This window comes from Megascapheus bottae, chromosome 13 (assembly GCF_031878675.1).
Source record: "Megascapheus bottae isolate mThoBot1 chromosome 13, mThoBot2.hap1, whole genome shotgun sequence".
NCBI lineage: Eukaryota > Metazoa > Chordata > Mammalia > Rodentia > Geomyidae > Megascapheus > Megascapheus bottae.
This window is the reverse complement of record NC_143521.1, coordinates 58,863,265-58,985,160: the sequence shown is the minus strand read 5'-3', so window position 1 is coordinate 58,985,160 and position 121,896 is coordinate 58,863,265. Positions and strand designations below refer to the sequence as shown.

The following is a 121,896-nucleotide window of genomic DNA, read 5'->3' as shown; positions in this document are numbered from 1 at the left end:
TCTTGCCTCTGGGGACAGGCAGGGACTATGTTCCTCTTGTTGGGGCCTCATTGCTTGATTTAGTGACCCCAGCAGGTCTTTTTCTGCTGTTGAGACTCCTTGGTTAAGGACCTGGGGCTTGGGAGGTTGGAGACAAAGCTTGTCACACTAGGTGCTTGTGCCTGTGTCATGGATAAAAGTGTGCGAGGCACTGTCTATGGGTGGCAATGAAATGGCTTAGAAGGGGTCTGGTGACTCAAGGGCCTGGCAGAGCCTACGGGAGCCTGGCGGGGGGGGGGGGGAGTTGGAGGAGCCTGGGGGGGTTGGAGGAGCCTGGGGGAACCTGGGGGGGTTGGAGGAGCCTGAGGGAGCCTGGGGGGGGGTTGGAGAAGCCTGGGGGATCCTGGGGGGGTTGGAGGAGCCTGGGGGAACCTGGGGGGGTTGTAGGAGCCTGAGGGAGCCTGGGGGGGGGGTTGGAGAAGCCTGGGGGAGCCTGGGGGGGGGTTGGAGAAGCCTGGGGGAGCCTGGGGGGGTTGGAGGAGCCTGGGGGAACCTGGGGGGGTTGGAGGAGCCTGAGGGAGCCTGGGGGGGGTTGGAGAAGCCTGGGGGAGCCTGGGGGGGTTGGAGGAGCCTGGGGGAACCTGGGGGGGTTGGAGGAGCCTGAGGGAGCGGGGGGGGGGGGTTGGAGGAGCCTGGGGGAGGTTGGAGGAGCCTGCAGGAGCCTGGGGGAGGTTGGAGGAGCCCGAGGGAGCCTAGGGAGCCTGGGATTGTCAGAGGAGCCTGCAGGAGCCTGGGGGAGGTTGGAGGAGTCTGGGGGAGTCTGGGGGGGGGTTGGAGGAGCCTGGGGAGGGGGTTAGAGGAGCCTGAGGGAGCCTAGGGGAGATTGGAGGAGCCTGGAGGGGTTGGAGGAGCCTGCGGGAGCCTGCCTTTACCATTGTGCCCCAAAAGGTCTGAGGGCAGGTCCAGGTCTGATGGGACCAGGGGGCCAGAGGATGGGTCAGGAGGTGAGAGGCTGACCCAGAGGATGGGAGGCCAGGATCAGGCCACGCTTGTCATGGTGGGGTGTGTCCCGGGGCACCACTGCTCATCTTCCTGGGTGTGCATGGTGCCAGGTTGGCATTCCCTGTAGTGGTGGGTGTGCTGGCTGCAGAAGAGGGCCAGAGGTGGTCAGGGTCTGCTGGGTGTGGGCCCAGATGGAGAAGGAGGCTTGGTGGCATCTGTGTTGAGGGCTGAGCTGAGCTGGGGGCTGTGGTAGACGGGGGCTTGTCTGCTCTGCTGGCCCTGTGATGTGGTGGAGACACGGGAGGCCTCCCATTGGTCAGTGGCAGAGCCATACTGACCCTGGAGTCTGCAGGTCAACACTGGCATCAGCCTGGGCTTGGAGCTCTTGCCTCTGCTCTGCCTGCAGGCCCTGGGCTCCCTTCCTCTCTCCAAAGGCCATACACCCTTGCAGTGTTCTGGGTCTCGGTGCCTTTTCTGCTGGTCCCCCCATCAGGCTGAAGTCCATGTACACGGGGCTGGGTCTTTCTGGGTCCTGCTGCCTCCATCCCCTGGCTCAGGCCCTGCCTGGCTGACCTCCTGTCACCCCTGCCCCCAGGCCTAATCAGCATTTTCTCCTCATCTTTGGATCCCTCGCGTGGTCTCCTCTGCAAAGCCCCTGTGAGGGGTGAGCCTGGGTCTGGGGGTGAGGATGAGAAGCTCTGGAGTGCACAGTCCAGCTCCCCACACCCCCAGTGACAAGGCTGTGAGGCAGCGCCTGTGCCAGGTGCAGTGTGGACGCGTTTGCTGGGCATGTTCTTGCCAGCCTGTCATCCCAGCTCCACAGGAGATGTATTTAAGAAGAGTGTGACTGAGGCTGGCCCCCGGACAACACCCGAGACCCCATTTGAAGAATAGGTAGAGCCAGCAAGGGCTGTGGGCATAGCTCTGTGGTAGAGTGACTGTCCAGCAACCGCAAGGCCCTGAGTTCAAGCTCCAGCACTGCCAAAAAATAACAATACATATCAGTACCAGAATAGGTATACACAATGTGAATTGCAATATATACATTTAATGCATCCATCTATGCATGTAGCGCATCGGCTCTCATACGCATGCGCACACACTTGTGTACGTGCTGACGTACACTTTTTTCCCTTTCTTTTGCAGTGCCGGTGATTGAGCTCGGGACCTCGCCCAGCTTGTCCATTTTTACTTACGAATAATGAAATGAGTCTTAGAAGCACTTAGATAGTATGTCACATAACACTTCATTAATAAGGGGTTTGTTGCTCAAAGTTACTCAGATGCCTTGTGCTCGTGGTCTCAGCACCCAAACCCTTTGGGGAGGGAAGGCGCCCTGCTTGTTGCCTTGAGCCCTTTAGCCCCTGTGTCCTATGAGTTTGTTGCTGGAAACTGCAAAGAAAAGCTGGAAGTGGTGCTGAGGCTTGAGAAAGCCCAAGGACAGGGCTCAGGCCCTGAGTTCAAGCACACACACAAAAAATGCACGGTTTTATTTTGGGTCTTCTCAGCCCAACCAGAGACCACACTGTTTTGAACATGTGAAGCAGAGTTCTCTCAGTGGCCCAGCCATGTGCAGGGAGGCCTGCCTGTGTGTGGAGCTGGGCGGGGGCGCCCAGAGGGGGAAGGTGCCCGCCGTATGATTGGCCATGCAGAACATGTGGCTGAGGTGACCCCGCTCTGCCTCAGGAAGAAGCTGGCTGTGAAAGCCTCTGGGGTCTGGACTTGGTATGAGCCAGGCAGGGGTGCCTGTGCAGCCCACCCTGGATGTGGCATCTGCCCTGCGCTCCACCTGGGGAACGCAGCCTGCATTCAAGCAACTCCTCTGCAGATGCCACCACGTCCCTCACTGAGGCCAGTGCCTCTGTGCCCAGGCCTGCTTTCAGTGACAGCCCCAGAATAATTAATGTTGTGTTCTGTGGCTTGCTTTGGTCGCTGTTTTTAACCTTTTCTGTTGGGTGACCTCTGGGGTTTTATGGATGGATTCATTTCAAACTAATGTGTCTTCTTCACACAGCACTTTGTCCAGAACAAATTAATTGTGGGAGGTCACGGGATGTGAGATGATGTACGGTGAGGGGCCTTGTGCTTAATGTAGGTTGGATGGGGCAAACCAGGGTCTCTGGCTCAACCTGGCAGGAGTCTGTGCCACAGGGCTCGCCAGACACGTGAGGCCCGCAGGGGAGCTAGTGCTGGGGGCCTCTTTCCATCTGGCCACACCCCACTATGTAGTCCCGGGGGTGGGGAGGGGGGTCCCCGCAACCTGGAGGTGCTTTCTGCCTGCTCAGGAGGGTTCCTGGCCTGCCCCCAGGATTCCTGGCACGCAGACTGCCTCCTGTCACTGTGGTGTGAGCCGTAGGACTGTGGCATTGTTAATGACCTGCCGTTCGTTTGTCTTCCCTAGGCCATCACTGGAGGGAAGAGCCGTGCGGCCCTGCGTGCTCCGCTCGTGGAAGCACGGTCCCCTGGGATGATGCGACATGCGCCCCGCCCTGGCTGTCTCCCCGGAACTCCGGGCTGGGGAGCAGGGGAGGCGGGTGCGCAGCGTGGAGGTGGCCCGAAGCAGAGCGGGCTACGGGTTCAGCCTCTCGGGACAGGCGCCCTGCGCGCTCAGCTGTGTCATGAGGGGCAGCCCTGCAGATTTTGTGGGCCTCCGCGCCGGGGACCAGATATTGGCCATCAACGACATCAACGTGAAGAAGGCCTCCCACGAGGACGTGGTGAAGCTGATTGGGAAGTGCGCCGGGGTCCTGCACATGGTCGTCGGGGAGGGCCCGGGCCACGCCGAGTCCTGCTCCAGCGACGACGACGGGGGGCTCCACGATGGCAGAGGCTGGCTGAGGCCCAAGCTCGACTCCAAAGCCCTGGGCATCAACCGGGCAGAGAGGGTGGTGGAGGAAGTGCAGTCAGGGGGCATTTTCCACATGATGTTTGACAATCCCGGTCTTCGTGCCAGCAGTTCCGAGCCCGCCAAGCTGAAGCAGCGGTCCCGGTCAGAGTCTGCTGCCGTGAGGCTGGACGCCGGCCAGGACGGCCTGAGCGCCCCACGGCCCGGCTCGCTTTCCAAGGAGGAAATACCGAAGGTCACCAGCGACGACCCGGTGTTCGGTGTGGGGCCGGAAAGTCACGGGCACGACGCCTTTGGACTAGACGCCAGCATCTTAAACGTGGCCATGGTGGTGGGCTATCTGGGCTCCATCGAGCTCCCTTCCACGAGCTCCAACTTGGAGTACGACAGCTTGCAGGCCATCCGCGGCTGCATGCGGCGCCTGCGGGCAGAGCAGAAGATCCACTCGCTGGTGACGCTGAAGGTCATGCACGACCGGGTGCAGCTGTGCACGGACAAGGCCGGCGTGGTGGCTGAGTACCCCGCCGGGAAGCTGGCCTTCAGTGCCGTGTGCCCGGATGACCGGCGCTTCTTTGGGCTGGTGACCATGCAGACCAGCGACGACCGGAGCCTGGCGCAGGAGGACGAGGGGGCCTTGCGCACGTCCTGCCACGTGTTCATGGTGGACCCTGACCTGTTCCACCACAAGATCCACCAGGGCATTGCCCGGCGCTTCGGGTTCGCTTGCACAGCCGACCCCGACACCGGAGGCTGCCTGGAGTTCCCCGCGTCCTCCCTGCCCGTGCTGCAGTTCATCTCCGTCCTCTACCGAGACATGGGCGAGGCCATCGAGGGCGTGCGGGCCCGGGCCTTCCTGGAGGGGGACGCCGACCCCCACCAGAACACCAGCACCAGCAGCAACAGTGACAGTGGCATCGGGAACTTCACCCAGGAGGAGAAGAGCAGCCGGGTGCTCGTGGTGGACCTGGGAGGGAGCTCCAACAGGCACAGCCAGGGCTGCGGCGGCCCCTCGTGGGAGGGAGCAGGTGCCAGGAGCCCCCAGCCCTGGGGTGCGTCCTGGAACGGGGCCTTCTGCCAAGACCCCGAGGTGGGCTCCCCCCTGGAGACCAGTGTCCAGGCCGACAGGTTCCGAGACTCAGCTAAGCACTCAGGACTGACCTCCCACGTGGAGGGGGGCCCTGCCGCTCTGCGGGGCTCCGTGCCCCCGTCCAAGCAGGGCGGTTTCAACCAGAGGTGGCTCCCGGTGCACATGTTCCAGGAGTGGCCGTGCGGCCACGCCAGCGACCAGGAGTCCTACACAGACTCCACTGACGGGTGGTCCAGCGTGAACTGTGGCACGCTGCCCCCCCCCATGAGCAAGATCCCCGCAGACCGATACCGGGTGGAGGGCAGCCTCTCGCAGGCCCAGCCCAGGGCCCGCGACAGGGACTGGTCCAGGAAGGCCTTTGGGATGCAGAACATTTTCGGGCCTCACTGGAATGTTCGAAAGACCAAGGAGGACAAGAAGGTGAGTCTTGGTTGAGGACCCATAGCTGGAGACGGCAGTGCCTCCTGACCCCCCACCTTCTGCCACAGTGGGGGACATCTCCCTAGCCCAGGGACCGAAGTGGGATTGGTGAAGCCCTATGTTGGCTCACTTGGGGGCGTGGCCTACCGCGCATGTGTGCTTCCAGCCTTCTGGAGGCTGGCTGGGCCAGCCTGGGCGCTGAGCTAACCCAGGGCCCTGCATGCTGGCTCAGGGCAGCACCAGAGAGCCTAGTTCTGTGGAGTTTGGAGCGTGAGAGATGAAAACGTGAGAAAACCCCCACGTAGCAGCAGGCAGTGTGCGCTAGGGATCCTGTGCTCTTTGGAGGGAGGGTGGTGGAGTTTAGCTCTATTCCCATGAAATGGTTCTTGGGAAGGTGGTGGATAAAGTAAGTTTTCTGAGCTTGTGTACATTGCGGTTCTTGAGAAATTGCTAGCATATATTAGCTATGTTAGATTTCATGTGACATTTCACTGGTGTGGACAGTGTATTCCGACCAGCCTCCCCCTCCCTCCTCCTCCTTCCCCTCTTCCCCACTTCCTAACACAATTTCAGCAGATTTCACAGTTCTGTTTCTATGCAGGAGATCATATTCACCCTTGTTAGCGGCCCTCCGCCACAGCATCCGCCCCACGCCTGGTCCTCTCCCCACCTCTCCCTCACCGGGGACCACCAGTGCCATCTGCATATATAGCTAATGTATTTAAAAATTACTTGGCTGATTTCTTTTCCTCTTTCCTCTTCCCCTCTGTGTTCTAAGTATCCCTTGGACTCACATTTTATGTTCATCCAGAAATATAAGAGCCAGAAATACAATGATGTAGACAGGCATGTGTGTGCATGTGCGTATATGTGCGTATATGTGCATGTATGTGTGTATGTGCACGTGCATTATGTGTGTGCGCGTGCATGTGCCTGTGTGCGTGTGAGTGCATGTGCATGCATGTGCGTGCATGTGTATATGTACATGTATGTGTACATTTATGCATGTGCATGTGTGTAGTGCATGTATGTGTGTATATGCGTATGTAGGCATGCATGTGGGTATGTGCGTGCATGTGGGTAGGTGCGTGCATGTGTGTGCATGTAAGTGTATACATGTGTGTGTGTGTGTGTGTGTGTGTGTGTCTGTGCCCATGTGTGTGTACTTCTTTTAGACCTAGCTTCTAGATACAAACCAAATAACACCTTTTAAAAAAAAAAACAAAAAAAACCACGGTGTTTTTTGGCCTCACTCAGTGCAACGCCCTGGAGTTCCATCCATTTTCCTGCCAATGGGATGGTTTCCTTTGTCTTTAGAGCCTGTGGTGTGTGAGCCCTGTTGTTGTCATTGTCACTTGTCCATCTCCTGTGGAGCATCTTGGCTGAATGTAGCGTATGGCTGTTGTGAGCTCCGGTGGACATGGGCATGCAGGTGTCTCTCTGGTATTCTCATGTACTGTCCTTCACCCAGTTCTGCTGTGGTGGGGGCAGAGTCACTCTGTGTTCGGTGTTTTGGAGAATCTCCCTTCTGACTTCCGTAGTGGTCGCACTCACATTCCCACCAACAGCACTTGTGGTGGCTTCTTTTCTTGATGACTGGGACAAGATGGAATCCTAGTGTGCGTTTGCTTTTTCACTTCCTTTATGGCTCAGGATAGTGAACATTTTGTCATGTTTGTTTTCTTCTTTGGAGCGCTGGTCTGTTCAATTTGCTTGCCCATTTATTAATTGGATTATTTGTGGTTTTTTTGATGTTTAGTTTTTTTGAATTCTTTATTCTGGATAATAATCTTTTTTTAAACACTCAAGATTTTACTGAACTATGGATGCATTTAACACTCAGAAATAAATACATGAAGTTAGAATGAAATATACCAGCCACCCTCGGTGGCTCATGCCTGTAATCCTAATTACTCAGGAGGCTGAGATCTAAGGATCGCAGTTCAAAGATAGCCCTGGCACAAAAGATGGTGAGACTCTTATCTCCAGTTAATCACTAAAAAACAGGAAGTAGGGCGGTGGCTCCAGGGATAGGGCGGTAGCCTTGAGCTTGAAGAGCTCAGGGACAGCACCCAGGCCCAGAGTTCAAGCCCCATGGCCCACAAAAAGAGGAAAGAAAAAAGAAAATGCCTTCCCTGGGCAGGGAGCATAGCCTAGTGGCAGAGTGCATGCCTAGCATATGTAAAGCCCTGGGTTAGATTCCTCAGTGTCCACAAACACAGAAAAAAGCCGGCTGTGGCTCAAGTAGAGCACTGGAAAGCCCAGCCCAAGGACAGTGCTCAGGCCCTGAGTTCAAGCCCTGGGACTGGCAAAACAATTAAAAATAAGAAAAAAGAAAGTAAAGAAAAATGCCTTCCCTTTCCTGGCATCTGGGGTCCTCACAAGCCCCCAGCCTCAGAGGAAGCTCAGTGGCATTTCTGTATCTTCACGGGCATCGTTCAGGTCCTGCTCTGCCTTCTTTATTCTGCCTGGCCTGCTGCGTGTTGGCCTCCTCTGGTTTGTCTGGATGCTGCTGTAGTGTGTTCAGGTCCTTAAACGTCACCCCTTCCTTTCAGCATCGCTCTGTGTGCTTCTCCCCCACACTACTCTGTCCTTCGCTGTGGAGTTGCTGTGCTGGCTTTGTTGTTGTTGTTGTTGATTGTGGGGCTTGCAGCTCTTCAGTTAAGGCTTCTGACCTACTCCTGGAGCCACAGCCCCACTTGTGGTTTTCTAGTGGATAACTGGAGATAAGAGTCTCATGGTCTTTAGTGCCTGGGCTGGCTTTGAACCTCGATCCTCAGATCTCAGCCTCCTGAGTAGCTAGGATTATTGGCGAGAGCTACCATGTCTGGCTACTGTGTTGGCTTTTGAGGGACTCATGTCACCTTGATTTTATGTCTTTATTTTTTGCTGAGATTTGTCTATTTAGGGTCAAGTTTTGGTGGAGAGTTCAATTTCCTCTGTTGTTTTTAGTTGGTGATTTTTTGGGGGGAGGTGTGGGGCAGTCCTAGGCCTTGAACTCAGGGCCTGAGCCCTGTCCTTGGGCTTTCTCAAGGCTAGAGCTCTACCACTTGAGCCACAGCATCACTTCCGGCTTTTTCTGTGTTTGTGGGTACCGAGGAATCGAACCCAGGGCTTTGTCCTTGTTAGGCAAGCACTCTACCACTAGGCCGCGCTCCAAGCCCTAGTTGGTGATTTTTTATAGATTACTCAAGATGGGGCAGTGGTGGGGCTGTGGGTTTTCCTGCTGCAGTGTGGAGAGGCAGGGCTACTAGCCGAGCTTGCCTGCCAGCACTATGCAAATTGATCCTTTAGCAATCCCAGCACATTAACATCAGAGCCTAGGATTTTTTTGTGTTCCGGACAAAAAAAACCACGTTGGTTTAATAAAGTCCTCCCAGGGGAGGGTGTGACCTCTGCCTCTGCTGGCCGCCTGCTCCCGGGCGTGCAGATGGAGCTCGTCTGTTTCCAAGCTCCACTTGTGCCTTTCTGAGAATCTCGCTGGCCTCAGGTGGCTGCCTGCATGCTAATGAAATTCAGGCTCCTGAGCTGGCAGGAGCCTGCCCTTGATAGGTGTCTGGTGCGTGCCTGCCCACTGGCATAGTACCACTGCCCACCAGCCCTGGCTGGGGCTTGGGTAGGTGGGAGCTGTGTGTTTGCCCCCAGCCATGTCTGCGCAGTATCCAGATCTCCTGGCTTCCCCAGTGGCGGCACTCAGGCTTCTGTCCCTGAGACCCGTCACTGGATTTCTGCCCTTCACCCTTTCTAGCTGCCCTGTCCATCTCTGGTGGCCCTTGGTACTGGTCTTCAGTTCTGTTCTTCTGAATATAGCTTCACCATTGCTTCTCCGACTGTTTTCATTCCCAGAGTCCCAGGGAGGAAGTCTACTTGGATTTATTTACACTGTAGTTCTTGACAACTGAAAATGTCCCCTAGAGCTTCCAGAGGCTGTTGGCTGCTCAGGGCCGAGGCATGGGGCGAGTAGGGACACAGGGGCTGGGTGGGGGAAGCCACGCTGTGGCAGGGCCCCTCTCGGCCTTCAGTGCCTCTCCCACGCATGCTAGTGGGAGAAGACGGCTCTGGTGTCTTCTCACCTCAGTGACTGGAGGGCACTGGCACAGCTGACCACGAGGTGAGGTGCTGTGGTGTCTTCTGGCCTGGTGTGGAGGCGTGTCCTGCTATCCTCCCGGCCCCTGTGCGTCTTCACAGCTGCTGCTGGCCGTGGGGATTGAGCGTGCAGGTCGCAGGACCTGGAAGGTGGCTCACCTGACTGGGTCCTGCAGGGTGGTCCTCAGGGGGGCTGTGCCGCCCTTCCCTTTAGGCATTTCCTACAGGGCTCCTGGTCTCTTGTCACGTAACTCCACGCCCTTTCTCCTTCTACCCCTGGGGGCTTCTGTCACCTGGGCGTTCTGACCCTCAGCAGCACACGCAGAGATGAAAACCTGCCAGCTCCAAGTCCTTTCGGTGACCCAGCCTCAGGGTGGAGCAGAGCTGTTCTGCTGAGTCCCCTGCTTGGTAAACACTGGCCTAGCACGTGCTTTGTGCTTTGTTGCAGCGCTGTGGGGTGAAGGTCGTGAAGGCCAAGGGTGGTCTAGGGTCGAGACTGCTTGGGAATTTAAAATTCTGACAGCATGGGTAATGGAAGAAAAAAATATTGATGGCATTCAAGTTTCAGACTCGTGCTTCTTCAAGGCCTCGGCCACCAGAGGGAAGGAAGAAGCACCCTGGAGTGAGAAATCACTCACAAGCAGCAAATCTGCACCTCTCCTGCTGTCTGGGTGGGGCTGGTGGGGCTGGGCTGAGCTTTCCAAGCCACCTCCATCTGCGGGGCCCCATGGCTGCGGCAGGACTCTGGGTCTTCCCACAAGGCCTTGGCCTCTGGCCTGGTGCCTGAGGTAGGGCTCCAGTGGTACCTGGTCTGCTGGGGGGGGGCAGTTGCTGGACCACACTCAAGTCCATGTTCAAGGCACAGCCTTGCTGGGAAGTGGATGTCTCCTGCTGTGCTTGCACATCCTTCCTGGGGCTCCTCCACGTGGCATGGAGGCGGGGGGTGGTGGTGGGCAGAGGACCACGACCCTTGAGTATCGCAGTTGCCTGCGATGAGGGTCTCGTTCTCTGCTCCCCTGCGCAGCGAGGAGAGCGGACCCCACCCCCAGGCGCACTGCACACATCTCTGTCTTTGTGTCTAGGGCTCAGAGTTTGGGCGGGGAGTTGGACTGGCCCAGACTTCCCAGCGCACCTCTGCCCGAAGGTCATTTGGAAGATCCAAGAGGTTCAGCATCACGCGTTCCCTGGACGACCTGGAGGTAGGTGGACACGGCCTTGGGACGCCTGCTGGGAACCCCCTCCCCGCTTGTGGTTTTGTGCCAGTGGGGGGGCCTGAACGTGCGTGGCTAACTCTGTTGGTTGGAGGTGGTCTCTCCCAGGTGTCTATCTAGACGGGATCACAGGTGTGAGGCCCTGTGCCCAGCCCCTCCCGGCTCCGAGGGGGCCGGCAGTGTTCAGGATGGACACACTCAGTGTGCGGAGGGCATACGGCCTCTGCCGCCTGCGCCCTGTTGGCTGTGGGTCTTCTTAGGGTTCTGGTCAGCTCTGTGAACCCCCACCATACCACCCACATTTCTAGCACTACAGGGTCTGCCACGGGGTGGCAGAGGGGCGGGGCTTGCTGCCCTGCCCTGCCCAGGCCCAGGCATTGCTGGCAGCTTGTTGTGGCTCCCAGAAGTGTGGCTCTTTCGCAAGGGAAGAGAGGCCTGGAGGCTATGGCTGCTTCCTGAGTGGTGACGCCTTCCTGGGGCAAATGTGCACAAACCGGACTAGCAGATCAGGCCCTCCAGGACGTGGGTCATCCAGGGCTGTTGCCCAGTAGGGCAGCGATTGGTTAAAGCAAGGTCCTGCCCCCAGGGACCCGCCCTCCACCTGTGAGAGTGGTGACACACGGGCAGTGAGGTGGTGGTTGGTGCCCTGAGCACATGGGGCATGGGTGTGACTACAGGCGTGCTGTCCATGCTGGGCTTCCAGCCTTAAGAGAAGGGAAGGGCCACCTGCCCAGGGGATGTGCAAGAGGGAGGACCGAGCTGAGCACTGGCGGTACGTGGAGTGTGACAGAGTTTACTGGGGGCACTGAAGGAGAGAGCCCGGCTTGGGAATTGGGGCTGTTGGCTTCTTGCTTGCTCAGTGGGTGTGGCCTACAGAGCTGGGCGTGGCCACCTGCAGCAGGGAAGCTCAGCACAGCCGTGCCTGGGATCCACCCCTCCAGAGGGCTCACTGAGGGTTGTAGGACCAGGATGGAGCCCTCCACAGGACAGCTGGAGTCCAGGAAGCCACACCTGGAGCTAGAGCCCAGGGAGGGGCCAACAGCAGTGAGATGGGGTGGCGACGCTGCGTGGCAGAGGGCATTCCCAGATGAGCCCAGGAGAGAACTGGGGCTGGAGACTGGACTGAGACCCTCAGGACTGGCGCCTCAATTCACTCTTGTTCACCGGCAGACCGCCCACACCCATGCTTGGACCCACAATAGCAACTGCCTGGCACAGGCCCTAGAGCGTTTGGGAGACCCTAGAGCATCTTAGAGGCCCTAGAGCATCCTGGGGGCCCTAGAGGATTCTGGAGGATACTAGAGCATCCTGGCACTGGCCCTAGGGCATCCTGGAGGGCGCTAGAGGATTCTGGAGGGTATTAGGGCATCCTGGCGGGAGGAACTGGGAAGGTCAGGAGCTATGGGCAGAGTCTGGCAGTGCCTGGTGCTGGGCAGAAGATCCTACCTGAGCCTTGGTCAGACTTTACTCCAGCGCAGAGCAGGGGAGCTAGGTGGACAGAGGAGGTGGTGGAGGGAGCGGGGACGGCTTGGATGTCCTCCAGAGGCCGCTCTGCCCCTCTTGTTCCTCACTCACAAGCGCTGGCAATGTGAACAGCCGCTTTGGCTGGCTTGGCTTTCTAGCCCAGCCTCCTGTGGGGAGGCAGGGTGTGGGGGGACTGCAGATGTTTCCAATTAGCTCTTCTTACACATTTAAAAACATTGACATCGCTGTTTCCAAGAGAATTTAGCTAAGGAAGTGTTGCTGTCCTGGTCTACTTTTATTTATTTGAGAAATTCTCTTGAAGATCTGCTAATTCGGGGCCTAAAAAAAGACGTACCCTTGCTTTGTACTTCCTCATGGATACCTACCAGGTACTGGCCCTGGGGTAGAAGTGGGGCTGCCGAGTGGCCTCCTGCAGGTGGGGGAGGGGGTGGGGAGGGCTGCCTCTCCTGCTGAGCTGGGGCACCGGGGAAGGGCCACGTGGTGCTGGTGGCAGGCAGGTGGTAAGACTGGGGACTGGCTAAGCTCTAGCCAGTTGGTCCAGTTGGCAATGCTCTGTGCAGGATGGAGGGGAGGTTTGGGGGCCAGACGACCCCTTCTTGGGGCCTTCAAGGAGTCACAGTGCAGGTCCCCGGCCCAACGCCAGAAGCCACCTCAGCTCGCTGGCAGGGGAAGTCCAGGGCCGGCACTCAGACCCACGGGCCATGTTTCTCGAGTCTTGACGTCCCCTTGTGAGAGACCCCTTCTCTAACTCAAGTTTCTAGTCCACGTCCCAGACTCGGGGAGCCTCACTGTGCAGAGGTCTAGCTCGCTTCCTTGTCAACAAGCCGTGAGCCCCGCTGCACCACACGGGGTCCCCCTGCCTGCTGCTTTCTGGGCACACAGCCCCTTGGCCCTGCCAGTCTCCACCAGAGTTCCATGGCCCCAGAGCTGTGCCCAGCAGGGAGAGCCCAAGACCAGTAGGGTAGGCAGGTAACTGCAGGAGCCTAAAGTGAACGCTGTGCCCCTGGCAGGCCCGGACACCCCGTACCTCCTTCACGACCTTTCCAGCTAGCCAGGCCTCCCACTGGCCCTACGTGTGCCTCCGTGTGTCCTCCTCCCTCCCATCCTGCCATCCTCCATGCGTCCTCCTCCCTCCCGTCCTGCCGTCCTTGTGTGTCCTCCTCCCTCCCGTCCTGCCATCCTCCATGCGTCCTCCTCCCTCCCGTCCTGCCGTCCTTGTGTGTCCTCCTCCCTCCCGTCCTGCCATCCTCCATGCGTCCTCCTCCCTCTTGCCGTCCTCCATGCGTCCTCCTCCCTCCCGTCCTGCTGTCCTCCATGTGTCATCTTCCCTCTTGCCGTCCTCCATGCGTCCTCCTCCCTCCCGTCCTGCCGTCCTCGTATGTCCTCCTCCCTCCCGTCCTGCCATCCTCCATGTGTCCTCCTCCCTCCCGTCCTGCCATCCTCCATGCGTCCTCCTCCCTCCCGTCCTGCCGTCCTCGTGTGTCCTCCCTCCCTCCCGTCCTGCCGTCTTCCATGCGTCCTCCTCCCTCCCGTCCTGCCGTCCTGGTGTGTCCTCCTCCCTCCCGTCCTGGGGTCCTCCATGTGTCCTCCCTCTTGCCGTCCTCCATGCGTCCTCCTCTCTCCCATCCTGCCGTCCTCCGTGTGTCCTCCTCCCTCCCGTCCTGCCGTCCTTGTGTGTCCTCCTCCCTCCCGTCCTGCCGTCCTCGTGTGTCCTCCTCCCTCCCGTCCTGCCGTCCTCCATGCGTCTCCTCCCTCCCGTCCTGCCGTCCTCCGTGTGTCCTTCTCCCTCCCGTCCTGCCGTCCTCGTGTGTCCTCCTCCCTCCTGTCCTGCCGTCCTCGTGTGTCCTCCTCCCTCCCGTCCTGCCGTTCTCCCTGCGTCCTCCTCCCTCCCGTCCTGCCGTCCTCCATGCGTCTCCTCCCTCCCGTCCTGCCGTCCTCCGTGTGTCCTTCTCCCTCCTGTCCTGCTGTCCTCCATGTGTCCTCCTCCCTCTTGCCGTCCTCCATGCATCCTCCTCCCTCCCGTCCTGCCGTCCTCCATGTGTCCTCCCTCTTGCCGTCCTCCATGCGTCCTCCTCTCTCCCATCCTGCTGTCCTCCGTGTGTCCTCCTCCCTCCCGTCCTGCCGTCCTCCGTGTCCTCCTCCCTCCCATCCTGTTGTTCTCGTGTGTCCTCCTCCCATCCTGCCGTCCTCCATGCGTCCTCCACCATGACTCTGGTGACCATGACCCTGAGTGACCATGACCCTGGTGACAGTGATTCTGGTGACCATGACCCTGGTGACTGTGACTCTGGTGACAGTAACCCTGGTGACCGTGACCCTGAGTGATCATGACCCTGGTGACCGTGACCCTGGTGACCGTGACTCTGGTGACCGTGATTCTGGTGACCATGACTCTGGTGACAGTGACCCTGGTGACTGTGACCCTGGTGATAGTGACCCTGGTGACAGTGATTCTGGTGACCATGCTGGTGACAGTGACTCTGGTGACCGTGACTCTGGTGACAATGACTCTGGTGACCGTGACTCTGATGACCGTGACTCTGGTGACAGTGATTCTGGTAACCGTGACCTGCTGACCGTGACCCTGGTGACAGTGACCCTGCTGACCGTGACCCTGGTGACAGTGACCTTGCTGACCATGACCCTGGTGACCATGCTGGTGACAGTGACCCCGGTGACCGTGACTCTGGTGACCGTGACTCTGATGACCATGACCCTGGTGACAGTGCCTCTGGTGACCGTGACCCTGGTGATAGTGACCCTGGTGACCGTGACCCTGGTGACTGTGACCCTGGTGACAGTGACCTTGCTGACCATGACCCTGGTGACTATGCTGGTGACAGTGACCCTGGTGACAGTGACTCTGGTGACCGTGACTCTGGTGACAGTGACCCTGGTGACCGTGACCCTGGTGACTGTGACCCTGGTGACAGTGACCTTGCTGACCATGACCCTGGTGACCATGCTGGTGACAGTGACCCTGGTGACAGTGACTCTGGTGACCGTGACTCTGGTGACAGTGACCCTGGTGACCGTGACCCTGGTGACTGTGACCCTGGTGACAGTGACCCTGGTGACCATGCTGGTGACAGTGACTCTGGTGACAGTGATTCTGGTAACCATGACCCTGAGTGACCATGACCCTGGTGACTGTGACCCTGCTGATCGTGACTCTGGTGACAGTGACTCTGGTGACTGTGACCCTGAGTGACCGTGACTCTGGTGATTGTGACCCTGCTGACCGTGACTCTGGTGACAGTGATTCTGGTGACCGTGACCCTGAGTGACCATGACCCTGGTGACAGTGACCCTGGTGACCATGCTGGTGACAGTGACCCTGGTGACCATGATTCTGCTGACCGTGACTCTGGGTGACCATGACCCTGGTGACCATGATTCTGCTGACAGTGACCCTGGTGACTATGACCCTGGTGACCATGCTGGTGACCGGCTTCCAGGTTGCAGCAGGTCCCCACTCAGTCCCGTGAGTGGCCACATGCTTGGTGGTCACCGGTGCTGCTGCTGGTCTGAGGGCTGGTGTTCTGCGCCTTCCACTCTTGGTGCTTCCGATAGCCCCGTGCGGGGTGCTGGGGCTGATGTGGGGTGAGTCAGGCCGTGGAGTTGTGGGGGCCCAGCAAACCCTGGCATTTTCCTGCCACTCCAGGAGCGTGCTGAGAGACGTGGGGAGGCAGGAATGGTGCTGTGTGAGGACCTGAGCTGAGGCAGGTCCTGCGACCCGGTCTTGGGGGCCCTCTTGGGGTGTGCGGACTTGAGGCTGAGAAGGCCGGGGCTGCTGAGCAAGTGTCAGGGGAGGCGCCATGGTCCTGGGGTCTGTGTGGAGAGTACTCGCCGGGAGGCCTGCACGGAGGCTCAGCGTCCATGGCAGGGGGCGCAGCTGGTGGCCCCGTTGCTGAGGAGAGGAGGGTGCCGAGGGGCACAGGCCCCCAGGGAGTGCCAGGCCCTCACTGTCCCTGGCTGGGGGTGGGGCAGCCTGGCACCTGTACTGGCTAGGGAGATGATGGGAGAGAGGGAGAGCCCTCTTCCCTTTGGCTACTGGTGCCGAGCTGTGAGAGAAGACAGGAACGGCTGTCTGTCTGTCTGGCTGGCTGTGGAGGAGGCTCAGGCTGTTAGGGTGTGGGGCTCACCTGGCAGGCAGTCGTGGCACACATAGAATGTGCTGGCCAGTGGGCGTGCTCGTGGCATGTTCCCACTGCCACTGCACATTGCTTTGTGGGGAAAAGCCCAGGGGATGCTGACGCTGGAGGCTGGATTAGCCTGCTGCCAGTGGGCGGCCTGCTCCGGACCCACGGCCCGTCCCAGAACGTGGGCCAGTGGGCCTGCACTCAGGACGGGGTGGGGTGGTGGTGGGGGTCATGAGATGTGGCAGGAGGGGGCACCGGCTGAGAGTGGGCCTGGGGTCTCCATGGAGGTGGCCCCGGGTTCTGGTAGCCATTTGCGTTCCTTCTTTTCTTTGTCTTCCTTTTCCAAGTGAGGAACAGTGATGCTCACTCACTGTCAAGTTGTTCGGTTGCTTGGAGGCAGACAGAACAGACCGTGGACCATACATGCTGTGGAGATTCTCAGGAACTGGGAGGAGGGGAGAGGCGCGCGCGCGTGCGTGCGTGTGTGTGTGTGTGTGTGTGTGTGTGTGTGTGTGTGTGTGTGCCGCACGCACACGCACGCACGCACGCACGCACATGCAGCGGGCTTATAATAGAGTGGCAGCAGCGGCACTGCGATCACTCTGGGGCCGGCACCGTGCCACTGAGAAGCACATTGTGGGTAGCCGGGGTGTGCAGAGCCACCCCCGCGGCCAGGGCCAGCGTCCCTCCCGTGTGTGAGGCAGTGGAGGCAGACCACAGCTCCCTCCGTCCTGTTGCTATAGGTTACGAGGGAAGCACGCGGACCGTCAGCTGAAATGTCTGAACTTTCCTGACATGCCCAGGCGCGCGCCACACTGAGCCGCTGCCTCAGATCTGGTGCCTGGCTCATGACGCAAGTTTTCCTGTGTTAAGATGAATTTGGAAAAGGGTTTGTCAGATGAGTCCGATGTCTTTACTGACCAGCAGGTAAGTTGTTCCTGGTGGTTTTTTGTATGTTTCTTTGTCTTTTGCTATTTGGACAGCATTGTAGGAGAACTTGGCATCTCGTCACTGCTTTACTTGTAGCTGGTCCTGTGAATGGCAGCTGGGGAGTTTCCAAGCATGAAACTGAGGCGACGTTCCTTGGTTCTGCCTTGAGGAGCTGAGCGCATACAGTAGTGGACCAGTGCTGGCCGTGGCCCTGGGCCCGTCCACAGCTCCACTCAGGTCCTACACAGGGCTGGCCAGGCTCGCTGGGGTTCCTTCTCAACTCCCGCCCAGCTGCCAGGGACCGCAGACATTCTTTCCCTTACCACAGAAATCCTAACATCTTAAAGATGTGAGTCAGTGCGGTTGAAATGGGAAATTTCAACTAGATAGGCATTAATAGTTCTCAATTTTTTAAAATTGCCAGTTTATGTTTTATAGTTGAGTACATGAATACATGTATACATCAATCATATTTAATGATTGATTGTTATATGAACTTATGAAGTTGAACATAGGAGAGAATGTGTTTAAAAGACTTGAGTAAATAAAAGATAAAAATCTTTATTTTTCTTTTATGACTTTGCCATGTTGATACAAAGATAAAAAATTATGTACAAGAGATTGGTACTAATTGCGAGGTACTGATTTTTAATTGCCTCTTGTCTGGAGCTGCTTAATCTCAGGATGTTTTCTTAGTATCTAATTGGAGTTGTCTGCAGAGAATTGCGGGAGAAAACATTGGTGGACCTGACTGGTGTGGGAATGAGCCCCAGCCCTTTCGCTGGGGACAGCCAGGACAGCCTGGCACCGGGGTGTCACGAGGGGCGCGCCTGGCATCTGGCAGCACCCCTTCAGACAGCCGAGGAGCAGGACCCCCGGACGAGCCCCGGGCCGCACTGCCATTTCAGTAGCGCCTTACATAGAGTGCCCTGACCTCTGGCTTCGCTATGTAAATCCGAACTGCCTTTTCCAGTTTTGCCAAATGTTGAGACAGGCCGATCCGTTGTTCACGGGAGTGCGTGGAAGTCCGGCTGCGATGGGGGTGCTGCAGTAGTGCACATGATGCTCTTACTTCACTGCCCTGGCTGCTGAGGATGGCAGTGGGCAGGGCTGGCCCCGGCTCTGCCCCCGGCCCGGCCGTTACCACTGCGCTGACCCCACCGCTTCCTGGGCTCCCACTGCTTGCCCTGGGCTGTGGTTCCCAGCGTGCTTTCTGGGGGGCACAGGCAGTAGGGAGAATCTGAGGCTCTCACTGGCCACAACTTCCTCAGCCTCCACAGCCAAAACACGCACGCCTCTGCCACAGATGGCAACTAACTCCAGCGTGTGCAAACACCCCACAGGAGACTTGACGACTCGGGAGACTCGGTCGAACCACACCGGAAGATGAGTCGTCACCAGAAAAGCAGCTTCCCAGTCTGCCTGTGACTCCCACACAGCCACCCTCACGTCTCCCCGGCTGCGGCTGGCCCCTGGGGCTGGTGCAGGGAGGGGCGGTGGAGGGAGCTGAGGGTCCAGCCGTGGGGGGGGGGCGTGCCTCCATTGCACCCCGGGGAGGGGCTTCTCAGGGTCTCCTCAGCCCTCAGCTGTCTTGCCTTGCCTGGCACTGTGGTGCCATGGTGGGTGGGGATGGTAGAGGGTCTTGGTTTGTTGATCCTCGAATCATCCTTCCCTTCTCATGAAATACATTCTGCACATCGTGTATAATTGGGTCGGGCTTTGCGTCTCTCCGCTGGGGAATGTCAGGTGCTTTCTAAAGGTGAGGGCGTTAAATTCTGTCTGATACTTGTTCACGTGGAAGGGCTGTACTCTAAGCCCAGTTCTGGTGAGTCTCGCCTGTCATCCTAGCTCCTCAGCGGGCTGGATCTGAGGGTTGTGGTTTGAAGCCAGCCCTGGCAGGAAAGTCTGTGAGATTCCCATCTCTGGCCCAGCTGGGCTTCCGGCCTCTGCGGCTGCAGCTCTGCCCAACCCCTACATGTGTGGATGTGGTGAAGACAGACATGTGGCTTGGAAGGGTGGGGAAGTGAGAGAGCAAGCGGAAAGGTGGAGGCTCACAAGGCTGGGCTCTCCTCCCAGGCCTGCAGTGGGCAGTGCAGCCAAGCCTTCCTCTAAGGAGGCAAGCCGCGTGCGAAGGGCTGTGGTGGGGGGCAGGTGTCATGGGTGTACAGACGGGCAGCGTGGCTGTGGTAGCTGGGGACGTGAGAACTGTGTGCCACTGGGGGCAGAGGCATCTGAGGACCCCGCCTGTGTCCCAGGCTCTGTGGGCTGGGTTCGGGGCCACCCGGGAGCCCTTTTTGCATCTGATGAGTCTCCCTTTAGCCTCCTCCCATCTGTCCACGCTTGATGGCCTCTTCCTGTCCCCCTGGTGTCAGGCTGCCACGGGCCCTGCCATGACAGCCCTGGCCCGTGAGCTGTGCCTTGGCCCCGAGGCATCTGCCCTCCTGCATCCAGCCACTCCCCCTACCTCCCACACCGTAGCTGCCAACTCCCCATGTCTGCTGCAAGTGTTGCCCTGGGCCTGCGTCAACCTCCTCAGCTCCGCTGCCAGCACTTCTCCCTGACCCCAAACCCCTGCACGCCCACAGCCCATTTGACATTCGGGAGGCCTGCCAGGCTCGAGTGCTGCCTCCCCGCCTTCGTGTCTGCTCCTGACTCGGGAAAGGACAGTGTGGAGCCTTTGGCTCAGCCCCAAATTGCCTGACACACACGGCAGCGTTTCGTGGGCTTGACCTTTAAAATCCATCCCAAATTTACACCATGTAAATTTCCACGGCTCCCACCTCGCTTTGGTGCTGATACATAAGGCCTGGTGCCCCAGGGCCTCCTGGTCCCGTGGACAGGCCACCCCACTGGGCTGTGCGGGGGTCTCTTGGGTCCAGCGCATGGATGGGTGCGGTGCCATTTTTGTGTGTGTGAGGCACACCCACGCCGCCAGAGCCTGCCATGGGCCTGGGAGAGAGCGGGGAGGAGGGGGGAGGAGCTCGATGGAGAGAAGGCTCTGCCCCAGGGCTGAACAGCGCCAGAGGTGTGGGAAACAGTGGCTGGTCCCCCCCTGTGGCCCAGCTGAGGCGTGGGGTCCTGGGCCGCCTCCACCTCTGCGCGTGGTCCTGGGTGTCACTTGCCCATGGGGCAAGAGGGTGAGGACCACGCAGCCCTTTCGGCCACCATGGAGCAGGTGAGGTGACTTGGGCTGTGTGGCCCTGGGCTGCCTGTCCTAGCATCTGTGTTCATGGACTGGTGGTTGATGGCTTGGTGCCTCCCTGTCACGGCACCTCTGTGCTCTTGTGATTGCGTGGCCCTGTGCTCCGAGGACTTAGAATTGTGTGGCCCTGTGCCGCCCTGTTACAGCACCTCTGTGTTCCATGGCTGCAAACTCTGTGCTGGTGCCAGTGTAGCTGTGTGGTGTGGCCCCGGCTCAGGTCCCTGTGTGGCCCCTCCCAGTGTGATGGCCCAGGCCACGTGCAGGTGTGTGGGCGTGGTCTTCATGCTGGAGGTAGGGCTTGTCACCACAGGCAGGCCTGGCCAGAAGCCTTGAGGCTTCCCAGGGAGACACACGTGCAGCTGACAGAGGGCGGTGAGGGCAGAGGAAGCCCTGGTCCCCATGGGAGCAGACCGCACACCACGTGAGCACCTGGTGCATGCGGAGGTGCTTGTGTGCACAAAGGCACATAGGCAGACATGCACACATGCATACAGACATGTCCATAGATGCTGGCAGGTATGCACGTGTGCAAACGCAGCTTGAAAGCAGGTTCCAGGATCAGCCTGGGCCGCAGAATGGCTGATTTAGCACATTTATTTCATGTTACTTTTTTCCATCTTCTTTCCTAAGTGCTTGCCGTGACCCACTATGTTGATCCATGGCATCTTAGAAGGTTGTGGCTGGGGCTGGTCTAGTGGAGGGCAGGCCAGGGTGCCGGGGTGCAGGCGTGCAGGGGTGCAGCAGACGCACATGGCAGAGGTGGCGGTGAGGCAGGTGTCACCTCCTTGGCACCCACAGGTGTGGGGCAGCTCCCCTCTGAATGCAGCTGGGCCCTCACCCGCCCAAGCCAGCCAGCCTGCTGCAGATCTGCTCTCCTCAGTGTGCAGTCCCACAGAAACCGTGAGAAACTGCCTCAACCTGCACAGGCAGCGTGTGGGATGCACACGTGCACACCAGACCACCACATTCCTAAGGGATTTCATCACCTAGCTGAAATGCCTGGTGTTCAAATCTTCCGGGCATGTAGGCATCCGGCAAGCCTTTGCTCTCTCTTTAGGACTCTTAATGTGGCTAGTCAGTATTTTTTATGTCCAAAGCAGGAAATTTTGCCAGTGTCTCAAAACAGAAAGTTAGTATTACTGAGTATTCCTCTGCCAGGGCAATTAGGAATTATCTGCTCTGATAGCTCCTTTTGCTGACAGTGGAGAATAAACCTTGGTAAAGATTCTATCATCACAAAATGCTGATGGGTACAAGACGCTGATTCATGATAAAATCCCTACAGACTGGTAGGGGCCCCGACAAGTGCTCGGTCTCAACTCAGTGACTAACACTGAGTAGGCTTCTCCGCAGCCCAGAGGAAGCAGAGGAAGATTTGAGTTTCTGCGGCCTGCCTTTGGGAGGGAGTTATAACCTAGGAGCCATGGGTGCTTTTGTTTTTTTGCCAGTTGTGGGGCTTGAACTCAGGGCCTGGCCATTGTCCTTGAGATTTCTCAAAGCTGGTGCTCTACCGTTTCAGCCACAGTACAACTTTTGGCTTTTTCTGTGTATGTGGTACCAAGGAATTGAACCCAGGGCTTTGTGCATGCTACGCAAGCATTCTACTGCTAGGCCACGTTCCCAGCCCAAAAATATATTTCTCATATTATCACAATTTAAAAGAGAAATGTATTTCTGGGTGCCAGTGGTTTGTAGCTTGTGTCTGTAATCCTGTCTATTCAGATATGAGGACCATAGTTTAAAACCAGCCTGTGCGTATGTGAGATTCTTTTTTTTTTTTTTGCCATTCCTGGGCTTGAATTCGGGGCCTGGGCACTGTTCTTGAACATGTTTTGCCCAAGGCTAGCGCTCTGGCACTGGAGCCACAGCACCACTTCTGGTTTTTCTATGTATGTAGTATCAATGAATAGAACGCAGAGCTTTGTGCAGACTAGGCTACACTCCTGGCCCAGATATTCTTATGTCCAAATGATCACCAAATGCTGAGGTGGACCTGTGGCTCAAGTGGTAGAGTGCTAACCTTGAGCAGAAAAGCTCAGGGACAACACCTAGGCCTTGAGTTCAAAGTCCAGGACTAGCACCAAAAATTAAAATTAAAATAAATAATAAAAAAGAAATACGGGGGCCGGGAGTTTGGCCTAGTGGTTAAAGTGCTTGCCTAGCATGCATGAAGACCCGGGTTCGATTCCTTGGTACCACATACATAGAAAAAAGCCGGAAGTGGTGCTGAGGCTCAAGGGGTAGAGCTCTAGCCTTGAGAAAGTCCAAGGACAGTGCTCAGGCCCTGAGCTCACGCCCAGGACTGGCCAAAAGAAAAAAAAAAAAAAGAAATACGTTTACTTTAAATTCCAATCTTGAAATCATGTGGTAGAGATTCTTAGAGCTATTTAATTATGGAACATTTTAAGTTATAAGCACAGAATGATGTCGATTTACTGAGTTCTTTTTCACATTTTCTTTGTTTAGTGGTTGTACTTTTAAAAAGTCTTTTGTTGTTGTTGTTAGTTGTGGGGCTTGGACTCTGGGACTGGGTGCTGTCCCTGAGCTCTTTAGCTCAAGGCTACTGCCCTACCCCTTGACTCACAGCCCCACATCACATTTTCTAGTGATTAGAGATAAGAGTCTCACAGTCTGTAGTGCCCCGGCTTTCTTTGAACCACAATCCTCGGGTCTCAGCCTCCCGAGTAGCTAGGATTACAAGCATGAGTCACTGTGCCTGGCTTCTTACCACCTCCTCCTCCTCCTCCTCCTCCTCCTCCTCCTCCTCCTCCTCCTCCTCCTTCATTTTCATCTTCTTCTTCTGTAAATAAAATGTATAGATGTATAAATATGGGAAGAACTTAAGAAGTACACACTAATAAAAATAAATGACTAACGTCAGCCATACTAGATAGCAGAATATCAAACATCAAGAGGCTGCTCATTAAAAACAAAACAAAACCAAAAACCAAAAACATTTATATAGAAGTGGCGCTGTGGTAAAGTGCTAGCTTTGAGCTGAAGAACTCAGGGATGGCACCCAGGCCCAGGGTTCAAGCACCATAACAGAGAAAAAATTATAAATATGCTTATAATGGTGCAAGTATGCAGGGAATTTGGGGTATTTACCTTCTGGAATCCTTAGACTAGATCCTTACCTCATGCCAAATGAGTCCAGTTCCTAGAAGAACACATAGGGATAGCACAGTGGTTTGAGTCTTGGTGCTGATTTGTGTGTGTGTGGGGGGGGGGTCATGGGGCTTGAACTCTGGGCCTGGGTGCTGTCCCTGAGCTCTTCAGCTCAAGGCTACTGCTCTATCCCTTGAACCACAGAGCCATCTCTGATGATTTGTTTTTATATGACACAAACATGCAGGCACCCCAAGTAAAGGTGAGCCCGGAGGTCACGTCTCTCTGGGACACTTCTGCCCACCAGGGAAACCCACCAAAGTGAGACGTGCCCAGCAGTGGAGGGTGTTGGCAAACCTGTGTCCACTGAGGGCCATGGGGAATGCACAGCAGCCTGATCGCTGAGCGACAGAGGCTCGAGCAACCGTTTTCCCAGGAGGGCATGCCCTCCGTGGGCATGAGAGGTGCCTGGCATGCCGTGGGAATGCCGGTGAGCTGGTGACACCTTGCACCCAGCTCAGATAGCCCTGGAAGTCGGCACAGCCCAGTGAGCACGTCTCCTCTGGATCCCCACAGCGGGAGGCCAGCATCTGGAGCACACAGCTGCACTAAAGAAATAAAGAAACAGCTCACGTCTGTGGATGGAGGAAGAAAGTAAACATGGCGGCCAGCCTTCCTGAGAAAGGAGGTGCCCCTCGCAGTAGCTCACACCTGTAATTCTAGCTACATGGGAGGGCGGGAGCTAGAGGATCGAAGTTCTGGGCCATCTCTGGAGAAAGTCCACAGACCACACCTCTGTCAGACGGAAAGCTCAGGGGCACGTCCTGTCATGCAGGCGTGTAAAGAGGAGGGTGGAGGGTAGCAGGAGCTGGGTATGACGTTGAGACCCTGTTCAAAAGAGAGCTGAAGGCCTAGAGTTCAGCCTAGTGGTAGAGTGCTTGCCTAGCATGCGCAAAGACCCAGGTTTGATTCCTCAGTACCACATACAAAGAAAAAAGGCAGAAATGGTGCTGAGGCTCAAGTGGTAGAGCTCTAGCCTTGAGAAATGCCAAGAGCCCAGGGATAGTGCCCAAGCCCAGAGTTCAAGGCCCAGGACTGGCAGAGAGAGAGAGAGAGAAGAGAGAGAGAGAGAGAGAGAGAGAGAGAGAGAGAGAGAGAGAGAGAGAGAGAGAGAGAGAGAGAGAGAGAGAGAGAGAGAGAGAGAACTGAAGCCTGAGGGCTGGTGGCGAGGCTCAGATGGTAGAGCACCTTCTAGGGAGTCTATGTCCCAGCTTCAAGGAAAAAAACCCAAACAAAAACCAGTGTTCTGAGTGGACCACGTCAGACACAGACACAGACGCACAAGTACTGTGTCTTCTCCCTGGCTCTGGGGCATTGAAGGGCTGGGCCTGGAGGCAGAGAAGAGGCTGGTGGTTCCCGGGTGTGGGGAAGGGGAGCTGAGGGCTGAAGCTCACACGGGCTGGTCAGTGGTAGAAGAGCAGACAGGGTGCTCCTGCTGTTGGCAGGGCCGTGTTGAGTGCTGGCGTGCGCGTGCGTGGTGACTTCCCCGTGTGGGGAGGGACGTGCTGTGGAAATCACACCGCAGTGTGTGGTTAGATCAAAACACTGTGTTGTGCACCTTAAATGTGTATAATTTGTATCTGGTCAAAGAAAACCGCAGCCACCTCCTCCAAGGATGACTGACAGCTGCCGTCCTTGAGGCTCCTTCGAGGCAGTGGTGCTAGCAGTGGAGGCCCCGCAGCTTAAACACTTGCATCTTTAGGACTGAACTATGCAATCACTTATTAAAGTGCCAAACCAGGAATGAAACTGATCTCTTGAGCAGGAGACTCTCAGGTCTCATCTTCCCCCTCCCCTTCAGATCTGCACACCACTGTGTGCAATGCTAGCGTGAGGTGCACTGGGCAGACCCACTGTGTGCAGTGCAGAAGTAACAGTGCATACCATTGCGACCATGCTACCCCACTGTGTGTAACTCAGTCATGTAGTAATGTGTTAGAGTGGCAATAGTACTGTAGTAATGGCTCACTGTGCTAGCCTACTGTGTGCGTGGCTGCCCTCCCCTGCCTCGGTTGGTTTCCTTGCCTTCTCCGTCCTCCTTCCCCTTGGCCCAAGGCTGCCCTCGTAACCAGTGAGCTGGTTCCTGGCAGCTGTGCTGCCTGGCCCTGGCACTGCAGTGCCCTAGTGGTTTACCAGCAACCCTCCTAGCTGCTGGAACGCAGCCCCTCCTGCCCGTGCCCCTCCTCTGAGCCCCTCCGAGCCTTCAGGCCTCCTCCCCAGCTCAACTTGGAATTCTCCTCCTCTGCTCCCCGCTGCTCTTCCTCTTCCTGCCTCCTCTTTGCGGGCCCTCAGCAAGGTTCCCGTTTGGCTCTGTTTTCCAGTCCCTCATTCTCTTTCGAACCTTCTCATCGCTGTCCAGTCTCCCCACGGAGTCTTCCACTTTTGACAACTGTAATTTATGACATCAAACACTGGATGTGGTTATCTTATAAATCTCGTCTTTCTCTTTACCCTGCCACTTCTGGCTTTTGGACAGACGAGTCTCTCAGATTTGTCTCTCCAGGCTGGCTTGGAGCCACGGTCCTCAGGTCCCAGCCTCTTGAGTAGCTCACAGGCAGGACACGGGCAGCTGGCGTGGGACCTGGGGTTCTAGTTTCAGCTCCAGGATGTGTGAGGGTTGGGAACATGGCTATTGGGACAGCCATGTCTTCTCCCAAAAAGAGTGGTTGTGTGGTAGACCTTTGGCCCGTGCAGAGTGGGACACTGGGCCTTCCACACAGGCTCGAGGAGCAGCAGAGGGGTTCAGGAGGAAGGATAAGATAGCCCTCGCCGTGGTTGGATCACTAGCTTTGAAGCCCAAGTCTTCTCAGTGGTGATGGAGGAGGGACTGCCTGTGGCTGTGGCTGTGGCGGGCGTAGGGGTGTGGGGCCATGGCGGGGGCGGGGGGTTGTGGGGGTGTGGTGGGGGGGTGCGGGGGCATGGGCAGCGGGTCCCCCCATAAGGGTGCCATAGTTCTTTCACAAGGTCACCTCCCTAGGGCATCTTCTGTGCCTTCCCTTCGTCTTAGTGTTATTAGAGCTGCCTCAGTGGCCCCGATGTGGGAAGGCCCAGCCAGACCAGCCAGGTGCCCAGCTTCTTCTCTAGCCAAGCACAGGCCTTCCCCGGCCAAGGCCAGTCCAGGGCGTGTGAGCCAGCGGGCTAATGGAGACAGGAGGTATTTGGCATGTCAGCCCGGCTGGCATGAATCACTCAGCACGGCTGCCTGTGGGTCCCGGTCTGTCATGCCCTTGCTCCATCCGCTCTGCCAGCTCTGGAGCCGGGCTAGCGCTGGCTGGGGATACCAGCTAGAGGGAGGTCTCCTGCTCTCCTCCCACTGGGGCTTCTGGTGCCCCAGGGCTCCTCCCTCCCCCAGCCTGGCTCGTCCCCAGATCCTGGCCTTCCCGTTGCCCCTGGCCTATGGAGGGATGGCCTGGCACCATGCCTGCTCATGTTGCAAGTGGATTGAAGCCCGCTATCAGGCGGTCCAGGCTTCCTCTCCAAGAACTACCTGCAGCTTTGGTTGTCTGGCCTTCTGGCCCCAGCAGCAGGCCAGCCTCCACCCTGGCCTTTAAAGCAGTTCTCCTGGCTCCAGCCTCTTGCTCTTCCCAGCACCTTCCTGGAGGCCTCTCCGCTGGCCCTGCCCACTCTCCTGCCTCCTTCCCTGCCTTTGCCTGGCGGCTCCGCCCTCTGGGCTAGCCACCCTGGGTTGGAGGTGCAGGTGACGCTGGTGGGCGCCCTGCAGGACAGAGCGGAGTGGGAGTCTGGCCTGAGTGCCCCCAGGTCCTGCCCCTTGGGGCTCTCTGAGCTGAGCTCTGTCAAGTGGAGGCTGTTTAAGACTCCTTGAGGAGTTGTCAGACATGCTGGGATTTGTTCTTTTCAAATGAAAATGACGAGGACTTCCTCCTGGCCCAGTCACCCTTCTGGGCGGAGTAGGCTCCAGAGGTGGGAGTCAGGCTTGACTCACCACCTGCCTGCCTCCCTCCCTACTACCTGGGCAGCTCCCAGGCTTCCCTCCCAGGATCTGGTCTTCTGTGGACGGTGTGCTGCTTCCTGAGTTCTGCCATGAGGCCTAATTAACTCATGTCTCTCTCTCTTTTCTTTCAGTCTGCAACTGTGTCGGATGGTGGTAAGTCCCGATTTATGATGTTTCATTTTTCCATGATGTTTTCAAGTTGTGAACATGTTTTGCCATTTAACCCAGTCAAGAAAGTTTTCTTTGCCTTTCTCTCATCCTCCGTGGGAGGCTCTCGGTCCTAGCTGGCCAGGGGACTGTCCAGAGGCCACACACACGTGGGCTGAGGGGAAGCTGGACCAGGGCAGGCTGGGCCCCCGGTGGTGGCTGTGCTGTTGTTGACTGCACTGGCCAGCAGGTGACAAGTTGAGACAAGCTCTGCTTGCTGTCTGCTCGATGTTGCAGGCGCAACCAGCTCTTAAACCTGCACGTTAAGATTTCAGAGCACTCACTGCTTTGAGCAATTCTGAGGCTGGATTGAGACTCCTGGTTGCTAAGTGTCCTTCTTAGGAAAAAGTGAGGTGAACTGAGTGCCAGGTGCAGAAGGATCAAACATTTTCTTTCAGTTGTTAAGAAATTCTGTGTACAGAGATTCTTTAATGTGACCGATTCGGAAAGGATATAGCCAGCAATGTGTGGTTTAATTTAGAACTCTGATGTGTCAATTTTCCTTCAATTATGTTTTTAAACTGAAACTATTGGAGAGTTTCATCCAAATATGACTTGTTTCTTATAGAATTCTGTGTTGAGGGAAACTGAAGTTTTCTGGAATCTCCCTGTTGCCCCACAGCTGCCACCTTGAGTGTTGGCCTTGGAAGAGACTCACATAACCTGGCAGGAGGAGGGCTCGGGGTGGGCGGGGGGGGGGGGTTCTGCGTGGGACCGGGAAGGAAGGAATGAGCTCTGGTGAGTAAGAAATCTGGGCATACATGGAACCCAACCAGTGGGCCTGGGCGCCAGTGTGGGGGATGGAGCTTTTGGATAAAAGGAGTTGTATTTCCTGTATTATCATGGACAATAGTGGTTGTGTCACTTAATCAGTCCTGAGCTGGAAGTGGGAAAGCTTCCTTTACCCAGGAAAAGAAAGCCAGCCTGCGGGCCAGGCCTGGCCTCTGGGCCGCCGCAGAGGATCTCCATTCTTACAGGGAACTTATCCATTTGGTATGTCAGTTTGATCATATATGATATTCCTTATTCATCTCTGTCGGCAGGAGACAGGGGCTGCGTGGTGGTGGCTGGGGTGTTTAGTCATGGCTGCCACCCTTCCAGCCCCCAGTTTCAGCCTGGTGCGCAGGCTCCTTACCACTTTCCTCTTGGGGTTCCCCATCCTTCTTCACCTCAAGCCCTGGGCCGCCAGGGACCGCCCTGGCTCTCCCTCTGTCTGGACAGACAGACATTGGTGTTCCTTTCACTGGTCCTCCATGTTCTCTTGCTTTTCTAATTATGAGTGACTTTATATGCACACTGTATTTACCTGTCATTGTTACAGGTAGGGATACTGAGGCAGAGAGTTGGTCAGAGTCTTGGTGGGCAGCAGGCAGGGCTCATGCATCTGGAGGCAGCCTCTGCCCGGTACTGTGGCTCCCACTGTGTAGCCCTAGCTCTGATGAGGCCCCCCCTCCGCTCTCCCCGGTCATCCATTTCCATCTGCTGTGCAGGTGTGGTGAGGGGGGGCTGGGCAGAAGTTTCCACAGCTATTTTTATAGCCTGGGTCCATGGTAGACGCCAGCCATGCAGGAGCCTGGGAACTACAGCTCAGCAGAGCTTCTGTGGGAAAAATGTGTGAGCACCCGTGGGGGTGGATGAGCTCCAGCCTGGGAGGCGCTGTGCAGATCTGGGGCTCTGCTGTCTTAGCCAGCTTCATCTTGGGGTTTGTGGGCCCCCTCGCAAGTACCTCATGTTGCACTGCTTTGTTCCGGGTGTGTGTGTGCTCCTTTGACTGTTTGAAGTCTTAGTTAGCAGGTGTGTTTTTTACTTGCTCAGAAGGGAAGGGCTATAAGGTGCTCATTCTGAGGCCAGAAACTACTGGAGGTCTAGCTCAGAGCAAAAAGAACATTCTAGCATTTAAAGGCTTGTGCAAAGTCTGTGCAAAAGTATAATTTCTTCCAGGCATCAACCTGGAAGGAGATTTCAGGCTGTTAAAAAATGCAAAAGGGTTAGCATGTAGTTCAGTGGTGAGCCCTGGCCAGAACCCCAGCACCCCCAAAGAGGGAGAAAAGGGCAGGGAGAGGGGGACAGGGAGAGAAGAAAAGAGAAGAGAGAGGAAGTATGTCAGAGCGAGCGGTTGCCTTCCAGGCCCCATGCTGGGCCGGCTGTGCATGGTGCATGGCCCTGTTGCAGCCTGTTGCAGCGCATTGTTCTGCTCTAGAATGGCAGCTTGGCGGATGCTCCCCGCCCTGCCCCAGCCCTCCAACATCAAAGAGCTCCCCATTTCCTGCCCTGGCTGGCAGGGTTTTCCCTCTGAGGGCTGGGGGTTCCCTCTGTGACATGAGCTTCCCCAGCTTCTGGGCGAAGAAGGTGATGGGGCAGGGGTGCGCAGCAAGCAGGGGTGGTCTCATCAGGCTGCAGACCTCCGCACTGCCCGCCCACCGTGGCCCTGACTGCAGGTAGGGAAGACCCTCCAGGCCTGGAGATGCATGGATCGGTGCAGGTGAGCGCACCGAGCTCTCAGGTTGTGCTCCTCGGCCTCTCCCACCCACCGGCACATCCTCAGCTTCCCTAGGAACCTGCCCTCTGCAGTCGTTGCTTCAGGGCAGTGGCTGTGCCCTGCCCAGCAATGACCTGGACCCAACCTGCACAGAGCCACGGGTCACAGACCCCACCAGTGGCCTGTCTACACTCACGATCTTGCATGGCTGGGCTCTTGCTTCCAGCAAGCTCTCCTGTCCACTCTCCTGCCCTGGTGCAGTCAGGTTGTCTGTGCTGCCTTCCATGGGACAGACAGGACTGTGTGTGGAGTCAGTGACCTCAGACAACAGTACCCTTGCATCAGACTTCTGGGGTTAGGACAGCAGTGACCTCATAGGGGAAGAGCCAGGTCAAGAGTGTCTGGCTGCACGGCTAGGAAGTGATCCCCTCTGGCCCAGGTGGCCTGTGTGCAAATCTCTTCTTTCTAAAATGCTTGCCTTGGCTCCTCCCCATTTTGTGCCTTATAAATTTGAGGTGTGGTATGAGAGTGTGGCCTACTCTGTCCCCAAGTGCCAGCCAGGAGAACTCACCCTCCCCGTCTCCACTTTGCCACCAGGCTGGCCCCCGTGGGCTCCTAACTGTGGCTGGTTTGCCTGTTGTATGCCTACTGGACGCCCAGTTTGCTGCTGCTGGTCTGGGCCTGGTAGAGTGGCCTCATTTGCAGCACAAGGCCCCGGGCTACTTTGCACAGCCCTGCGTGCCTCCGCCAGCCCAGCCGCGCACGGCGCTGCTGCAGCGTTGCCACGGTGATTTGGGAGAGTAAACTGTACCCAGCTTTAAAATACGAAGGATAATGTGAACTTTTTGGCAAATGAGTTTTCATTCTATAAGTTAGGAAAGACAAAGGGAGGTGGAAAAGGCTTGAGAGTTGTGCTGTGGCTATTTCTGGAATATTATTTGGTGAATTCACATTTTTCTCACTGCACACAATGCAACCTAATTGCATACTTCAAAAAGTGTTTGCTAACTAGTAGAAATGGAATGATAATTTGTAACATGCTGTATGACAGCAGTTGTTTAACCAGTAACTTTATTTGACTTAATATAGTCATGTTCTTTATGGTTTGCTTATGGGCTTAAAAATTCCCAGAACAGCATGGTGTGTTGGCAGGAGAAAAGCCAGTGTAAGCGTGGGTCTGAGAGGTACTGAGAGTTGGTATCTGCCAAACACTTCCCAGCATACTTGTTTCTTTCTTTCTAGTTCTACAAGATACTTGGAGAGAGTTTTTATTAGTAACTGTGTTGTAAAAAATTTTGAAACAAAAGTGGCAAGATAATCAAGCTGGTGAGGACAGCCTGCCTCCTTAGACTTGTTTGCCACCAAACTGTTCTACTCACAGGTGTGTCCGGGTCCTCTCTACCCTCTTCTCCTCCCCTTCTCCCCACTGGCCCTGTGTAGAAGCAGAGCTGCACCCTGCCCTCTCCAAACAGCAAAACACAATAAACTACAACTCTTTTTTGAAAAGCCTGTGGCAGCCGGGCACAGTGGCTCACGCCTGCCATCCTAGGCTGAGATCTGAGGATCGCAGTTCAGAGCCAGCCTGGGCACCAAAGTCCGTGAGACTTCTACCTCCAGTTAACCACCAGAAAACAGGAAGTGGAGCCATGGCTCAAGTGGTAGAGCACTAGTCTTGAGCTGAAGAGCTCAGGGACGGTGCCCAGGCCCAGAGTTCAAGTCCCACGACTGAACCACGCACCCCCCCCCAAAAAAAAAACCTGTGGCATAAGAATCAGTTAGAGGGGCCGGGAGTTTGGCCTAGTGGTTAAAGTGCTTGCCTAGCATGCATGGAGACCCAGGTTCGATTCCTCGGAACCACATACATAGAAAAAAGCCGGAAGTGGTGCTGAGGCTCAAGTGGTAGAGCTCTAGCCTTGAGAAAGAGTCCAAGGACAGCGCTCAGGCCCTGAGCTCAAGCCCAGGACTGGCAAAAAAAAAAAAAAAAGAATCAGTTAGAGTCCAGGTCAGTAGTGCAAGGGTCAGAGCTGGAGAGAGATGCCCGGGGCAGGACTTCAGGTGCCCTGTTGCTCTGCCCAGGAGCTGGGCATACCAGGGCCCCTGTGAGAGTCACTGCCATATGCTACGGCCTGTGCCTACCCTGATGGTACGCTCGAGCAAAGAGCTAGGCAGGGGAGAGGTCTCACCGCTACCACTCCTTTAGTTCTGGAAGCTCTTTGATTAGGTCTAGGAATCCAATTTTAATAAGAAAAAGCGGCGTGAAGTTTCATTAAATTTATAAGAGGATTTTGCAAGAGTACGATGTGAAGAAATGATCCATGTCTGGTGCTTTCCTACCCGGTAGACAAGGGCCTAGAGTGCCGGGTAGTGCCCTCTCGGGGTGCTAGGAGGCCAGGGCAGGGCCGGGATATGGTGAGGTCGCCCCAGAGCTGGTTCCTGCAGACTCTCCTCAGCCCAGCCTGGGTCTGGAGCACTGGGTCCTGAGGATCCTTCCCCAGAGTCTGCGGTTAAAGCAGAGCTGTAGTCTGCCCGGGATTGCGACAAGAGCTGCTGGGACTGGAGAGTCCTGACCTAGTTTACCGTTACCCAGGCTTCAGAAAGGTATCTTTTGCCAAGTGCTGGTGGCTCACACCTGTAATCCTAGCCGCTCAGAAGCCTGAGATCCGGGTCACAGTTCAAAGCCAGCCCAGGCAGGGACATCCATGAGACTCTTATCTCTGATTCACTACCAAAACCCCAGAAGTGGCCCTGTGGCTCCGGTGGGCCTGGGGGCAGGGGGAGGAGGAGGGAGGCCTCAAGTGGAACCTTCCTCTGTCGTCCAGGGCAGGGGCTCAAGTGTGACACGAGGTGGGGAACACTGGATTCTCATGTGGTTTCCTTTCCCTCCCCGCTGGTGCCACGTTTGCCCTGACTGTGTGCGGCAGTCCTGTGTCTCTTGGTCTGTTTCTGGTCCCTGTGCTGGGCTGCATTCTGCTCTGTTAGTCTTGTTATCTGCCACCAGATCAGGACTTGTGTCACATCGCTGCAGCTGGACACCTAGTGGCAGGTCTCTCTTTGTCTTCAAGATGGTCTGACTTGTCCCCAGCACTTGCATTGTTCTTACTATTGTAGAGCCAGTGTTAAGTCAGTAGCACCGACCCTTCCTTCTCTCTGAGCTGGAGCAATACAGCACTTTTGGAATCTGTACGTAAAGTGTTTCCTAGAAACATCGCCACGGCTCACAGACAGCCACTGATCAGGGCACTGGGTTTCTAAATTGTAGCTGCTCGTCTGCAGCTGGCCCCGGGCCGCTGCCCACGGTCTTGGTCCACGTGAGCCTGGAGGCCCGTCCCCCACAGGGGAGCATAAAGGCTGAACCGGTTTGTTTGCCTGTTACAAAACTGTGCCTTAAGATGAATAGCATCTAAAAATAGGGAAACCTAGCATTCATCGGGTGGCTTGGTGCCGTTAGGTAGACTCTGGTTGAGGAGAGGCAAAAGAAGGCAGAGGATGATGGGCCAGGATTTGCAAGGACACCCATGCTGGCAGGGAAGTCGGTGGAGGAGCCATGCCTCTGGGCGACTGAGTCAGGAGGCCATGGAGTTGTGCTGCAGTGGCAGAGCAGGGCTGTGTGAGTGTGGCAGGGCCTGATAGGCTCGGTGGATGGGAATCCAGGCCCAGCGGAGACTGTGGGTGCATGCAGGAGGCTGGCCCCACGATGAGGGTGGGGCAGGAGGGACAGGATGGGGCCAAGCAAGAGTGGGGGCAAGTAGGGAATATGCAACCCAAGAGGGGAGGGTCTAGCAAGCCCGGAAGGTTTGGCGGCGTGTGCATGTGTGCATGTATACCTGTGCCTGTGCACATGCATGTGCGTGGCTGTGGACTTGGTGGTTGTGAGAAGGACTAGATGGGGAGAGGCTGGACCACACCAGAAGTGCTGCCTGTGCACTTGTAATTTTTTTTTTTTTGCCAGTCCTGGGCTTGAGCTCAGGGCCTGAGCACTGTCCTTGGACTTTCTCAAGGCTAGAGCTCCACCACTTGAGCCTCAGCACCACTTCTGGCTTTTTTTCTATGTATGTGGTACCGAGGAATCGAACCTGGGTCTTTGGGCATGGTAGGCAAGCACTCTACCACTAGGCCAAACTCCCAGTCCATAATTTTTGAAATGTTTATCCAACAGAGCGTGGAGATGGGGTCTGTGCTGGAAAGTGTCGTGCTGTGGCTGTGGGTTTACGTCTTCAGGGTTCCCATGGGGTCAAATGTGGAGGCCCAGAAGGGAAGGTGAGTCTGACACCAAAGACCTGCCGGGGGTGCAGTGGACTCCAGGCTGCCAGCACGCCCGAGGCTTAGACTCCACGTGAGGAGTCAGCAGGCCTGGAGGCATGGGGGTAGAGGTCAGAGGGTGCCAGAGCCAGTGTCCAGCTGACCCCCATACTTCTCAGCCCTCACTCCGTGCTGGAACCGGGTGAGCTCACACTGCTGTTCTGCCACAACCAGCCCTGCACCTCCCCGAGCTGGCTGGCGCTCTGCTGCCTGGAGGGGCCGGGGAGACGCGTCTAAAACCAGACCTGAGGATCAGGACCAAGCACCGAGCAGCGGAAGGGAAGAGAGCAAAAGAGACAGACATTGTGTACATTGTCAGGAATCCAATTGTAGAACAAAGCATTGAGTAAAGACAGAAATACTCAAATGAAAGAAGAGATACAGGCGGATATTATGAAATAGGAAAACTGGAATAGCAATATTAGTATCAGACAGAATAATTCACAGTGAATAAACCAGGATAAAGAGGACATTGTGTGTTTTACATACAGCGTTGTGTGTGCAGCAGAGTGAGATGGGCCTGCCTGTGAAAGCAGCCCCTGTCCTTCAGAAGCGCATGGCAGTGCACTCGGGTGGCAAAGGGAACGAACAGCAAGCAACAGACAGAAGTTTCTGCTCAGCAGAGAGCATGCGTTCTCCAAGGCATCCAGGACATTTACCAAATGTAAGCGACCACTTAGGCCCTGCAGAGCCTGCCTGCCAGCATTGGATGCCAGAATAAGGAACGTAGGATGTGCATTAGCCTTTTTTAATTTGTATTTGCATATAATTTTATTGTTGTTGTTGCGGTGTTGTACAGAGGGTGTACTGTTGCAGAAGTCAGGTAACGAGAGTATTTCTGTTGTGGACAGTGCTACCCCTTCCTCTGCTTTCCCCTAGTTTCTCCTCCTGTCCTTGTCCACAAGTTGCAAAGTTCATTTTCTATATAATGTCTACAAAATAGCACGACTGCATTTATTCTCTTTTCCTTCCTCCCCCACTTTATGTACCCCTCCTCCCCAAAACCCAGAGCACAAAAATACTATTACCACCCCCAAAACAACAGCAAACCCCCCCATGTTTCCATTTCTCAGAGTTCATTTTGATAAATAGTATTTTTTTTTGAACTGTGGGGCTTGATCCCAGGGCCTGAGCACTGACTCTCCTTGGGCTTTCTCAAGGCCAGAGCTCTACCTCTTGAGCCACAGCACCACTTCCGGCTTTTTTTCTATGTATGTAGTACTGAGGAATGAACCCAGGTCTTTGTGCGTGCTAGGCAAGCATTCTACCACTTGGCCACACTCCCCGCCTCTATAAATAGTATTTTAAACGTTCAGAGAAGTCCCACTTTTGTGCTCTTTTCCTAAGGGTTTCCTCCTTTAGCTGGACTATGCCGTCAATCCCGTATACCTTATCATGTCCTCTTACATTTTAGATCAAGCTTCCACATATGAGAGAAAACGCGTGCCGTTTGTCTCTCTGAGCGCGGCTTACCTCACCGGGCTGGATTTGTTCTAGGTCCATCCATTTCCCTGCAAATGACATAATCTTATTCTAATGGATGAGTAAAACCCCCATTGCGTATATGTGCCCCATTTTATTGATCCCCTTATCTATTGTGGGTCATCTGGGCTGTTTCCACAACTTGGCCATGGTGAGTAGTGCAGCAGTGATCATGGATGTGCAGGTGTCTTTACCGTATCCTGACTGTAACGATTTGGGTGGATGCCCAGGAGTGGTGTGGCTGGGTCAAACAGAGAATCTACGTGTAGCTTTCTTTTTATTGTTATTATAAAGGTGATGTATGGGGGTTACAGTTACGTAAGTCAGGTGGCATGTACATGTCTTTTTAGACAGTGTCATCTCTTCCCTCGCTCTCTACCAGTTTTCCCTCCCATCCCCACCTACAAATTGTATAGTTCATTTTCAATCTAGTGTCTAGTTTTATGCCTCCCCTTACCCTCCCAAAGATATATCCCAAACAGACAAGGCAAAAGCAAAGAAAATGAAAACAACAACAAAGGAAAAGCCTCTTTTTTTTCCCAATTCCTGGAGTTCATTTTGATAAATATTCTTTTGTAGGGTCTGTTTAGTTCTTTGACGAACCTCTAAACTGCTGTCCAGAGTGGTTGTGTCAGTTTACAATCCTCCGAGCAGTGCAGTACGGTTCTCCACATCCCTGCCAACATTTGTTGTTTGAATTCTTTTTTTTTCATATTGTAATTAATAAAGGGGTTACAGTTTTTGTCCCCATTTTCCTCCCCCCCCATTTGAATTCTTGATGCTGGCCAGTTTTACTGGGGTTTTGATCTTCATTTCCTTGATAGCCAGGGATGTGTCCATTCGTCATTCTTGTTTCTTCTGAGAAGTCTCTCCTTAGTTCCTTTGCCCACTTATTGATTGGTTTATTAGTTTTTTTCTGGGGGGGGCATTTTTTTGAGCTCCTTGCTTATTTTGACTATTAGGCCTGTGTTGGATGTATTGCTGGTAACAATTTTCTACCAGGATGTTAGCAGTCTCTTTTTTAAAATTTGCTTTATTATCATTATAGAGGTAATGTACAGAGGGGTCTGTTATATGAGTCAGGTACAGGCTCTCCGCTCCCTCTTCTCTCCAGTCCCTCCCTCCTGTCTCCACTCTTGAGTTGTATAATTCAATCTCATCAGTGTGCAGTGATCTCCGCTGCTGCACTTTCTCCCTCAGGTTCTGTACCTTCCTCCACTCTCACGGAGTTTTACACACAAGTAGACCAGACAAAGTAAAGAAGACAGAATCATCAAAAACTAAAAATACAAAGTCTTTTGTTTCCATATCTTAGAGTTCAATTCAGCATATATATATATATATATATATAATTTTATATAACTAGAAAGAGGCACCTATTGTACCTTCATGTTCCCTAAAATATCTTCTTTTGATCCCATTGTATCCCACTATCTAGAATCTTGATGATTTGTCCTATCTTAGTTAGATTTATATCTGACATGCACTTCCACATATCAGAGAGAATATTCCCCGTTTGTCCCTCTGAGCTTGGCTTCCCTCACTTAACAAGATTGGTTCTAGTTCCATCCACTGCTCCACAAATGACATTATTTCATTCTTTCTGTGGACCCACTCATCAGTAGGGGGCCCCTGGGTTGTTTCCATCTCTTGGCGGTTGTGAACAGTGCAGCAGTGAACATATCCTGTCCAGGCTTACGGTGCTCAGGGCAGATGCCAAGGAGTGCTAGGCTGGGTCCTAGGGAAGATCTGTGCTTAGATTTTTGAGAGACAGAGAGAACACCAAGAGAAAGAGGTCCACACTGGGAGTGCTTCCTAGCATGCGTGAAGACCCGGGTTCCAGTCCTTGGTACCATCATAGAAAAGCCAGAAGTGGCGCTGTGGCTCAACTGAGGAAATCCCAAGGACAGTGCTCAAGCCCTGAGTTCAAGCCCCAGGACTGGCAAAAAAAAAAAAAAAAAAAAAAAAAGTCCCGGCTCTAGGTAGAGAGTAAATTTTGAGAAAATTCTAGCAGCACCTTTTTATGAATACGTTTGATTACCAGATCAAGTGGCTGTTTTGAAGGAAAATACAGATGATAAACGTTGGCCTAAGAAAGAGAGACTGATTAGATAAAAGAACAGAGGCTAGCATGATTTGGAAGTGAAAGATGCCTTCAGCCCTCAAGACAGTTTCTAGACAGGTGCCCCAGCCAGCTCGGGTTGAGTGTGGGCAGCGCCAAGCAGCCCAGGCTTTCCCACAGCCTCCTGCTGTGTCTTCCTCCAAAAAGCCAGGCTGTGGGAGCAGCTGTGGGTGGGCAGCTACCTGGGCAGAGCCAGGTGGGGGCCCCAGAGGGGCCTGTGTCAAGCTAAGGACGTGGTGGGCACATCTGCTCTGCAGAAAGCAGAGCGCGCCCTTTCCTGGGGAAGGCCGTGGCACCTGCGCCACCCAACTCCTGTCCCAAACATGAACAAGCAGGGCCCACCAGTGTTTTTCAGACTGCCTTCCGGAGGAGTGTGGTTGATGGAAGGGTGAAGCTGAGCCACCGCTGTGTTCAACGCCATCATAGGCCCTGGGATGCCAGAGCGTCCCGCTGGGGCCAGGTGCTCAGGAGGCGCTCAGGATCTGTCAGCTGGGAAGGGCTCAAGCCCCAGGGCCTGGTGATGCAGGAGGGAATGGCTGTCCTCACCTGCTGCCCCTGTGAGATCCCAGGGCTCTGCAGGCCCTGAGGTGGGATGTGCCTGGAGGAGGGAGAGCAAGCTCCACCCAAGGTGGACATGCCCCACCCCGCTGCTCCTGCCTGCTGGGAAGAGGCCAGACACGCAGCAGTCCAGGCCAGGGGACGCAGGACGGGCAGGGAGCAGCCCTGAGCGCTGGGAGCGCAGGTGGAGGGCCAATGGCTTCTGAAGTTGTTTAATAGCTGTATCAAGTGGAAGGACACGCACTGCCTTTTGCTAAGTGCTGCACCTCCGCCTCTCTCTCTCTCTCTCTCTCTCTCTCTCTCTCTCTCTCTCTCTCTCTCTCTCTCTCTCTCTCTCTTTCTCCCTTCCTCCCTCCCTCCCTCCCTCTGAACGCCAGGCTTCTCCTGCTGTGAGGTGCATTCACACATTCACACACTTTCTGGAAGCACAGGTTCCTTAGTGTGTGTGTGTGTGTCCGGGAAGCCAGGCTGTGTGGAGAGCAGTGCCTGTGTCCCCGTGCTAGTGTTTTGTCCCGTATTCTCTGACAAGCATTCGAATGTGGGGACACACTCCCAGCCATCTTTTCGGATTATTTTTTGCGGGGGGGGGGTTAGAGGGGTTGTGATATTTCCAGGCCTGCAGTCCTCCTCTCTACACTCTCCCACACCCGCTTGTTGTCTGAACTAGGATCTCATTACATTTTTTTTTTCTTTCTAGCTTTTTTGCTCAAACTGTCCTTGAACTTGAGTCTTTCCACTCATCACCCCTGGCAGTGCTGGGGTCCTAGGCTTAGTGCGATTCACCTCTCCAGGTGTCCCCTGAACGTGGTCCCTGCTGAGTGGCGGTCCTTGCCTCTTCTGTGTCCTGCACAGGGCTCAAAACAAGCGTGGGCTCACAGCTGTGTCTGGGCTGGGTCTGGAGGCTGAGTTCACTTCTGACCTTCCTCTTGAGCCTAAGTGTGTACTGGGTAGGATCTCTTGACTTCCTGTTTGCCATGAGAATAAGAAGGAAATGGCTCCATGAATTATACATACTTTATTTGTCTAAATGCAATCTGTTAGTTTTATGAAGGACTCTACCATCTCTTGCATTCTCCACTCCATCCAGCACCCATGGGCCCAGGGCCCAGGGCCCAGCCTGGCAAGGCACGCCACACCCTTTCGGTGAGCACCAGAGCTCTGCCGTCCTGGCCTGGGTCTCAGCCCCTAGGCCCTGCTGGGGCCTGAGCAGAGCCCTCTCCTCCTGCCTGACACCTCCCACGCTGGCCCACTCGAGCACGGCGCTGCCCACCGAAGGCCACGAGAGCGCTCCCGCATGTGCCATCTGCTTGGCATTTTCCTCCAGAAGGCTCTGCCACGCAGATGAATGGCTCCGAAAAGGACCACCATTTAAGTTTCTCCCCTTGGCGCTCACGTGCCTGGGAGTGCGGGCACTGTGGGGGCCTTGCTCTTCAGCGGGCTGGGCCGTCTGGCGTGGGCCCTGGGAAGCCAGCACCTGCCCTGCTCCACCGCCGTCCACGATCTGAGCGGCCTGGCTGGGAGTGGGCCAGGTGCGACGTGTGCTGGAAGGAGCAGAGGTGGGGCTCAGAACGCCATTGCAAGCCACCAGCGGAGGGGTGCTCATGGCGGAGCCCGTGGCTTCCCCAGGCCCGCACCAGCTGACGCACTGAGGGAGGGGCAGGCCTCGTCCCCCGCACGCCTCCTGGCGTCCACTGCACCCCTCCTTGTCCCCTGCACTCCCGCCCTGATACACCATCCCAGTCCCTCGTCAGGTTCCTGTGTGATTGCTTTGGGGGAAGAGAAGAGCCTCACTGCTTTAAACAGGAGAGGTGAAGGGTGTACCCCTTCCAGTGTGGGCGGGGTGGGCGGCAGCAGCATGGCTGTGGGGTTTGGGGGGGTGGCAGGCAGCTGTAGGGTGGGTGTGGCTGCGGGGTTGGTGGGGGGGTGGGAAGCAGCGTGGCTGCGGGGCTGTTTGTAGGCAGGTGGTGGAGGGCTTCTTGCCGGTGCTGGTATTTGAACGTGTGGTGTGGGGTCCGTCACAGAGGTTGCCAAGCTTGAACTGTGCTGTGTGTGTTGGGGGGACCCTCATTCAGGGTGGCCGGGCTCTGCTTGCCATGTGCGGGGGAGGGGGGCAGGGACGGGGACAGTGCCCTTCCCGCGGGGTGACCCTGTCTTTCGGTCCTCCAGGCTTCCCACAGGTGTGACCCGTGTTGGACGTGGGCTTGTCCGTTTGGCTCGTTCGCCTCTTAACCTATCTAAGAGACCACTAGTGATTGCTTGTGTTTATGGAGTTAAAATTTTTTCCTCTTAAAGCTCCCAGGGACACCAGCTTGGACATCTCATGCTTAGCAGCGGGCATTGGGCCTTGCTCTCTAGCGGCAGGGCCTCCGCTCGTTTGAGCTGCTGTCTCCTGATGTAAATAATTCAGGCCGCTGGCAGCAGCAGGCGGCCGGCGGTGAATTATGCAGGGCCCGGCGGGCCGGCCGTGTGTGGAGCTGGGGCCGGCCGGGCCCTGGAGAAGCCCGGTGACTGGTGCTCCTGGGAGGAAGCCTGGGCCCAGGAGACATGGCTCCCCGCTGCCCAGGCTGGCCCGGGTATGGATGCAGAGGGGTGGTTAACGGTGAATGGTTGGAAGTATTTGGTTAAATGGCACCACAGTGGCTCTTATCAGCTGTACCCAGGTAAAGTCCCTCCTCCGTCTGTCACCTTGTCTTGCCTGGGAGACGGCCGGGTCTGCAGGTCTGTCTGCACGCTGGGCCGTTTTGTCTGTGTGGCCGCGGGGTGCCTGTGTGGGGACTGCCCACCAACTGTCCCAGTGAGATGGCAGCTCTGGGATGGGGGAAGCTGGGACCTTCACTGTAAACTTAGGTGTCACTTGAATTTGTCACCTGTCAGCCACATGCCAACCAATCAGTGGCAATGCAGTGGCTTTTCCAGTTTCCAGAATATCTGAAACAGACTTGTAGAAAACTTTCTCCCCAGAATAGTATTTCTTTGACTCAGATTGGTTCAGATAAAAGAAGAAAACTCACAGCAATTTAAAAACAAACAAAGAAAACTAGCAGATGTTCTCTGACGTGGTGGGAGGCTGGGTGCGAGGGCGCATTTTCCTCTGGTTAGAGCCCTGCTTTCACCCACTGGCATAGCATTGGCCGCAGGATGCAGTGTGGGAGCCCGTGGGCGGGCCTGGGCCTGGGGCGGCTGGAATTGCAAGGAGTTTCGGAGGGGCAGCGCTCTGTGAATTCACGTGGCTCTCCAGCCAGAGTACAGTTCCAGACCTCGCCGGAGCCTGGCAAGTTCACTGTGAACAGCACCTTTCTGTTCCTGGGCTGCTGTGTTGAGAATGGTGCTGAGATTTTTGACTCCACGCATGTGCACACACTCCACGCACTCTCCCACGGTCCTCTGCGTGTGTACACACATTCATCTACTTACATGCACTTTGTCCAGGTGAGATCTTGCTGGGCTCACGAGGGGCTCTCGTGAGCTCTGAATACAGGTGAAGGGCTGTGTCATTGTCTGATTTTCCACACTTGAAACTTGTGTCATCTGGAGAGCCGACTGCAGAGCAGAGAGTTGCTGGGCCCTGGCCTTGCAGACTTCTTTCCTTCTCCAGGGCTCCGGGGCTGGACTTGTGGCCGTGGCCCCATGGGAGGAGTGGCGGGCCGTGCAGACACTGTGTGTGAGGGAGGAGTGAGTCCCTGGGGTCTGAAGAAAGCAGCTGCCCTCACTGTGGCTTGCGTTCCCTCTCCTGCCCCTCAGCCCCATCCCATCGCTCCGCTGGGCTGCCTGCTTACAGCTTCAGGGAGCACTCTTGTTCCTGAGCATGTTGCATGGGCAGGCCCCCAGCCCGGCCACCAGGAGGGGGCTCTGCCCCTCGCACTTGAGGCTGGGCCTTCTCAAGTGTACCGCCCCAAAACTGGGAGACCTCGAGGGCCAGGCCTCCTGCACACACACATACACACACACACACACACACACACACACACACCCCTGGGAGACCCCGAGGGCCAGGCCTCCTGCACACACACACACACACACACACACACACACACACACACACACACACACACACCCCTGGGAGACCCCAAGGGCTAGGCCATGTGGAGAGGGCGTGGAGGACAGGGCTGTGAGCAGGGCCTGCTGGGAGGCTGTGTTCCCCACCCTCCCCCCCCCTGCTGCTCCTGGGGTGCCAGTGTGTGCTGAGTGGCACCTCAGGCCAGTGAGGAGAACAGCACCCCTGGAGCAGTGCTGACCCTTCCATCGCTCTCCGCCATTATTCCCCTTCTCACCCCTATGTCACTCCAGGGGCCATAGTTCAGCTTTTACACAGCGTACGGTGCACGGTGCACGTAATGCCGGCTTCTGCTCGCCCTCCTCCCTCCATTCCTGTGTGCTCCAGAATCTTTCTCCTTCCTGGCACTCATTTTTTGAACAATTCACTGGTTGTTTGAAGGAGTTATACCTTTGGACTCTCCGCCCCTGTATTCCATCCGTTATTCAGTCTATGTGTGGCTGCACATTTCCTCTTCATATGTTATCAGGCATGTTTGTGTTTTAGATCAAGCTTCCACCTAGGAGAGAAAGCAAATGCCATTTGTGTCTCTGAGCCTGGCTTACGTCATGCAGCATCATGTTTTCAAGGTCTGTCCATGGAGTGGCGTCGTGTTATTTACTCTGGTGGATACGTTACACACGAACCACATGGTGCTGGTCCACTCATGGGTTGCAGGGCACTGGGCTGTTTCCATACTTGGCTGTTGTGGCTAGTGCAGCATTGAACATGGACTGGCTAGTGTCTTTACCACACCTGTCAGCTATTTGAAAGGACTGCCCGGGTCTTCGGGTATTTCTCTAGTCTCATTTTACATGGATTAGTGGGCACTGGAAGTCAGGGATGGCCCTGGCCCCCACCCGGGGACCTGCCCTGTCCTGAGACATCAGCCCCTTTCTGGACTTGGTCTTCTATCCTGGGGTGCAGGTGCCTGTGGACAATTGGGCCCCGGAGTCCCTGCCCGCCTGCCAGCTCACGGTGGGTCGTGGGTGGGGAGCCGGCCCCACAGGTCTGCAGGGCTGACAGAGCCTCTGTGAGGAGTACGTGGGGATGTGACGCCCAGGTAGGGAGAAACAAGGTCTGCGTGAGCTACTGGACATGGTCCCCAAGGCGGGAGGCTGTGAGCGGGAGAGTGTGGGGCTGTACACACACACACACACACACACATACACATGTTAAACAAGCAGCTTTCTTTGTGGGCAAATCTTCCACGCCCAGGACACATCTTCCAGAAGAGCCACCTTCCAGCTTCCCTGGTGTCCTTGGCAGTGTCGGGGTGCGGTGCCATGTGGTTGTTTATTACAAAGTGCAGACAGGACAGTGGGTGCAGAGAAAAGCTCACTGTGTGCAAGTGCTGGTCTTGTGATATTGCTTCTCTGCACATACGTCTGCGGTGGTGATTTCATGAGGGCTGCATTGGAACACGCGTGCTGGGCACGACTGCTGGCAGCCACACTCAGAGGCCTTTATGCCCTGTGGCTGGTGATCGAATCCCTGTGGCCCACAATAGTGAAGTGTCACAGAGAGGGGGAAGCTGTCACGTGCCAAGGCAGGGTTTCCTCAGAAGGCCTCCCCCTTGGCTGCTGCCCTGCCCGCTGGATTCTTCCAAAGCCCCGCCTGGATGGCTGCCTTGCGCGGGAGCAGAGACTAAGTCTGCTGGGGTGGACACTGGTGAGGGGCCGATGGGAGTATGGAAAACAATGCCACTTCACTGGGCCAGCGGCCTCGGGGGAGGTCACCGTCCATGAGGCCTCCCTGGTGCTCAGCTGGCAGGCCCCGCGTGGGGCCACTTGCACAGAGCGAGATGTTTCTGGTGGACGGTGGTGGTTCCTGGAGCTCCCGGCCAGGAGCAGAGTGGTGGGCAGGGCTTCCTCGGTGTGGAGCCAGGATCTCTGGCCAGTGAGCTGTCAGTGCCACGAAGCGTGGACTTTGCACAAGGGTTTCCTCTGAGAAGCAACTTGTGCGCACACAAGCGCTGTGGTGAGCTGCCCGACCCTCTCTGGTCACTCGGCCCGCCAGTGCCTGGCCAGCAGTGACCGCCCCGGACTTCACACAGGTAGACTCACATGCGTCAGAGCTTCTGCCCCACCCGTGTCACAGCGTGTGCTTGCCATGGAGCTATCATTGTTCTCTCTACTCCGTGCACACCTCACTCGGTTAAAGCTCCTTCACTCTCCCACTCCTCCTGGGCATAGTTTAGAGTGTGTGTGTGTGTGTGTGAATAAGTGTGAGCAATGCCAGGTGGGGGTCGAGCTGTCCTCCGCTGCCAGCAGTTGTGGTGCAGTGTGTGGTGTAGAGAGCCGCGTGGCCTCTGGGGGGCGGCCCGGGCGCCGTGTGGGAAGGCGTGGGGCAGGGCTGTAGAGTTCTGTGCACTCTGATCCGCAGAGTTGGCGGGGGCCGACCTGAAGGACTGTGTCAGCAGCCACAGCCTGAGCAGCAATGCCAGTCTCCCCAGCGTGCACAGCTGCCGGCGCCTGCGCGAGAGGAGGGTTGCCAGCTGGGCCGTGTCGTTCGAGCGTCTGCTGCAGGACCCCGTGGGTGTGCGCTACTTCTCGGTGAGTGGCAGGGGGTGCGGGGTGGGGGGTCGTGCCCTGCTCCAGGGGGAGCAGCACCCTACAGGCCTCACAGCCCTGACCTGCACAAGCACCCTACCCTGCAGTCTCCCAGGGATGTGTCCCCTCCTGCCTTGGCCTAGAACTCACGATCCTCGGCTCAGCCTCCTGTGTGCTGGGATCAAGTGTACATTACCAGGCCTGGCTAGACTCTTGTAAATGCTTGGGAGCGAGGCTTGACTGCCAAGGGCAGCTCTGAAGACTGTTAGTGCCTGGACTCGGGGTGTGCTCCACGAACAGAGCCCCTGCTTCCGAAGGCCAAGGCCTGAGCTCACACCCGAGCTCTGCCAAATAAAGGTGAAAAAGACAAGGTTCCATTATTAAGCTAACAGCGGTTAGTGCCTCCCTGAGGGCACTCCACGGCCCTGGCTAGAGACCTAGAGATGCCCTCCGCTGCCATGGTGTGGACAGGGAGCTTGCGTGCTGGCCGGGGGACCCACCCGGCTCTTCTTCACTGGCAGAGTGACATCCCTGCTCTGCTGTTTCAGGACTTCCTAAGGAAAGAGTTCAGTGAAGAAAACATTTTGTTCTGGCAGGCTTGTGAATATTTCAATCATGTCCCCGCACATGACAAGAAAGAGGTAAGGCCCGCCCCGGGCGGCTGGCCGGCGCTGTGCTCGGGAAAAGGTCGCCTCTTCTTCGGGATGGAAATGCCAATGCGGATGGCATTTACCTCAGTCTAAACATAATCTGTGTGAAGGCTGTGGGGTGGAGTCTGAGGAGAGCGGGCTTTGGGAGGGAGTGCTGGGCCGCAGCGGAGGGCTGCGGGGGAGCCGTGCTCCTCATCTCACTCCCCGTACCCCCTCCCCCCCCCTGTGCTCCCCAAGGCCCAGGCCTGGGAGGGAATGCCATGTGCCACCGGGGACCAGGGATGCCGAGCCGGGGTGGTGGGCCGGGTCTCCCGCCTCCGGGGAAGCGCAGGCCCCCACCCTGAGCCCCGCCGCCCGCCAGCTCTCTTACAGGGCTCGGGAGATTTTCAGCAAGTTCCTGTGCAGCAAAGCTACCACCCCTGTCAACATCGACAGCCAGGCCCAGCTGGCGGATGACGTCCTCAGCGCCCCGCACCCTGACATGTTCAAGGAGCAGCAGCTCCAGGTGAGGCCGGGGGGCCTCTCGCACCCCCGCGGCTTCCTGAGTGTAATTTTAATCCTAAGTGCGGCAACCTTGTGCGATTGAAGTTGGCAGCAGCCAGAGCTCGCCCTCCCTCGGCCGCCAGGGCCCGCTGGGCTGGGGTGCAGGGGAGGGGAAGACCCCCCCCATCCGGGGACTCTGCTCGCCCTTGGCTCAGTCCTGTCCCAGGCTGAGGCCCTGCAGGAGTGAGGAAGCAAAGGCAGAGGCTGGCTTAGTGAGAGAAAGAGGAAAGTGCTCGAGCCCTGGGAGTGAGGTTCGAGGGCCCAGGGCCCATAGCGTCTTCCGAGCAGGTCCTCAGGCGGGCAGGCCTCCGGGCCGCCAGGCCCCTCCTAAAACTACCTTGCGTGGTGTTCGCTCCCCAGATTTTCAATCTGATGAAGTTTGATAGCTACACTCGTTTCCTGAAATCCCAGATGTACCAAGAGTGCGTCCTGGCCGAGGTGGAGGGTCGAGGCCTCCCGGACGCGCAGCAGGTCCCCAGCAGTCCCGCCTCCAAGCAAAGCATGGGCTCTGACCACTCCAGCACGTCCACCCCCAAAAAGGTGCCAGCCAACCTGGGGCTGCAGCAGAGTGCCCAGAGGAGATGTTCTGTGAGGGATCCGGAGGGCGGCGAGGCGGGAGGCAGGGTGGAGGAGAGGGCGGGAGGCAAAGCAGGGAGGCAGGAGGCAGGGCGGGGAGGCTGGGGGTGGAGGCAGAGCAGGGAGGCAGGCAGGGCAGGGAGGTGAGGCATGGAGGAAGGAGGCAGGGTGGTGGAGGCATGGTGGTCCCTGACCTTGTCAGACCTGGAGGCCGCGGAGGAAGGGATTCTAGGACTTGAGCTCAGGGTCCTGAGTGCTTGGCTGTTTTGCTCACAGCTGGTCCTGTGCCGCTCCAGCCATTCCTCTGGCTCTTTGCTGGCTAATTAGAGATGAAGTGGTCCTTTTCTCTTTCCAATCATCTCAGAGTTAAAATCGTTTACTGTCCTTAAGTCTTTGTACAAAAGGGTCTGTGAGGACAGTGCATCTTGTTCAGTCACCTTCCGTCCCTCCTCCCTATCCCTCCCCACCCCAGGCTGTGCTGACCGGCTGTGGTCAGGTCTCCTGTGGTCAGGTCTCTGTGGCCAGGTCTCCGTGGCCAGGTCTCCGCCTCGAGGGCGGGAAGCTGGGATTACAGATGGAAATCCCGAGTCCACCTGACTTCAGTGTTTTAACCGAGGCTCCAATTTCCTGGCAGTTAAGTGGAAAATCAAAGTCAGGAAGATCCCTGAATGAAGACGTGGGGGAGGAGGACAGCGAGAAGAAGCGGAAAGCAGCCTTTTTCTCCTGGTCCAGGAATCGGAGCACAGGACGGTCCCAGAAGAAGAGGGAGCACGGCGACCACGCCCAGGGTGCGTGCGTGCGTGCGTGCATGCGTGCGTGCGTGTCCTGGTGCCGAGGCTGAGGTGGTACAGTGAGAGGCTGAGGCGGGCAGGAAGAGTGCTGAAAGGAAGGCACATGCCACACACTCGCAAGTGTAGCTGCCAGGAAGCCTGCCAGGGAAGCTAACTGGCTTCAAAACCTCACCCACTGGCGGCTGTCTGTCTGTCTCTGTCCTTCTGCAGAGGACAAGCCGACCGCACTCTGTCACCTATGCTGGGGGGCACGGGGGCTTCTCCACCCTGTCAGACAGACTTGGAGCCCTCACCAGGAAGGGTGGGATGTGAGCCCTGTACACACACACCAGCCTGTAGAACCATCTGGAAAGGGCATCTGCTTTCCGAGACAGGGTGCTCCCCAGACCCACGCAGGGGGCCCACAGGGATCCTGAGACTCGGCTGTGTTTGGGGTCGCTGGGACAGGCCCCGCCATGCCGAGTCTGTGCTGTGTGGCTTGACCTCGATGTGGGCCCCTGCCCGTGGAGGGGTTCCGGGGTGCCCAGCTGGGCCCATTGCCAGCAACCACTCAGAACGGCCACTGGCGGCGCGCACAGTCAGACGGCCCAGAAAGTGTACTCGGAGCTAGAGAGCAGGGGCCGGGCTGGTGTGGAGCACAGACCTGGCCCTGCTCGGGGCTGGTGTGGAGCAGGCGCAGCCTCCCATCTTCAGAGGCCCTCTTGTCTGTGTGTGCACACGTGTGTGTGCTTGAGGATGTCTGTGAATATGTGTGTCTATCTCCGTATGTGTGCATTTTGTGTGTCTGTGTGCCTTTCTGTGTGTCTCTGTGTGTTTGTGTATTGAATGAGAACAATTCAAGCTGTTGCTTTTTGTTCACACCTGTCTTTCTGTGTATGTGTGCGTGTGTCTCTTTCTGGGTTTGTGTATTGAATGAGGACAGTTCAAGCTGCTGCTCTTGGCTCACCCCTGTCTGTCTCTGTGTGTATTTCTTTCCCTCTCTCCCATACTGAAGGAGGAGGACAGTTCAAGCTGCTGCTCTTGGCTCACCCCTGTCTCTGTTTCCTTATTCAGATACCCTTCATGCCAACGGGAGCCTGAGCCGCCGGGAGTCGCAGGGCTCTGTGTCCTCTGCAGGGAGTGTGGACCTGGTGAGTTCTTTCTTCCTCCACCCCAGGGCCACTGACGGTGCTGATGAGATCTGGCTTGTGAAAATCCCGGGCAGTGGAGCATGAGACCCCCGTGGACAGCCTGAGCCGCCGTTCGGTAGATAAGATGCTTGAGGGATTTATTTCTTCAAGCCAAGTGTTCTAATTTGTTTAATATTTATTTTTGCCATTCCTGGGCTTGAGCTCAGGGCCAGAGCACTGACTTGGACTTTCTCAAGGCTAGAGCTCTACCACTTGAGCCATTTCCAGCTTTTTTCTATGTATGTGGTACCGAGGAACTGAACCTGGGTCTTCGTGCATGCTAGGCAAGCACTCTACCACTGGGCCAAACTCCTGGCCCCTTGTTTAGTATTTTTGACTGCCATGAAGAGCAGATAGAGGGCTCGACTGTCACCTGTCACCACTCGAGGCCCTCACGATCACAGGTCTTCCACTGGGGTTGCCGGGAGCCGGCCCCCTGCAACTTCCCTGCCGATGCTGGCCTTGGCTTGTTCTGGCCTTCACAGCTGCGGAGGGTAGGGTCAGAGTTTGGGAAAGCTTGCTGTTTCCATGCAGAATGGACTCTTCTTGGTTGTACCTGTGCTGTTCCAGCTCAGGGCTCTCTGTGCACCTGCTCTCGTCGGCAGCCCCCTCCTCCCCCTCCGTGGCTCAGAGCGAGGCATGTAGGCTGCTGCAGAAGAGAACTGGCCAGCTCCCGCTCGCTGTGGCCACCACGCTCACGGTGCCTTCAAGCTCATGGCTGGTGGTACTTCTGTCTGGTCCTGCAGGCCACAGGCCCCGCTGGATGACGTGCCACCCAGCAGCCAGTGCAGATTTGTTGCTCTGGGGGATCTCAGGGGCCAAGCCTGTGGAAGGCTTAGCAGGGAACCAACATGGCCACTGTGCCCTTCCTTCCAACCTGGTTTCCAGGGCGGGGACAGAGGCCCCACCTCTTGGTGTGGGGCCCCGTGGACTTGTGGGAGTGGTGAGGGCCGTTGTGCAGCCAGTCCACCACCCTGCCAGCCAGGTTTGGGGAAGTGCTCAGACTGCCAGAAGGGGTGCTGCTGAGCCAGCAGGAGGCCTGGGGGCCGGGTAAGGGGGCCTGGGCGAGTGCACAGCTCTCTGGTGGGAGACATGAAGGGTCTGTCTGTCTGTCTGTACAGGGCTGTGGCCCAAAACCCCGCCTCCTGTGGGTCCTAGAGATTGCACCGCGTGGGTGGCTTGGGTGCAGAGCCCGTCTGCATGGAGCTTTGTGGGGACAGATGGGCCAGCCCACTCTGCCTGGGTGCCACTTTGCACCCTGTGACCCCAGGATGCCTGTCTCCCTGCCCTGCAGCCCGAGGCCTGCAGGACTCAGGCGGCCGAGAGGGACAAGGCTGCCCGGCACTGCTGCATCCAGCTTCCAGACGGGACGTCCTGCACGGTGGCCGTCAGAGCGGGCTTCTCCATCAAGGAGATCCTGGCGGGGCTGTGTGAGCGGCAGGGCATCAATGGAGCCGCCGTGGACCTCTTCCTGGCTGGCGGGGACAAGGTACCGGACCCCACGGACGCGCTCCGCCTCAAGAGCGCAGGAGCCCCGGCCAGATGCCGCCTCGCCCCGCCGCGGGCGCCTGGCTCCCTCTCGGCCGTGCACGGCAGGGGCAGGGGCGCCTTGTGGCCCTGCGCCCACGGCTGCGTGACCCCGGCTCTTTGTTCTGCAGCCCCTGGTGCTGCACCAGGACAGCAGCATCCTGGCGTCCCGGGACTTGCGTCTGGAGAAGCGCACTTTGTTCCGGTAAGAGAAGAGAACCTGGTTTCTGGAGCCCCTTCCGTGCCCCAGACGCTGCCAGTCTCTCCCAGCAGGCACAGACGGACCTGCTGCTCGTCCACAATCAAGTGTCAGTGTCCTGCCGGGTGCTGGCGAGGGGTGGGAGAGGAGTGTGCCCCTTCCTGCCCGCGTGCAGGCCACCCTGGGGAAGGGAGGCCGTGCCCCCTGCCTGGCTGGCACCCAGCAGTGACATGCAGCGCCTCGTGGCTACGCTCGCCCTCCAGGGCCACCTCCCTCGGAGCTGGGCAGGTCCCAGGGTCAGCGGGGTGTGCCTCTACCCCTGTGGCCTGCCAGGGATCTGAGGTCTCCCCTGCAAACCAACGTGAGTTCTGGGAACCTCTCCTGCCCTCTCCTAGGCTGGATCTCGTGCCCATTAACCGGTCTGTGGGACTGAAGGCCAAGCCCACCAAGCCCGTCACAGAGGTGCTGCGGCCTGTGGTGGCCAAGTACGGCCTGGACCTGGGCGGCCTGCTGGTGAGGCTGGTGAGTGCCGTCTGCTGCCGAGCCGGGCTGGCTCCCTCTTCACCGACGAGGGCCAGCCAGGGCCCGCACAGGGGCGTGCTTCGAGGCTGTCCTGGGCAGGCAGCACCCCGAGGTCTCATCCACTCCGTGGAGAAGACCCTTGTTCACTTGCGAAGGCAGAAGAACTGCCATTTACCCCATAGTTTTGCTCCAGGGAAACTGAAATGAGAGGCCAATAGCCATGAGCCAGCGTCACTGTCTGCAGGTCTCCCCTCGCACCCATGGACTAAGACACCATGTGGCCTTTACAGGGAGGCAGCTCCCGTGTGCGAGGGAGCCTCGCCCGGCCACCGCCCTGCGCCTGTGAGCACGGGTGACACAGCCACCAGTGCGGCGCTGGCTGCAGCAGTGCAGAGGGAGCCCAGAGCCGGTGGCTCCCTCCTCAGCTCTATCAGCTGTGACACTTGATTATTCAAGAGCACGAGCTCTGAGGGGGACCTGAAGCTGCCTCCTCCACCGCTGGCTTTGTTGCAGCTTCCAGAAATCTATTGAAGGGGGGCAGGCTGACTCCCAGGGGGCCTTTTTCCTTTATCTGCTAAGAGCCTTGGCACTTGCTTAGCCCCAGTACCTACGAGTTTTCCAGGCCAGGGGCCCTGCGCTCCTGTGGGTTGTCCAGGCCGGGCAGCCCCAAGCCCGGGGCTGTGCCATTCTTGCCCCCCAGTGGCTGGATCGCAAGCAAATGTTCTAGAACGTTCCAATCTGGGTAAGTAATTCAGTGTATATTTTTGCCTCTAGAGTGGGGAGAAGGAGCCCCTAGACCTCGGTGCCCCTATATCCAGTCTGGATGGACAGCGGGTCATTCTGGAGGAGAAGGACTCGTCCAGAGGGAAAGGTGAGCCTGGCTGCAGCCAGCTGTGGGCAGCCATCCCCGCCACCCAGGCTGCCGCCCTTCCTGGGAGTCTTCAGTCACCACAGAACGTGGAGCCCCAGGGCCTCCTGGCCATTCAGCTGGCACCAGTCTGGAGCTGTCCCCAGTCTGGAGCTGTCCCTCTGGCCGGGACAGACATGACGACGTTCAGTCTATGGGGCGGGACGTGAGGCCCCAGGGTGGCCTGGGGTGTGTCTGGGTGGAGGGAGGACTGAGTCCCCAGTGCCTGTGCAGGGAGCCATCACTCCTGCAGGCTAACGCAGGCCTGCCCCATGCTGGGCCCAGTGCCCAGGCCCTGTCCCACGGGTGCCTCCTTCCACCACCCTCTGCTGCAGAAAATGCCTGCCCGGCGCCCCAGCCCTGGAGGTGTGGGTTGAAGGCTGCCCTGAGGCCCCGCAGGGCACGGTTCTCAGGCCTGGGATGGGGCCCGTGGCATTTGGGTACAGGTGGCTGTCCAAGCCTCGGGCCTGCACGCGAGGCCGGGCTGGACTCGTCTGCCATGTGTGTAAGACTTATCTCCTAAGGAAAGTCAGTGGTAGATGGAATGGCTTCCGAGTCCCTTCTCCACAGAGTTTCCAGCTCACTCTGCAGGCACCATGCAGCCGGCAGACAGGCGGGGGCCGGGCCCGCTCGGGAGGGGAGGCCCAGGACCCTCTGGCTCCTCCACAGCTTTGCTTTCCCAGGCAGAGGAGGCAGCTGGTGCGAAGTGAGCAGGCGCCGCGAGCCTCTGCCGTGGGAGGCTTACCGGGGTGTTCGCATCCACAGACAAACAGAAGGGTGCGGCCGGGAAGCAGAAGGCAGCCGCGAGTTCCAGTCCCCGAAGCCACTCTGCCAAGGTGATTCCCCTGACAATCCGCCCTGCCAGGCCCGGCCCCCGGCCAGCCCACTGCGCCCTTTCGTGTGGTGGAGGCTCCGTGTTCAGGGGTGGGGGACACACCTGTGGGGTTTCTCCTCGGGTCCCACCCAGGGCCGGCCCCCACGCAGTCGGAGCTGTCGGTCTTCGGCCTTCTCTTCTTCTGCGGTGGTGGTGGGGGACACAGACACTGTCCTTGTGTGATCAATTACTGTGCTTGATTTTCTGCAATGCCCCATCTCAGGTATAACAGATGAATTGTGTATTGTCCTATGTTGAAATGTAAGTAGAACTTTGACTTTCCTTCTAATGCAGGGAGAGGAAAGAACGCTAGGCAAGTCTAATTCTATTAAAATAAAAGGAGAAAATGGAAAAAATGCTAGGGATCCCCGGCTTTCAAAGAGAGAAGAATCTATTGCAAAGATTGGGAAAAAAAAATATCAGAAAATTAATTTGGACGAAGCAGAGGGTATGTGTGCTTTTTAAAACTTGCCTGTTTTTCAGTTCATGCACTGCCAGATTCTAGTACACGCAGCACCCCCGATGCCCCTTCTGTAGCAGCAGCAGCAGCGGAGGCTGTAGAACCCGGGGTGGCAGCGGTGACTGCTCCCCCGCCCTCCCCACTATCCCTGACAGAATCCCTGCGTGGGTAGAGGCATAGCGGGGTGCCGGGAGGGAGAGTGGGCTCAAGAGCCTGGAAGGCCTGTGGGCTGGCTGACCCCCCGGCCCCTGGAGGACGTTAGGAGGCCCTTGGCAGGCCTAGGGACAGGCGCCATTATCGGAGCACCTTCTTCCTTTGGCAGCTTGTGACAAAGAGAAGCATGGAAAACAAGGGCTGGGCTGTCAGGCTGGGCTGTCGCCTGCTGCCCTGCCTCTCGGTGCGTGCATGCATGCAAGCAAGCAAGCACGCATGCAAGCAAGCACGCCTCCTTGGGCTTCCTGGCCAGCAGGTCGTGTGCACCTCTGAGAGGCCCTGAGATGGGACACAGACGCCTTGTGCTGTGTATACTCGCTCCACACCACTTTAATGCGGAGCCAGTTCAGGGTGCATTTGTTGCAATAAGAAACAATGCTACTGAGGAGGAGGCTTCCTGGGCGCCTCCCCGAGGCTGACCCGGGGACCACCCTCTGCGTCCTCCTGGCCTTCTGCGGTAGGCTGCGGGCTCCCAGCTTGGGGTCTGCAGCTGCAGCGGGGGCTCCTGGCTGTCGTGCCCTGGTCTGGCCTTCCCTTCTGCCTCGACCTCACAAGGGAACCATTGCTTTGGTGTGGACTCCAACAGAGCCCTGCAGCCCCAGTACTCAGCTCCGAGGTTTCTGGGTTGGGGCTTTGCAGTGGTTTCCAGGGTGTTCTGTGGTTGGCTGGCTGGTGTGGCAGCGAGAGCAGGCAGTGTGAGGAGCTGGGCGCTGGCTTCTGCTCTGAGGCTCCAGCTCCCCACTACTGACCACCAGCTCAGGGCAACAGACAGACATGGGGCAGGGCCCTTCCCCGGGGAGCGGGCCTCGCGGGTCTAAAGCATTGATGCCTTCTGATTTTCCTCCCATAGAGTTCTTTGAGCTCATTTCCAAGGCTCAGAGCAACCGAGCCGAGGACCAGCGAGGGCTGCTGAGGAGGGAGGACCTGGTGTTACCTGAATTCCTCCGCCTGCCTGCCGGCTCCGCGGAGCTGGCCCTTGCCGCCCCAGCCCCTGCCAAGGGCTTTAGCAAGAGAGCTACGGCTGGCCACAGCCGGGGGAGAGTGGCCCAGCGTGGGGACAGCTGGGAGCCAGCCCCAGACCTCAGTGACAGTCCAGCTACCAGCCCTGGCTCAGCCCAGAGTCCCGGCTCGGCCCCCAGCCCCCTGGAGCCCCCAGGGACCACCCAGACAGGGAAGAAGCCCCCGGGGGCGCCCCTGAGCCCCTCCCCGGTGCAGGACGGCACCTCACAGGTGTGGAGGAGGCTGTCTCCAGACGTGGAGGCCGGGGGCATCCAGACTGTGGAGAACGAGCACGCGGCCGGCCTGACCCTGGTGGGGGAAGGGGACATCAGCAGCCCCAACAGCACGCTGCTGCCCCCCGGCCCCCAAGGGCCCCCCGGACCTCCGAAACCAGGTACCTCCAGGTTCTGACCTGCCCACGGCCCTTTCTGCTCGCTTCCCACACCCCCACTGCTCGGTGGTCCAGGAAAGGGACAGCTGTGTTCCCGCCCTGCCCTTTTGTGGTACAGCCTCTTCTGCTAAGTTTCTGGGGGCAGCAGCCAGGGGCTGAGCTGCCAGGCTGCCCTACTGCAGGGCTCAGGCGGAGACACCGAGCTGCACTGGGCGGCAGGGGGAACATGCCCGAACCCAGGCTTAGCTACCGCCGAGTGACCTTCAGAGCTCACGTCACATAGCGGTGTTTCAGTCTCAAGACGGAGCTGTCACCAAGTGTCTACTGGGCGAGTCAGCGGGCCCTGTGTCAGCAGAAGGCTGGGGCGCCCGGCCTAGTCCCTCTGCCGAGCGATGGCAGCGCTGGCCATGCATGGTGGCCAGGCCAGGCACTGGGCAAGAGCTGATCTTCCAGGGTGTCCAGGAATTTCCGGACGAAAGCATGGAGTTTAGTGTGTGCAGGTGAACAGCCTGGCCTCGGGCAGGAGTGCATCCTCCCCTTAAACCAGGGTGAGTCCTGCTCCCTGGTCCTGCCTGTCCTGCTCGGGCTGTCCCGGGTGGACAGCCCCGAGCCCTGCTCCGTGGAGCGCCCCATCTCCGCAGAGCCAGAGCCTGACGGGCGTGCTCTGTGCCCGCACACCTCTGGGCGTGGAGGGGCTGCGCTGGGTGGCTCCCAAGAGCCCTCCACGGAGGTCTCCCCCCAGCTTCCTCAGGGGCCTCAGGCGTCCGTCCTCTCTGCTCCTCTGTGGCCCCTGTGTGCAGTTTCCTCCTGTGTTCTCACCTGTGTCCTCTGAGAGTAATAAACTCTAGATCTCATCACTGACTGGCTTCCAACTCTTTCTTCTTCATTTGAAATTACATTTCCACTTGAGCAATGTATAGATGTCCCTCTTCCCTGGAGAGTACCATGCATGCCTGGGAAATTAAATGGACTTAATACACTGGCTTATTAAAAAAACAGACAGACATTCACTTGGCAAAATCTTTGTGCAGCCCGCAAGTGCTGGCTGCACCCAGCTGTTGCCAGGGTAGGGGCCGCTGGCCACAGGGCAGTGGGGATGGGATGGTCTGCATGATTTTCCTGCCTGAGGCTCCCTGACCCGGCTGTCTGCCTCCCCCCCGGACCCCAACTGGAGCCACCCTCCCACCTGAGGGCCCCCACTGAAGCCCCCCATCTGAGACCCCCACCCGAGGCCCCCACCTGAGGACTCCACCCCAGGCATCCCCACCCAAGGACCCCCACCCGAGGCCCCCACCTGAGGACCCCACCCCAGGCACCCCCCCAGGACCCCACCCGAGGACCCCACCAGAGGCCCCCACCGGAGGATCCCACCCCAGGCACCCCCCCTGACGCCCCCACCTGAGGATCCCACCCCAGGCACCCCGCCCCCCAAGAACCCCACCCGAGGATCCCCACCTGGCTGCCCACCTCTACTTGTTCCTGTCACCTGGCATTTCTACGGCGGAGGTGAGGGCAGGAGCCAAGAGCTGAGCTCTGCCCTGGGGCCAGGCGTGGCTCTCTTTCCCTTGCTGGCCCTGTGCCCCTCCTCTGGGCTGTGGCCAGCTTCTGTGCAGGCCACACCATGTCATTTTGCCAGGGCCACTTTCCAGCCATAGGGGTGTGAGCAGGGATGGCGGCCCCCGCCAGGTGGCCTGGTGCCTTCTTAGGTGCTCAGGGCAGGGGGCTGTGGTGCCAGCTGTGCAGGTGACCAGTTCCCGGTGCCATGCAGACCTAGGGCCTTGACCTCTGTCCTGGGGTGACAGCTGAGGGGCTAAAGCTGTGGCCCCACCCCTGCGACTCCCACCACTGGTGCACGGTGTCACCAGACACTGTGAGCACTGACGTGTCTGCCGAGACCAGGGCCTCCTGGGAGTGTCTGCGGGAGGGCTGGGGAAGGGAGGCATGTCTGCCATGAGCTTGTCTGTCTGTGGGTCTGCCATGCCTGTGTGTGTCCGATGTGTGTCTGGGTGTCTGCTGTGCCTGTGTCCTCTGTGAGTGTGTCTGTTGTGTGTCGGTCTGTCACGCGCATCTGTCACTGAGTGTGACTGCATGTCCGTCCATCTGTCTGCGCATGTCTGCACGTGTGTCCTTGGCTGCTTGGGGAGCGCTCTTGGTGCCGCCTGCTCTGCTGTGAACCGGTCCAGGCACCACCTGGCCTTGCTCTCGCAGGGTCTAGCAGCGGCTACAGTGTTCTAGGGACAGGCCCTGGGTGCAGGGTGAGCCCAGGAGACCTGCAGGCGGGCATGGGGGAGCTGCTGCAGCCCTGCTCCTGGAGGAGGAGGTAGAGATGAGGTCGGAGGTTAGAGCTGCAGGGCAGCCCCTATCCTCGTGGCCAGCAGTGGTAGGGGGGGGACGCGTCTGCCGGGGGGAGGTGGCATCTGAAGCCCTCCCTGGGCCTGCTGTCTTTACCCGGATGTTTTCTGCTTACTGTAGCCTCTGAAGGCCAGGCTCCGCTCCTGCCTGAGTTGGGGGCCAGTGAGGTCCTGCAGCCCCCAGGGTGTGCTCACGCCTATCCAGGGGTGCTGTCCCTGGCTGGAGGCCTTGTGTTTCCATTCAGGGGCCCAGCCTCGCCAGGCTGCATGGACCTTGTCCCCACAGGCTTCCACTGGCCACCTGCAGGGTCACCACAGACACCGGCCCCTGCCAGTGGCCTCTCCTGGCCAGTGGCTGGGTACAGAGCAGAGCCCCCCCCCCAACACAAAACGCACAGCCCCGTCCCCTGCAGTGCCTGGGGACACTGTGCCACCAGCCTGTTCATGGGTTCTCAGAGCTGGTCCACTGTCTTGTGCCTGCTCTGGGTGCCAGGCCTGGCTGGTGACAGCCTGTCCTGCTGCATCCACCGCAGTGTCCTCAGGCCCTCCAGGACTGGCTCCCTGGCCTGCTGCCTCCTCGGAGGCGTCTCTGGCCAGCAGCCCTCTGCAGGGCCCTCTGCAGGCCGCTTGCAGGGTCTCCTTGGGGACCCTGTTGCTGTGTGTGCCCACCATGCAGCCCTGGACTGCTGACCTCTGCTGGCCATGAATGTTAGTCCAGCCCCACCCCATCACGGACCCTGGAAGTCCTGGGTGGAGCCTGGGAGGCGGGCCGGGTTGTCAAGTCACATGCGGGAAGCCAGGCGTGGATGGAGCTTTCTCCCTGAGAGTCTCAGCCAGTGCAGGCCTGGGCCTCGTTGAAAATCGGGGGAATGGGCTGTGGGCAGAGGCCTGCGTGGCAAAGGGCAGGTTTGGGGTCTTGGGGCACAGGGGGGCGTCTGGGAGGCCGAGGAGGGGCAGGCGCCCCCTCCCTGCCCTACCCCAGCCTGGGCCTTCCATTGCCTGGAGCCCCAGGGCTGGCGATGACGACAAGGGCTCGCCAGTGCCTCCGAGCAGCCTTGCGGGACGCCGAACCTGTTGGTGGCTGGGCGAGCGGCCCGAGCGGTGGTGGGGCCTGGAGATGCCCACGGGGAAGAGGGAGGGCTTCCTGGTTCTCGGGATCCTGCCGTGGCATCTGTGGAAACTACCCGGGAACGAACTCGGGAGGGTCAGCTGAGGGCCAGCCGGGAGCCGGGGCTGCCCCATGGCGGCGGGAGGGAGGGGGGCAGGCCCGGGACGCTGCAGGCCACTCCCTTCTGGCTGGGGCTCACTGAGGAGGGGGACGGGCACCTGATGGCACCTCCAGCCCCCGAGCCTAGTGGACAGTAGGGGCCAGGGCTGGCAAGTCTGGTCCAGGAGCCCTAGAAGGGTGTTTGTTGAGTGACTAGAGGACTGAGGACAGGGAGAAGCTTCTGGTCTTGGCTGCTCCCTGTGCTAGTTCTGGGGCGCTCGTGTTGCAGAGTCTAGAGGGACCCCAGCATCTGCTGCCTGGGTCCCTGTCCCCTGGGCCCTGGTTAGAGGACGCGCTGGGCACCCTCAGAAGGGAGAAGCCAGTGGCGGCCGGGAGGCAGGAGGCGAGGTGCCGGCTTTCTGGCCTGGATGCGTCCTGCAGCACTGCGGGGGCCGTTTGCAGAAACTTGAGTCCAAGTGTGAAGTGGGGTGAAATGGGCCTGGGGGTCTGGGAGGAGAGGCAAGATCCCAGAAGCCTGGAGCCATGTCAGGCCCTGTGCCTCGGTGGAAGCATACCCGCCTCACCGTGGCAGCTCAGAGGGAGCTGGGGAGGGAGTGGAGCAGGACCCCACCCGGGGTTCTCACCGTCCCCCTCCCCCCGCCTCCTGTCCCTCATGGGCTCCACCAGGGGCTGGCCCCTCCCATCCTGTCCTTCTCATCCCTGGGGCCTGGTCTGAGGGGAGGGGCTCTCTGCAGCCCCCGGGCCCAACCCTGGCAGCACCGGGCCAGGCTGGGGGCACCCGGCCCCTCAGAGCCCAGCCAGGGCCCATCCCAAGTTGAGAGTCTGCGGGGCTCTGGGGCTGCACCACCTGACACCCCCCAGGCTGGCCTGGGGTGAGGTGGATGGTGGGGTGCTGCGGGGCAGGGCGGGGGCTGGCGGTGCGGGGCCATGGTGGGAAGGGTGGCAGGGCCTGCCCTGAGGAGTTGGCAATGACCCCAGGAGCCAGGCAAGGCGGGCCCTGCTCCCAGCCTGCACCGGGGCAAGGGAGGGGCCGCGGGGGAGGCAGGTGAGGCACGGGGTGGGGGTCCCTGGGAGGCTCACTGGCTCCCAGCCTAACCTCCCTACCATCTGATCACAACGGCCATGCCCGCTGCCTCCTCACAGACCTGGCCAGCGGGTGGCTGGCACCCTGGGGGACCTGGAGCCCAGCAGGAGGGCATCAAGGTGGCACCTGGTGGTGGCCGGGTAGGGCACTGGGGCAGAGCAACACAAGGGCAGCAGGTCCCGGGAGGCTGGTGCAGGGCGGGGCGGGGCTTGGGCCCGGCCTTCCCTGGCTGGTAAAATGCCTGCTGGGCTCTTGAGTGTGGCCTGGCTCGGCAGGCTGGGGACAGGTGCTGGCAAGCCTTTCCGGGGTCTGTCCAGCCCTCACCTTGGGCCCTTGCTCTGCTATACAGCCTCGCCAGCCTCTCAGCTTCCTCACCAGCTGGCGCTGGATGGCTGGCACTCCTGGCCACCGGGGGAGCCTGGGCATGCTGGCGGGTTCCAAGAGGTTTCTGAGGGGTCCTGGCAGCCGCCTCTGCATCTGGCCTTCCTGCCCTGCCCTGGCCCCGGGGGTCTCTGTGTGCTCGTGGCTGTGGTGAGTTCTGGAAGGCCAGATGGGTACAGCCTCTCTTCTCCCGTGGCAGGGGGCAAGGACCGTGGCAGCCGACACCTCCCCGTTAACAGGATCATAGACGTGGACCTCGTCGACGTGGACCTGGTCACTGGCCTGGCACTCCGGAGAGTGAGGCCTAGTGGAACGCAGACGTCACACTGCTCTGTCCTGAGCCCCCTCCCAGGTGAGCCCTCCACACCCACCGTCAGCTGGCACCGTGCCACCTTCGTGTGAAGCCACCCTCGCCCCCAGCCCGCCCAGCCTGGCCTGGGTCTCAGACGGACAGCCAGAATGAGCCCCGGGGCACTGGAGCCGCCCCCTCCACCCTGGAGCCGGGCTGGAGTCGGCAGGCTGCCCCTGGCCTGGACCTCCACAAATAAAACATTTTGGAAGATCCGCCGCGTGTTGACCTTGTCTGTCCAGGGCCCGTGGTGACGCCAAGCTCCTGGGCCCCACGGCGTGCGAACAGACGGCCTGCGAGGCCTCCAGTCCACCGCCCTGGCCCTGGCCCTGCCCCTCTGCAGGTCCTTACAGGCTGAGCCTGCTCACTTTTTTTTTTTTGGACAGTACTAAGGCTTGAACTCAGGGCTCTGTACCCTGGCACCGGTTCAGCTGGCACTGTTCTAGTTGAGTCATGAGTCCACTTTACACTTTCGATGGTTAATGGGAGGCAAGCGTCTCGGACGTGTCTGCCTGTGCTGACTTCAAGCAATGAGGGCTCAGATCTCAGCTCCTGAGCAGCCAGGATGCCCCTGGCTAATCTGCCCCCCCCCCTCATCTAGGCTGGCCACGGGTGAGGGTCAAGCTTGGCTAGAAGTGGCTCCAGCCTGGGCAGTGTCCTGGTCCCTGGGCACCAGCCCCACTGTGGCACACTGGCCCAGGAGCCTGGCAAGGAGGAGAGTTGGGGTACACAGAAAACTTCCGTGCCAGGCCAATGTGTTGGGAAGGCCCAGTGTGGGGCTGCAGCCCCCAGCCATGGCTCCGGGAATTGAGGCGATGCCTGGAGGCAGCTCCCGGCAGTGCAGTCGTGCTCTGTCATCTGACCATGGGCAGGGCAGCAGGGCTGTGCCGGGTGCGGAGACCAGAGGCCACGTGTCCAGCTCTGCTCCTCTAGGCTTTGACAACCAGCCGCTAGGAGGTGGGAAGGCTTCCTGGAGGAAGCGACTAGCCTGGCCAGGAGAGGAGGTGAAGGGCCTGCAGAGGTCCTGGCCACCCCAGAATGGAGACGGAGAAATGGGGCCATCCAGTGGGGGGGGTGCTGGCCTGGGCTCCCCGCAGCACTCAGCCAGGCCTGTTCTGCTGCGCGGCTCTGCCTTCCCCGGTGCTGCTATCTGAAGCTGGTCAGGGGGCCCTGGAGCCGGCCAGGGCTGTCCATGTGCCCTAGCAGACTCCCCAGAAAAGGGAAGCTGAGCCGTGTAACTCACAAGGGCAGCTGAGCTGAGCCCCTCGGGAGCTGCCTGGCGGGAGAGGTGAGGGGCTGCCTGCAGGGCCCACGCAGGACAGCCAGGTTAATCATTGCCCTAAGGCCTTGACCCCACAGGTCAGCAGCCCTGCTCCGGCCTCCACCACCCTTGCTGCCAGCCGGGAGGAGCCATGGGGTACCGGGCCTGGGTCCCTAGGCCCTGCTCCTTTGCCTCCCCTGGGCTGTGTTCAAGTGCGCCACTGCCGCTGCCGCTGCTGCTACTGCTGCTACTGCTGGAGCCCCAGGCCAGTGGGGTGAGCGCCGAGCATGGTCTGGGTTCCTGGGAGAAGCCGGAGCGGTCAGGGGGGAGTGTGGAGTGGGCCAAGGGGCTGGCGTGGCTCAGAGGGGAAAGCTGGCCTGGTGCCTGGGGACTGGGCCCCGCTAGGCCTCCCTCGGGCTCCAGGTCCTGTTTGGCCTGCACCTTGCAGGCTCCCCGGACCTTGTGGGGCCACAGCGTGGAAGGGGAGGGGCTAGGGGTGCTTCAAGGGTCTCTAGCCAGTCCTATCCACGCCAGAACTTCCCCAAGGGGGCAGTTTGGCTCTGCTGGGACGTGCACTGAGCCCATTTGTTGAACTACTTGGGGAGTGTGTGTGCGTGTGCGTTTGTGCGTGTGTGTGTGTGTGCGTGTGCGTGTGTGTGTGTGCGTGTGCGTTTGTGCGTGTGTGTGTGTGGCCCAGCAAAGGCCCCTGGAATATTCAGTGTTTCTCAGAGGCTCCTCGGAGACACAAGAGCCCCAAGAGGGAAACTGAGGCTTGGCGTTGAGCCTGCCTGTCTGTGGGTGGGCTGGGGGAGGAGATGGCCCTCGCTGTACCTGATCGATCGCTCATCGGTGCTGCCAGAACCACACGGAGACCCCGGGAGCTAATGCCACAAGCACACCCAGGACCTACGTCATCCCCACGACCTCCGGGACCCCCGAGGCTACAACCACCCGGGCTCCAAAGGCCGGAGAAGAGGGGCCCCGAGGTGGGGGTCTCTCTCCTTTGCCCCACGGGGACCCCTCCAGCCCCCAGGGCCAAGGTGAGAGGGTTGCCTCAAAAGGCCACTCAGACCCCGTGGGTGGCCCGAGCGGGTGCGTATCCAGAGCTGGGGTGCGGGACCTCCACTCTGGGCCTCTTGGCAGTGCTCACAGAGAGCGGGCAGGCCTGCAGATTCCCCTTCCGCTACGGTGGCCGTGTGGTACACACCTGTACCTCAGAGGGACGTGCCTACAGGAAGTGGTAGGTTCTGGCTGGTGTGGGGGCTCAGACCCCAGCCAGGGGACCCCTGGGACTCCATGTCACCTGGCACTGCCCCTCAGGTGTGCGACAACTCACAACTATGACCGGGACAGGGCCTGGGGCTACTGTGTGGAGGCCGCCCCGCCTGTGGAGGGTTCAGGTGGGTGCCAGGGTGGGTGGGGGTGGCTTTTCAGCCCAGCTAGAAAGCTCTGAGTGAGCCAAGAGGAAGTCAGAAGTGACCCAGGGAAGACCCCTTCTGGGAGTGGAGGAGGGGCCTTGGGTAGCTGGGGACAAAGGGGCCAAGGTCACGGGGCAGCAGTCTCTCCCGGCTCAAGGTCACGGGGCAGCAGTGTCTCTCCCGGCTCAAGGTCACGGGGCAGCAGTGTCTTTCCCGGCTCAAGGCTGCTCTAGGCCTGCACAATCACCAGGGCCTTGGCTCCCTCTGGTGGTCAGAGTGCTGTGGTCACAGACAGCAGCTGGGGTGGCCACAGGCCTGCCTTCCCGCCCTGGTCACCGGGCACTCAGAGTCCCGGGGCACGTGGCAGTGCTGGGGGGGAGGGAGAGGGAGCCCTGTGTCCCTGAGGACTGGAACCTCAGCAAGGCGGGGGGCAGGGGGCAGCTGTGAGACTCAACAGAGGCCTTTGCCACGCCGAGGGGCTACCGAGGAACCCCAGGACTCTTCCCCACTCCTTACTGACCCTCCACACATCCCCAGCTATCCTTGACCCCTGTGCCTCTGGCCCCTGCCTCCATGGGGGCACGTGCTCCAACACCCAGGACCCTGTGTCCTACCACTGCGCCTGCCCTCCGGCCTTCACTGGCAAGGACTGCGACACAGGTGAGGGGCCTGGGGCTTGGGCCCCGGGGGGCTGGGGTTGGTCCTGGGAGGGCCCTGATGGCAGGGAGGGAAGGCTTGTGGCATGCAGGAGGTGGGCTCCCTGTGTGGCCTCCAGAGAAATGCTTTGACGAGACCCGCCATGAGTACCTGGAGGTGGGCGAGCGCTGGGCCCGCGTGCGCGGGGGGCGCGTGGAGCAGTGCGACTGCCAGGGTGGCCGGGCTCGCTGCGAGGACACACGTCACACAGGTCTGCGTGGCCGCTGGGGAGGGAGGCGGGAGGTGGGCTGTGTCCCAGAGTCCCCAGTAGCCCGGGCGGGACAGGAGCGCTGGGCTCCTCGAGGCCCGGGCTGAGCTTCGGAGCCGCCCTCCAGCGTGCCTGAGCAATCCGTGCCTGAATGGAGGGGCCTGTCACCTGATCGTGGCCACGGGGACCAGCGTCTGTGCCTGTCCACCAGGCTACGCCGGGCGGCTGTGCAACATTGGTGAGCCATGGCCTCCCGCGCGGCCTCCCCGCCTCGGCGGCCCCGCCGTGGCCTGCCTCACCTCCGGTCCTGTGCCACAGTGCCCGGAGAGCAGTGCTTCCTGGGGAACGGCACCCAGTACCGCGGCGTGGCCTCCACGGCCGCCTCGGGCCTGGACTGCCTGGCCTGGAACTCCGACCTGCTGTATCAGGAGCTGCACGTGGACTCGGTGGGCGCGGCGGCCCTACTGGGCCTGGGTCCCCACGCGTACTGCAGGTCAGCTCCCGGCAGCCCCAGGCCGCCTCGTTCTGGGGGCAATGTCGGGGTGCTGCCTCTCGGCGGGTGTCAGGACGGACGCGTGGGGGGGGCTGCCCGCCCTGACCTCCCTGCCTTGTCCCCAGGAACCCAGACAAGGACGAGAGGCCCTGGTGCTACGTGGTGAAGGACAACGTGCTGTCCTGGGAATACTGCGATGTGCAGGCCTGCAGGGGTGAGGTTCGGGGACTGGGAGCTGCCTGAGGGTCCCCCCAGAAGGGCTCCAGAATTGGGTGTGACACAGTGACCTTGGCTCCCAGAATCCCTGAGTAGAGCCCAGCCCCCGGCCTCTGGGGTCCTGCTGGCCCTGCCGGCCCCCGCGCCCCGCCCCGCCTGCGGCAAGAGGCACAAGAAGAGGAACTTCCTGCGGCCTCGCATCGTGGGCGGCTCGTCCTCCCTCCCCGGCTCTCACCCCTGGCTGGCCGCCATCTACATCGGAGACAGTTTCTGCGCGGGGAGCCTCATCCACACCTGCTGGGTCGTGTCTGCTGCCCACTGCTTCTCCAACAGGTGCGTGCTGGCTCCCCTGGCCGTCCTGCCCCCGATCCCCCCACCGCAGGGCGACGGGGGCTGGTGCCGGTGACCACGTCCCCCTTCAGCTCAGCCCTGCGCTGGGCACTAGGGATCCAGAACTCCCCCTGTAGGGGTTCCGGCGGGGCGAGAGCACCTGTGAAGGGGGCTGGGCTCAGACCCCCGCCCTCCTGGAAAAGTGGGTGAGGAGGGGTGCCCCGTAAAGCGTTCAAGGCCTCTCCTTGGAGAAGAGAACCAGGGATAAAACACACTGGAGGTCCTAGGGTCCCTGCAGAACCAGGGAAACGGAGGCACGGCCCATTCAGTGTGGGCCAACAGTGTCACCCACAGGGAGACATCAAGACTGGTCCAGGGAGGTGAGCCCTGTCAGTCCTGCAGAGGGCCAGGGGCTGTGTCTGGAGATGCCATCTGGAAGAGCCCCCAGCACAGCCTGGCGTCCTGTGTCGGCGTTAGAGGCGGTGTGGGTGTTAGGTCCAGGGTCTCTGGTGGCTACAGCACTGTCACCCTCAGGGGTCCTGTGGTCCCCTCCCCTGCATGGCAGTGGTTGAGTCTTCCAATGGCTGCAGACTTCTGCTCCTGCCAGGGCCGGGGCTCTGCTCCTGCCAGGGCCGGGGGCTCTGCTCCTGCCAGGGCCGGGGCTGGCCTGAGGAGAGGCCTGGGGCCCTCTCTCTCTGCCCTGCTGTCCAGTCCCCCCAGGGACAGCGTGTCGGTGGTGCTGGGCCAGCATTTCTTCAACCAGACCACGGACGTGACCCAGACGTTTGGCATCGAGAAGTATGTGCCCTATTCCCTGTACTCCGTGTTCAACCCCAGCGACCATGACCTCGGTGAGCTGGACCCCGTGGGTGGGGTGTCATGGGTGCTCCAAGTCAGAACCCTGATGAGGGCAGGGCTGGCTCTCGAGTCTGAGAGCTGGGGTAGGCATGGCTCGTCCTCCCCCTGCCTCTCCAGTCCGGCCCCCGACGACACGAGGGATGGTCCCCACTCTGCAGGCTGACCTCTGGCCTCTCTCTACCCAGTCCTGATACGGCTGAAGAAGAAGGGGGACCGCTGTGCTGTCCGCTCACAGTTTGTGCAGCCCATCTGCCTGCCTGAGGCTGGCAGCACCTTTCCTGTTGGGCAGAAGTGCCAGATTGCAGGCTGGGGCCACATGGATGAGAGTGAGTGGGCGGACGTGGCGGCTTAGAGGCCAGGTCCCGTGGACGGGAGTGCGGGGTGGGGCCGGGCCACGTGCACACGCGTGGCCTGGGAGTGGGGGCCGGGAAGTAGGTCAGCCTGAGCCAGCGTGTGTCCCACAGACGTGAGCGGCTACTCCAGCTCTCTGCGGGAGGCCCTGGTCCCACTGGTGGCCGACCACAAGTGCAGAAGCCCGGAGGTGTACGGCGCAGACGTCAGCGCCAACATGCTCTGTGCCGGCTACTTCGACTGCAAGTCGGACGCCTGCCAGGTGAGCGGGGACGGTGCAGCAGCGCTCAGGGGAGCCTGCGGGGCTCTGTGGGTGCCTGGGGCCGGGGGGGACCCTGGCAGGAAGTGTACCCATGGCACTGGTGACTGCACCCCAGGACAGGAACTTACTGGACAAGGCTCCATGGCCAGGGGAGATGCCTCCTCCATTGAGGGGGTCCCGAGGCAGAGGTGGCTCAGGGTTGCCAATTCCACATGAAGCTCAAGGGAGTGGTCCATGGTTCAGGACTGTCCACGGGCATCCCAGAGAGACCCACGCCCTTCCGAGGGGTCGGGGAGCCCTGCCCAGCCACCAAGGTGCTGATCTGCGACTCTGTTCCAGGGGGATTCAGGCGGACCCCTGGCCTGCGAGAGGGACGGGGTGGCCTACCTCTATGGCATCATCAGCTGGGGGGACGGCTGCGGGCGACTCAACAAGCCGGGCGTCTACACCCGCGTGGCCAACTATGTGGACTGGATCCATGACCGGATCAGGCCTTCCAAGCGGCCTGTGGCTCCCTCCTGAGGCCTCCCAGGGGGTGGCTGTCTGTCCATTCCCCGTGTCACCTCAGTAAAGATGTCGCCAAGAACCTGGCCCACAGAGCCGCTGCCCTGCCTTGAGCACAGCTGCCCCTCCCAGGCCACCGCCCAGGCCTGGCTGTGGGCAGTGTGGAGCTGGTGGATGCAGATCCTGCCACCATCCCTCCCCCCCCTCCCCGCTCCCCAGGACTCTGGGTTTGTGCAATGGAGGCCAGGGCCAGGAAGGACAGGGCGTGTGTTGGGGACAGACCACCTGTGCCTGTGTGTGGCAGGAGGGACTGGTCCCTCCCATGCAAATCAACCACAGGGGCCCCTGCTGCAAGCAGGGCGTGGTAGAGAAATGGGCCGGGGTGGGGCAGAGGCCCCTCAAGGTCTGGAAGCCCTTAGACCTGGAGCCAAGGCCAGAGACTCACCCACCCCCTGTCCTGCCCCCAGGGACCCATGGCCTCTGAAGGCCACAGCAGGTGGTGCCACATGCAGTGTGTCCACTCCACGAGACCTCTGCAGGCGGCCACAGGCCCCTGGTGCCGTCTCTCTAGTTAGGCAGTCTGCCTCCCAGCTCGGGTAAGGCCCCCGCCTCCCTCTGCTGCAGTCACTGCTGCAATGTCTGTACAGTACTTTCTCCTTTGCTTAGAATTCTGCCCGGGGCCCTTGCGGCTCTGGAGAGGGAGGCCCACCTCCGAGTGAACGCTGGCCACCGCTCAATGGCAGCGTGGCATCAGGAGGAGTGGGCAGAGGGCAGGCAGCCTCTCCAGCCGCCCCGATGCCTGAGTGACCACTGTGGCTGGCCGTTATTAGTACTCCGTCTGTGCCAGTACTTGGGCTTGACCCCAGGGCCTGGTGCTGTCCCTTAGCTTTCTCGCTGAAGGCAGCTGCTCCACCACACCTCCCGTTCTTCCTCCTATGTACACCACCTGCTGCAGCTGCCACGCACAAACCACCACACCCGGCTGCGGTCCCTGGGCTGGCCTCAAGTCCAGGCCACTCCCTTCTGAGCAGCTAGGGGTAGGGGCGTGAGCCCTGCGCCTGGCCGTGTCTCCTGTGATCCACCCATGTGATGCCTGGTCCTCAGGACGCGATATCAAGCCAGCCTTGCATTCCTGGAGAGGAGGGCCTTGAGCTGGACGCATCCCCGCTTCCCTGCAGGCCGAGCCTGGCTTCTCCTGGGGCTCTCCCTCAGGAAGCTGACCCCAAGGACTGTGCCTGGGCTCTGGGAGCCGGGGAGGAGATCGGGGAGAGTGATGTTGCGTGCTTCTGTGGCCTTCTGGGGGCCTCTAGATCCACCTCCAGAAGAATCTTTACACACGAAGAAGAGCCAGCGTTGAGGATAAAGACAGGTGTCATTCAGTGGCCAGACAACGGAGAAGAGGGAGCTTTGCAATGTTACTGGCTTCTCTGCTGCAGAGGCTGAGTGGGGGTTATAGATACAAGACAGAGTCCACGAGGGAGACAGACAGGCCAGTAAGGCAGAGAGATCATGGTGTGTGTGTGTGCGTGTGTGTGTGTGTGTGTGTGTGCATGCATGTGTGTGCGTGTGTGTGGTGTGCGTGTGTGGTGTGCGTGTGTGCAGTGTGTGTTTGTGCCACTTGCATGGCTTCAACTCAGAGTGTCTGTTCTCACTTGGCCTTTTCCACTAGGCCGCTGTTCTACCCCTTGAGCCATACCTCCAGTTCTAACTTTTTGCTGGTTAATGGGAGGTAGACTCTCTCCGATGTATCTGCTGGCTCCAGCTTTGATCACCAGTCCTCAGATCTGAGCCTCCTGAGTAGCTAGCATTATGGGAACGAGTCACTGGCACCCAGAAAAATATTCACTTTTCTTCATGAGCTCTCCTAGATGGCACATCTTCCCTCCGTCCGTGGTGAAGTGAGCCTTGAATGGAGAAGAGAGAGACTGGTGACCCTAGGTCAAGCTGACCTTGTCCTCTGGTTCTGGACAAAACACTTCTAGTGCTCCATGTGTGGAGCTGAGCAGGCTCAGCCAAGTTCAAGGCAGCAGAGAAATAGACACAGGCTGGGGATGGAGCCCTGGCCTTCCCAGCCTGCTCCTCACCGTGAGGCCCCGGGCCTGGCAGGGGACGAGTGGGTGCTGTCGGCCTTAGGCCTCCTGGAGAAATGAGGCAGCGAGCACCCCTGCAGCTCTGCTGGCGGGGAGGAGCCACTCCCCACCCCGCCGCCGTGCTCCACTAGAGATTTTCAAAGCCAACGAAGATCCATTGGAGCTAGAGGGGTCGTGTAGGGGTTTCCTTGATGAAGGTTTGAGCCCCTCGCCCGACCACGCCCCACGGAGCAGGCCCCGTTGCTGGATTCGAACAGCTGGACCAGCCTCTTGAGACCCTGAGAGGTGCATGCTGGCTTGGTGGTGTTGTTAGAGGTGTTGGTTGTATCTTCTTTGTGATTTTTTTTCTGTCTTTGTGTTACATTTTTTATTTCCATCTTGCTTGGGGTTTTGCATTTATGAGTTTGGATGAAATCAGTCTTTCTTTTCTTTCTTCAGTCTTTGAATGACTATGACAAAGTTGTGCCTTTCTTGTTTCACCAAGCTTCTGTGAGGGATATGGTGTAAGATTAGAATAATACTTGGTAGTTGGTAGAATTCGCCCGTTAAAATTCCTGGCCTGAAGTTTTCTTTACCGGAAGGCACCTTTCAACTGAGTCGGTGTTTCAAGTTGGCAAGGAACGAGCTGTCAATTTTGTTTCTTCCTAGTCCAGATACGACAAGCTGCACTTCTTTCATATTGTCTGATTCTTCACAGTTATTGCCACCAAGTTCTGCATTATCTTAGTCCACTTGCAGCTGCTGTAACGAATGCCGAGATGGGTACTTTGGCTCCTAGTGCTGGAGGCTGGGACGGGGCAGGCTGCCTTTTCTTCTGGCGCCGCCAGGGGGCGGCCCTGGGCGTGACTCGTCCCGCTGCCTTAGGAACGTGTGGCTAGGCGCTCAAATGCGAATGTGGCAGCGCCCTGAGGAGTTCTGGGAATTAGCATGCGTTCACGGTTTCAGGAGTTTCATGACGACCTTTCCTTACAGGCATACAGAGCGACCCCATCAGCCTCTCGCGCTCCTCATCCTTCTTCCAAACCCCTCCTCGTCCCTCCCCTGGAGGCTCCCCAGCATCTAATCCCACATGGACCCGCAGGTTCTTTCTGGCAACATCTAGAGGATGTCACTCTGGCTCCCGTGTGCAGATGTGGGTGATGGCCCTCGGGTGCGGGGTTCTGCAAGCCAGGGTCTTGTTCAGGCTGGGTGCTGGGAACTCAGTCCCCTCCCCGGTGGTGACTCGAATCCAGGCTCCTCCTGTGAACCAGGCTGGAGTCTTCTCCGATACTGTTTCTGTCATGAAGATTCTTCAGTGCCACAAATGACCTCAAAACTCAGTGACATGAATTCAGTTCATTTATTTAGCTCATGAGTGCATGGGTTAGTAATTTGGGTTGGGCTCAGTGGGGGGGGGGGGAGGGAGGTTCTCCGGTGCTCTCTGGGTTGTCTTGGCCGTCCCTCTTTTGATTTGGAGTCAATGTGTCTGAAGCTGCTCTGCTTCTGGAGGACAGAGGGTGCAGGCCGAGCCAGGCTGAGAGGGCCAGCCCGCCACGGATGGGCGTGCACATTTCATTGCCCTGGGACTGAGTAGTGGACTGGGGTGCATGGTTATGCATAAAGGGGGTGTCAAGAAGGGATATTTGCAGGTATCCAGGTCCAGATTAGATAATTTAAGATATTTATTAGCATATAGTAGTTGCATACCTTTTTTTTTTGGCTAGGCCTAGGGCTTTTGAACTCAGGGCCTGGGCACTGAGTGTCCTTGGACACTTTTTGCTCTGACACTTGGACTACAGCGCCACTTCCAGATTTTTCTATGTATGTAGTACCAAGGAATCGAACCCAGGGCTTTGTGTATGTGAGGCAGGCACTCTACCACTAGGCTATGCTCCTGGCCAGTTGCTCACTTCTTTATGACACTTCTATACATACATACAATGCACTCTGAACAAACCCAGCTCCTTCATCTACCTCTCCAACCCCCTTCGCCTTCTCAAAACAACTTGAACAGTTTCTGCTGTATTTTCTTTTTCTTTTTTCTTTGGCTGGTCACAGGGCCTGAACTCAAGGGCTGGGTGCTGTCTTTGAGCTTTTTTGTTCAGGGCTAGCACCCTAACACTGAGCCACAGCGCACTTCTGATTTTCTGGTGGTGAGTTGGAGACTGAGGTTGCTGTGGTACTCTGCATTCCATCACCATAGCTGTTTGGTCACAGTTCTGGAGGTTTCCGTCCTGTTGACCCCCTTGCTTTGCACCTGTGGTGAGGCAGCAGCACAGCATGGCGCCCAGGGGCATGCAGGGCAGAGCACACCTCTTACCTCAGGGCCAGGTGGAGGCTGTGCTTCCTCTGGCCTCTTTCAGGGGCTGTCCCAATGGCCCATAGCCCTCCCAGTATGCACCTCCTCTTAAAGGTCCCGCCACCTCCCCGCAGCGCAGCAGGCACGTGGGAACTCCACGTCTGAGCCTCAGCACAGATGCTCCACGGTGGAGCCACCGGGGCTGGCTGTGGTGTCAACATCCCTGGCTCAGTCTGTGGTGGTGACCTCAGGGGTAGACCACGGCTCCTGCAAGGCTCTGGGGTAGGGCAGGCTGCCTTCCTGCCCCACGGTGCCTGGGCCTTCTTGCTGTGCCCCTCCTCCAGCTGTCCACCATCCCTTTGGCTCATCAAGAAGCCTGCCACCCTGGCTGTAGCATCTGGGGATACTGAGGCACCAGAAGGAGCCCATCCAGGATCAGAGCTCCTGGTCAGACTCAGAAGCAGAGCCAGCTCTCCTATTAGTGGTGGTGTTTCCCACCTCTCAGCAGCACTCTGGGGACACATGGTGAGGGGGTAGGGAGCTGTCTGTCCCCATGGCGCCCGCATTTCCGGGGCGAGTGCGGGAGCAGGTGTCCTGCAGGGAGTGGCTGGGCCCTGGGCTGGAGCCAGCACTGGGGAATGCACGGGGATACTGCCCCTCCCGCTGGGGAGGCACAAGTGCCAGGCGCCCGGGGCAGCGGATGTGGCTGACACTACAACCCCCAGCCAAGGCCACCACGCTGTCCCCGGGCTGGCTGGGGCCTGCCATGTGCGGGCAGCGTGAGTGGGGCTCTGGGGCCGGCAACCGTTCTGGGGAAGGAAGGAGCTGTGGGTGGCACAGATGGTGGGGGGTCATGGGGGGGCAGAAGGGCCCCCTGGCTGAGCCTACTCTGGGACCGGGGACTATGGGTCAGTCCTGAGTTCTCTCCCAAATGGCCAGCCTCAGTTTCTCACCAGTGTGAGGACAAGTCCAGCCTGAGCGTGGAGCCTGGTGAAGCGAAGGTTTGCACTCCACTGGCAGAACACCGACATGGCTCTGGTGGGTGGGGCCCCTGGGTGGGCACTGGCTGGCCTGCACTTCCAGGGAGGGTGTTCAATTGCTGGTGGGGCCCAACCCTGTCTCCTGGGGCCCCTGGCGCTGGCCTTGGAGGTGGCAGAGAGTTGTGGCGCAGGCCCAGTCGCTCTTCCGGCAGCCGTGGTGCCCTGGGCGGCTGGGGGCAGCTCGGATCCTTGGCACTCACCGGGCCGGGCTTCTGCAGGACGGGGAGGCCCGAGATGGAGACAGGAGCCCCGAGGAGGCCGCGGGCGCGGGGTCCTGCTCACCACCCTGCAGCCGGGCACTGGGCACTCGGTGACGCAGGGTAAAGGCCAACGTGAGGTCCTGCGCGTGGGGGGCGCGGGCCGGGCGGCCGCCCCTGGCGTCACAGGCGGCTCCCTGGCCCGGTGCGGGGCGCCCCGCCCTCCTCGCCGGCCCGCCTCCCGGCCCGGCCCGGCCAGCTATTTTGAAAGTGACCCTGGGCCGGGCGGCGGGTGGCGGGCGCGGCGCGGCGGGCGGAACCATGACAGAAGATGACCGAGGCGGCGCTGGTGGAGGGCCAGGTCAAGCTGCGGGACGGCAAGAAGGTCGGGGCGCGGCGCGGGCGCGGGGCGGGGGCGCGCGGGGCGGCCGCTCACGCTGTCCTTGTCCCCGCAGTGGAAGAGTAGGTGGCTGGTGCTGCGCAAGCCGTCGCCGGTGGCAGGTGAGCGCCAGGGCGGGCGGGGCGTGGGGCGCGGGGCGCAGGGCCGGGCGCGGGGCGTGGGGCCCGGCACGGGGGGCAGCGACCCCGCGGGCCCCGAGCAGGGTCAGCGCGGCGGCGCCAGCGCGGCCGCCCGAAATAGCCGGAGTGGCCAGGCCGCTGAAACCCTGCCCTGGCGGTAACCGGAGAGCTGCAGCCGCCAGGGCGCTGAGTACGGGGACCGGGGGACCCGGGGACCCTCGGGGCAGCCACAGGCACCGCTGAGCCCCTTGCGGGGCAGCAGGGCTGGGGAGATGCCCACCTGGGCACTCAGGGAGCCGGCTTGGTGCAGGACCCCCCCACGCCAGCTGGGCTCTGCTGCTGCCTGCCTCCAGGGTGGGAAGAGTACTGTGTGCACTCCAGTGCAAGTGTCCACGCGCGCATGTGTGTGTGTGTGTGTGCGTGTGTGTGTGTGTGTGTGTGTGTGTATGCGCACGCGCGCACGCGCAGGCACAGGACAGCCACCTCGGTTGGGAAGGCCAGCCTCTGGGCAGAGGGCAAGGTCCCCCGGCCCCCAGCCCCGGTCCCCAGGCTCCCCAGCCGGCAAGCCCAGCATGGAGGAGGCCGGCAGAGGAGCCAGCACTTTGGCAGCTCCAGCTGGGCCGGGCGCAGTTGCCCGAGGGCCGACAGCCCTGGCTGCAGCTGCTTAGAAGACAGGTGCCTGGAGCCCTGCCAGGCGTGGGGGTCTGCAGGATGAGGGCCGCGCCCGGGGGCCTCACACGTGAGAATGGCCAGGGTGGCTTCCAGGACATCCGGGAATCTGTCAGCGCCACGGGAGGAGGGGTGTGGACAGCATTTGTGGACGGTCCCTTCTTGCTGAGCTGCAGCCTCCTTTCCAAGATGCCCCTGGGAGGCACAGGCTGGTCACGCCGCCTAGCTGAGATGCTGAGAGCCCAGGCCCTGTTCTAGAAGCTCCAGATCAGATGCCTGTTGAGGAAGGCGGGGTCCTGGGGAGGAGCCAGGGCCCCCAGCAGGCCAGTGGGGAAGGGAGAGGTGCTGCTGGGCACATCTTGGAGGCCAAGGCCACAGTGAGGGTCAGCTGTGGCCAGGCAGAGCTGGGATGGCTCCGTGCGAGTGGTGGGCTACCACTCCAGAGAGGCCAGATGCCACCGGAATCCCTGAGGTGCAGACTCTGGATCAGGGGGCTTGATGGGGAGGTGAGGACAGGCTGGGAACAAGGGCCACCCCTCCCAGTCACTGTCTGCTTCTCTTTGGTTTAGCTGGCCAAAGACAGACTTTTTAAACAACAACAAGACAAGGGAAAGGCACACTTAGAAGGGCCACCGTCACTGACGAAAGGCACAGCAGAAAAGCAGGAAGTCCCCCTCCTGTGGCTGCAGCCCCAGACATGGCCTGTGGACTTGTGGGTCCTTGTCCTGCCTAGCCTGGGACTTTAGGTGTTTGTTCATGGGACTGTGTCCTGTCTCCAATCTGGGTTTCCTGCTCTGCACTGGGGTCCCTAGCACAGGGACAGTTGGGGGGACTCTGTCCTTGTTGGGGGGCTCATTGAGATCCAGGCTCCTGGCCTCAGCACCTCCCTTTCTCCTTGCTCGTGTGAGGCTCAGGATGGGGTGTCTGACCCCTGGTGGAGCCAGTGGTCCGGGTGGTCAGTGTAGTTACAGAGTAACTGGGCCCACTTCCCGGAGCTCTGCCCCACGGGGCCACTCGCTGCGTCCCTGGGGTGCCACAGGGGGCTGCAGGGGGCAGGGGGCAGTACAGATCTGGATAAGGTGGGGGTGTGGGCTGTGGGTGAGGCTCGTGTCCCGTCCCACAGCTGAGTGTCAGCCCCCACATCGTCATCGCAGGCCCCCCGCCCCGTCCCTCCTCTCTGGTCTTGGGAGGCAGGCATCCCCAACTTGATGCCCCACTTCAGGTAGCCTGGCAGGGTTGGCACTCTTCCAGACAGATGCCATGGGCTCTGCCCACGGGGGAGGATGTTGTCCTGACAACCGCAGAGGAACAGGGATCCTGGAAGCTCCAGCCCCAGGAGCCCCATTCCTCGAGGTCGCAGGCCTCAGAGGCGGCGCCCAGACGCCGTCCTGGCGGGGCCTCTGCCTTCTGCTGCCTCTTTAGACCACCCAACAAGGCCCCTTTGGACTCTTGTCTGCAGCTCTGTGAAGGGATGGCCCTGCCTCAAGGTCGCTGTGACCTCGGGGCTTAGATCCCCAGGCAGGAGGGGGATCTTGTTGGGTGGGTGTGGATTCCCCTCCTCTCCTCCAGCCTCTCCTCCCTCAGGGGCTGTGGCCTCCCTGCTCCATCCTCCATCTCCCCTGCTGGTCTCCCTCTGCCTGGAGGCCACTGTGCTGCCTCTTCCCCTGCCCTCCGGGGCCCTGGCCTGGCAGGAAAGGCCTTAGGAGCTCATGGCTCCATGGTTATTTTTACCTCTCCAGATGCCTGCTGGCACCCACTCGCGTTAGATGGGTTTCAGCCTCACCATCCACGGAAGACCCCGGGTCCCTGCCTCCCCAGGCGTCACTGCAGCGCTCACACACGGGAGCCCCCCCATCACCTCCACGCAAACCTCGCAGGAGGAGCCGTGGCAGTGGACAAGATAGCTGGGGCAGGGGACGTCCCCAGAGCCGGAGTCCCTGGGCCTCCCTTTTCCTCACTGGCCCGCGGTGCCCTCACCTGGGCGGGCTGTGCGGTCACCAGCCTGTCGTCCACGTGGCTTAGACAAAGCAGGATGGCTCTCCATACTTCACCCCCCTAGATCAACCGGGGCACAACGCCACCTGGCGCGGCCTGCAGCTCTTCCTCCCCACCTCTGGCCTTGATCCCTGAGCAGGCCGGGAGGCGGTCGCCATGGGACTGCTGGGCTGGGCCCGCTGGGATTCTGTGAGTTGTCCCCTCCTAGCAGGCCCCGCCCCAAGAGGCCCACACCTCTGCGGCCGTTGGCTCTGGAGTGCAGGCGTGCTCGGTCGTTCCTAGCCGTGGGTCTCATGACCCACGCTTATCCTGTGGCTGGCAGCGGGGTTTGTAGCAGAAGCTGGGCACTGGGTAAAGAGCCCTGCAGGGCTGGCGGTGCAGCGCTGGCTCCAGGAGGTGCAGCGCGCGGTGTGGGGGTGGCTGGTGGGTGTGAGGCGCAGGCTCCGAGAGGCGCAGTTCAGGACGCGATGCCAGGTGCAGCGCTGCTGACTTGGCCCCCACTTCTCGGGATCCCCTTGCTGGGCTGGCAGTCTGCTCACCCCCTTACAGCAGGATGGAAGTTGCCCCGGTGAGGAGGGCCCCAGGGCACCGGCTGGGGTCTGCACCCGCTTCCTCCTGAGTCAGTCCTGGTGACAAGGGACGGTCAGCCTCGTGGTCTGGCCTTGGCCTGGCACGGGCTTCGAGTCGTCATGTACACTCGTGACTGTAGGCCTTTTGCAGGAGTGAGCTGTGCCAGTGCATGCGTTGTCCTGTGCAAAGGAGTGTGTATGAGTGAGTGAGCAAGACAGAGACAGACAGACAGACAGACAGACAGACAGACGGGCTGCGGTGGCCTGGAGATGGGCTGCTGGCCAGTCATGCAGGTCGTGGGGCCTTGCCTGGCCTCCCCAGGTGTGTGGTGTCCGGGGAGATGGCAGCCTCGCTGCTCCCCCACTGTTTAGAACAAATCAAGGAAGGGTGTTTTGCCTCAGTTTCCTAGTTCCAGGCCGGGCCGCTGAGCCTCTGCGGTGTGTGCGGGGCTCCTGGAGAAGGTGATGGCTCTTCTCACAAGGCCAGGAAGCAGAGCTGGGGGACAGGGGCTGGGACAGGGCAGAGGCAGAGGCAGAGGCAGGTCCCAGGGGCCAGGCGGCCCTCAGCACCCGACACACACGCAGGAATCTTGGAGCTACCCTATGTCCCAGCCACACGGTCCTACCCCACTGTCTCCAGCCTGACCTGGCAGCTGCCACTGGGTCCCCACCCCCGCCACGGGCCCCTGTCCCCCGCTCTGGGTCCCTGTCCACACGGCACCCACAGCTGGAGAGGCACGGGGGCAGCTACCAGCACCCCCACACAGAGCCCCACCCCTCCTGTGCCCGCGGCCGGCCTAGTGGAAGCTGCCTGCTGGAGACAGGATGGGGTGGGTGTGGGCCACTGAGCAGACGGGGGCCCCTGCCCTCAGCCTCCACCTCCATCCCGTCCTGGATGGCGTCTGGGGAATAGTCTCAAGAGACACCTTCTGTTCACGCCGCCTATTCCACTTCTGTCTCCCGGGGCCCAGGGGCCCGGCTTCCGGCTTGTGCTGTGACTTCATCCTCGTGTGCCTCTCCCTAAGCCTCATGGGGCAGGGGTGGCGGCTGCCCCGGGCAGGGCCACGGGTTTCCGCCAGCCAGGCTTGCTTACTTTCTCAAGTTGGGAATGTCTTGGCTGTTTGGTTCTGGTTAGAAGCACGTGGACACTGCAGGTGCCTCTCAGCGAGGCCCCTACTGTTGTACACGGAGTTTTGCTGGCCATGCATCCTGGTGCACAGTCGAAGGCTGCCACGGCAGTTTTGGGTCGTGGAGTCAGACGGCGCAGCCTCCAAGCCAAAGCGGGAGCCTTCCACTCGTCAGAGGCTTCCCTGCAGTCCTAGCGGTGACCAGCTTTTTCCTCTGTCTTCCTCCCTGTGTGCAGATGGGGGTCGAATCCACTGAACTTGCCGTGGATTCGGGGTCCTTGTTCCTGGAGTCTGCTTGGATATTTGCATTAGGTCCTCAGACTTACACCCTCCCCAGAGGCAGGCGTTCTGGGGTCCTGGACCTGAGCTGGCCTGGGGTTTGGGCCCTGCATGCCGTAGCCAGGAGCTGAGGGCTTGGAGGGGGAAGGCTTCCCTGGTCCCACCAGCCTCTTCTGCAGGGGTGGGCAGGAAGGGACACATTTGGGGTGCTGGCCAAGCTGGGGTGATAAGACGCCAGGGCTCCAGGAGCAGCCCGAGCGCACTTGACAGCTGCCACGGCCATCAAGGAGACGAGTCCTGAAAGCAGGAACTTGGTGGTGGAGACCTGTGGTGCCCTCCAGGGTCCAGAAGATGGGACCCGGGCCTGTACTCCACCAGAAAATGGCCAGGGTGGGGTGCTGGAAGGCATGAGGCCTGGGACCCCGTCCTGTGCCTTCCTTGCTGGAGCTCAGTCCACAGCCTAATAAGCCACAAGTGTCCTGAGTCCCCGTGGCAGGCAGACAGCACAGGGCCTGGCCAGGCCCGAGGCAGGCGCTCTCACCTCTCCCAAGGCATGGGCCGTAGCTTGGCAGCTCCCGCGTGGCGGTGGGTGCCCTGGTCCCGGGCAGCCCGCGAGGTGGGGGGTCCATCCTGCTCAGGGGTTCTCTTCTGTTCCCATCTGCGCAGACTGCCTGTTGATGCTGGCCTACAAGGACAAGTCAGAGCATGCCAAGGGCCTCCGGGAGCGCAGCAGCCTCACCCTGGAGGACATCTGTGGCCTAGAGCCTGGCCTGCCCTACGAGGGCCTGGCACACACGCTGGCTATCATCTGCTTGTCCCAGGCCGTCATGCTGGGCTTCGACAGCCGCGAGGCCTTGTGGGCCTGGGATGCTCGGATCCGCTACGCGCTGGGCGAGGGTGAGTGACCCGGGGCGGGGTCTGAGTGAAGGCCCCTCCTCTCGAGAGTCAGGGCCACCAAGGTAGGTGAGGCCCCAGGGACCCTGGCAGGCAAGGGGAAGCCAGTGGACATGACAGTGTGCTTCACCTGAGCGCCTTGCCCGGGGTGGGAGCCTGGGGCACCTGTGGGGACTGTGGTTCTTTTGAGCTCCCTAAACGGACCCTGTTATGAAGAACTGGAACCTTCCTTCGCCCGAGCTGGCAACCAGCTTAGTAAGGAGGGCCTCTCCCCGTGTCCTGCGTGACCACACAGAACTGTGCACGGAGCTGGCGTGGCTGTGGACAAGGGTGGTGGTGGGCAGCGGCTGGCGTGAAGACAGGAGCTCCGTGTGCCTTTAGGGCCCTGGAGGCGGGCTGGAGGGGGTGGCAAGGCGGGCAAGGCGGCTGAAGCTGCGCCCAGGCTTCCAGGCAGATGTCAGGGTGAAGGGCTGGGACTGGGGGCCGAACATGGCACAGGCTTTAGAACTTTCACACCCAGGTGAGCACTGGGTGCCGGGGCTCAGGCCTGAAAACCCAGCTACTCAGGAGGCGGAGATCTGAGGGTCGTGGTCCTAAGCCAGCCCGTGTAGGAAAACATGGGAGACTCTTACCTTCCATTACCCCCGAAAAAGCTGGACGTGGCGCTGTGGCTCAAGTGGCAAAGTGCCAGCCTGAAGCAGAATAACTAAGGGACAGGCCCTGAGTCCAAGCTCCAATCCTGGTGTACATGTACACACACACACACACACACACACACACACCACACACACACATACACACACATACACATACACACACGCACACACACATACACACACACACACACGCACACACACGCTCTGAATGAGCAGGATGTCAATATTTTAGTAATGTCTACTAAAAATGAAAAACCAATGCAACCAACCCAGAATAGCAGAACCTCAAGACTGAGTGAAAGCTGGGTTCTGACCTTAGACCCGCACAGGCCCAACACCAAGCAGCCTGACACTCCCGGACAAGACATGGCTTTTTAGGTTCAATAATACCCCATTAAAGCACCGCAGCCCTGCTGGCACCGTGGCAGACTGCCTGCAGGCACTGCAAGGTCCTGAGTTCAAACCCCAGTAAGGAGGGAAGGCCGGTGCCTTTCCTTGCTCTTCCCTCCTGTCCTGGCCCAGTGGTTGAACACTTGGTGACAATGAGGAAGAGGCCACCTTTCTGGAAAGGTCTGTAGGGTTCTAACATGGCTCCCTGCTAGGCCCCTTTCTTCAGCTGGCAAACAGAGGGAAGCCCACATGGGCGCAGACATGGTATAGACATAGAGAGACCCTGGCACGGCCCATGGGTGGCTTGGTGCCGGTGTGCGTGGAGGAAGAGGAGTGGTGGCTTTAGGGCCCAGGTGAAGCAGGTGAGAGGGAGCAGCGGGCAGGCATGCAGGGACCCCGGGGGAGGGGGGGGAGGCCTCGGCCAAGCCAGGGAGGCAGACCTGCAGGGAGCCCGGACAGCGCCGCCTCCATGGTGGGCGCTGCCGTCAGGGAGAGCCCTGGCACCCAGGCCCTCGGCCCCTCCTCCACACCTGCAGTCCCTGGGGAGCACACTGCGCCCGCAGGTCTGCCCCAGGTCATGTGACTGCACCCATCCTTCCCGGGAGCCCTGAGGCCACTGCTGCCTCGCCGGGGTGTGGGGAGGGCGTCCGGGGTGAAGCCGTGCTCTTCATGCACGTTGGGCAGCTGTGAGGTGGGCCTCCCGCCCGCTGCCCCTTCCCCAGCCCCCTGAGCCCCCCGTGATGCCCTCTGTCCCTGTCTGGCCCCCAGTGCACAGGTTCCACGTGACGGTGGCCCCTGGCACGAAGCTGGAGAGTGGCCCAGCCACCCTGCACCTCTGCAATGACATCCTGGTGCTGGCCAGGGGCGTCCCTCCCGCCGTCTCGGGGCAGTGGAAGCTGTCCGACCTCCGGCGCTACGGGGCCGTGCCCAACGGGTTCATCTTTGAAGGCGGGACCAGGTGTGGGTACTGTAAGTACACGGGACGGCGCCCCGGGGCCAGCGTGCCCTTCAGCGGTGTGCCCTTCGCGAACGTGCCCTGAGGGTGTCGGCTCGGCCTGGCCCCCCAGCACCCAGCCCTTCCTGTGCCTAGCGGGGGACCCCTGCAATCTCAGGGCCAAGGCCTAGCGTCACATGAGCCGTGGGCCTGGGCCCGGGAGACGAGGCGCACGTTCCGGGAGGTGGGTGGGCTGAAGGGTGGCCGGGTGACCTGAGGGCCGGTGAATTTTGGTGGCAGAAGGCCCTGGGAAGGGCAGGCATTGTCCAAGCCTGTCCTGGTGGTTTTCAGAGCAAGACGGGCATCTGAGCTGTCTCTGGGCTCCTCCTGGCGTCGGGGTGCCTCACAGTGAGGGGGGGCGGTGGTCGTTTCCCTGTTCTACAGACCACACTTGCGCACTCGTGCCCTGGAGCATCTCTGAGGGTGGAAGACAGCGGTGGCGGCTCATTTGCTCTGGGTTCCCAGGTGCCGACTGTCGCCGTTGGTCTGACTCCAGCCAGCGCCTCCGGGCTGGGTGGGGCCGGGAGGGCCCTGGTGGGGGAGCCCTGGCTATTGGGCCTCCTGGCCTTTTCTCTCCGAGGCCTCGGAGTTAACAATTGTCCCGTGGTGGGCAGCGCCCTGTCTTTCCTCGACCATCCTGCTGATAGACAGAGCCTGACACAGGCTGCTGTCTCTGGGCTGCAGGACAACCAAGGCAAGCAAGGTCCCGAGTTGTCCATGCTGCAGGGAGGGCCTGCGGTCACAGCAGGGAGTCCAGGTCCTCTTTGGGGCCTCGGCATAGGGGCCCTTGGGACTTCCTCTCCCTATTCTCAGTCCAGCATCCTCAAGACCTGTGTGGGGCAACGGGCCAGCAGGGCTGGAGGGACTGGCTGGGCTGGCCCTGTCTCCCCAGCAGCTCACACTGGGCTCCGTCAAGTTGAGCGTGGCCAGAATTCTGGCTGGTTACAACTTAAGTAGTTCTAGAAAGAGCTGGGCCAGGCAGCGCCTCCTGAGCTGATGTGGGCAGAGAGCAGCGCACACGTGGTTACACTCGTGGGTGGACTGGGCCATCGTGAGGGGACACCTGCCGTCTAGGGAGGCCAGGGCAGGGGCGAGTGGGTCAGCCTGGGTCCCTGTGTCCCAGAGCTGTTACAGCACATGGCAACACATCGGGAGCAAACTCAAAGCCAGGGACTCAGGAAGAAGATGTGGAGAGGAGCAGGAGGGGCCGGGGCAGCGTTTGGTGGGCATTGCATTGAGACTCAGCAGATCAAACCCGTGTCCAGGCAGCGGCTCTGGGCAGGCTCCGGTTCGGGTCAGCCAGCTGGATGGAGTCCTCTGGGCTGGGGTCTCCCCGAGCCCTCTCTGCAGACAGCAGCCTGGGGTTGGCCTGCTTCCACCTCCCTCTGTACCACCCAGTGGTGCCTGGCCACAGGGCGAGTCTAAGGACATCGGCGACTGAGAGGCACTGGCTGGATATCAGAGCAGAGCAGCCTGGTGGAGAGCTGGTCAGTCCAGAGGCCTCCCTGTCCTGGCACCAAGCCCTCACCCCCTCGTGGGTTCTGCATGCTCAGTCTGCAGATGGAACAGTGGCTGAGGTGAAGTCTCACTTAGGGGCTGCATCTTGACTACACAGCCCGTCCCCGGGCCACAGAGGAGTCTGCGTCTGCTGTTTGTTCGTCCTGAGCCCACCCACACGGGCCCCAGAGGCCAGCCTCCTGCCTCTGCTCTTGGACAAAGCGGGCAGCAAGCTGGGGCCATTGGCACAGGACCAATGTAGATACCACCAGCGGTCAGCGGCCGCCATCGAGCTTCCACGGGGGCTGGCTTGTGGCAGGTTGCTTGCAATAGGCGGAGGAGTGGCCGAGGGACAGGCTGTGTCTCCTGAGGTGATGCCGGGCAATGTGTCTGCAGACTCTGCTCAGTGTCTTCCCTTGGCCTCCGTTCCCTGGGCCGGATCCTGGCCTGGGAGATGCCTCAGCTCTGCCTCCTGGCCTGGGCTTGGAAGTCCTGTCCCACCATGTGGTGCCCCAGGCCCCTGGGCTGCTCTCGTTCCCAGTTTTGCATCAGAAGTGAGCCGACCTGTTGGTGTCGGGTGCCAGGGGTCAGGTCCCCAACCCAGTGCACAGTGGCCCTGCGTGCCTGGAGTGCAGCCTCCCTTCCATGCTCACCCTCCCTCTGAGGACCAGCTGGCAGGACCTGGTAGGGAAGGCATGGCCACCAAGCCATGCTGGACTTTCCAGAGTCCAGGACGATCTGGTTTTTGTCACCAGTTTCTGCCCACTGTGGAACCAGGTGGCCTCTGGGGCTGTGTGGCCTCTGAGGCCTTTGGAGAGCTGTGTGGGCAGGCAGGCGTGCGTGTGTGAAAGTGTCATTGTCCTCGTGATTCTGTCATGGGTGGAAGCTGACCTTGAGCTGAGGAGGTAGCTGGCTCTCTGCTCTGCTCTCTGACAGCCATTCTTGTCCCTTGTCTTCTTTTCCCTCGTTCTTGATTGCTGCGTCACGAGCATCCCCAGACTCAGCTGTGCTCTTTGCGGTTCTGGGGACCGTCTGCTCTCCCAGATGCCGGCCAGGCCGTTGGGCAGTGGCATTTGTTGGCTGGGGACAGGGCATCAGGGCTGGCTGGTGGGAGGTGGTCGGTTCTCCTTCAGAGGCCTTCCAGTCCAGCAGGGTAGCCTGGGTGGGTTTGGTTGCATTGTTTTACTCTGGCATGGCAGTTGACCTGGAAGAGGTCAGCCTTGAACTGGAAGAACTTCAGAGAAAGCCACAGGCTGGGTAGGGGAGGACCCAGCCCCTCGGGATGGGTGGACCTTGTGGGTGGGGAGGGAGGAAGTACGGTGACCCTGGGCTGGTGGCCAGGTGAGCCATCATAGAGGATGCTCTGCCCCAGAAGGTTTGGTTCTTGAAAGGCCGGTGGACATTCTGCAGGCCGAGGGGCGTGGAGGGGAGGCAGGGGTCCTCCAGGCTGGGGGCCTGGCTGGGGCTGCTGGCCTGTGCTCTCGGGGTGTTTGCAGCTGAGCGCATCTTTTGGGGAGCGTGACACTCGCAGACGCCCTGGTGGAATGCAGGGCCGGCTCCACTCCCTTCGGTAATGTGGTTTTTTATAGTCGGGGGACTGATTGTCCCCTGGCCTCTGCCAGCTGTCTGTAAGCTCGGGATTAGAGGCCTGGCCTTTTGTGAGAGTTGGGGCCAGACTGGCTGAGCCTTCACCAAGTGGCTCAGAGCGGAGACGCACGGGGCGCGGCCATGAGATGTCCCGTGCGAGCTGGCCAGCAGCAGAACTGATGCCCAGCGTGCCCTCTGCCTCAGGTCCTGGGCATCGGCCTTGTTCACTCACCCCACTGGGCCCGCCCAGCAGGGCCTTTCTGAGCCTCCTGGACATCCAGCTCGCTTCTGGTCAGTAGCGGCCCCTGCCCTACCGAGTGAGACCAGCAGCTGTGTGGTGGCAGGCAGGCCACGTGGGCTCCCACATGACTCCATGACTGGACAGGCAGCTTGCTCTCTCTGGGCCTCAGTTTCCTCCTCTCTAAGGCTAGACTGACCCTGTTGGGTCACCTGGCTTGGAGTATGAATGAACATCACCGGCCCCGGGGCGCTGTTCTCCCCTGAGGGCCCTGGGATGGCCGTGTGGGGACCTCCAGGGTGGCCGTGTGGGGGCTTGGGGCGGTGCACTCCGGCAGTGTTGCTGCGAGGCAGCGGTGACTGGAAGGCAGAGTGTTCTCCTTGGGGCATCTGGACCCTTGCTGTCCCCAGGAGGTCCCCGCACGGCCGCTGTGGGCCTTTCTTTGGGAGGTGGGAGGGATTCCCGCACGGGGACGCTGTGCCCAGTGGCTGTCCCCAGAGGCTCAGCGCAGCAGGTGGCCCAGCCAGCCTGGCCTCTCCATTCACCCGGCCAGCCAGGGATTTCATTCACCTTTGGCTGGGGCTCGGCCCGGAGGGAGGGCCCACGGCGCCGGGTGGCACATGGCCTGTGGTGCCTGCTGACTCACGGCCCCGGGCTTCTCCCGTGGAGGCCCTGAGCATCCACCCGGTCCCTCTGCCCGAGTGGCTGGGCTGGTGGCATGCGGGTCCCCTCCTCGTGGGGTGGAGCCAGTGTGGGGGTGCTCCCATGATCTCAGGTCTCCAGAAGCGGAGGTGGCCGTGGAGGGGACTGTTGGCTTCAGGGACGGCTGCTCATCTGTGCCACCCTGTGCCACGAATGGGACAAATGTCCCCCCGTGGCCGGGTGGCACCTAGTGTGGCTGAGGTAGTGGTGATCAGATGGAGATCAGACCCCCGCTCCAGAGTTCCCCGAGGCCCACGGGGGCCCAGGCCAGACTGCCTCGCTCGCCTCAGAGCGGCGCGGACAGGGGGGTGGCCGGCCCTCTGGGCGTGGAGGGGCAGGGACTGCCACACAGCCGTCTGGTGACAGAGTCCACGTGATTCCGGTAGTGGGCGCCCCGGCCATGAGGTAGTGCAGTGGAGACGGCATAGACACCCTCTGTTCTGGCCATGCAGTGTGGCCAGGACAGGGGCCAGCTGGTATTTCTGAGGAGTTGCTCTTGCCAGTTCTCAGGGCACTGAGGGGGCCACATGCAGCCCCACTCCAAAGGGCTGTAGGAGGGGAGGCCCCCGCATGACGGCCCGTGGGCCCGGGGCGGCGGACCAGGGGTGTGGAAGTGCAGCCCGGCTCCTTCCACCCGCTGTGCGAGTTTGGAACAAGAAGCTGGTGTTTGGGGTACAGCTGATTAAAGCTGGGGTCTGGGGCTGTGACTTCATGGGCTCAGGCGTCGACACTGGCCGGGTGTCACCCCACCTTGCCGGGCCCTCCATTCTCACGCGGGGGGCCATGGACCCTTGCCCAGATGAGGCTGGCCTCCTCACCACCCTCTCTCTGCAGGGGCCGGAGTCTTCTTCCTGTCCTCCACGGAGGGGGAGCAGATCAGCTTCCTGTTTGACTGCATTGTTCGAGGCATCTCCCCGACCAAAGGCCCCTTCGGGCTGCGGCCGGTTCTCCCAGGTAAGAGCAAGCGCGGCTGGGAGGGGCCTCTGCGGCGCCCGCGGAGGCGGGCTGAGCCTCGGCAGCAGCCTGGGCAGCGTGCAGGCGGGTGGTGTGGCCCCTTCCTCATGGGGTCTAAGCTGGGGGATGCCGAAGGCCCCCCGAGGAGGGGCAGTGCACCCCAGCTGCCTTGGCTGGCAGTGAGTCACCCAGTCCTGATCCTCGGGTAGCCGCAGCAGCCCTGAGCTCACCCAGGTGTGGACAGCGGAGCTCACGCTGGGCCAAGGGTCTGGGCTCGATCCCAGACGCCACGGAGCCCCCTGCCCTCCCCATGTGACCGGGAACTCGTGGACATGCAGCAGGACTGCACTGGGGCTCCCAGCAGGGCTGGGTCTCGTGGGATGCTCTCTGGGGCGGGGGCGGGGCTGGTCCTGCGGTCCAGGGTGAGCCCCGTGAGATCCGCACCCCAGCCTGGGCCCACTGCTGGGCAGGACAAAGCCCCTCAGCCAGCCTCGGCTGATGGCACAGCAGTGCCCCCTGCCGGGCACTCTGCCTTGGCCGCCAGCCGAGGGTTTTCTGCCGGACACTTGTGTTGGTGGCTAGTGCCCTGCCCACGGCGCCTCCAGCACCCCGAGGACGTTCAGGGTACAGGTGTGGGCCCAGGAAGGCTCCTGGGCATCGGCGGCCTCCCAGGTAGAGTCAGGAGGTGAGAGTCATGTCGCTGGATGAGGGGAACTGAGGCAGGCCTCAGAGTTTGGGGCCAGGTTTGCTGTGACCACAGGCAGGGCCTTCCTGGCCCCTCGTGCCTGGACGCACAGCTGGAGCTGGGGGCGTGCTGGCTGACACTGGCCGGGCTGACCTTCTCCCTGCACAGACCCCAGCCCTGGAGGGCCCACGGCGATGGAGGAGCGAGGGGCCCAGGAGGCCCTGGAGGCCCTGGAAGCTCTGAAGCTGGAGAAGCGGCTCAGCCTGCTGTCCCACCCGGGCCGGCCGGGCAGCGGAGGTAGGGCCGAGGCCCAGCCTGGGCCTGACCTTGTCCCGGGCTTTCCCAGCCGCCTTGCAGCCCTGGCTCAGGCAGGGACTTGTCCTCTCCCAAACTGTCCGTTCTTTACGACTCTCTCCTCCCCTCCTTTCCCTTTTTCCACTTTCCCCTCCCTCTTCCTCTCTCCCTTCCTTGCGTCCCTGAATTCATTCACTCATTCTTCCGCTTGCTCACCATTCACTCACTCCGTTCCCTACCAACAGTTATTGAGTGCAGGTAGAAAGCTCTGGCGAGACGGGAGAATGCGCTCAAATTCTTTCCCATTCCCCAGTCACACGGCCTGGACCTGAGCAAGGCTCAGACCAAAGGCCCCGGGGAGGTGAGGCTGGCTGCCCAGGGCAGAGACCCTCCTTAGCTGCGGTGCCGTGGAGGCAGGTGCAGGGGGCTGGCAGACTGGATGGGGGTCACCGCAGCCCTGTGAGCAGAGCTCTGCCACCCCTGGCCCTCGGTGCCTGTCCCCTGGGGCACCCCGGGGAACAGTGCCCCCATCATCTTGGCCCTTGTGGTAGAAACACAAAGCCTCAAGCGTGCAGTGAGTTTCTTCCCTTCTTGGGGGGTCTCATCACTGGTTTCCATGGGGCAAGCTGGGGGGGGGGGTTCTGAGAGAGTTTAGTGGGTGATCTTGTTCTTGTCCCCAGAGTGGCAAGGAAAGGTGTCTGAGCCATGGACACGCCCGGCAATGCCCTGGGCGGCCTCAGGCACTGGCTGGGAGATCCTGGCCCCAGGGCTGAACTCAGAGTTGAGGGAAAGAAGGAGAAGGTTTGAACCCAGGAGCTGGGTCACAGGTCCATGGTAGAGAGGTGGAGAGAAGGGGCAGGGGAGACCGGCGGAGAGAGTGGCCAAGGCCGCGGGAATGGTACAGATTCGAGAGATGCTGGCGGCGCAGGCCCAGGCCACGCCTGGCCTGGGGGTGGCGTTGCTGTCCTGGGAGGGCCATGCTGGGTTTCTCTGGGGGGGGTGGACCGTCTTGAGCCCACGCTGGCCTCAGCTCCTCGCCCTTGTCTCAGGGGATGACCGGAGCCTGTCCAGCTCCTCCTCCGAGGCCAGCCACTCGGACATCAGCGCCAGCAGCCGGCTCACCGCATGGCCAGAGCAGTTGTCATCCTCAGCCAGCACGTCCCAGGAGGGGCTGGGGCTGGTGGCTGCCCAGGGCCCAGGGGAGGCGACCCTGGGCGCCTCGCGGAGGCCCCCCAAGCCGCTGGGGCCCAGGCAGCTGCAGGAGGTCGGCCGCCAGAGCTCCTCAGACAGCGGCATCGCCACGGGAAGCCACTCCTCGGGCAGCTCCTCCTCCTGCGTGGGCAGCAGCCTGGACGTGTGGCGCGCCGTCGAGGACTTCGGCTCGCTGCTCAGCCTGCCGCAGGCGCCCGGGGCCCCCGAGCCCAAACTGTGTGCCTGCCCGCCCGGGGCGGCCGAGTACCAAGTGCCCAGCTTGCGGCGACCCCACTACGACACACCCCGCAGCCTGCGCCCGGCGCCCCGGGACGGGAGCGCGGCCCTCCCGGGCGGCCCTGAGCACAGTGCAGACTCCCCGGCGGGTCCCTCCGGCTGGCTGGGTGCAAGGCCACAGGCGGGCGAGGCCCCGGGCGGGGAGGCCTCGCGGCCCAGCCCGGGCCCCTGCGAGCCCTGGGAGGCAGGAGGCCCCCACGCCCGCCCACCGCCGACTTTCTTTTCGGCATGTCCACTCTGTGGAGGACTCCAGGTAAAGCCCCCTCCCTGAGCCCGCGCCCGGCCTCGGGCCGTGTCTGCCCTCCACGAGGAGAGGGGCCGCTGGCCCTGCAGAGGGGTTGCTGTGCCGTTTCCAGAAGCAGCTGGGCCTGTGGAGGCCCTGGGCGGGCCTCACCCGGGAGGTCACGCACACCAGGAGGAGCCAGAGCTCAGGCTCAGCTGGCCCCACCTTCTCCTTGCTCTGAGGACGGGGTACCCGGCTGGGGCGTAGGCTGTGCCTGTCCACTTATCCTGAGGCCCGGAGCCCGGGGCCAGGGTGAGGGCCACTCTCACTTCCTGAATGACTCATTTCCCCTTCCATTCCTGGTCACCTCTGAGTGCACACACACAGGCACACACACACACACGCACACACACACACAGGCACACACACACGCACACACACGCACACACACACACAGGCACACACACACGCACACACAAACACACAGGCACACACACAGGCACACACACACAGGCACACACACACAGGCACACACACACGCACACACACATGCATACACACAGGCACACGCACACACGCATGCACACACAGGCACACACATGTGCACACACGCACACACGTGCACACGCACGCGTGCACACACACACACACCTCCCACTACAAATCCAGCCCACCCAGAGCAGCCCTCGCTTGCACACATGGGTGCCCTTCGGCCTCGAGTGTTTGCCCCACGGCACTCACGGGTGGGCGTAGTGTCCTGTCCTACGGGGAGAAACTGTTGCTCAGGAGGCTCCATGACTTGCAGGGTCTGTGTCTCCACGACTCAGGCCCCATGGCATCCACGCGCCAGCCTTTCCCTGGATCCCCGGGGGGTCTGTGGGCAGAGACAGGCGCCCAGGCTGGTAAGGTCAGCCCACTGGAAATTCCCTCGCCAAAGCCCCCGCCATAGCCCCTGCGGTAGCCCCCCTGCACTCTTCTGCCCGGACCAGGCAGCTGGCGGCTGGAGACAGTGGGAGGAAATCTGGGTCCCAGAGCGCTGTCCCTAGGTCATCCAGCTCAGTCCTTGCTGGCAATGGAGGCGTGGCTGTGCCCACCCCATCTGAATTTCCTGGTGGGCTCCACCGGTCACCTCCGCAGTGCCCGTCCCTTGCCAGCTCGCCTGTAGAGACTGCTTTGAACCTGCCTTGTTGGCTGACTTTGCTGCTCTTCACCTTTTTAAAACCTGACCTTGTTTGTAACACATTCTTAGACAGGAAATAAAGTTTTCTTTTCTTACTGCCTTGTCCTTTCCATTTGGCAAAGCTCTGGAAACTTGGCCCCCCTGCCTGGGTCCTTCCTGCACAGCCTGCGCTCCTCTGATTTACTGACACTACAGTAAGCCTTTAGGGGCCCTCAGGCCTAGGCGGGGCGCCCCGAGTCTGGGTGAGGGTGGGCACCTGTATCCTGGGCTGTGCGGGCACTGGCTCTGAGCCCGTTCTGTTTTCCCTGGAAGGTCCAGCCCCAAGGCCCAGCCCGCTTTGCCCGCTGCCCTGATGGGAACTGGGGCCAGCTACTGTCCCATGGGGAAGGAAGGACATGGTTTGAAGGCTTAGTCCTCCCTACCCACCCGCTCCCTGCTGGCTGGGTGGCCCTGCAAGTCATCGTACCTCTCTGAGCCTCAGTTTCCTCTTCTGTAGATGGGGGCCGTCCCCACCCCCGGGGCGACACTGAGGGTCTGATGAAGCACCCATGCAAGTGCCTCCCCTCCCATGTGCCAACGGAGGTCCCTGGAGACTGCTGGCCACTCCTCCTGCCAGGGGAAGGGGCTGCAGCTCCTGGCACTAGGTTAGCTGGGGTGGCCTGCAGGCCCTGGCCCCGGCCTGGCACAGCCCCACCATACCTGCTTTCAATCTCCCAGGCACCACAACCCCCCCCCCCCCGAGGCAGGCAGGGGGCAGTGAGGGGAGGGGAGGAAGAGGGAGAGGAAGGGCAAGCTGGAGCCAGGCTGCAGGGCTCTGGTCCCAGTCCTCCCTGGCCTGGTCTGGAGAGAGGAGCTGGGAGGGCAGGGTGGGGCAGGTGGAGAAAGTCCCACTCCAAGGAGGGGGCCAGGCTGATGTGGCCCCTCGTGGGATGGGGTGGCTAGGAGGCCGAGAAGACTTGGGCACCTAATGTGCCTCTGTGGCCCCGGGGCCCGTAGAGGCCAGGGGCTGAGTGCAGCCGCAGGGCCCCAGCGGTTGGCCCTCGCCTGGGTACTGTTGCCAGTGAGTCATGGTGGCCCTCACGTGGCCGTACCCAGGGCCTCCCCGCTGTCTCTTGGCAGCCGTCCCGCTGCACACGCCTGCACCGCAGCAGAGCCTGTGTGTGGTGGGGCTTGCTGGTGTCCCTCTCTTCCTGGCCCCACTCAGGCCCCAGGCCACGCGCCCACGGGTGGAGCCCCTGCGGTCATCTGTCCTCAAGTATGGCCTGGACTGGTGTTGGCTGCAAGTCCCCTTTGCGTCCCTCCACCCCACGAGGCCACTGCCTCCGCGGTGCTGGGCTCCTTACGGGCCCACGCAGAGCCTTTTCTGGGGGGCTCGGAGTATCAGCAGCGCTCGCTAGCTCAAACTCCACTTTCTTCCACGCAGACCAGGCCTGGTGTGAGGCAGTGATGGCCTCCGGGACTCGCCCGGTGCCCGCCCTGCACAGACGAGCAGCTGCGGATCTCCTCTGGGGCCTCGAAGCCAGAGACAGAGCACAGGCAGAATCCTGGGGCCACCGAGCACCACGGCCCCTGTGGCTTGCTCTGTCTGCCGTGGCTGCTCTGCTTGGACACATTCGCAGACCCACAGACTCTGTGCTGGCTGAAACATCAGCACATGAGGAGGGGTTGGGCTTGGGGGCCACGTCCTCAGCTCTCCTGTGCTGTCAGGCAGAGCCACTGTGCTGTTCCGTGACAGACAGGCTGGCGGGCTGAGGAAGACACGGGCCAGGCCTCCCGCTCGCTGCACCCACTCCCGTCCAGGAGGGCAGACGGAGGCGAGGCTGCATGCACACTGACGCGTTCTCTTTGATTTAGGGTGCTGCCGCCTCACCCCATGGACTCACGACGCCATGTCCAGGTAGGCCCGGGCTCTGGAGCTCCACGCCCGTCACAGGGACGAGGGCAATGGGGTCTGCGGTGGACAGCTGACAGCCCAGCTAGAGAGTCAGGTCCTGCTGAGCGAGTGGGCACTGGGCGAGCCTTGGCTCAGGTGAGCAGAGCAGGGCAGTAGGGGTCCAGCAGGGGCTAAAACAGCACCTGAAGGGTCCAGGAACGCTGGGCCCTTGTTCAAGAGGAGAGAAGGCCCAGAACAGCCCCTTCCCTCCCCACCTTGGCCCTGGCCTCCTGTGGAGATCTGCTCTGGGTCCAGGCAGGGGTCTTAGGGTCTTTGCATTGTGCAGGCTATGGTGAAGCCCCCTGCTCATGCTGCACAGAGCCAGGGAGGCCACCTCCCTGCTGGCCTCGGGATAGGGAGCTGGCCCTGCTGGTCCTGACGGAGACTTTCAAGGCACCGCCATCTCAGAGCTGGGGGAAGGGCTCCAGAAAGCTGCTGCGCGTGCAGTAAGCAGAATCCACCCCAGCTCAAGAGCCTCTTTTCTGATGGGCAGATGCCCGTCAGAGCCCCGAAGACTCCCAGGGTGTGGGGCAGCGCAGGGCTGCTCGGTGCCTGGTGGGTGTACACCATCCACGCACCTGGAAGCAGGCCAGCTGACGGCACTTTGGGGACAGGGTCATGTAGGATTCCCAGTGCCAAGGTCAGCAGGGCCAGACCCCTCCCTGGGGACAAGGGGATGATGCTCTTGGCAACTCCTCCCCCGCTAGCATGGCCTCCTCTCCCAAAGGGACCCTGGGGCCAGAGCTGGGGATGCGGAAAGTCCTCCTGCAGGAATTGGGCCTGTGCAAAGAGCAGGCTCATGTCAGCAGCATGGGGCCCGCCGAGAGCACAGGAGCATGGAGGATTCAGGCCTGAGAAGGGAGGGCCGGGAGAAGAGCTGGTGAGAAGGGATGGCTAGCACGCAGCCGGGGTCCAAGGACAGGGTAGCAGGCCGTGGAGGCCTGGGTCAGAGGGGACAGTGGGTGTGTCAGAACGGACAACACTGGGCCACCTAAACGGGAGATGGGGGTGGTGAGGGTGGGAGAGGAGGCCGGGCAGCTCTTTGTGAGTGGCTCTGGGGCCATGGCAGGAACTGAGAGACCCCTCCCGCAGAGTCCCCCGGGCCCACGGCTGACGGCTCAGGGCTGGAGAGAGCACGCGGGGAGACGCGCAGCTACGTCAACGTCCCCGTGAGCCCCGCCGCCCGGCAGCAGCTGCATTACATGGGACTGGAGCTCCCGGGCGCCAGCCCCGGTGTGCGAGGTGCGTTCTGCAGGGACCTCACGCCACCCCTGGGCCACGGCCTCCACCGCAGGCCCAGCCCAGGCCCCGCGGACTGACTGGGGCCAACGGAGGTGCAATGGAGGGGGTGTCACCGAGTGCTGGCCTAGCCCTGTCCACCGGGGGGTGGGTGGGGTGTGGACAGCCGGGGCTCACCCAGGCCTTCTCGCAGGGGCCAGCACCTCCAGGTACGCCCACATTGACATCGCAGCCACAGAGACGGCCCACCGGGTGGGGGCCCGGCACGCACAGACGCGGGAGGAGAGACTGTCTGAGCTGGAGCAGCGGAGGAAGGGGGCCCTGCCCTGAGGCTTGGCACAGGCCACGGCTGGCCTGCCACAGGGGAGGACACAGCTTCTCCCCGTGGCCTGAGGAAGCAGGCTGAAGGCACTGCCCCGGACTCATCCCACCGTGCCAAGACCAGGGCTGGGCTTCCTTTGGCTTCAACAGGTTCCCTGGGCCAAGGACCTTGTGTCTTGGGGCCAACCAAGTTCCAGGACCCAACCTAGCATCTCCGCTGCAGCCACTGGGGTGGCTCTGAACAGGCAGAGGCCTGGTTGCCACCTGCAGGGGACCACAGCTGACAGCCCTGTCTGGGCAGAACTGTCTCCAGGCCTAGGGCTGCAGTACCTTTGGCAGAAGGACCTGTGGCACCACCTGTCTGCAGGTGGTCCAGCTGGGACACGGTCACCCTGTCTGTGCCACACTGGTGGTACCACCCCTGGGCCAGCAGCAGGGCCTACCTGTTAGTGCTGGCAAGACTCTGCAGGCGCCCCTGCTCCTAGGACCCACCCGGCACCCTTGTATATGTGGCAATGCATTTATTTTTTTGAAGGTGTGAGGTTTTTGTGGGGTTCCTGGCCCAGGGATTCAGCTGTGTCTGTGTTGGGTGTATGTGTGTAGACTCCTTTGAGGGGTGCAGGTCAGGACGTCCTCATGGCAGCCCCGAGGCTCTCGAGCAGATGGGACTTCAGAGATGATGGGCTCCCTGCTGTACTCAGCCTCTCTGGTAAGCAGCACTGGTAAAGGGGCCTCTCTGGGGACCTCAGCCAGAGCTGGTGGCCCTGTCCCCAGTGAGGCTGTAAGGCCTCAGGAGGTCTCTTGGAGATTGAAAGCAGCCGAGCTGCCTTCAGCCCGGGCCCAGCCCCATCACGGCCTTGTATATCAACCAAGTCCAGTGTGGAGGCCTAGCGCACAGGCGTGTCTCGGGCAGCCACGGGCTTGCCTGGTGGCAGCAGAAACGTGAGACATCCACATGAGATGACACTTGCGACATTCGTGGGAGACAACCCAGAGAGCTGCAGTGAACTATGGGACACAGATGGCAGCAAAAGCCCAAGGTCTTCCCAGAGCACCGTGGGGGAGCCCCACCCGGGGAGCTCAGCTCCAGGACCCAAGACCCCAGTGGGCTCGTGTGCAGCTCATGCCCGATCCCTGAGGAGGGCAGGCATCCGAGGCCTCTGACGGCACCAGGCCAGTGCCCCAGTGGGCTCGTGTGCAGCTCGTGCCCGGTCCCTGAGGAGGGCAGGTGTCCGAGGCCTCCGACGGCACCAGGCCAGTGCCCTGGCCTCGCAGGTCCGGCGCTGGAGCTCGGCCCTTGCCTCTGAGGGTTGGGTACACTGCGGCTGACGAGGCAGCTCGGAGGCTCAGATCCGCCACGCGGGATTAGCCCGCTGGCCCCGAGGTGGAGGCACTGGAGTCGAGGCAGTGCTGAAACCCACGGCTCAAGGGCACACACAGGCGGGGGATGCAGCAGAGTCTCGGGCTAGGCCACTGGGGAGGGGGGGACAGGCGCGGGGACCAAGGGCAGGGCCCGTCTGGTTTCCCTCACTGTGGGGCTGCTCTGGCAAGGACCAGACAACAGCTGAGAATGGAACTCGGCAGTGTACTTTAAAGACGCTGTACGTTACATCTCCAGTGTCAGCGTGGGGGACCCGCGCGTGCAGGCTGTCACACACCACCGGCACCGCACTCAAGGTCCTCCCTGGGGGAAGTGATGGCTGCATTTGCTTGACAAAAAGCAAGTCCCATCAGTCAGAGGCAGGACCGGGTCCTGGTCCGAGACGCGTGTCCAGGGCTGTGCCAGCCTGGCCGCCAGCCCCGCGATGCCAGCACAGTCCTGGCAGCGTTCACGACTCACTGGGCTGGTCACTGCGGTGGCAGCCCTGGTCCTCAGAGCTCATTGTGCCTTGCCCTTGAGACCCGGCTGGACAGGTCCTGCAGATGCTTCTTCACCTGCGGAGGGGGACACGGTCAGCACGGGACACAGCTGACAGCACGGCCACAGGTACGTGACAGCAGATGCCCAGTGCCAACCTGAAAACCACCCACGAAGCCCAGCAAGGGCGGCAGCCGCAGCTCGCGCTTCACCAGCGCGTCTCGGGAAGAGGGGCTGCACAGAGCTCGGCCCACTCCCAGGGCCCCGAGTCGGACTCCATGTCCACAAGGCTTTCCACTGCCCTTCAGAGCTCCCTGCTCTGGACGGGCCTGGAGCTGGCGCCTGCTCGACCTCACACGAGCCCAGCCTGCCTTCCGCGTGCGGCTTCCTCCTGCGTCAGACCCTGGGGTCCCCGAGCCACGCCCACCTCTGCTCTGGGCCCCTGGTCCCCTCCTCCTCGGGCGCCCCCCCACCTTGTAGCCCAGCTCCTTGGTCTTCTCCTCCAGCAGCGCGTACTTCTCCTTGTTGCGGCTGATATGCTCCTGATCACCGAGGCCCTCCACGTGCCTCAGTTTCTCGTGGGATATCTCCAGCTGCTTCTGGTAGTGGTTGTGCTTCTCGATCTTGGCTTCGAAGTGCTTCAGTTCCTCCTAGAGTAACGTTGTCACAGCCTCACCTCCTGGCATGGGTGCCGGGCTCGGGCGATGTGGCAGGGCCTGGGTGGCACCCTGAGCACGGGTGGGTGCTGACATGAAGGGGTCCCACAGCACCCCAAGGACTCTGCCCGCCCGCACTGCTGGCGGCCCGGCCTCCTCACCACCCTCACCCGCCAGGGCTGGATGCACGGTCTCTGGAAATGGCACCCCAGCCTGCTGGCGCCGGGTTCCTGCCTGGTCCTGATGCCCGTGCAAGCAGACACCAGGATTCTGGCTCTGCCAAGGCTACCCTGGCACCAGTCCTTGCCTCCCCTCCGCAGCTCCCGTCTATCCGGGTGGTCGTCGGCCTCCTCTGCCTTCCTTCACTAGCCGAGGCCATCGCTCAGGGCTTTTCCTCTGGTCCCTCAGCCCCCCATCCCCAGCCAAGGACCCTGAGCCTGGGGCTGGGCTCCTTCTCAAGGCCCACCAGGATGCGGCCAGTGCGTCCTGTCCACACCGGGGACTGAGGCTGAGCGCTGTCTTCAGGGCCTCCCGCCCCTGGTACCCCGTCTGCCAGTGCCTCTCACCCTGCAGCCCAGTGCCCACTAAGTGCAGCGGCGGCCTCTGGACCTCCACCCGCCCGTCCTCCCAGTATCTCAGTGGTGGTCTCATCGCCCTCATGCCCACGCTTCCCGAAAGGCCTGGGTCCTGACCACACCGCAGCTCTGACAGCCTCTTATCCCCCTGCACACGCTCACGGTCCCCACCCTCCCGCCTCACGTCCCCAAGTCCCCGAGCACATCCTCCTAGAGCCAGACGCTGCAGGCGGGCTGTGGAGAGGCCTGTCAGCTGGGGGGGACAGTGCTCGCCACTGTACCACCGAGGGGGGTGGCAAGCTGAGGCAAGAAGGAAAAGGGTCAGGGCAAAGCCATGTGGGTGCCGAGTGATGAGGAGCAGGAAATCTGCCCCCAGACACACGGTGGCAGGGGAGAGGACAGGAGTGATGGTGGCGGAGAGGCGGTGTCAGCAGAGGCCGTGAGGCGGCCTTACCCGGAACGACTCCAGCTCCTTCTCAGTGAAGTTGGCGGACTGGGCCAGGTCCCACAGGTCGATCACTCGGGGCTCCTCAAACTCTGCAGGAGAGCAGGGCCACCCCAGGGAGGTGTGTGCACGGCCCACGGCTGTGTCCGTGTGCAGCGCGGGGCGTGAGCACGGCGGAGCGGGCAGACAAGCCCGACGGGTGGCAGCCCTGCTTCTGGCGCTCACGGGACCAGCTCAACTGAGGCCGGGTGAAGGGGCCACGTCTGGGCCTGACTTGCTTGCCCACCCGTGGCTGGGCTCCTCCAGTGGGCCCAGCTGCCCCGGGCAGGTGTGAGCTGCGGCCTCTTAGCACTACGGTAGGGCTGTCCGTGCCGACGGGCCCAGAGTGGGGCCTGGCCGTCGTGTCCTGGCTCCTCACGCCTGCCCAGGTGAGAGCTAGACGCAGAGGGCGCAGGTCCCAGCTCTGCTCCTCCTTTCCTGCCCAGGACCCAAAAGACCCCTGGCAGTAGCGAGGGGCGGTGTGAGGACCAGGGAGGAGGAGGGGGGTGGAGGGGGGCTGTCAGCCCACCCAAACCACCAGAATTCCACCCACATGTGCAGGTGGTGGGCACGCAGGGCGCAGGGCGCGACGGGGCAGGCTTACCGGCCGTGGGGCTGTAGCCCTGGTGGCTGACCTTCCGCAGGCGGTCCAGGCCCTGGTTGATGCTCCGGAGCTTGTCCTTCAGCTCGCTGTGCTTGCTGTACACCTCCTTCTTGACGTGCCCCAGGTCCGGGGGGCCGATGGCGTTCTCGTAGCCCTCTGTGGAAGGGCATTGGAGCGTGCCATGCGGGCATGTGGGCAGCCCTGCCTCTCCTCCCTCCAGCGTCGGGGACCTGCTGCCTGCGGTGGCGGCTCTGCCCACGCCCCCAGCACCAGCAGCTGGGAGACTGACCCTTCCGGCCCCAAGGTGACTGTCAGAACGGACATCAGTGCGCCTGGCACCACACCACCTGCGTGCCCCCCACACCTGACCAGCTCTCCCTGTGCAGTCGCCAGCGCTTGAACCCAGCTGACAAGAGCAGGCCACGAGTCCCGCCCCCGGCAAGGAGCAGGTGGGAGGGACCTGGCATGGCCAGTGGGGGCCGGCTGGCACGGGCTCAGCTCACCTTCTGCTCTGCTCAGGGTCTCCAGCAGGACGTTGTATTCGTGAACCTTCTCCTTGTGGTGCAGAAACTCCCGCCATAGCTTGTCCAGCTCCTCACTGGAGAACTTCCCGGAGGTCTTTGCCTAGGAGAAATTGGTCAGCTGGCCTCCGTGACCGGCTCTTGGCCTCGGGACCCTTTCCTAGGTCTTCTGACTAGAGTGAGAAGGAGCGGCCGGCTGCCTGGGCCCAACCACACCACGGACACGTCCCAACTGAGCACCAGATCCTAAGCACAGGAGTAGAGTCCCCACCCCGCACCTGCACACACATCTGGGGTGCCTTTTCTAAGCACAGAAGCCAAAACTAGACATCCAGTGAGGAATTCAGCTAAGCCACATGAAGGACGTACGCCATTTAGCCACATAGGCTCGGGAACGTCCCCCACTTCTCAGGTGCTAACCGCCGTACGCCAATTACAAGCCCTTCGTTGAGAAAGTAGGAGTTTTCCGAATAGGAAAAGTACAGATTTCACTCGAAGCAGAAAACGGTCACAGAAAAACACTGTCACCAAGCCCAAGGCTGTGCACGGCAGACACTCTGGGAAGGCTCGCAGGTACCTTGTGCCACAGCTTCTCCAGCCTCGGGTCGTCCAGCCCATCGTCCTGGGTGGCATCATGGAGCGAGTTGCTGTGCACCGTCTGGGCATCCTTCCTTCCGTCCAGTCCATACCGGGCCAAGATCACTGCGGAGGGAAAGCATCGCTGAACATGGCTTCTCCCCGTGGGGCTCACATGTCGCCTCACACTCCCTGGCAACTGCCTTCCACCTCCGAAGTCCTGAGCGACCACTGTCACCGGTATCTTCAAAACACACCACTTGGTGCTGGGGTTTGAACCAGCTCGAGTGGTCGAGTGCGTGGGTTCGCTCTCCGGGGCTGCACCCCTAGGGGGCCTGTCCTGACGACGCGGTGCCCTCCTGGGCTCCACCTGGACCCCGGGGCACACAGCCACCTTCAGTGCCCTGGCAACAGGAAGCTGAGTCTCATTGGCAGGGCCGCTCTGATCATCAGCAAGCTCTTTTCACAATCTCTGATGTCTGACGGGTAACCTCCAGACTCGGCTCCCCCGCTTCTTCCTCTAACAGCATCCTGCACCCCACAGCCCTTCTTAGGTCAAGCAGCCCCTGGCCCCAGCTCATGGTTTTGCCACTGGCACTCAGGAGACAGCACATGGATTGAGAGCTCAGCCAAAGGCCTCCCTTCTCCCGCTCTACTGTTTGTGAGAACCAGGGCCATGGAGGCTGGGCGGGGGCCCCGCAGTAACGAGGACAGTACCATTGAGATTGTGGACAAGCTTTGCCTCTTTCTCTCCATCTTCATCTAAGCCTTCCACCTTCAGCTTCTTCCAGTTGAGTTCGTCTTTTTCTTGTATCTTCAGGTCAGCGTGGAGCTCCGCCAGTTTCACAGGAGAGAGGTGAAGCTGCCAAGGAGAGCAGAGACCACGTGACAACTCTGCAGAAGAAGCAGGGCTCCTGCTTGGCCCGGGAGCAGGGGTGACTGGGCACAGCAGGATTCAACCCCATCCACATTCCAGGACAGCGTCCAAGGCTGCCTGGCTGGCTGGCTTTGCCCATGGAGCTCGGAGCTGAAAGTGAGGTCTTGCCATTCAAGTGAGGAAGCCATGAGGACCGCCTGAGGCAGCAGGCTGGCGCCTGGTGACTTCGAAATGTTGTGTAAGTATGAAAATAACATGATAAAACGACAGAGAATAGAAATCGGCCCGTCAACATTTCTTTCTTGGCGGGTGCTCACGCCTGTCATCCTCGCTACTCAGGAAGCTGAGATCTGAGGACCGTGGTTCAAAGCCAACCCTGGCACTCAAGTTTGTGAGACTCTTATCTGCGAATAACCACCAGAAAACTGGAAGTAGATCTCTGGCTCAAGGGTTAGGGTGGTAGCCTTGGGTTGAAGAGCGCAGGGACAATGCCCAGGCCCAGAGTTCAAGTTTCACGACTGATAGAGCTCAAGGCCTCACACATCTGTATACATTCCCCCTAAGCTACACTCTAACCTTCCAAACAAGGTCTCAGACTTCACAAGCAAGCAGACAAGACTGGGGCGTCAGCCTCAGAGGCCTGATGGTCAGTTATGAACTAGTGAGAGCAGGGCCAGCCGGGGTCCCTAAAAGCCTGGATTCTGGGCTCCATTTCCAAGAGCCTTCTCCTGTACCCATGAGCTCACCAAGTTCAACAAACCCAGATGCTTCAGAAAGGGACTCACAATCCTCTGGAGCAGAAATACCGCCCCCCCCCCACATACCTGCTGGTGACTGTACCAGCAGCTGCGGTGCCCCTGTCCTTCCTGGTGGCCGGCTGGGGGCCAGGTTCTCTGGCTCCCCGACTCCTGCCCACTTCCCTCCAGGCGGATGCCTCCTAGACCCAGGGAAAAGGTGGGGGATTTTTTTGACACACTGCTTTTGGTGATCTTTTTGCCCATATTGGGATTTGAACTCGGGGCCTCACGCTTGCTTGGCAGGTGCTCTATCACTTGAGAGCCACACTGCTGGGTGCCCTGGTTGCCACCCGCAGACCCCCGAGATGACAGAGGCCTCATCCTGGCCGTCTATGAGAGCCACGCTCACAAGGTGGGCTCTGTGTGGTACGCCATGTAACAGAATTAAGTAAATTAGAGAAAGAAGAGAATCTTCCAGGCTGGTGAAGGAAGGTTGAGAAGACAGAGCAGGCTTGCTCCCAGGGTCTACCTGCCTCAGGCCATCCCTGCCCAGAGGGGAGAGCTGGCCTCCACACACAGCAGTAGGTAGGCCAGGCCTAGGCGAGGATGACTATTTTTTTTTTTTTTTGCCAGTCCTGGTCTTGAGCTCAGGGCCTGAGCACTGTCCTTGGACTTTCTTTTTCTTTCTTTTTTTTTTTTTTTTTGCCAGTCCTGGGCTTGAGCTCAGGGCCTGAGCACTGTCCTTGGACTTTCTCAAGGCTAGAGCTCTACCACTTGAGCCTCAGCACCACTTCTGGCTTTTTTCTAGGTATGTGGTACCGAGGAATTGAACCCGGGTCTTCGTGCATGCTAGGCAAGCACTTTAACCTCTAGGCCAAACTCCCGGCCCTGTCCTTGGACTTTCTTAAGGCTAGAACTCTACCACTTGAGCCTCAGCACCACTTCCGGCTTTTTCTATATATGTGGTACTGAGGAATCGAACCCGGGTCTTCATGCTAGGCAAGCACTTTAACCACTAGGCCAAACTCCTGGCCCCAAGGGTGACTATTTATATCAGCAAGAGACAAAGTATGTGAGGCCATTAGCTTTAAAATTCCCCTCATGTTCATCTTCAGTAGCCGGCAGCTGTCTTCGTGCACCCATCCCAGCTGGCACTGGGGCCAGTGGTCAGCAGTCAAGCCTCTCCTCATCATGGGGGTCTTTGTTGCTCCAGGGCTTCCAGCTGTGAACTGTTCCCTTCCTACAGAAGCCTCACTGCCACTTGGGTCTGCAGGGTCCCCTCCTGCCCCTGCAGGCTGGATACTGTATGCGTGGAGGCCTGGAGGAGGCTGTCTGGGCATGGAGCTGGGTCCTCTCTACACTGGACACCCCTCCCGGCCGTTCCTCAATGGCCCTGAGGCCAGCCATCCAGCTGTCCTTTCCTCCTCTTCCTCCAGGGTCAAAGTCTCACCTTCACTTCCTTGGCGAATTATTTACTTTCAGGAATGTTAAAGCTGAATCAGAGAACTTCTGAGGGGCTCTAATCAGACCACAGACATTGCTGAGATACAGATAGCTGGGGTCAAAGTTTACAAATCCCAGTTTCCCAAACAAGGGCCCAGGCGTCCCATCGGAGGGGGTGTCCCATCGGAGGGGGGGTCCCATCGGAGGGGGCGTCCCATCGGAGGGGGCGTCTTGTGAATGCAGGGCCCTGGGCTGGCCTTGGGGATGCCCTCTGCTGGGTGCCCAGGGCCTTATCACCGGAATGAAGATGGACAGATGCCAGGGTCTAGGGATCCAGGTGTAGAAGGGACTGGTCTGCTTCCCAGTGAACCCGCCCGCCTGCTCAGGACCTGGCGGCCCTGGGGCCCAGGCGGGCTCCCCCTCTCCCCAGGACCCCACCCAAGACCCCGGCTCCCCAGCCGGCCACCGAGCGCCCTCCCTCCCCGCCCCTCCCGCGCCCACCGCCTCCTCTGACTCGGCTGCGGCGCCCATCCCTCCCCATCCCCAGCCCGCCCGGATCCCCGCTCCCCCCCCCCCCCCCGCCGCCTCTCTCGCCTGGTCACCCCCCCCCCCCCCGCTCACCTCACCTCACCCCGCTTCCTCGAGCTCCTCCCCCGGTCCCCGCTCCCCACCTCCACCCCTGCCATCCCTCCTCCTCCTCCTCCTCCTCCTCCCCTGCCCCCGCCATCCCTCCTCTTTCTCGAGCTCCCCGGCCCCCGCTCCCCCCATCCCCGCCCCCCCCCTCCCCGCCACCCCTCTACGCCCCGGGCCCCGCTCCCCCCCTCCCCGCCACCCCTCCCCGCCCCCGCCCCGCTCACCCGCCGGGCCTTCTCCCACAGCTGGTTCAGCTTGTCCATGCGGAACTCCTCGGACCCCGGCTCGCGCTGGGGCTCGTTCTTCTCCCGCGAGTACTTGCCGCCGTGGCCGGCCGCGGGCCGGGCCGCGAGCAGCAGCAGCAGCGGCGGCAGCAGCAGCAGCCGCAGCAGGGACAGCCGGAGCCCGCGCAGCGCCATCTTCCCGGAGCACCAAGGCCCCGCCCGCCCCAGCGCCGGCCCTAAGTCCGCCTGGCCACGCCCACCGCAGGCCCCGCCCCATTCCCCGCCCACAAAGCAGCCTAGGCCCCGTCCATAGGCCCGCCCCAGACCCCGGCCCTAAGTCCGCCTGGCCACGCGTGCCACCTCCGGCCCCGCCCCCATCTCCGCCCCCAAAGCAGCCTAGGCCCCGTCCATAGGCCCGCCCCAGGCCCCGCCCGCGTGCCTGTCCGCCCAGACTCCGCCCACAAGGCGCGTCCAGGCCCCGCCCACACCCGCAGGCCCCGCCCGCAAGCAGCCGCACGGCCTGCTGGGAGCGTGGCGGCCTGGGCGGAGAGCGCGTGAGGCAGTCGGGCCGGGACGCGGGCGGCCCTGGAGGCGCCAGCGCGTTTCCATAGCAACGCCGGGCCTCGGGGCGGAGCTTCCGGCGTCTGACCCGAGACCTCCGAGCTCTGAGCGGGGAAAGTTCGGGAACTGGGGCCTGCGATGAACCTGGGGGGAGCCGGACGACCCCACCCCCGTCCACGGCCCCCACCCCCCCCCCGTCCACGCCCGGCCCGGGACGACCCCCCCCCGTCCACGGCCCCCACCCCCCGTCCACGCCCCCTCCCTGTCCACGGCCACCCCCCCCCCGTCCACGCCCGGCCCGGGACGACCCCCCCCCCGTCCACGGCCCCCACCCCCCCGTCCACGCCCCCTCCCTGTCCACGGCCACCCCCCCCGTCCACGCCCGGCCCGGGACGACCCCCCCCCGTCCACGGCCCCCACCCCCCCCCCGTCCACGCCCGGCCCGAGACGACCCCCCCCCCCGTCCACGGCCCCAACTCCCCCCCGTCCACGGCCCCCACCATCCCCGTCCACGCCCGGCCCGGGACGACCCCCCCCCCCCCCGTCCACGGCCCCCACCCCCCCGTCCACGCCCCCTCCCTGTCCACGGCCACCCCCCCCCCCGTCCACGCCCGGCCCGGGACGACCCCCCCCCCCGTCCACGCCCGGCCCGAGACGACCACCCCCCCGCCCCCCCCCCCGTCCACGGCCCCCACCCCCCCGTCCACGCCCCCTCCCTGTCCACGGCCACCCCCCCCCTCCCCCGTCCACGCCCGGCCCGGGACGACCCTCCCCCCCCCCCCCGCCGTCCACGGCCCCCCCCCTCGTCCACTGTCCCCCCCCGTCCACGCCCCCCCCCCCCCCCCCCGTCCACTGTCGTCCCCCCCCCCCCTCCGTCCATGCCCGGTCCGGGACGACCCCCCCCATCCACGCCCCCACGGCCCCCCCCCCCGTCCACGCCCTCCCCGTCCACGCCCCCTCCCTGTCCACGCCCCCCTCCCCCCGTCCACGCCCGGCCCGGGACGACCCCCCTCCCTCCGTTCCCGTCCAGTGATTTGCTGTCCTGGTCTTGGGTTCCCCACCACTCAGCCAGCCTCCCCTGATTCAGTTGCTTCAGGCCGGAAAGTGACTTCACGCTTCTCCCTCCAGGCCGGGAACTCAGCCAGCTGATTGTCTAGCTCAATCTAACCGCTTAGCCCCAGATAAGATAAGGGAGGCCCCAGATAAGATAAACTGTCCCTGCCCTGGCTCCCGCTGACAGGCAGGTGGGGAGGGAGCTCTGGGGACATCACAGGGGACACAGCTCCAGACGCCTCTGCCTGTGGCCCACTGCCTCCAGGCAGGCATCAGGCCACACTGGCACCCGGAGCCTGGCCATGCTAGGTGACTCTTCCCCCAAGAGGAAGGCCTTGGTTTTTCTAGACTGCCTGACGGAAAATGGGATCCAGAATGGTTAGGATACATGTCAGTCCTTTAGACCCCTCCTTATCATGAGCAATAAGCCAAGCAGAAAGGAAAGAGACAGGGGGAGGGAGGGGAGGGTACAGGTAGGAGCTGGGTGGAGTTCAGTCAAACGAAATCCCTTAGCAAAGCTGTGTACAACTAGAGTAAGAAAATGGGGGAAGAAGAAGGCAGGCGAGTCCAAGGTCCAGTGCAGAGCGTGGGAGAGGAGAACGGGGGATCCCCTACTAGGTTGGCGATGGGAAGGGGTTCTGAGGCAGGGTTGACTTAAGGGACAGGCAGAGCAAATGCTGTCACTGTCATCATGAAACCTCAGTGAGAATGACCAGGGGAGCCTGGCACAGGGGTGCATGGCTTCTGCTACCTGCTGTGCTCTCCCTGGCTCTGCTCTGAGGATCACAGACACGGAGACCAACACCTCCTCCCCAACTTGCACCCCCTGAAAGTGAGTTCTGGCCAGGAGCATGGCACCTGATCTCCACCCGAGTCTGCAAATATCCTGCCCCGACAAACCCTGCTTTTCCTTGTACAGGGCGTCTCCAGAAAGGACCCTGCGAATTCACAGGGAGGTGAGGGGCTAGACTCGCGTGGGACCCTTCCATTTTCAAGTGGCATTTTGTTCTGGGAGGCCTTTTCTTGCACTGCCACCTGTGCCCATGCTGCTCTGGGTTTCAGAGCTGAGCAATGTCAAATGGAGAGCTGCAAGGTCAGTGAGACACAGAAAGGCAGGGGAGCATTGAGGATTGGAGTCTGACAGGGAGTGAGAAGAAGCGACCGGACCTGTGGGCAGGCAGGTGTGCATTTGGTCATTCTTCAAGATGGTGTCCACATCTTTTTTGCCAGTCCTGGGACTTGAACTCAGGCCTGGGCACTTCCTTGGACACTTTTTGCTCAAGGCTAGTGCTCTGCCACCTGAGCCACAGCGTCACTTCCAGCCTTTTCTATGTATGTGGTACTGAGGAATTGAGCCCAGAGGCTCGTGCATGCTAGGGGAGCGCTCTCTCACTAGGCCACGCTCCCGGCCTGGTGTACACATCTTACATACCTGCCTGTGAGTTTATATTATCAGCTACATAGTTCATGAGAATGAATCCTGAAAAGCACAAGTGAATGCAGTTCTCAGGTGCCCAGCACATGGCGGGGGCCCCTGGCAGGGCCCAGTCTCCCTTTCTTCCCAACTTCACTCTCTCAGTCCTGCTCAACTTGTCAGTAGGCCGTGCTCGTGCTGGGTGCTGAGGATCCGAGGTAGACCCTGCCCTGGAGGAGTGAGTCAGATAGACAAGCAGGACCCGAGGAGCCCGAGGGGCCTCTCAGGACACACGGCCAGGCCTCTCAGCTCTGAGGGACGAGGCCACACACAGGTGAAAGTCTCACTTGCTGGAGCGGAGAGGAGCTGGCCTGCAGGATGGTCTTTTTGAGCAAGGCCCAGCGCCCGTCTTGGAAGGCATGGAGTTCAGGACTGGTGGACTTTCTAGAGTGAGGTGTGGCGGCCGGGCTGGGCCTGGTGCCTGCTGAAGTGAGGCCTTATCCCTGCTGCATGGCTTCCAGAAGCTTGCAGCGTTGTCATGGACAGGCTGGTGCAGGCATCCATCTTTCTCCAACCAAACAGCTCTTGGAAGGTCCTTGCATTTGGGGTGAGGACTGGTGCTCCCCAGGCACGGGCATGGAGGCGCTGGCATGGAGTGAGGGGAGCCTCTGCTGAGACCCGAGGCAGCCTGCAAGGGCAGCAAATGTCACTGGAAAGACCAAAAGCACGGAGGAGCCGCAGAAGTAACCTGAGCCAGGAAGCCCAGAGCCCAGCGAGGGGGTGGGTGCTGGCGCAGGGTCACATGCGGAGGGGGTGGCAGGAAGGGTAGGAGGGACAGAATCCAGTGACGAAAGTCTGGTGCCAGGGTTCTACCCTGGCTGGGGCTGGAGGATTAGGAGCAGCGTGTGTAGGCGCAAGATGGACAGCCGGGCACGGAGGGGGACGTGTGCTGCCTGGGTACTTGGCTAAGTAGATCTAGCACTCTGAAGAGAGGTAGGCAGAGCCGACAAAGAGAATCCAAAGCTCTGGCCTGCTGGGTAGGGAGCTCAGGAGTTAATCTACCTTCCAGTTGGCCCCGTCTTGAGTCCGCTGGCCACAGGAGGGCAGGACCCTCCCAGGCTGGTCCCTTCCCACCCAGCCTGGACAGTGAGGAGCTGAGTGAAACGACCGACTCCCCAGCCTGGGCCAGCGCACACGAGGGTCCCGAGCTCCCTCTGCCAGCCTCCTCCCCATGCACAACCCACGCTGTCCACTTCCCGCCGCCCACAGCTCCGGACCCCAGGACTAACCTCATGGTTCCCGTCCCCCAGGCTGCCCTTTGTGTCACACATCTGCTTGCTTGTCTTCTGGCCTCAGTTCCCACAAAGCTTCCCACGGTCCCTGAACTCGTGGAAAACATCCTCCATCCACCACGCCTTTGAACTTTGCCCCGACCTTGCTGCAACTGGAGGTGAGCATTCTGTCCCTCCGTCCCTCCGTGTAGCTCTCCTGCCCTCTCCTGGCCCGCCTCCCCTTGTAGACCTTCCCTGGGGTGGGGGAGAGGTGTGACGTGACCCTTCAGAGCCATCCCCATCAATGACAGCCATGGCTTCCCGGCTACCTGCTCCCTAGCCTGCATCACCACTCTTGACTTGCCGCCACTTGTGTGTGTCTTTGTGCAGTGTGTCTGTCTGTGTCTTCATCCTCTGCGTCTTCGGAGAGAGTCGTCCAGTGGTGGCCCAGGCAGGCCCGCGGCAGCTGAAGCCCAGGCAAAAGGAAAGAGCGACTGTCTGTTCACCCCTCCATCCATCTTGGCAGAATGTACACCATTCACTTGTGCAACAGGAAGGCAGGACTGGATGGTCCCTCCCGGCGCCAGCGGGCCATGCCAGCCCACGGGGCAGCTCTGGGGGCTGTGTCCATGGCAGGCCTCTGACGCAGCTTTCCAGAACCTTCCCAGCCCAGACCCCTCCCTCCCCGCACCGGCCACCACCTCTGCTTCTACTGCTCTGGTTTCTTAGAGCGCGTCCCTGCATTGCATGGCGGGATTGCAACTTTCTACAGCGGGGTTGTACCGTGTGCATTCTTTGTCTTTTGTCCACCACACCAGTGCAGCGTTGGTGGTGCATCTGCACTCTGGGTAGCTCTGCCCCATGCACGCTTGCCCTTGGTGTGGGTGTGAGCGCAGTGTACTCACTCATCCCTGAGCCTCCATCCCGGCCTTGCTGTGGAACACGTGGCAGGTGGTGGCGTGGCAGCCTGGCTCTCTGGACCCTGCCGAGCACTGCCAGCGTCTGTCCAGTCCTCTTCCCCCTGGCTCAGGGAGGCGTGCGTGAACTTCCATGCCGGGGTTTGTCAGGTCAGGTGCTGCATGGAGTCTCTCCAGCCCCTCATGCCAGCTCCAGGCTGTGGTTGCCATGTGCAGAGTCTTTTCTTTATTTTTCAGGGCTATGGGGACGGGAAGTAGGCCTCACACATGCTAGGCAAGCAGCGTAAGCTGTACCCAGCCCCAGATACTGAAGCAGCGTCCTTCCTTGGATGGTTCATGCTTTCCGTGCCAGCCTGAGACATCTCCGCGTGGAAGCTCAAGGGTGCCCCTTCCTGTGCCCCCTGCCTCACGTGTGGGGCTTTGTGTGCCCGCCGTTGTCTTCTGGGGATGGCTTTGAGGGAGGAATGGGCACCTGTTGACCCACGACGCTGCTGTCTCTGAGTAAGGCAAGGGCCCGCACAGGCAAGGAGTCTTGAACCCTTGTTGGAGCCCTCTGCCTGCCCCACTTGTCTTGAGGGTCTGTACTGTGGACTGATGCGTGGTGGAACACGTGCTTGCCTTTCACCCCGTGGACTCCCCCACATACCAGCCTGCGGGCGATCCCGTGACAGCTCCCCACCACCCTGTCCCGCCAGTGTCTCCAGTATTCCGAAGCCTCTGCTCCCTCAGTGTACTGAGGGGATTTGCTTCTTTGACTTGCTTGTTTCTAGTTCACCGAGTCTCTTGTGAAAGCGTAAGGCCGCAGGGCTGCGTTTCGCTACTTGTGCGGTTTTAGAGACATCCCAGCTCCAGAAGCTGCCTGTACACACACCTCGTGTCGTTCAGGCTGACCTTCATATGAATTTGAAGTCCCATGTCCCTGGGCTGGGGATGTAGTTCAGTGATACAGTGTTTGCCTAGCATGTGCAAAGACCCTGGGTTCAGCAGCCAGCACCACAGATAGCAGCAAAATATTCAAGTTTCACAAAATCTCGTTTGGGATTTAGAAATGTTTTTGGTTCTGTAAACCAGTCTAACAAGAATCATTTGGAGGAATATCCATATGGAGTCCTCTAAAATACAGTCATCTGTTTATTAAAACTATGCCTGTCTGTCTGTCTGTCTGTCTGTCTGTGTTTAGATAGGGTCTTTCTACCTAGCCCAGACTAAACTTGACCTCGAGACCTCCTGCCTCAAGTGTGGGATCACAGGGATAGAGGAACACATTGATCTGAAAGGTAGGTGGTGGAACCGTTAGAAGCTGGCACCAGTGGAAGGAAGTTAGGTCGTGGGGCCATGCCCTGGGACTAGAGACCCTGGCTAGAGCCTTCCTTTCTGCTTCCTGAGCAGACTTCCACTGTCACAAGTCCCTACTGTGGCCTGCCATGCCACCGTGGCCCAAAGCCACCGAGCCGGGAGAGCACAGGCAATCTTCGAGCCAGCGTGGCCTCTTCCTCCACGCAGGTCGGTTTGTCACAGCGCGGGAAGGTGGACTGACACGTATGTTATTCCTAGAGCCTTGGCATCCCCTGCCACTACAGGAGGAAGGTCTTTTCATCAGAAGTTATTTCCCCAATGTCAGTCCTCGCGTGGGGGATGCACAGAATCTCAGACAAGGCTTTGGGTCTGGCAACTCAGCTTCTCCTTCCCCCCAGATGCGTTCTGTAGCCTTGTCTGCACTCACTGCTCTGCCGTCTGTGAGCAAGGGCGGGTTTGTGTCTTTCTTTAGACTCTACTGTCTCATTCACTGCGCCATCCGCCGTGAGCAGGCTTGGCACTAATGGGCATCGTTGTCTCCCGCCAGCCTCACACTGTGCCCTCCACGGTTTCTCATTAGCTGCGATCTGTGCGGATAGCTGTTATCAGACAGACCCTGCGTCCTGCTGCCGCCAGACGGAACCCGAGCTGCTCAAACCCTCGTGCACACTGCCGGGATGAGCCCTGAGCCCAGGGGGAGGAGAGTGGCTTTGGTAGAGGAGCAGAACATTCTGGAAGGGAGGAGTCTGCTCATCTGTCTCCTGCCTCCAGACCCAGCAGACTCCTTCCCCTCCCAGCGGTGTCTTTCTCAGATTCTGTTTCTGTACTCAGCCTCCATTTACAGCAAAGCCGAGCGGATGGCTGGAGTCTGCATCCAGCTCACCCACCCCAGGGCCAGGTACTGCAGGGCCAGGGCCAGCCCCACCGCCCTCCAGACCCACCTGCATGAGCCAGGCCTGAGCCCCACAGCCGGCACGAGCCACGGCTGAGTGCCTCCCCCGCCTCCTCCTCAGGCACGGGCGACCCCTAGGGCTCTGGCCTGGCCCCCCTCGTCCTTTCACCCTGCACTGGGAGTGGACGGGAAGCTGGGTGTGAGACGTCCAGAGCCCGAGGCTCCTGGGGACCCCTCCCTCCCATCTTCAAAGCCACCAGCCCGAGCCGCTCCTGGTCGGAAGGGCTGGTGGCACCGGTCCTAGCTGCTGTCAGTCACGGTTCTGAGGCCTCCATGAGAAGAACTGGCCTTGTCCACAGCCAGAGCGCAGGGGAGGGGCGTGAGGAGCAGGGACTCTGCAGCCCAGGCAGAGGTGCCAAATGCTGGAGGGATTCTAGTCATCCAGAGTCCACAGGGTCAGTGGAGAGGTGGCCCACACACCCCAGTTCTGCCCTTGCCTTTGCCCCCCTCCTGGTGGGACAAGCTGCTGCTGTGGTGAGAGCCGGCCTGCAGGGGGCGTCTCAGCCCCTCAGATGCCTGGGCTGGCCTCCCCCCCAGCTCCCTCCCGCTGCCTCCAGGACCTGTGCTGCTGCTGGTGGGATGCAGGCCTGAGCCCCAACCCCTAGCGTTCCATGTCTGCACACACGCTCCAATGCCACGCCAGGAAGCCCGGCGGCGATGTCTCTGAGCCCTCTTCCTCCTGGCACGAGAGCCATGCCATCTGCCACCAGTCTTTCTCTTCCAAGAGGTCTTAGTTCTCTGTGAACCACTCGGTGCTGTGCCCAGAGCTGAAAGCAGCCCTTGTGTTCTAAGGATGCGAGGCTCCGGAGCCCTGGAACGCCCCGTGAAGTCCCAGACCTCACCCAGGCTGGCGAGAAGCTTTCCTCTGGGATCCACCACCCACCCATTCGTCCCCTCACTCATCCACCCGTCTGTGCACCCCTCACTTATCACCAACCTGTCTATCCACCCCTGCCCACCCACCTATCCGGCCGCCATCCAGTTAACCATCTTAAAGGAAGTCCCATTCTCTTGCCGACATTATTTCAAAGCCAAGGTCGAGGCTCGGCGTGGTGGCCCACGCCGTCACCCCAGCTTCTCGGGAGGTGCAAGCGGGAGGATATCACAGCAAAGTCAGGGTAGTGAGGCGCAAAAGGAATGGGCTCGTGGTTCAAGTGGTAGAGCACCCACCATAAGTATGAAGCCCAGTATTGCCTCTCGTACTGCTGCTAAAATAAAATAATACCCCGAGTGATCCTCCTTAGTCCCTGTCCCTCACCCAGGCATGGCCACGTGTCTGCCGGGCACCGCAGGGGGCCGAGGTAGGTGGCACCCAGGCTCTTGGTGTCTCTCACAGAGAATCCGGTGAGACGTACAGGGGAATGGAGAGAGGATGTGTGTGCGGGTGGGTGTGAGCCCGAGTCGGGGAGCCCCACGCCGAGCAGTGGTGTCTGGGAGAGTTTGAGGTTGGTGCGGGCTGGGGGAGGCTCTCCTGTGGGAGAGGCCTTCATGACGGCGTCTGTCGGTCAGTCCTGGGGCCTGAACTCAGAATGGAATGTTCTCCCTTGGCTCTTTGCTCAAGCTGCTGCTCTGCCTCCTGAGACGCATTTCCGTTTCCAATATTCCATCTTCTTTAAAAACATATTCCATGGGTGAATTTTCTTTGACTTCTGTTTTCCTTTTTTGTTCATTGCAGGGCTTGAACTCAGGATCTGGGTGCTGTTCCTGAGCTCTTTTTTTCTCAAGGCTAGTATTCTACCAGTTTGGGCCACAGCCCCACTTCTGGTTTTTTGAGTGGTTAATTGGAGCTAGAAGTCTCATAGAGACTTTTCTGCCTGGACTGGCTTTGAACCGGGGTCCTCAAATCTCAGCCTCCTGTGTAGCTGGGATTGTGAGCCGCCAACGCCCGGCTACACAGGTGGATTTTCTTATTCTTACAGCTCTCCTCTGCAGCATCTTCTGTCTTCATGGCTCGACAGGTCTATTCTTACCCTTGTGGACAGTTCGCTTTTCACAGCAAGCCCCTCCTGGCCCTTGGTGCTGAATCTGTGGGAATTCTTTCAGGGTTGGATTGAAAATGATTTCCCTGGAGAGGCTGGCATTTCGCTCTGCCGTTGCCAAGCTCCGGTTGCCAAGACTGCTTTAAAGTTATTTGGGCCTGGGTTCTTGGGGTCAAGCAGCAAGTGTGAATTCTGGCCTCCCTCCAAGCCCTCCAGGCTGGCGGCCAGAGGCCTGGAGTGACCCACCCCACTGCCTCCAGAGCTGAGGGACACGGGAGTGGGTCCGTGGGGCCTGGGTGCCGAGGCTGTCCCCTTCTTGGTCTTTCTTTCTTTCTTTCTTTCTTTCTTTCTTTCTTTCTTTCTTTCTTTCTTTTCCTTTCTTCTTTCTTTCTTTCTTTCTTTCTTTCTTTCTTTCTTTCTCCCTTTCTTTCTCTCTTTCTCTTCTTTCTCTCTTTGTTTTTGTGTGTGTGTGTCAGTCATGGAGCTTGACCTCTGGGCCTGAGCACTGTCCCTGAGCTCGTGAGCTCACAGAGCCACTTCCGGTTTTCTGGTTCATTGGAGATAAGAGTCTCAAGGACTTTTGAGTGCCCTGGTTGGCTTTGAACCATGATTCTTAGACCTTCGTCTCCTGAGTAGCTGGGGTGATGGCGTGAGCTGCCACTCCCAGCCTCCTTCTTGGTCTTTCTGTGGGCTTTTCTCCTCCGGCTACTTCCTTCTTTCTGTGTGTACGGGCACTGAGATTGGACTCTGGCTTTGCACTCTTGCTTGGCTTTCCCTGCTCCCAGCTGGTGCTCTGCCACCTGGGCCACACCTCCAGCTTTGACTTCGTGGTGCTTCACTGGAGGCTAACGCGTCGTTGATCCGTCTTCCCAAGCTGACTGCGAACATGGCTCTTCAATCCTGGGCCTCCCGAGTAGCCAGCAAACCCAGCCCACCCCACGGCAGAGGGCTGATCGTGTGGCAGGGCGCTCCCTCGGGTGGGAGCCACGGGTGCAAGGCAGGCGGTCTGTGGACCACTGTTAGACTTTGGGACAGTGTCTTTCATATTAGAAAATAAGATTAAATCAACAAGGACGAACGCTCTGATGCCGAATGCAAGCAGAAGCCAGTGAAGCTAAACAAGTGGGGCAAAGTGGACAAGCTGCGTGGCTCTGTGTTGGGGGTGTGGGGGGCAGCTGTGGCGTGGGGAGGGGGGCGGAGAGGGCGGGCAGCTGTGGCGTGGGGAGGGGGTTGGAGAGGGCGGCGGCTCTGGCATGGGGGGACCCCAGGCCCTGGGAGGAGCAGCTCAGGCCCCCAGCGGCTACCGCTGTCTATAGAGACGCTTGAGAAGCCGGCCTCTCCCTGGCACAGACGCAGAGTTTGTGTCCAGAGGCTTCAGCTGGGAGCGAGCGGTTCACGGTGGAGACCTGTGGCTGGGGAAGGTAGGCTGCGTAGATACCCGGGGTGGAGACAGAAGCAGTGTGTAGGATCCACGCCCCAGGCTGTGGGGCTGACCACGGCTGCCCACCCTGGTCACGAGGGAGCCACGGGAGACCGTTCCTCCCCAGGCCTGAGGGCCCCAGGGTCTGGCACTGGCGCCGTGCCACACAGCGTGGATTTACACTGTCCACTGCCCTCTGCGCTGGTCTCCGTGGATTTCTCCCCTCTGTCCTGGCCTGGCCTTGGTCCTGGGGGAGGGACAGGACAGCTGTTGTGAGGATCCTCCCTGGGGAGCATCTGGTGGACTGTGTGGGGACAGAGGCCCTTCCCGCCCAGCGTCTCCACGCTGTCACCCGGCTGTCCGTGGCGGGAAGCAGGACAGGTCCACGGCTGAGGCCTGCCTGCCATGGCTGCCCCCTTCTTCTGCCAGCCGTGCTGCCAGGCCCCCCCTCAGCGCTCTCAATGAGCAGTGAGGAAATGCCAGGCGCACCCCATCTGTCGGGGCGGGAGGCACCGGGTGCCCAGCGCAGCGGCACTGTCGAGTGGGCAGCGACTTTTTTCTGAGTGCCTGGCTGGTCCCTGCGGTCGGCAGGTGGGTGGCCTGGCCAGAGCGGCCTGGGCAGGTGACTGCCCTGTCCCTGGCTTTACGCCAGCTGGCGAGACACAATGATTTGGCTGTGGCCTGAGCTTGGTACCTTCACACAGAGACAGTGTCATGGGCTCCCCAGGGGCAAGAGAGCTGGGCACAGGTGCCATCCCCGCCTTCAGCCGCTGGCCCTTGGCTGCGGGGGCTGGGGCAGAGGCTAAGCTTCTATCACTGGGTTTTTGTGGCACTCACCTCGAACCTGGAGCTGGACCTGTGGAGGTGCTGCCGCCCTCAGCACATGCCCCCCACAAGCCCGCCACCGATACCACGTCTCCTCCACGGGCCCGGGAACCGGCTGTCCCTTCTCGGTGGGGCTGAGGCCTGAGAGGGCGCTGCTCCACCCCCGTGTTATGCCAGCGTCAGGGGACGGGGGATGTGGCCTCTCAGGCCAGCTGCCCTGGTGAGGGTGGACTGGGGAGTTACACTTTCCGGGAAGTTTGACCTTGCCTGACCTCTGTGGAGGGCATGTGGGCAGACTCGGCGCAGAACCTGTGTGTCTGGGTCCCAGTGCTGGTGCGAGGGGCTCTGGGAGGATGGGTCAGGAGGGGCGGGGCTGGCACACTCACCAGTGTCCGGCCCGGGTCTCCTTTCCCTACCGGAAACCCAAGGACCTGGCTCAGGAGCGCACGTCTCCTTCCAGGGGTGGGGGCTGTGCTTGGAGGCAGAAAAGTGAGGTTGGTGGGTGGGGTGGAGCTGCCCCCCCCCCCCCGTCCATCTCCCCCTGTCCCACCCTTCACACCTCCCTAGGCCCCTGCGCCCCTTATTGGGAGGCCCCTGCTGGCCTCAGTGTTAGCGGACACCCCCCCTCTGATCACGTTACCTCATCGTCTGGTAAGTCAGAAGAACCCAGAGCCCCAGATTCTACAAGAATGTCAGGGAGGAATGCAGGGTCGTGGGCGCCAGCCTGTGCCCACTGCCAGGCAGCTTTGACTTCTGAATGTTCCAGGCCAGGGTCTGTCTCTCCCTCCACTGATGTCATCATCCAGCTCCCTTTGGCCATGTCCCCTGCTCCTCAGCTCCTTTGAGACAGGAGCTGACCAAGCTAGACTGCCTCGGGGGACCCACAGCCATCCATTTGCAGTAGAAAAGGTTAGCGGGCTCTGGGGAAATGTCAGGGGAGAAGTCAGAGCTGGCCCATGGCGAGGCCCAGGGATGCTCTGCCATTTCACAAGTCTCCTTCCTGAATCAAAGCCAGGGAGGGTTTCCATGGCAACCAGCAGCAGGCGACAGGGCGCTGGCCGGTTCTAACATGTCCCATGGGACAGGACTGGCCAGAGGCTGTGGACCCTCATCTCAAGTGTCCCAGAATGTCACCCAATGCAGTTGGGCTCTGGCTAGAGGACAGGAACAAGTGAGGCCAACCCAGTCTAGGTGAGACTGAGATTGCCACAGGGGGCAGAGAGCCACTATGTACTGCCCAGGTCTTCTAATCCATAAATGTACTCATCACTTACTATTCACTAGCCACCCATTTCATGCTCTCCATCCACCCATCCACCCACCCACCCATCCGCCCATCCATCCATCTAACCATCCAACCCATCTACCCATCCACACATCTGTCCATCCACCTGCACACCCATCCATCCGCCCATCCATCCATCCATCCATCCATCATCCATCCATCCATCCATCCACCCATCTGCCTACCCATCTGTCACCCATCCATGCATCTATCTGCCAGGCCATGCATATAACTATCCATCCATCCATCCATCCATCCACCCACCCACCCATTCGTCCATCCACCCATCATCCATTTATACATACATTCTACTGCCCATCCATCCATTTCCTCACCATCTAGCCATCCACCCACCCACCCATCGATCGACCATTCATCCATCCATTCATCCATCCATCCATTCTCCCATCCATTCATCCATCCTTGCTTATTTACCCTATCTTTCTACTTTTCTATCCCTATTCCTCCTACCTTCCCATTCATTTACTCAGCTACTCCTCTCTCTCTCTCTCTCTCTCTCTCTCTCTCTCTCTCTCTCTCTCTCTCTCTCTTTCTCCATCTATCATTAGTACAGACTTAATAGGCAGGACAAGACACCTGTGACTTGAAGGAAGCAGTCTCTGCTCCCACAGAATTGGTTTCTAGGCCTGTCCCTCATCCTGGCTGCTTTCGGGCAGGCAATGATCTTTGTGGGCGGCTTATAGACGTGGGCAGTGATTGCCAGGCTTCTAGCCCTGCCCCAGAACTTACATGCTGGCGACACTGCTCCTTGAAGACCCCAGGCTCTTGGTGAGACTCTGGGGCGGCTGTGAGTGGGTCAGTGGCTGCCCTGGCTTCACAGTGTGCTATGTCACACTGGGGCCTCTGGTTCCTTTGGGGTGGACACTGCCTGGCTCAGGGACAATGTGGAGAGGCCTGGGGGTGAAGGAAGGGAGGCGGTCGTGCGGTCAGTCCATGAAGCCTGCCCTTGGCAGGCGAGAATGGTCAGGCCGTAGCCCAATGGGCACCCCAGGGGTGGCATCGTGAGCTTGGGTGGCCTGGGGGCACTGGAGTGGTGAGAGGCAGAGTGGCAGAAGGGGGCCAGGGGCACGGTGAGGAGGGTGGGGCACAGGGGCGGGCAGACTCCATCTGCTTTCTTCAAGAGGAGAGGGGCCAGGCAAGGCCACACGGTGGGAGAATGCTGGGATTTCGTGTGGGTCATGGACTTGTGGCCCTGCCCAGCAGGGAGCCTCTGTCCCCAGAGCGGTTGTAATGCGACATCTCTCCCGTGTCCCGTCCAGCTGCCTGGCCCTGCAGCCCTGGTCCCCTGCGCCGGCATTCAACACAGGCTGCTCCAGCATCCCTTGCAGCCTGCTCTGGAGGAGGCAGGGGTGTGGGCACTGAAGGAAACTGCTTCCCGAGCTCACAGGATGCGCACGAGCCAGCCCCGCCCCCAGCACCCCTTGTGGGAGTCCCGGGAGCCAGGCACAGGGGGAGGCCAGCAGACCCCTCCACTACACCTCCGCCCGGGCCAGGCCGGCAGCTCAGGCTGGGCTGTGGCTCCCATGAAGAGAAGTGACCGGCAAGTGCCTTGAAGAGCCTGGGCGGGGGACAGAGCCACGCCGAAAGGAGAGCAAAGCCTGCCTGGGCCCCGAGGGAAGCCATGGGAGACGGGTGTGAGCTCAGCCTGGGTCTGTGATGTGGAAAGAAGGAGTTGAGGACCTGTGGGGCGGAGCCCAGGAAGCTTCCTGGAAAAGCACAGCAGAGGCGGGAAGTGTTGGGGGCTCAGGAGAAGGGCTCCCTTTCACCTGACCCGCCGCATGCAGCCATTTCCATGTTCTCCCTGGTGCCCAGCTGGGCCCGCAGACATCAAGGGTGGCAAACACAGCGGCCGGGGTCTGCTGCACACTCCCTTTGAGACAGGCCCATCCGTGGGCCCAGAGGAGTCATCTCCCAGAACAGCTGCTGTAAGATACTCGTGCTCAGTTCCCAGAGTGCACTGACTCTTAGGACAAGGGGTGTGTGTGTGTGTGTGTGTGTGTGTGTGTGTGTGAGAGAGAGAGAGAGAGAGAGAGAGAGAGAGAGAGAGAGAGAGAGAGAGAGAGAGAGACAGAGACAGACAGAGAGAGAGGCAGAGAGAGACAGAGACAGAGGCAGAGACAGAGAGAGACAGAGAGAGACAGAGACAGAGACAGAGACAGAGAGAGAGACAGAGAGAGAGACAGAAATCTGCTCTTTTGCCCTTTCTCTTTTTAGCGGGCGCTGCTGCAGCGGGAGGGCGTGCAGTGTTGTGCACGGATCCCTGACACGCACAGACACAGGTGTCCTGAATGGCTGCCGCTGCTTCTCCAGCCTGCCTGCCCCATTCCCGACTCTTGTGAAGCTGGCTCCTGGTTTCAGTTGCTCAGCTGTGCACGCGCGTGAAGCATCCCCGACACGCAGTGCTTAACGTCGTCCCTCTGAATTTTGCGCCAGGGGGATCATGGCCTGGAGACTCTGCTGTGGCCGACCCGTGGGCCCGGGTCAAGGCTGGCCCCATTTTGTTGCTTCATGGTAATCTACCAGACCATAGGACCCTCACGAGTGGGTGCCAGGCAGTGCCACGGGGGGTGCTCATCCCCTCTGTCCTCCCCGCCATGGTGCCATCATCCGCTTGGCTGGGTTAGTCCTTTTAGAGAAAATGATCCCCAAGCTGCCCTCTGCAGTGGGCGCTGCTCACTCGCTCTGGGCTTCCGGGTCCATTGTACTTGCCTTGATGAGGATGGATGTTAAGTTTGAAGCTTATTTCCTGCTTCCTGTCTAGTCACTGAGTCAGTGTGTATTTCTTCCATCTTCCTTTCCTTTAGATTACTTTCCCCAGCGTGTGTGTGTGCGCGTGTGTGTGCGTGCATGGCAGTCCTAGGGCTTGAGCTCAGGGCCTGGGCACTGTCACTGACCAGTTTTGCTCACGACCAGTGCTCTACCGCTTGAACCACATGTGGAGTGTGGCGTTGAGGTGGTTAAGTAGAGGGCTGGTTTGGAACCCTGCTCCTCAGATCTGGGTGACAGCCGCGAGCCCGAGGTGACGGCCTGAGCTTTTTCCTTGAGGTTTTTCAATGGAAATGACTAGAACTGCCCCCACTTGTGCTCTCTGGGGTTGCACTGCAGTCGTGGACCTGTGCCACTCATGTGCATATGCTTGTCGGTGGACAGCCATGCCAGCACACACGCACGCATGCGCGGTACACGCACACACCCCACGCGCTCCCACACGCGGGGCACACGCGCTCCACTCTGCCCCCACCCCCGCACCTCCCGGCCTTCTGGCTTTGCCAGCTTCACGTGATCCAGGCGCTGAACTTTTGCCAGCCTGGCGGGCGGGAAGAGGTATCTTGTTGTGGTCCTAATTTGCATTTGTCGAGCTCTGCATAAGGCTGTGCATCTGTTCCTCCCTCCGCAGGCTCCATCTGCTCCCGCGCCGCCAGCTCTCGCGGTTGGCGGCCCGCCTGCCGCTGCCCTTTCCTCTCTGCTGGTTTTTATCCCCCAGTCCTGGGAAATAACGCAGGGTTTACAGTGGTGGCGGAGCACTGCCTCTGCCCCGAGCCTGCCAAGGAGGGCCCGAAGGAGGCGCCTGCAATATCAGAGGGCCATGCGGCTTCTTGGTTACCGGGAACAGAAATGCATTGGTTTCTGCAACACATTGACCCAGTGGCAGGGGTGGCTGCAGATGAGGTATGCTCCAGGTCCTCACCGGGGGGGCTGAGAACCGCATCCTGGGCTCTGAGCAGTGCTTCTGCAGGGCTGGCGTCATCCCAGGTCCCCTGTGTTTCCAGGCCCTCTGCCAGCGCCTCACCAGGCATGTGGTCTTCATGGATGCCCCGTCTGAAATGGCGTGGGTGCTCTTGGAGCTCTGGCCAGGGGCATAGAATGTTCTGTCTGGGGCAGAGGCAGCCGGATCTAAGCCACATAGACCCAAGCAGAAATTGGAGCAGATGGGAGGAGAGAGGAGGCTGGGTTCAGCAATACAGCCCAGCCTGGAGGGGGCCGGACGGTTCTGGACAGCCCAGAGCTCGGGCTGGCAGCAAGCCCAGCTCAGCACGGCCCCTGCTGACTTGCGGGCACGAGTGCCTGTGTGCCGGATGGCTGAGCCTCCAGGAAGTCTGACTGGCGAAGCCGCGGGAGGCTTTTCTTAAATATCAGCATTCTCGGAGCAAGGTAGCAGACGCCTGTAATCCCCAGCGAGGGCCCTGCAGTTACTGTGTCACAGTGATCTCCAAATGCTTTCCAGATAACCACTCTACATTTCAGACATTCCCAGCCCCCCCACTGGCTTCTGCTAAAGAAGGGCAGTGCAGCGTCACACCTAAGAACTACCGGTTCAAACCTCACCTCGAATCCCGCGCAGGAGGGAAGTTTCCCAAATAGCCCCACACCTCTCAGACGCCTTCCTGTGAACCAAGGTCTAGGCGGGTTCCATGGTGGGCACGGCCCCGCCACTGCCCCGCTCAGCACCCTTACCCTCCTTCTCACCCCTCAGCGGGAGCCTTGCGAGTGACGCTTGTCTCGCCTTGCCTGTGTTTCCTGGGGTCCCCCCACCCGCCTGCTCCCCAGCGAGGCTGTCTTTTCCAGAACTCAGCAGCTGCGCACACAGGCGCCTCTCCATGTCCCCTCGCCAGGTCCCTCACTTTGAGTCTTTATGCAGCCAGAGCACCTCGCCTTCCTGGTCTGCAAGTCCCCAGCTCTTCTGTCCCAGGGGCTGCGTTGGCCTGGCAGCCGTGTTGTCATCTGCCTGGCCACGTGGCCGTCCCGTGACATTTCACGGCAGACACTGAACTTCTCAGCATCGCAAGTCCTGCGGTGTCTCTCTCACTCTCCACTGACATTCTCCCTCTGCCCTCCTGTGCCTGTCTGCTTTCCACGCTCTCTGGACCTCCGTTTGGACCTGTTTAAAGAGCAGCCCGTGTGCAGCCACGCGGCGCCGCCTCCCGGCTGGCGGCTGGGGCTCTCGTCCTCTGGTCCTTCACGCCCTCTTTACCCTTATGGCTGGATGTGGTGGCACCTGTTGGTTAGGGTTTGGACCTTGCCCCGGTGGCCGTCAGTCTCCCGGTCAGCTGGTCCTCCAGGACTGGTGTCCAGCTTTGTTGGAGTGGACCTGAGTCTCACCTGGCTGTCTGAGGCTGAGGGCTGAGAGGTGTCTGAGGCTGAGGGTCTCAGCAGGTCCCCGCTCCCGTGGTGTGGGACATGGGGACGCTCAGAACTCTGTGTCCTCAGAGGTCGATGTGGGATTCCCCGTGACCCCACCAGCACCAAGTGGCATTCTGCATGATTCATTCTGTTCTTTGCACCTCTCTCCCGTCACGGCCGCTGGGCCCCCCGTGTGTGGCTGACCTGCTGCCCGCTGTCACAGTGGCCTGGGAGGCCTGCCCGGTTCTCGGGCGTGCATTATCCCATTTGTGGAGATGACCTGTGAGGGGCGGAAGGTGGCTGCTGTGCAGGGCCTTTCTCAGCCTGCTGGATCTCCCTGCAGCGAGCGCGTTCTCGGCACTGTGCCACCCTGTGAACCCCTCTTCTGGGGACTGGGTCCATCGGGGCCCCGAAGCAGGGTCAGCTTCAGGGCCGGCAGCCTGGCAGCGGCGACGTGCACATCCTGTCCCCGTGCTTGAGGGGTCTGCGTGTCCTCATCTGTCCTATGACCTGGCAGCCATGGCTCATGCTTGATCAGCTTGCTCGTGGCTGGCTGGCATTCTACTTGAGTCATGCGTCTAGCCTTGCTTTTGGCTGGTTATTTTGGAGAGGTAGGTTTGGGTGCTTTTCTGTGTGGACTGGCTTTGAATCAACACCCTCTAGATCTCAGCTTCTTTAGTAGCTAAGATGATACTCAGGTCCACCCGTGCTTCCTGGGGTTTTTTGGGGGGGGGCGAGGGAGGTGGTGGCATTGGGTCTTGGGGTTGGGGCCTTGTGCTCGAGAGGCTGGCGCTGTACCATTCGTGCTGCGCCTGTCGTGACCTCACAGTTTTCTGTGCCAGCGTCTAGCTGATTTGCACTGCGCATACATTTAACGTCACAATCACCGCCACTTTCCTTTATGTTTCTGGCATGTGAGGCTGATTTAGACTCCCCTCCCAGATGGCGAAGAAATTCAGCCCTTATGAAGTCCTTGTATTTTCAGTTTTGATCTGTTTAGTTTACTCTGCCATGAAACCGGGTAAGGCCGCAGCCGAGCTCACAGCGAGAGCCTCACCTGAGACGAGGGCGGCTCCAGTCCACTGGCTACGGCCACACTCGGACCCTTCCCCCGCCTCGTGCCCTGGGTTGACCACAGGGTGGCTGGTTTCAGCCTCAGGAGAAAACGCCTGAGGCCTGGCTCATAAGGAAAACTTCTCCTTCAATAGCTCCTCCTCTCCACAGTGACCCTCCCCACGGCAGTGACCCTTCTCAGGGCAGTGACCCTCCCCACGGCAGTGACCTTCCACTGTAGTGGCCCTTCTCAGGGCAGTGACCCCCCTTTGCAGTCGCCGTCCACTGCAGCCGCCTCTCCTGTATCTTCCACGCCTCCCTTCCTGGTGGTCACAATTCAAGGACCGTGTCCAGTGGGTCGTGGCCAGGAAGAACAAGAGGGGCGAGTGCCCACAACATTGTCCTCCTGGCTGCTCAGGAAGCTGGGGTCCAGGGTCATGGCTTGAAGCC

General features: G+C 60.3%; 4 protein-coding genes across 12 annotated transcripts; 3 read left to right on the top strand and 1 right to left on the bottom strand.

Annotated features, from left to right (window-relative positions):
• Positions 1-3,400: 3,400 nt before the first annotated feature.
• Positions 3,401-60,653, top strand: Rgs12 (regulator of G protein signaling 12). Of its 5 annotated transcripts, XM_090343886.1 has the most exons (17): positions 3,401-5,333; positions 10,502-10,618; positions 27,641-27,662; positions 45,075-45,244; positions 45,790-45,882; positions 46,253-46,396; positions 46,795-46,974; positions 47,645-47,798; positions 48,855-48,931; positions 50,265-50,459; positions 50,629-50,702; positions 51,092-51,218; positions 51,993-52,089; positions 52,891-52,961; positions 53,294-53,447; positions 54,523-55,065; positions 60,306-60,653. In XM_090343886.1, the coding sequence occupies exons 1-17, from the start codon at positions 3,459-3,461 to the stop codon at positions 60,506-60,508; spliced, it is 4,296 nt and encodes a 1,431-aa protein (XP_090200012.1). In that variant the 5' UTR covers positions 3,401-3,458; the 3' UTR covers positions 60,509-60,653. The 5 variants fall into 5 exon arrangements, with proteins under 5 accessions (XP_090200012.1, XP_090200009.1, XP_090200013.1 ...); XM_090343883.1 differs by lacking the exon at positions 60,306-60,653 and having other exon boundaries at positions 54,523-55,923; XM_090343887.1 differs by lacking the exons at positions 53,294-53,447; positions 60,306-60,653 and having other exon boundaries at positions 51,993-52,098; positions 54,523-54,683.
• A 967-nt stretch (positions 60,654-61,620) lies between these two features.
• On the top strand, positions 61,621-67,139 carry Hgfac (HGF activator). Of its 2 annotated transcripts, none has more exons than XM_090343881.1 (14): positions 61,621-61,990; positions 62,576-62,756; positions 62,860-62,956; positions 63,037-63,116; positions 63,672-63,794; positions 63,910-64,041; positions 64,166-64,276; positions 64,357-64,531; positions 64,657-64,745; positions 64,831-65,080; positions 65,789-65,928; positions 66,121-66,261; positions 66,400-66,548; positions 66,888-67,139. In XM_090343881.1, the coding sequence occupies exons 1-14, from the start codon at positions 61,868-61,870 to the stop codon at positions 67,068-67,070; spliced, it is 1,974 nt and encodes a 657-aa protein (XP_090200007.1). In that variant the 5' UTR covers positions 61,621-61,867; the 3' UTR covers positions 67,071-67,139. The 2 variants fall into 2 exon arrangements, with proteins under 2 accessions (XP_090200007.1, XP_090200008.1); XM_090343882.1 differs by having other exon boundaries at positions 61,622-61,990; positions 62,576-62,702.
• A 5,844-nt stretch (positions 67,140-72,983) lies between these two features.
• On the top strand, positions 72,984-88,606 carry LOC150056028 (protein Dok-7-like). Of its 4 annotated transcripts, none has more exons than XM_090344127.1 (7): positions 72,984-73,042; positions 73,113-73,158; positions 78,482-78,706; positions 80,524-80,724; positions 85,608-85,727; positions 86,581-86,709; positions 87,756-88,606. In XM_090344127.1, the coding sequence occupies exons 1-7, from the start codon at positions 72,989-72,991 to the stop codon at positions 88,463-88,465; spliced, it is 1,485 nt and encodes a 494-aa protein (XP_090200253.1). In that variant the 5' UTR covers positions 72,984-72,988; the 3' UTR covers positions 88,466-88,606. The 4 variants fall into 4 exon arrangements, with proteins under 4 accessions (XP_090200253.1, XP_090200252.1, XP_090200255.1 ...); XM_090344126.1 differs by having other exon boundaries at positions 78,482-78,712; XM_090344128.1 differs by having other exon boundaries at positions 72,989-73,018; positions 78,482-78,712.
• A 6,049-nt stretch (positions 88,607-94,655) lies between these two features.
• Lrpap1 (LDL receptor related protein associated protein 1) lies at positions 94,656-102,500 on the bottom strand. Its single transcript, XM_090343880.1, has 8 exons — positions 102,279-102,500; positions 99,082-99,226; positions 98,366-98,490; positions 97,771-97,891; positions 97,268-97,423; positions 96,634-96,716; positions 95,422-95,598; positions 94,656-95,025 (listed from the first exon to the last, which is right to left on the bottom strand). Exons 1-8 carry the CDS (start codon positions 102,471-102,473, stop codon positions 94,963-94,965), a joined length of 1,065 nt encoding a protein of 354 aa, XP_090200006.1. The 5' UTR covers positions 102,474-102,500; the 3' UTR covers positions 94,656-94,962.
• Positions 102,501-121,896: the final 19,396 nt, after the last annotated feature.

What these genes read in the sequence shown, in the direction of transcription:
- Rgs12 (XM_090343886.1), top strand. Translation starts at nt 3,459, where the DNA reads ATGCGCCCCGCCCTGGCTGTCTCCCCGGAACTCCGGGCTGGGGAGCAG. An exon ending in CCGCACATGACAAGAAAGAG is followed by an intron (nt 45,883 to 46,252) that starts GTAAGGCCCGCC and finishes GCCGCCCGCCAG; the next exon opens with CTCTCTTACAGGGCTCGGGA. An exon ending in TCAAGGAGCAGCAGCTCCAG is followed by an intron (nt 46,397 to 46,794) that starts GTGAGGCCGGGG and finishes TTCGCTCCCCAG; the next exon opens with ATTTTCAATCTGATGAAGTT.
- Hgfac (XM_090343881.1), top strand. Translation starts at nt 61,868, where the DNA reads ATGGGGTACCGGGCCTGGGTCCCTAGGCCCTGCTCCTTTGCCTCCCCT. An exon ending in CTCCAGCCCCCAGGGCCAAG is followed by an intron (nt 62,757 to 62,859) that starts GTGAGAGGGTTG and finishes GCCTCTTGGCAG; the next exon opens with TGCTCACAGAGAGCGGGCAG. An exon ending in CGAGGACACACGTCACACAG is followed by an intron (nt 64,042 to 64,165) that starts GTCTGCGTGGCC and finishes GCCGCCCTCCAG; the next exon opens with CGTGCCTGAGCAATCCGTGC.
- LOC150056028 (XM_090344126.1), top strand. Translation starts at nt 72,989, where the DNA reads ATGACCGAGGCGGCGCTGGTGGAGGGCCAGGTCAAGCTGCGGGACGGC. An exon ending in CAAGCCGTCGCCGGTGGCAG is followed by an intron (nt 73,159 to 78,481) that starts GTGAGCGCCAGG and finishes CCATCTGCGCAG; the next exon opens with ACTGCCTGTTGATGCTGGCC. An exon ending in GGGCCGGCCGGGCAGCGGAG is followed by an intron (nt 86,710 to 87,755) that starts GTAGGGCCGAGG and finishes CCCTTGTCTCAG; the next exon opens with GGGATGACCGGAGCCTGTCC.
- Lrpap1 (XM_090343880.1), bottom strand. Translation starts at nt 102,473, where the DNA reads ATGGCGCTGCGCGGGCTCCGGCTGTCCCTGCTGCGGCTGCTGCTGCTG. An exon ending in GCTTGTCCACAATCTCAATG is followed by an intron (nt 98,491 to 99,081) that starts GTACTGTCCTCG and finishes TTCCCTCCGCAG; the next exon opens with TGATCTTGGCCCGGTATGGA. An exon ending in AGGAGCTGGAGTCGTTCCGG is followed by an intron (nt 95,599 to 96,633) that starts GTAAGGCCGCCT and finishes ACGTTACTCTAG; the next exon opens with GAGGAACTGAAGCACTTCGA.